Below are 112,694 nucleotides of genomic sequence, written 5' to 3'. Positions count from 1 at the left end.
GGGCTCTGCCCTCCACGTCCGCGGTGGCGTCTTCGTCTCTTAGGATCCTGTCTTAAGGCTCGAATGGTCAAGGGTGGCCTGGCGTGATATTCATAGTAATAATCATTTTGGCTTATAGGGCTGTCTGTAGCACATACACACAGACGAGATGGTCCCTATTACTAACGTCGTCCGACCAAGCTTTGGCCCACTAGCTGGACCACAACCGGCAGTCATTCTAGCAAGGGACGAATACATCGGCCTTGTGCGGGGAAGAAAGGCCAGGCCAGAGCTGTGCCTCTCTTTGCCCCCCTCTTCCTTGTGCCTGACAGGCGGTCCCGTACCTGCGTCTTCCCCAATCTGCTCGTCTCACCTGTGGGACTGCTGGGCCGCCATGGATCAATTTACTCATGACACCTCGATCAGTGATTTCCAGAATAACCAATGTCACCATTCGAGAAGTCACTTTCCGGGGACCTTGTATCTCACGGACCACGGACGATGGATTCCGCCAACGTTTTTATCATACCCTGGCACCCGTCACCTTGTCAGGTTGAATCCCCGACGCTTAGACGCTAGTGTTTCTTCTACAGACCTTCGATGACATGTTCCACACAGGGATGCCCACCTCTACATCAAAGTTGCTATTCCGGCGAGTCCGCACTCTCGCTTTTTCTTGTCTCCAATAGCCATCCCACCTCAAGGTCCAGTCGGTAGGTGAGCGCGGTATGTACTCTACACGCACATAAGTGGGTGCCTTGGGGGCTGCTTACTTGACAACTTTTGCATAACAAAGTCATCCCGTTTGGGAAATTATTTCGCCTTTCAACCGTCCGTCCGCGGCCCATAACTCGGCTCTTATGGAGATCACTTCACCAATGACGATGTGATCCTCCCGTCAGAAGACCAGACACGAAAGAGGCCGCCTGCTGTCTCTGCCCTTTTTGTTCTCAGAACATACACGTATCTGATGTCGTGGGATTACGTGGACGAACCATACAGGCGTGGGGTCTTCTCTTCTGCCACACCTATACGAGCAGGGCGTACACCTCATCTGAAATAGGAAGGCAATAACAGCCTCGATCGGCAAGTAAGCGAGTTCAAGGAAGGGTATATAGGGCAAAGCAAGGCACCCCATAGATATCGGACCAAGCCGTCGGTGCCGAGGGCCTGTGTAGATGGAGCGAGAGATGATCCAAGGTTCTCTACTGCCGGACATGGTCCGCTCCGTTCTTCATCACATGGTTCGACCAGTTGCCAGGTCAAGTCGTCCTATGTCTGATGTGGACGGTTTTCCGTCCCGTTCAGTTGGTCAGGGCCGTCAGTTCCGTTCGGTTCTCATTCAGACGAGCACCAGCCCAACGAGGACTCTAGGGATGAGACAACACAAACGTAAGAATTGGATATGAGGGGTATATGTTATATTTCCTATCACAACACAGCGGATACAGTCTACCCTCCGCCCAAAATCCTGATCTGTCCTGAACTTACCAACTCAAATGAGCTTGGAAGGAAAACCGGGACGACAATCCGGTGTGTCATCTCATCCTCATTCTCGCCTCATTAAGAGGATCTGTCTAGAGGAATAACCGACAGTCCTCTCTCCAACACAGCCTCAACTCACAGACATCAACCAAATTTTCCTAGCATGTAGGATTTGTTTGCGATTTTCATCACCAGTTCAAAAATGCAACTCAAAATCATCCCATCCTTCATTCACGACCAGATATTCCCCCCCTACGCATACTTGTACAATTTGTCTGCCCAACATGGCAAAGGTATATTCAAATGGATTCAACACAACCCTTGATCATCGTAAGGTAAGAGACCCAAATCCACGGGCGCCCTCACCTCGTCCCAACCCCAGACGCATACGTATTCCACCCAGCATCTTCCAATGCCTCGTCGTACACGAACAACCGCGCCGCAAAAGCTTGTACCAAATGGACTCACACTCTCTACCGTTTACCTTACAAGCTGGCATCACCTCCCCGCCCTACACCTTGTCTATACATACACACACCTCCTTCCACAACCGATCCACGTTTCCCCCTGTCCAACTTGGCATAGATCATCCTACATGTCAAAAAAACTAGGTCCCCCCAGATCAAAAGTATAATTTGTTTCCATTTCATTCCTATTCATATCGACCACGTGTTGTCCACCTAGGTACCGAAGTAAGCTCACCGAATCGCGGGAACATGGTAAGGATAAGGCCGGAAAATGTGGGAATATGAGACAGGCGGGAGGATCCTCTTGCGTTACCTCCCAGTGAGGACAGACATTAGAAGCTGAGAGGTATTCCTTCAAAACCCACATAGCTGTAGTGTCGCACCGAATTTGACCGGACCGGAGTTAACGATGTAGAAAATGGTCGGTAATAGACAGGTGAGCTTGTCTTTTAGTGGTGGTAACGTCAACAAAAGAGAAGAAAGGGCCAGGAGGTTTTCTCGAAAGACCGCCACACTGCCAAAAGAACTTATTGAGAGGTTTACTTAAGTTATACAGATCACTGATTGTAAAATCGTGCAAGGTAAATAGATAGGTAAACTTAAAAAAAATAAAACCAATTCTCATGCTCCACCACCAAACCACAAAAAGCCGAGCTACACAAGCCGTGGCTGTCATTGCAATCACCATAAGAAGACGCGTCACATATTACAGAACAAAACTTTAACCAGCAGAGCATCATCTCATTGGACCCCATAACACCTCCTTCTCTAAACTCATCAACCCGTTGCCCCCTTCCTTATTTACTCTAACCCATCCCCCCCAGCACACCCCACCCTAGCTCTCAGCTCCACCATATCACTTCTCCCCATTAATCCTCCTCCAAACCTCCCTCTCCGCCTCACTCAGCTTCTCTCCCGCAGCTTTAGCATACCCCATCACACTCCCCAACACACCATGCTCCTCATTTTCCTCCCCTCCCCCAGGCCGATACCCCGAATCCGTCCTCTGTTGATACCCCTGCCCACCACCAGTCTCGTAAGGGCTCGGGCCGGGCAACACCGCTGCTCCTGTCGTTGTAGCAGATGTAAAAGCTGTCGAGGTTCCTCGCTGATTGTATGGCAGTTCTGGAGAGGGGATTGAGGACTGGGGAGGGGGTGGGTATGTTGGTGCTGCGGTAGTGGCTGGGGCGGCTGCTGGTTGAGGGGGAGCAGGACCAGTGGAGGAGGCTGGGAAGGAGGTTGGTTGAGGAAGATGGGGAACGGCGCCTGGTTGGGGTGGTGGTGGGCCGTTATTGGGAGCAGCTGAAGAGGGGAGAGAGGTTGTTTTCGTTGGTGTTGGCTGATCATTGTTTGGGGGGGTGGTTTGGGGGGTTATGCCTGAGGCTTTGGCGGGGTTGATGGGGGAGTTGGTGTGGAGGGGAATGGGGGGCATGGTTGCTGTTGTTTGAAAGTGAGAGTGGATGATGATGAGATTGGGTGAATTGGAGAGTGAAGTGTTGGAATCAAAAGGTCTTTGAAGTTGTACTCGAGGTTGCAGGTAACTGTTGAAAAAGGTTGAGGTGTTCATCTCTTGAGGCCGTGTCTGGCAATGCATGTAAGTGGCGACGTCATAGGGCTGGCGGACAGGTGAAGGCAGCTGGCAAACGTTGTTGGTTGTTGGCTGGGTTGACTCATGGAACGTTCTGTACTTGGGATGAATCTGGGTGAAACTGATGACAGCTTCGGATTAAAAAAATATAGTTATTTTATGAATGTTATTCACTGTGTCACTTCAGCTTGCTGTGAGGATCTGGTGGTCGTCGTCCAATGTAAGTCGTCGACAAAATCATTAATGTCCCCATCAGGAAGGCGGTGAGCATGCTCAAGCCGCCATCCCCAGATTCGGCTAGCGTAGAGGTACAACCATCAGCATCCCCAACGGCGCGCTGTGAAGCTCGCAAACCAATGGCGGCCAAATTCCAGCAGCAGCCAGCTTGAGGCGGCACAAAATAGAAAAGAGCAACTCCAACGTCTTGCCCACAAACAGGAGCGCACATGGATGAAAATTTGGACCTGAATAGCCTCGACCAGCCGCCACAATATCTCCCCGCGCATATCGGCTTCTACTTGCTCCGTCAACCGTCTCCAGGTACCTCCCGAGACGAGAAGCGCGTTCGGAATTAATACCCTGCTTCCATCGTGTCCAAGCAACGCCTCCGACCGAACAAGTGATCTTAAAGTTTTGATTCCAACGCTCGACCTGCCAACAACAGCTTCGATAGATCCAACAGCAAATATCAGCAGAAGATAAATCAACAGCAACACCAGATACCCCAGCCAAGATGGTCGGCAAAGTCAGCGAGCGTGTCCTCGCCAGGGAAGGTAAGCACCGGTCGATACATGAAAGACGGGCAGAACCGCCAATTGCTCACCACCTTCACCAGGACTCGAGCGCACCGACAATGGCATGAAGCAAACGAGCTGGCCCGACGTGCCACCAATTAATCAGAAGAATTACTACACGTAAGGAATAGCCAGTGTACTGGACAACCGGGCGCATCAAGTTGCTGACATGGGCTGGGCAGGGATTACATGAAGCGCGATGACCAGATCTTGTCGCTGAGGCTTCAAGCAGAGGCGAACCGAGACCGACTGGTACAAAACGCCAAAGACCGCGATCGCGCACTCAACAACACCAATGGCGACGTTACGCTTCCCGTCGACGACCTCCAGGGCGAGGATGGTGGTCCTTCGTCGTCTTATATGGACCCGTCAAAGATCATCGTGATACACCCGGGAAGTCAAAACTTGCGACTCGGCTTTGCGAGCGATGCCCTCCCCAAGACCATTCCCATGGTACTTGCGACCAAGTACCCGCAAACCGAGTCTGAGATGTACGAGGCGCTACCGCGACGCAAGTTTGAGGAGCGGGGCATGGATCAACAGCACGGCGAGGAATGGTCAAAGAAGTACCAGAAGGCGTGCAACGACCTGAAGGTGGACATGCGCCAAAACAAGCGGAAGGTGCTGCCTAATTCCAAGGACCTTGTTGTCAACTTCAACAGAAGAACAGAACCAGAGATCATCTCGCAGCACAATGACCCACTCCAAGTCGAATGGACCGATGTCAGCACGCTGGAGGATGGTGGTTCAGAATCTGCAGTATTCATTGGCCACCAAGCCCAGCGCGTGCCAGACGATTCAAATCCCAAGTTCAAGCTGTGGAGGCCGATTCAGAATGGCTGGTTGAACGAGAACGAGTACCCTACTCAGGCACATCTTTTCAACGACCTTGAGACATTACTAGACCGAGCCTTTCGGTGGGAACTGGGATTGAAGAAGAGCACAGAGTGGAAGCAGTATAGCTGTGTCATCATTATCCCAGATCTTTACGACAAGAAGTATGTCGAACAACTTCTACATCTTTGCATCGAATGGTTCGAGTTTAGCAGGGTTGCGTTCATTCAGGAGAGCATGGCCGCGACCTTCGGTGCCGGTTACACTCAGGCTTGTGTGGTGGACTGCGGTGCGCAAAAGACCTCCATCGCTTGCGTGGAAGACGGTCTCTGTATCGAAGACTCGCGCATCAACCTCAAGTTTGGCGGCTGGGATGTCACAGAGACTTTCATTAAGATGATGCTCTATGATAATTTCCCATATCAAGAGATCAACCTCCGTAGGAGATATGATTTCCTGCTGGCCGAGGAACTCAAGATCAAGTATTGCACTTTGTCGCAAGCCAACATCTCGGTCCAAAACTACGACTTCCACCTCCGCGCTCCGAACCAGCCGACGCGGAAGTACATGTTCAAGTGCTACGATGAGGTTATTCTCGCCCCTATGGGTTTCTACGATCCATCGATATTCGACAACAGCCACAAACTGGACAAGAGACGACATCTGATCGACCGGTCCTACAACGCTTATGATGTCGACATGCCTGACGATCCTACCTCTGCCGCCCAGCTTGCCATCCTGGCACATATCCAACCCTCCGTCACCCAAACCACCATCCCGGCATCTTCCTTCACCGGCGCCCCTGGCGAGATGGGTATGGCAACCCCAAGTAAGGAAAGGTCCAACCCGTTCAACTTCCTCGGCCACAACAACAATGCCAGCGCGACCCCAGGCACATCCAAAGCCCCCTCCCCAGCCCCGGACGCTGGTGTCTCAACCCCCGTCCCCGCCCCTTACATGTTCGGTGCATCCTCCCGTGATCTCAACGGCTCCCCCGCCCCCTCCGCCCGCAACGGCGGCACCCCCGCACCAAACGGCTCCTTCCTCTTACCAACAACCTCCTTCGACAACAACCCAACCTCAAACCAACCCCTCCAGCGAACAGCCAAAGATCTCGCCACAGAGCGGGACTCTGTCCTCCCCGTCGCCCCCCTCGACATCGCAATCATGACATCAATCCAAAACGCGGCCAAGGGGGACGAGAAAAAGGTGAGAGAGTTGCTAGGGAGCATCATGGTTGTCGGCGGGGGTGCCAAGATTCCGCATTTTGCCCCGTTCTTGGAGGAGAGGTTGAGGGCGAGGAGGCCGGATCTGCAGGACAAGATTTTGGTGAGCAGGAGCGCGAGGGAGATGGACGAGCAGGTTGTTGTTTGGAAGGGGGCGAGCGTGTTTGCCAAGCTGGCGACGAATGATAGTTGGATTACGGGGGGAGAGTATAAGGTGCTGGGGAGTAGGTGTGTTTATCATAAGGTGCTTTGGCAGTATTAGGGGATATCGGACAAGGAGTTTTTAGGGTTAAAAATTGGGGAGGTATTAACATGGGATTTTTATTATAGTTTGATGAGAGGAGCGGTAGGGAAGTGCTATTTGATGATGATGATGATGATTTGAATGGTAGTTGATGGCGATATTCTGTTTGCTGCGTTTTGTCGTGAGGCTGGTTGCTTGCTACCGTGATGAGCCAGAAATATTCACACCCAGGCTATAGCTAAGACTTTCAACATCTCGGCGTATTGTGTACCAGACCTAACCGATCAATATACTCCAAACTTACACAACCTCCTCACACAACCTCCTCACACAACCTCCTCACAAAGACCCTCATGATCACGAGATGCCAGACGCACAAAAGCTCACCGATTCCTACGAACTCCCCTGACAATGAACCACAAATTCCTCCTCTCCTCTCCTCTCCTCTCCTCTCCTCTCCTCTCCTCTCCTCTCCTCTCCTCTCCTCTCCTCTCCTCTCCTCTCCTCTCCTCTCCTCTCCTCTCCTCTCCTCTCCTCTCCATCCACACCTTCCAAACAACACCAAGGGATGACGTTCTCGTTCCACCAGACCCGCTGCTGATAATGACCTTGACTCGAGGGAAGAAGAAGTCGCTCACCGCTTGCCAGCTCCTCCGTCCCGTTCCTCTGCCACTTACCTGTGTGCTTTCTGCTCGCGCAACGAGGAAGTAAACCCACCCTGACGACGCCATCCGCCAGACGACAATCGGAAAGCAGTCCCTACACATTCCCGCGGGTAATCCAGCCCGCCGTCGGGCATGAGCGGAAGAATTTTTCGCTGGGGAAGTTGCTGGCGCGTGTGGTAGTCGTGAGGAGGCGAGGTCTTGCTTTTTGCTGGGGAGCGAGGGTGAGGTAGTCACGCGATGCACGGCTCCGAGGTGGAAGGTCCCACAAAGGTAGTCGGTGTCGGAGTGGATGTTGCTCCCGTTGCTCGCGTCATCGCCGGCTGGACTGGAACGGGAGGGGACCAGAGTTGCCGTGGGTAGATTGGTTGGTCCCTTCCATGCCTGTCTATGTTCAGACAAGTGCGCACGATGAGATATGGAAGGCGAGGAGCTGCTACCTACATTATGGATGGAGGGCCCGCCCTGGAGAAAGTATGGTTGGGTGCCTTTTGTGTGGCTAGTCATTCTGTCCCCGGCGTGGATGTTCATGAGGATATGACGCTTCAGTGAAGAACGAACCATCACCTGACCGGAGGAACGAGACCGGAGCTTGGTTCTCAAGCAAGGCAAGTGCACAGCCGGAGGTCCAGGTCCAACTCGTCCATGTCCTTCTTGCTCTCGGGCGAGCTGATACCCAGGAAAGGTGCTGGGCAGGCGCCGCCGGAGGCGCCACACGGCGTGGGCTGCTCATCTTGTCTTCCCTATATTTTGCGTTTCCCTCCTCCTCTTCGTACAACCAACTTTCATCAACCAGCTTCATCAACCAGCTTCATCAACCAACTTTCATCAACCAACATCCATCAACCAACATCCATCACCAGCCCACATCGTTCTGTCCAACAATCATGCCATCTCTTTTTGACAACCGGGATGAGGAAAGCTCTGGGCCCATGCCTTATGGTTACAAGGTAACTTGCCGGGCTCTCCGCCGGGACAAGATCCGAGCCGCCAGATTCTTTCAAGACCAGCTGCGAAAAAGCATCAAGTTCCGGGACTGGTCTTTCACCCGAGAGCGGTTTGCTTGCTAGATACACACAGACCTCGGTGTTCTGCACCAATATGTGGATCGAATCAGAGCTTGCCCAAACATGGTGAGCAAAGAATCCGAGTTCAGCCAGGTGGTGCAATATCTTGAATTTTACGCTCTTGCGGTGAGGAAGTGTATGTTTTTTGTCCCTCACAATAGGCCAATAACTGATTGAGAGACAGACCTAGAAGCCACACATGGCGATCCTGCGCTCCCCCCGACTCCGGAGTCCCCTAGCGATCTACTGAGAACACACATCATTCCGCCAAGCTACTTCGTCAATGACCAACCACCAAAATTCCAGGCCGGGCTCCTTAACCTCCTCCAAATGGCTGCTTTCCCCGCTCAGTTTGCGGGCAGGTATAGCCTTTTGAGAGAATACGCTCAACTCAATTTCAACACCAGTACGATGAATTGGGAGTTCTTCCACCTGCACGAAGACTGGAACCTGTTTGATCTGCCCCGAGACATGCAGACGCTGTGGAAAACCCATCGTTTCGCGCTGGAGTGTCTTGGTGAGACTGCCCGCTGTCCACGGAATCCCGCCATCGTTTTCGTCAAGCTTCGGCTTCACTGGTTACCGGAGGGCAGCTCTATGCCCAGTGACGCCGTCATTAACCTGGCTGACGAAGACATTCTGGAAATGATGAATCTGGAGCACTACGAGGAAGACACGTCTAGGGCTAAGGATGGGTTCGAGGTGATGTCGAAGCCTATATATCCTGATCATGAGGATGGTTTTGAGGACGATGGGTTTGAGGGTTTGCGGCCTCTATACAAGACGGGGGATGTCTATTGCCTGCCTGTACCGAGAGAACAAGTCCTAAGGGTCCAGCAGGCTTTTGACCTTCAATGGCATCTCAGAGAGGCTGGGTTCATGGCTGGAATCAAGTGTGCATGATGGGAGGTTTGATATCATATTAACGAGCGATTGGGAAAAGAAGACACTAGCGAAAAGGTACTTGTATGCTTCTGGCAAGAAGTGCAGGATTAGCTTGCACTTGTTATGACTTGAACATGATTTCGTTCTTCTGCTTGCTACGATGACGTGGAATGGTGGAGTTCACACCACTGGAGCTGAGCCTCCCGTTACACCACAAGACCACCATCAAGAACCCCAGCGAAAAAACGACATCTTGATAGCCAAGTTACATAGCATGACTATTTCCAAAAGAAAGGCACATTCACATCATCACCACCCTGCTACCCTACCTACCTAGTACAGCCTCCTCTCCACCTTGACCAAAACCACGCCCTCCGTCTCGACCCCCCTCCCATCCATCAGATGCACAAACCTATACCCCTCCCTCAACCTATCCAACCTCACGCACGCCCACGCGGCCAAGCTGTCCTTTCCAATCTCGTCATCCCTCACCAAGAACCTGACAAAGCTCAGCTCTGGCACCACGCCGGGGATGCCCTTGAAGACCAGTTCTTGCCCTTTCCAGTCAGGGTCGACGGTGCCCTTGAGGGATTTGGTCTTTGCCTTGTACTCGCCCTCCTTTTCCTTGCCGTCGTCGGGGATTGAGGAAGAAGCGGCGGCGGTTGTGCCGTGCCGCTCGCCGGGCTCCTCGACGTGGATCTCGACCTTGAGGTAAGGGCGGAAGCCCGAGGGTTTGGTGTCGCCCAGGGGGAGGGGTATGTCCTGCGCCGCGAGGACGGCGATGGCGAGGTCCATTGTGTAGTGCGTCACCGCGTTTGCTTGGGGGGCGGTACCGGCGGAGGGAGTGGTTGGGGGGAGAGATTTGTGGGGGCGGTAGCCTTCTGGCTTAAGAACATAGCCATTTGTGCCTGCAAACATCCCCTCGTTTAGCATCATGCCTTCGTCCCAGTTTTGCCAGTTTAGTGCGACGACTTGGATCCCTTTGCGCCAAAAGACTGCTGGGTCGAGGTTTGACGATCGGATCCTTAGCCCTGATGGGTAAGCCCGCATGAGGTAGCGGCGGTTGTGCTCAAACAGGTCCTGGGCTGATTTGGCGTGGACTTCGGAGACGCCGGACTCGGAGAGGGAGAAGATGTGGGTCGGCATTGAGGCTTCCGGTTGGGTCAGGGATTTGAAGGAGACGCCGCGGGTGTAGATGCCCAGTTTTGAGAGGGCGTGGATGATCTTGGAGGGTTTTTTTGGTTTGGTGGTGGAGGGGTCGATGTTTTCGGGGGGGGTGTCGCTGCCGGGGGGGGAGGTGGAGGAGGCGGATGGGGGAGGGGTGTATTTGACCTTGACGAGGATTCTACCCTTCAAGTCGCCGGGGGAGGGGAGGCATGTGGCGTCTTCTTTTGGTTCGGGGAGGAGGAGGTCGCCCCAGGTTTCGGTCATGATGGCTACCATGGTGAGTTGCTGTTCGGGGCTGCAGTGGACCTCGAGGGAGACGATGAGGGGGGAGTCGGTTGTTTCGAAGGCTGTTTCGCGGATTGCGAGGCAGACTTCGCGGAAGGAGACTTCTTTGGTGAGGGTGTAGCCGTGGTAAACACGAGGTTCCTTGAGGGAGGGGGCGCGGTGGATGGTTGGGCCTGTTGGGCCGGAGGAGGTCGAGGTTGACCTGTTCAGGGGCGCGCCTGAGTCTGTGTTGGAACCTATTTTTGATGATGAGTTTGCGGTCTTCTTTTCCTTGTTTTTGTCCTTCGCAGAGGGAGGTGATGTGGGAGTGGGCGATTTGGTGGCAGTTTTGGTGATGGTGCTGGATCGGGGGGTGGTGATGGTGGAAGCAGTACTGATATGTTTGTCCAATTTCTTACCCAAAGACGTCTTTTCCAACTTGCTCGTCAGGGAGCTAGGAAGCTTGTCCTTAACCGAGCTCAGTCTCTTCTTGGACTTGGACGTGACCCCTTCCTCGTCACTGCTACTGATACTGGTATCGCTGTCGGAATCCGGCTCATCTCCATCCCAGACATCCACCTCGATGCATCTGCAACCTCTCTTCAAAACATTCCTGTAGGCATCGGCGCTGGAGTCACTCGACAGCTGGTTTCCGGTCAAGTAGGTGTTGTGGCTGGAGCTGATGAAGTAGGCAGATAGGGGCCAAGAAAGGTCGACTTCCTCAGGGGGTGCAACGGCACTGGTCACTTCTGAAGTCATGTACTTGAGAAAAGTGACCAACTCCCAGTCCTTATCGTCAGCTAGTTCCAGGGCAAGTTCCGAGGGTGTATCGTGTTGAACCGTCTTTAGGAAAACAGCCGTCTGTTCGGGCGTCCAGCTGTCCTTGCCGTAGGCACTGTAGACCTTTCTGAGATGATCAAGGACATGAGGCTTGAGATCTCTCACTCGGTGCACGCGGCCAGAGACACCACCACCGGCTTGGTGTGCACCATCGGGAAGATGTTCGTATGCTGCCGCCATATTGTGTTACTCTGTAAAGAGCTCAAGCAAACAGCCGATAGAAAGCAAGTGTGTAAGTAAGTAAAGGGGGGTGAAAAGCAAGCAGGTTAGGTTCGTTCCCAAGAGACAAGTTTTGCAAATGTTTTTTCAGTGAGGTACCCAAGAAGCAGAGCAGCTGAAGTGAGTGAGAAGCCGCCAAGAGGCAAAGCAAAAGGCCAAGAATCGGGTCTCGATAAGGCCTCCAACAACAGCTGTGTTGACCTCTTAAAATATCTCACAAAATAATAGCGAGCTGCCTCCTTGGAGCAACAGTGAGGCAGCTCCCAAGCACAACCCCGCCATTGGCAAGCTCCCCCGTGGGGTGTGCCAATGTGGTCATTACGTTTCACTAAGACCCCGCTCCACTTGCAGCTTTCAGCTGTGAACTGGGCTTTTTCAGATAGAGAGAAAGGATCATGCTGCAACCTGCAGGATGGCTTCTCCCGAGATACAAATCACAGGTGAAAAAGACAAAGTACAAAGTATTGCTTTCGGCCCACTGCTGACTGCGTCATCTCTGCTCATTCCCGCCGTCTTGTGGCCATCGGGGAAGCTGACTGCATGACATGGTCGTCAAAAGTGTGGCCACATGCAGTTTAGGGGGTTAGGGGGGTGGTGACCTTCAAGGTGCTCGGCTCAACACATCCCACGTGGACTTGGGACTTGGACTTTCAGCCTCAACTTCATTCTTTCTTGATCTACTATCTACTATCTACTCCATCCCACCCCCGGGCAACTCCTCCAACCACCCATCCAAATCCTCCTTCACCTTCCTCTGAATCGAGCACTTGTTCGCATTGACAATACTCTGGCTCTTCAGTGTCGGACAGTTCAGCCTGTCCTGAATCAAATCACTATTGCAGTTCGCATCCATCGCCCGCTGCAGCGCATCCCCCTTCCACCCAAAGATGTAATCCCCGTGGTTGCCATACCCAGTCTTGTCACCAAACGACCATACAAACGGCTGCGACCCATCCGCTGGCCAGAGCGCCTTGTTGTTGAACGGCCGGGTGTCCCAGTATGTCTCATAAAACACCTCGGGGATCTTGATGGGGTGGGTAGAGGGGCAGTTCCGGTTGACGGGGTAGGCAACGTGGCTTTGGTGGTCGGGGGAGTCGGTGTTTTTGCCGTCCCAGCAGGTAGGGAAGCGGACGGTGACCATGATTCCTCCTGCGCAGGTGTCGGTGGGGAAGTCATATCGATATCCTGAGCGCGTCATGGGGGAGGCGAGGCAGGTGAACTGCAGGGCTGGGTTGGTGCGGGCTTGCGCTTGGGTGCGGAAGGCGGGGTTGCCCACTACCATGCGGAAGCCGGGCTTGAAGGCTGTGACCGGGCCATTGGAGATGTAGTAGACTGTTTGGCCTCCGTTGGATGCCGAGTAGCCCAGGCCGTTGCCGATGGTGTTGACACGCTTATAGGTGCCGTTTCGGGCTTTGAAGAAGAGCACGGCGGTCCAGTAGTTGGAGAAGTCTTCGGTGAACTGGCAGGAGGTGCAGGTTGAGGATTCGGAGATGTCGTTGACATTGGGGTCCATAGTGACGTTGAATGAGTTTCCACCGACGATTTGATGAAGATGGGGAGACGGGACTTGGCCGGGGTTGACGAGAGGGTCGAGACGGTCGACGACGAGCTGGGAGCAGGAGAATCGGAGCATGGCTGCCCGTACGCCTGTCAAGGGCACGATGGCCGCTGTGAGAACATTGGTCCAGTGCATGGTGAGTAAAGTATGGTCGCTGGCGTTCCTCTCTCGTTGGGTTCACTCGATGCTCCCGAGTATGGATCAGACCAGGCAAGAGACTATATGACTAGGACACAGAAACCTCTGCCATTTAAATACACAATGAGCTCAACTTTGACAGTGTCGATCGAGACCTCGCCCTCGCAAAAATCAAGTACCGACCTTTTGTCAGCCAGCCATGTACCCCGTTCCAAGGTTTGCTCATCAAGTCAACCATTCCATTAATAACAAGCACTTAGAATAGTGATATGGTATTGGATATGTGCCCTGTGCATGCTTTGTGGAGTACATCGGCAGTCACAGTCTTCGCTTGTAATGCAGCACCAAATATATTAGGCTGTTGTTACTTCCCGCTCCCGTTACCTTCAAGGCCGTATAGGTCCAAGGCGGGCTGTCAAGATTCCAATCGGGTGTTTTCTGATTGACGGGAAAATCATATCGAGCACGTGGAACGAGTTCAATCTATTCAATAAAGGTCAACGACAGAGTTGTTGGGAGTACGAGGTCAACTTACCAGTAGTTCTGATGAAGAGTCATGACACGGCGTGCTTTTCTGTCTACACACCATCCGTAAATTATAACCTCCACTGTTTAAATAACGCCTTGTTGAATGTTTGAACCTGGCAGTCCATGATTTGGATTCGCTTTGATTTACCGCATTTTGGTTCGCCAATTCTACTCTGGTGACTTTGATGGAGAGAGATGAGGTCGCCACGAAGGAGCCAACCACCGAGAACAAAGTGTGGACGAAAATGAATCTCGGATATCTTTAGCTGAATATATGGTAAGTCTTACGTCTGATTACCTATGTATCAATATGCTCTCGGCTCGATTTCAATGATATGGGCACCCAAAACTTGGCTTCACCATGTTATCATTCCTACACAGGCGAAGAATATAGGAAGACAACGAATAATTCTCTGAGTTTAGCTTATGAAAGATGATGTCAGGCCCCCCATTGCCTGCCGGGATAGCTTATCGTCAGCCGATAAGCAGTTGTGGCTGGTGAAGCTCCACTTTAATTGATGGTTGACATCTCTCGCGCGTCCTTAGTTTGCGACAATGCGACAACACCACCTAACTTCCACTTCCAGTCCCTTTTCACGGCACCACAGGACACAATGAGCAAACCAGTTATCTCCTTCGGCCTCAAAAAATCTTGCCCCCCCTCCAAAAAACCCACCCTCCCCGCGCGCAAAAAGCCAGCCCCCTTCGGCGGCTTAGGCGACGACGACGACGACGACAACGAAGCTCCCCAAACCTCAGTATCAATCACCGAAATCGACGGCTTCGACACCCCCTCATCAATAAATAACGACAACGACTCCGACTCACGAAAAAGACACAAAAAATCCTCCAAACCCCCTTCCGCCCCCCCAAGCAAAACCCCATCATCCAAAACCCTCCAACCAACAGGGGAATTCACCGACCTCTCCAGCGCCCTAGCCTCCCGAAAATACGCCAAAGAAGCTGAGTCGGCCGACCCTTCCATCTACGACTATGATGCCGTCTACGACTCCTTCAAAGCTGCCAAAAAGCCCAAGTCAGAAGACGAAGCAGCCGCGGAGAAGAAACCAAAGTATTTCTCTGCTCTCCAACAAGCTGCCTCGCAAAGAGAAAGGGATAGGCAAATAGCGGAGGAAAAGCGCCTAAAACGAGAACGGGAGGCAGAGGGGGAGGAGTTTGCTGATAAAGAAAAGTTCGTCACCGAGGCGTATAAGCGGCAGCAGGAGGAGAATAGGCGGTTGGAAGAGGAGGAGAAGAGGAGGGAGGAGGAAGAGGCCAAAAAGAATAAGGGGAAGGGGATGACGGATTTTTATAAAAAGATGCTGGAGCAGAAGGAACAGGAGCATGCGGCTATTGTTTTGGCGGCGCAAAATGCGGCGAAGAAGCCAGATGGCAAAGCTGAAGCTGGGCCAAAAGAGGAGGAGGAAAAGAGCGCGACTGAGAGGGCTAGGGAGATTAATGCGCAGGGTGGGAATGTGTTGATTAATGATGATGGGGAGGTGGTGGATAAGAGGCAGTTGCTGAAGGGGGGATTGAATGTGGCGCCGAAGAAGAAGGCGGAGGTACAGCAGGAGAAGGCGAGGCAACAGGAGAAGGCGAAGAGCAATGGCCCAAGCCAGGGAAGTAGGGGTGTTTATGCACCTGGTGGGAAACAAGCTATGCGGGAGAGGCAGACGAGGATGCTGGAAGCGCAGCTTGAGGAGACGCTCAAGCGGTCGAGGCAGGAAGAGGCGGAGGAGACGGCCAAGATTGAGCTTGCGACAAAGAGCAGGAAGACGGAGGCGGATGTGTCGAGCGCGAAGGAAAGGTATCTTGCGAGAAAGAGAGCTGCGGAGGAAGCCAAGAAAAAAGAGCCATGAAATACTTGCATGGCTTTTGGGGTGGAGGACGACGGACCGCAATAATAAGATTCATCTGTTGCACCTCAGCCATTTGGGTATCTGTATTCATATACAACTCTGCCCATCCCTGCCCGTTGCTCTATGCCAATATCGTACAACCTAGTATCATTACATGTCCCAAGCCAATGAATTAGTGGTTGCCCTCAGCCCCTTGCCGTAACCTCCGGATGTAGGTGCCGTTGACCTCGTTCCAGGACGCAATGTACTTCTCGACGCAGTAGGACATGCAGGTCTTTTCGCTCGAGGAGAGGGAGGTGCCGGGCTTGGGAACGCACTTCTCAAAACAGCTGCCGGTGATACCCTGGAAAAACAAAACATGTTAGGGACTGGGATCAATTGTGAGAGAGGCGCGAGGTACCTCGATAAGAGCACGGGCGTTGGCTGTGTTGGTCTCTTGGAGAGTGGCCTGCACGATGGCTTTCTTGACACCCTCGGAATCCATTGTGAGAGGGTTTTTTCTTGCGGATTGAGGTTTCTGTGTTTTGAGGCGTTCGAATTCAGTTGGTAACAAATAAATGGGCCGGATTTGGGGGGCGTTGATCGAGGTTAGGACTGGAGATGCATGCGACTTCCAAGGCCTCGAAAAAGTCCAAGCATGCAGGTGAGGTGTGGCGTATGCTGGAGCTCTGTTGTGGCTGACCCTGCCTGGAATCTTTGGTGGGTGCAGCGATTTGATATGGTCTGTGCTTTCCTCTGGGCAAGCCATCCTGGGCTTCCTTTCAGCAATCAAACACCTTGTTGACCATCACTCGTCGACGACTTCATCAAGACATTGTTTTTGCACTGCCTTTCATCCGGCCAGACTTGAAGTGAACCCATTTCAGCAAGACACAATCGCTATCATGCTGAGCACCATCAGAAGCCGACTCCTTGGCAAAGGCACAGCCAATGCTGACATATGGAGTATCATCGCAACCTGAACCAATGGCCTGCCACGCCCACATCGCTCCTCTATCTCACGATTTCTCCTTGACAGAACATTAGTCCAGCTCCAGCAAGAGCTACTCAATATGGGTGAAGCCATTAATTATGACGATTACACAGTGGCATGGATGTGCTTCAATGAGCTCGTTGAGACAGCACTTCTGCTTATGCTCGACGAGGAGCATGGCACAATTCGAAGCTCGCGCTCAAAGCTTAAAGATGTTATCCAGCAGTTCATATTCGGCAGAGCATCCGAGCTCGGCGTTGTTGTTTACTTTCAGCACCCCAATCTAAGCAAGGACCAGTTCTCTATGTTCGACTTGAAATCGCGGTTCCCGAAACTTGAACTGGTTGTTATTATCACCATCGAGGACGACTTACCTGACCGAGTCAATGAGGCAGTTATTCGTAAGGGAGATGTTGTGGTTAGCAACCTCTCTGATGACGGCAGTTTGGAATACTTGCGTGGAGGCCCATTGGATGAATCCCTTAGGAGAATCGACACTCAAGCTGAGCCGTTTGGTATCTATCAAAACTCATGTTGCGAGCCGGGCAACCCTGGGCCGCAAGTCATTATCACCCCTAACACTAAAGGCTTCGGGATGTCACCGTTTGGGGATGGCACTCTTCAGGGGTTGGTGTGGGGGATTCGACACCTTCCCTCACTTCTAATTCAAGGCGTCACGGACAACTGCAAGGCCGACGACTCACTGGGTTATCCTGCGGCTACAGTTGCAGCTTGTGCGAGGCAGATAACCACTGAGCTATTTGCCTCAAAACAACTGCTGCCAACGTTAGTTCCCATCGTCACCTGTGTTCTGTGAGTTCATGCTGATGCTTTGCAAGCTTCCCTAGTCGTTGTTGCAACAGGAGAATCGAAGACACTCTATACTTCGGGGCATCTGGATGGCTTACACCAAGTGATTTCACTACACGCCATCCCGCCTATATCAAACAACGATTTCCCGGGATCTGGTTATCGGTGCTATCCTCTGAAGAGTATCGTTCATGGTTACTCAGTCCGAATCGCAACATCTTAGTTTGCACAGGCAAAGAAGGGATTGGCAAAACAATTATGGCATCGACGATCATCCAAACCCTACAAGACAGATTCCGCGAAGATACCACGACAGGAGTCGCGTACGTCTACTTGGGTGACCTTCCCACCGAGCAAGGTCTACCACCTATCATCTTGTGTTTATTCCAGCAACTAGCGCAGAGCCTGTCAGATGTATACACAACATTGATTGCCACGCATGCCCATTTACCAGCCGCTGATGATCTCGCCGCCATCCTCCAAGGCCTGGATTGGGTTGTTGCAAGATTTTCACAATTGTGGATCATCTTGGACGGCATCAACCATTGCCCGCCAGATATCCAAAGCGAATTATTCAAGGTGATGCTTAAACTCCAGGAAAACCACGACCTCAAGCTGTTACTCACCACATCAGAGCCTATTCCCGAGGCTTTCAAACGACGGAAAGGCGTCTTGCATCTGAAGATACGACCCAGACATAAAGATCTTGCCCGATATGTGACAGCAAATCTTTTTCGTTTGTCGTTTATCCGCCAGAGAGACAGAGAACTCACGAATCGAGTCATCAATGAGTTCCTTCTGTGGTCAGATCAGAGGTGAGTAACGAGGATAGTGGTGAGGTGCCATGCCGTGGTAGTCATCATCCACACAATCATCGATCATAACTAACTGTTGTCATCTGATAGTTTCCAATTAGTCAAAACACATCTGGATGTACTGACAGGCACAGTGCCCCCAAGCACGTTCCTTTGTCAACCGGCTTCCTCTCTCTCTACATTAGAGACTCGTGGCCTGGTTGTGGCGGCCTCTACAAACAACCAAACCATTGTCACAGCCTTCTTGAACCATGGCGTGGATGTCAACACCACCGACAGCCTCGGCAACGCACCTCTTGCTTGGGCTGCTGAAGCAGGGTATGAGGCCCTTGTTGACATGTTGCTGAGCAATAATCAAATAGCTGTTAACCGTCGAAATCACGCCGGCCACACCGCCCTTTCACTCGCCGCAAGCCGAGGGCATGTCACAACTGTTGAGAAACTTCAATTGCACGGTGCATACCGCAACTTGAATGGTGCCCTTGAGCATGCCGCAAAAGGTGGACATACCGCAGTGGTGAAGCTGTTGTTAACCAGTAAACTCCATGGTCTGAACTTGAGGGTCGGGCACTCGGGATCTTTATGGCATGAGAGCCTTTCGACTTATGACCCGTACGCCAATCTTCTATCGGTCGCTGTTGAAGGGGGACATGTGCAGCTTGTCAGTTTTCTGCTCGCACAGGACGGTATAGACAAGGCTGTCAAGTTTCCACAATATGGCCAAGACATGGACATGTTGACCTACGCGATTCAAAGGCGCCATGACGAAGTCGCCGAACTGCTATTCAGGCAGGCCGAGATGGGTTTATTAGACCCGATAGCCTCCCAAAACGCTGTGCAGGACCTTCTGCTTCGGGCTGCCAAGGCTGGATGCGCGAGAGTTCTTCGATTGCTCCTGTCAAAATATCGTGCCGAACCAAATCATGAGCCTATTAGCTTTTCCGAACTTTTGGCTAGTGGTGATGCATCAGCCACATGCCTGTTGATGGAGATCGAAGGCGTAGACCTGAGCTACACGGACGAAGAGGGCCGGACAGCACTAATTGTTGCAGCAATGGTTGAAAACGAGAAGGCTGTGGATATTCTCCTAGAAGACCCGACACTGGATCCCAATCATCGAGACCAAACAGGGCGGACAGCACTGGCCTGGGCGGCACTGAGAAGCCATCGATCGATACTGGCAAGGCTGCTCGCGATGGAGAGCATTGATGCTGACATCGTGGATGTCAATGGGAAAACGCCTCTCCTAGAATTATGCAGCGGCCTTGACAATTGGAATAGTGGAGCAGAAAGAGAAGCAGTTATTCGTCAGCTCCTTGCTTCTGGTCGAGTCAACATTAACGCAAGGGACAGCAAAGGGAGAACGGCTGTAATGATGGTGGCAAAAACTGCCACTGAAGCCCTTTTCCGGCTGTTTCTTTCTCAGCCAGGTATTGAACTTGAAGCGGAAGACGAGAACAGGGCAAATGTGTTGCTACACGCCGGCATTGGGGAAAACTGGAGGGTGGTGGAAATATTGCTGGAGCTGGGCCGGCTTGACTTGAACTGCAAAATATCGGATGAAGCGCCTCACGAATTACGTCTCCGTGGGCAAACAATCTTTAGCATGGCGATGGCACACGGGCCGGAACGTGTCAGGGAGAGGCTCTTCATGGAAAATGACATCGATGTCAACACCCCAGACAGAGATGGTAACACGTTGCTGAAGTTGGCAACGGAATATGGGCATGCGAGCATTGTTGACAGGATTCTCAGCATTGAGGGGGTGAATCCCAATATCTTTGCTCATGATGGAGAGACAGCCCTCATGGCCGCCATCAATGGTCTGTCCGAAGAAATGGCAGACACCTTGTTGAAACACAAGTCGATTGACCCAGAGAAACGCAATCCTGACGGACGGACGCCGCTTTCTTTGGCAGCGGAGCGAGGTTTGCTACAAACCGTTAGGCGGCTTCTCAGCTTTGACCAAGTCGACCCTGATTCCAGAGATAACGACGGTCGAAGCCCGCTGTCCTGGGCTATCTCGCCATCTTGGAACCTAAGGCCTCAAGACACGGCGACTAGTCGAAAAAAGGTGGCGCAAGAACTGCTCGAAACTGGCCGGGTCGATCTCAATGCCGAGGATACCGAAGGATGTACTCTGGTGGAACGAGCAATTGGTGATTCTCGTGGGGATAATATTCTGGAATTGCTTCTGGCCAGAGAAGACGTCAACCTCAATCGCGTGGACAAGCAGGGTCGGAACTTTCTCAAGATGGTTCTAGATCGAAGAGAGCCTGTTCTGTCACGGAATATCTGTGGAATACTTGGTGTTTGCTATGAGGATCTTGAAATTCTCGACAATCCTCCTGTCACACACGCGTCAGAAGACACCTCGAGCGAAGGCGAGGACCGAGTGGTAATGGCAATGAAGTGGGGCAGGGGTCTGACTGGCTGTCAACTGGAGCTGGGAGTACAGCGCGAAGCGGACTATGATGGCGACCGCGTGGAGGAATGGAGTCTTTGCAAGAGATGCGATACCATCAACCTTGATGAGGCCTTTTCTCGACGATCGAGCTCATACTGGGGCAATCTGATCGCGAAGTTTGACGAGCCGCCATCAGAGAAAAGTCAGCAGTCATGTGGACTCTGCAGACTGATAGCCAGCGTGCACCCGGCCCCCTCTGCGGATTCCAATACGGCAGAAGAGCAGGACCAGTTCGAACTACGAGCGTTTTCTGGCCTCCTCATTTGGCTGTGCGAAGGCTCGGAAGACTTTTACTCGAATTTGCCAGAAGACTTGATCGACACCCTGTTCCTTGCAGTTGTCACCAGCAGCGGCATGAAATCTGATGGTTACCCTGATATGCGAAACATGAGCGACATCAACGGCTCAGAAACCTTTGAGCCCGTGATGCGTTCGGGTTTTATAGCCCGCGTTGGCTCAAACTGTTCTTATAGAGGGCGGGCTCTCTCAGTCAAACACGTGCCATTTAATGAGGTGGATTTTGGGCAGATCAAGAGCTGGATCGCAGATTGCACTGGGAACCATTCAGACGCTGTCTGCAACCCAACCAAGGTTCATGAAATCCCACACTTTCGGCTTATTCACTGCGCGACGAGGGATATCGTCCATATAGATGCAGCGCCGCCGCCACACACCGCCTTGAGTTACGTCTGGGGTGCCGTCCAAGATGGTCCACAGAACCAGCATAGTCTTGCCGGCCTCAAAATGGAAACAGTCGTCGAGGATGCGATCAAGGTTACTCTCGCTTTAGGCTACGAGTATCTCTGGGTAGATCGATATTGCGTCGACCAGACGCCCGGGTCGGTCAAAGACGAGCAGCTACGGCACATGAACTTTGTATACTATGGCGCAGAGGTCACCATCATCGATGCAGCAGGAGAAGAGTCATCCTTTGGCCTACCGGGTGTGAGCCAACGATTTCGAAAACGGCCGCCGGCGATAAAAGTGCAGGGACATATCCTGACTACCATCCCTCCTGAGCCGAGCCGTGAAATACAGTCGTCTAAGTGGGCCACTCGGGGGTGGACCTACCAGGAGGGATTGCTTTCTCGGCGCCGTCTATTCTTTACGCAGCACGAGGTGTCATTTGAGTGCGATGGCATACTTGCCAGAGAGGCCATCACCGTGCCCCCTATACTAAGCAAGTTCTCAACTCGGCTACGCAACACTGGAAACAATAGGGATCGCCCCCAGCCCAGCCCATGGCTCTTCCCCTTGGGTGGTGTCATCAACATGGAGGAAGACGACTTGGGGGTGCATCAACGACTATCGGAGTACGCACCACGGCAACTGACGTATGAGCTCGATGCTTTGAATGCGATGCTGGGGGTTCTTCAGTTGTATTTGTCGTTGCCGCAACCGGCTTATCACCTCTGTGGAATTCTTATTGTTCCGCAGACGCATAGATATGACTGGTCACCGGGTGGCCCGTCTGTGTACGTGGATGTTGACCCTAATACTGTGGCGGCGAATCTGGCGGGGTTTGTTTATGGTTTGCTGTGGACTTGTCGTCAGCCGGGGACACGACGGGGGGGATTTCCTAGCTGGTCGTGGACTGGGTGGACGGGCACGGCAAAGTTTGAAGGGCCACGGCGTCAGTGGAATAGTTTGGTTGATGTGTCGATTGTGGAAGAGGGGAAGAAAGGGCTGCTTTCATGGGGGGGTTATTTTGGTCTTGGTGATTGGGAGAAGAGGTATCGGTTTGGGCATCATCATGTTTTGGAAGTGGAAGGTTATGTGGGGTATGTCACTTTGCGGGAGGATACGCGATATAAATGGTTGGATGGGTTTATTGCTACTATGGAGGTTGGTGATGAGTGGACGGATGGGGGTTTTGTGTTGACCAAGAGATGTGATGATGAGGGGGGTGAAGGGGAGTTTCGTAAGAGGTTGCTGAGGGAGACGTGGATGGCGGTGGTGATGATGAGCAATCATGTTTTGGTTGTTGAGCAACAGGCGAGTGGGCTCTGGGAGAGGATGGGGGTTGCGGAGATGTGGGTAGGTCGTTGGATTGGGCCTCAACCGGATGGTGGGGAGGGTTTAGAGAGGAGGAGGTTGTTGCTTGGGTAGGGGGAAGATAGGGGGTAGGATGGGGTCGAGAGATGATGGGACTGTTCAGGGATATATATATGCTACGGTCTGGTACGGCATCAATCGGAACTTGAGCTGTATCACCAATCCAGGTTTTGAGGGAACAGTGGACAAGGCCATGTTGTTATTTCCCCGTGACATTTGGACTAATTTCTCAGTCTCTCGACTAGCCTTTATGGCGTCTCGCTTTTGTAGAAGGTACATATATCAATATCAAGCCCACTCAATCATCAAGCCCCTATCGTAGGTAGCATCTGGAGGCGACAAATCTGTACAAAATATTGCCATATCTTCTGCGTAATCAACGTGATTTATTGGCCAGCTGACCCAAGCGTGCATTTCGAGGCTGAAGCGGCTCCACTCGTCGCCCAACAGGGGTAGCTCCCCAGCCCCCAAAGACCCGAACCCAGGCAGCCCGCAGCGTCCAAAAGGCCAGCTCACTACGAAGTCCAAACACCAGGTGCCATTTTCCAACGGGAGTCGAAGACATCCAATCCGACGACAGCCGGGGGCAAAGAAGTAACACTCGGCTGAAGTTGCGCTGTACCGGACGAACGAACGACCACGACAATCATTATCTGCCTCTTTCTTTTTTCTCACCACTGCATCTTTCTGTACACCTGGCCTCGGTCAAGCTACCCTTATTTTTTTCGACAACTACTCTACTACGCCACACACGACCACCACACTGCGAATCTTGACATCACCCACCGCGATTTTCCTTCTCGGCCTGCACCTCGATTCTTGACACACGACGCGCACACTGCTGCCGACCGGCACACCAACTCTACGAACACAGACCTGCCCATTGGCGACAACCACAATGCTGTTTAAGTCGACCCTGTCAGCCCTGTGGCTGGCTGCGTCTGCTTGGGCCGCCGGCCAGAATGACGAGGGGGATGTCAAGAGCATAGGGGTATGCTGAGCCACTTGCTGGGAGATGCTGGTTTCGTCGAGGGATCAGTTAGAGCTAACAGGAGTTACAGTTGAGGACACACACACTCGTGCAGGTGCGCATGCTCGAAATTCAAGCCCGATCGCATGGTCGATGGGAAAATATATGACTGACGACGAACAATGATAGCCCTATCTTGACAGTGACATGCAAAGTCGGTGGTATGACTTTGGAGGGGACACGATTATCCGTACCGACCAGTAAATCCCCCCTCGAGTCTTGAAGGCTATCCAAGAAGAAATGCTGATCGTTGATGCGCAGGTACATCCGCCTGACCTCGGACCATCCCTCGCAGATGGGATGGCTCTTTAGCAGGGTGCCATTGACCGCCACAAACTGGGAAATCGAGGTGGAATTCAAGATCCACGGCAAGGGCCAGCTCTACGGCGACGGGTTCGCCATGTGGCTCACACGAGAGCGCGGCAAGATGGGCCCCGTCTTTGGCGCCGCCGACAAGTTTGAGGGTCTCGGTATCTTTTTCGACACGTACAAGAACAACCGCCCCGGCGTCGTGTTCCCCTACGTCATGGCCATGGTTGGCGACGGCCACACCTCGTACGACAAGGACACGGACGGAAAGAGCACCGAGTTTGCCGGCTGCTCGGCCAGGGGCATCAGACACGCCACCGTTCCCACCAAGCTTCGCCTGACGTACTTCCAGGATAAGTACCTCAAGCTGGAGCTGCAGTACAAGAGCGAGGGCGAGTGGACCATGTGCTTTGAGACGAACACTCCCCCCACGATTCCCCAGGTGGCGTACCTGGGCTTCAGCGCCGAGACGGGCGAGCTGAGCGATAATCACGACATCATTTCGATCAATGCGAAGAATCTGTATACGTCTCAGCCGAACGCGGGCAAGTCTACTCCTGGGAGCAACAAGGGGGGCAAGAAGTCTTATGGCGGACAGGAGGGGGGTAGCAGCTGGACTTGGTTCTTTATGAAGATTTTCTTCTTTTTTGCGGTGCTGGGTGGTGCGTATGTTGGGTTTACTGCGTACAGGGCCAAGAACCAGAGGAGCCACCGGTTTTAGTGGATGGGTAGAGCAGAGCAATTGACATCAGCAGCCACGGAACGGCATGGGGAAGATGGTGATGCAGGGAAGCTCGACCTTGAAACGGGTATCAGAAGAAGACGAACTCATCGGAAGGGACGGAGTGCGCTGGTGGCTCCTTTCTCATATTTATCGCCGAATTGGGTGAAGTAGGGATAAGCCAAGATGGTCGTGTCTACACGCGGGATCTAAACGTGTTGCTTGGGGGTGGGCGGGAAAGGGCAAAAGCGAATGCGGGATGGTTGCCATGTGTATGGGTCATGTCTTTGTTTTTTTTTAATAGGGTTTCAATGGATGTCCAGCGAACACAGCAGTTTTTCGGTGCTGAAACCACAAGACAGTTATGGAGGTTCTAGTCCAAGACGGGATGCCCCTTTTCAAGACCCTCGGACTAGGTGCTCGTATACTTAGTGCGCCGGTGAGGTCGAGCGAGTCGCTGTAGGACTTGAATTGGGTGGGAAGGCGCATAGGTTTCCATGTGTATTTCTTGACATGTGCACTCCCTTGAGAGGAAGCAGAACTTTAAACAGGGGGTGAACTCTGTATTCATTTCAACTCCATCGGACCATTTAACCCGTGTTTTCATATGGCTCGTTGAAGCCCCACCGCGGATCTTTAACAAGTTTAGACACCAGCGACGACACGCCCACGAATTCAGGCCCGAAGCTAGGATAAGAGCGGGGATGTGGTGTTAATTGCGCGATGACGATGCTTTGACAGGGAGCAGCTGAAGACGCCAACCAGGCCAATCCCTGTGCTTGCTGTGCCCCGCCATCACAAGGCGAGACACGTCAAGCTGCAAAAGGAGATGCTTCACTTCAGCTTCACGTTGAATACCAAATGCAGAATGCGGGTACAAGGTACTGTATCAAGTGCCAAGATATAAAAGCTACTGTGAGAGAAACTGACATGGGGCTTTGGTTCAGGCGCGGGGTTAGGTATAACCTCCCATCAGAGAGAAAAAGGGGGGGAAGGGTGGAGGGGTGGTAAGTTGTCTTTCTCCTATGGCATGGCCGTGTTGGGAACTGGGACAAAGAAAAAGAGGGCTCGGCTACCACTTGGCTGCCCCGTACCTTACACTGGACACCACACGCTACCGTGACGTTCTCAGCAAGCGACGGCGCAGTCTTTTTGCAAGAACCACTCAGCAGCCTTTCAAACCCCAGGTGCCAGCTCCTTACTGGGCTGCCCAGAGGGACAAGGAGGAACGAGCGATGTGGTGCGTGGGTCCACTCATCCCTCCAACAGACAGACAGACAGACAGACAGCCAGGAGCAGACAGAATGGACAATCACTCAATGATGGAATTCTCCTCCCGTCACCACACACCTAGAATCCTAGAATCCTGGACTCTCCTCTTCTCTTCCAGTCCGACACCTATCGACCATTAGTTCTACACTCTTTGGAGATATCAACTTCCTATATCCGCGCACAGACACGGATTCAGATACTACACACGTAGCCGTTATTGTTGGCTTCTTCTTTAAGCAGCTCCCCCTCCTTCGCCTCTCTCCCCCCTCTCCTCCCTTCCAACATCAGCCGCCCCCTCCTCTACCCCCCCATTGAAGGCGTCGCTCGGCCTGTTGCTCGAGTCCATAGCTCTGTGTGGCATCTGTTTCCGGAATTGAACGGCTGCAATTGTTGAGTCGCTCACTCTACACCGTGCGCTGTTAGGCCATTGCAACTAGACGAGAAGCAGAGCTGCCGCCGCTCGAGTGACAGCTTCAAATAAACCGTTGACGGGCCCCGCCATCGTCTGGTTAGCAAAAAGCCTCGAAGGAAAAAAAGCAATCCCATAAGGGATCTAGTCAAGGGTAAGGTGAGTTTCTCCTCCTCCTCCTCCTCCTCCACATCTCAACCACACAAGGCCCGGTTCCAGTGACGTTTTTCTTTGTGCTGGGCTGCGATGCTTGGCTGCGAGCACATAGTTGGTGGTGCAGCAATATCATCACATTGCACGGGGTGTCCGTCCGGATCCATCTCCTGTCCCCACCAAAGCCAGCTTTCGTCACAACAATTTCTTAGGCCTACAATTTCGGCCGTTTGTTGATTTTGGGCCTTCTCCTATTTTGAACTAACAATTGAAGCTTTTTGGTGCAGGCTGCTCCCCTTTTTAACGGCGCGCGATTCCGATTCTGCAGTTTGCCCGGACCGCATCGGAGCAAGCTTCCCACTCTTCGGTTTCCCTGCTTGAAACTCGGTGTCACGTCGCCGACCGACCGCCGAACAAACCCCCTCCGAACGAACACCGATTGCTTATTGGCTCGCCATTTGATTGCGTCGCAGCTACAGCCTCTTGGTGTTTTGCTCTCTCCCAGCACCCCGTCGTTGCTCTGCCCCAATCAGACAGTCCAAAGGCCCCTGCTGGCCTGGCCTCGTTGCAGAACGTTCTTGATGCCTCTAGGTGAGGCCATCGGTAACCTCCTCAAGAAGAAGCGGACCAAAGAGGGCAACCAGGACTCTTCAACGCACAGCAACCCCGCGAGCCCTGTGACACCCACCACAGCCAAGAGCCTCGAGCACCCTACCCTGCCGCTTGCGCCTTCGCAACCGGTGGCTGCGTCATCACAACCTGCTTCCACTGCCACCGCACACCCAGGGCCGGCCGAAGCGTCGGCCGAACCGCCAGTTACCATGAACACCAACAACCTACACACACAGGGCTTCTCTGCTCCCCAGCATACACCTTCACCAGGGACCGAGAACCATCAAAACATCCCACGCATCTCGAATCTCATAAACTACCCACAACAGCATGATGGACCGGCTGGTGGGTACCAACAGCATATGGGAGCTCCCGCTCCTCAGTACACCACACATCCACCCAGCACAGGAATGCCCGGGCAGCAGCAGTTGCCATTGCCACAGCAACCTCAACAACAACAACAACAACAACAACATCCGCAGCAACAGCAGCAGCATGGTATGCTTCACCAACAACAGCCACACCAGCCACTGCCCCAGCAGCAACCACAACAGCAAGTACAACAAGTGCAACAAAACACGGCAGAACAACCACGCGTCACCAAGGGAAAGTATTCTTTGAACGACTTTGATTTTAGGCGGACCCTGGGAACTGGCAGTTTCGGCCGAGTCCACCTGGTGCAGTCACGCCATAACCAACGGTTTTATGCCGTCAAGGTGCTGAAGAAGCAGCAAGTGGTCAAGATGAAGCAAATCGAGCACACCAATGACGAAAGAAAAATGCTGGCCGAGGTCAAGCACCCGTTCTTGATCACGCTTTGGGGTACTTTTCAAGATTCAAAGAATCTGTACATGGTGATGGACTTTGTGGAAGGAGGAGAGTTATTTTCTCTGCTGAGAAAATCAGGGGTAAGTTTTTGAGCTGAAAAGGGGTTGAGGCTGGTTTGGATGTTGACTGTTGGCAGCGTTTCCCAAACCCCGTGGCCAAGTTTTATGCGGCCGAAGTGACGCTGGCACTCGAGTACCTGCACGCTCGCAACATTATCTACCGGGATTTGAAGCCCGAAAACCTTTTGCTGGACCGCCATGGGCACATCAAGATTACAGACTTTGGATTTGCCAAGCGCGTGCCGGACAAGACGTGGACGTTGTGCGGGACGCCCGACTACCTTGCTCCGGAGGTTGTCAGCAACAAGGGGTACAACAAGTCTGTTGACTGGTGGTCGCTGGGGATCTTGATTTACGAGATGCTCTGCGGGTATACTCCATTTTGGGACAGCGGCTCTCCCATGAAGATATACGAAAACATCCTCAAGGGCAGGATCAAGTACCCGGCCTACCTGAACCCGGACGCGCAGGACCTCTTGGAACGGCTGATCACGCCGGACCTTAGCAAGCGGCTGGGCAACTTGTACCAGGGGTCGCAGGACGTGAAGAACCACATTTGGTTTCAAGAGGTGACGTGGGACAGGCTGGCCAGGAAGGACATTGACGCGCCGTACTCGCCTCCGGTGAAGCCGGGGGCGGGGGATGCGAGCCAGTTTGATCGGTATGCGGAGGAGCAGGAGAAGTATGGGCAGACGGGGCCTGATCCGTAAGTTTTTCGTCCTGAATGAGAGAGATGAGTGCTAATGATGATGATGATGATGTAGACATGGGTCTTTGTTCCCGGATTTCTAGATGTGTTCTAGATTTTTTTGGGGAGTGGTTTAAATGGTGGAAGTGGGATTTTTGTATACTTGGTACACAATAGCGCGCGCACACACACACACACACACACACACACACACACACACACAGGGGACACAAAAGAGGTGCAGGCGGCTGCATGAGATGGACACACATACGCAGAGAGTAGGGCGAAACGGAAAGATCTACTGGTTTCTTTTTTTTTTTCTCCTTTTGTCGACCGGAGCGATTTGGGCTTTGTGGATTTGGGTTGCATTTGAGATGGATTAGGGTGAGAGGGGGGGTGGTTTTGTTGTTTTTGATACAAGGAAAATGTGGAAGGGGATGGAAGGGGGTTGGTTTTACTATGGGAAGAGGCGGGGGTGCGCGGCTGTGTGTGAAAAAGGTAATAATTGAGAATGGGATGGATGGTTTGTAAGAATGAGGGTAGGGTTATAAGTGTATTGCAGTTTGGGGGGTAGGGAGTGAAGGATGGTTATGCAAAAAAAAAAAAAGGGGGTTTCCTGGATAGTGTTAGGGATGATGTAGTGGGGGGAGGGAGATCACGGCCTGTTTTGAAAGGCTGAGGGTTGAATGGAGGGTTGAATCAAATTATTTGAAGTGTGTTATGTGAAGTCGGAAGTGAGAGTGAGAGTGAGATTGGAGTGCGAGGGTGAGAGGGCGATGCCAGCCTCCGACAATTGTAAATCGAGAGGGTTTGATGGTTGAAGGAAGGAATATGACCCCTGTTAAGTCATGAAAGCGGGAGCTAAATGGTTTGGGGTTGATTATGGGGGCTGGAGGACAGGGGTGCGGGGGTTGGGGAAGCTTCTTTCTACTTCAAAAGTGAAGATGTTCACACCTTGAGAGGAAACAGAAACACAGCGAAAGAGAAGGAGGTGTGCCCCCCACACCCCTCCCAACGATCGCCTACATCATCATGGAACGCAGCGGCGTCGAGAAGATGATGCATAACAGATGCCGGTGTATGTACGGTTTGATAAGATTGAATTGAAAAAGGTATAGTGTTGCCTTTTCCGACCAATCCACCACAGCCACCTCCGATTTTTTGGTGGTTTGCGGCCCCGCATCGGACACAACATGGAGCCTCTCTTAAAGTTGCTTGTCTGTGAAACCGTAGATAGGTAGGGCAGGGGATGGGGATGGGGATGGGATGGGGATGGGAGGAGCAAGGGGGGGTTGTTGGACAGCTCATCACTCATCACTGAATCGCGAGGAGTACAAAATATTGAGGTGAAAAGGTGAGAGGGGGTGATTGGGCAGTTTACCGATTGGCTGCCCAGATAGAGTGTTCGGTCTGTCTTGGATGCAGCTTGAGCTTGGTTATGTGAGGTGCTTCGAGGTGCATATTGGCGGCCTGGCTTGCCTGCCACCGTCGGTATTACATGGGGTCGAGTGGCTGCTGGGGGGTGGAGAAGTGCTTATCCCGACCTTTTTGTTTATTTTATTTTTTAATCAAAATGATTATCTGAACTCTTACTTGTAATAAATTTTTGAACGACTGACACGACTTTCTTTTGGAGTTTGACGTTGTTTTTTTGGTTGAGGGGGAAAAAAAAAGAAGTGGATAAGACGAAGAGCGGTCAACATTACTACACACAGCGATAGAGGACAAACGGGGACGGAGGACGGCAAGTGAGGAAGAGGAAAAGGAAGAAAAACAAGACGAGATATGGATGATTACATGTTCAAGAGCTATGTCGCCGACTGCAAGGTTGCGCAGGAGGCGACGAGTTATCTGGAGATTTTCAACTACTCGGTATGTTTTCCTCTCAATCTCTCATGAAGGGCCGTTGAAAGCTGATATGTGAAAACCAGGACCCAACCCTCAGCACGGTAGAAGAACACCGCTTCCGACTAGACGAGCTACCAGATGAATTTGGGAACTTCTGCCATCGCCGGGTAATTTTTCTCTTCGCCCCCATCACCACCGCCGTGATCTTAACTAACCCCCATAAAACCCAGGGCGCATTCGCACCCCCCAAACTAAAACCCGGCGTCTCCCTCCTCTCCGGTATCCGCCTCATCCTCCAGCAAAACGCCAAACACCCCGAGACCTTCACCCCCTCCTACATCTCCCTCTCGCACTCAAACTACACCCTCATGGTCCGGGCCCTCAAGCTCCCCTTTCGAGGAATCGAATCAACCTCGGTCGTGGGACCCTTCTTCTGGTGCGCCCTCGACCCCGACGTCGACCCTTCTTCTTCCTCCACCCCGCCAAACCTGCAGCTCATCTTCCGCAAAAGCGACGTCCGAAAAAAGGGCCTGACCCGCGGCTGGGAGCTGATGCTGTCGCACGACTTTTCCACGGGCATCACGACCGGTTTTGCCAAAGGAACGCCGAGCAGCGACATGGTCACTGCCATCAAGCATCTGAAGGAGTGCGCCGGGCAGGTTCTGCATCCTTTCCTGCTCCCGATCATTGTTCTGTCTCATGACTTGAGCGCAAAGAATGATCAGAAGCAGAGGGATGCGAGGGAGTGGTTGAGGAAGCTGGAGCACGCGGTTAGCATGAGGAATGAGGTCTTGGAGGAGGAGGCGCAGTATATAAAGGATAACATGGTTGATCTGGACCAGATCAACCGGGATCTGGTCGAGTGTCACTCGCAGGTGCTGTGGAAGAGGCCGCAGGCGTATTTGGAGATTGTGAGGGTTATGAAACAGGGGATGGGCGAGTTTTGGGCGATTGTGGATGGGATGATGGACAGTGATGGAGGGGGGGGTAGGTATAGGGTGGGAGGGGAGACGGGAAAGGTGCACAGGAGTATGCTGGCGAGGTTGGAGTTTTATCGGGCAAAGCTGAATGGGATCGAGAACTACGCTCATACTACGCTGGAGAGGTTGGGGATTCAGAGGGCGGCGGTTCGTTACCACCCTGTTTTATCGCGATGTTGTTTCGGGGGGGGGTTGCTGACTGAGATGTTGCAAACAGCTCTACAACATCATCGCCCAGAAAGAGTCAAAGCTCTCCCTCAAGATGGCCGGGGAACAGCGCCGCCTCGCCCACAACGCCAAACGCGATTCCTCCTCGATGAAGACCCTCTCCCTGCTTGGCGCGATATTCCTCCCGGCAACCTACCTCGCTTCGGTGTTCAGCATGACATTCTTTGACTTCAACGACAACAACAATCACTCCCGCAACAACGGGCCCGTCTCCAGCGGTGGCGGTGGCGAAGAAAGAGAGAACCAGGTCGTGTCCCCGGATTTATGGATTTATTTCGTCATTACTGTTCCATTGACACTGCTGATTGTCCTGATCTGGAGGATATGGGACAAGCGCCGAGACAAAAAGTACGAAGCCGAAGACGCAGACATCGAGAAGGGGATCGAGGCAATGGAGCAGCAGATCATGACGGCCATGAGGAAGAGGACGCTGAGCAAGGTTAGGACGTGGGAGGTCGGGAAGTTTTAGGAGGAGGAAGTGGTTGCTCATGATGGACGAAAAATCACGACTTGGTATGATTTACGATCACGACCGTATACGAGATTGATGAAGAAAAAGAAAAAAAGTTGGATACCGTTCGGGTTTTGCTGGCTGGACAGCACCGTTGGTTCAAAAGAGGACCGAAAGATATGCTCAAAATAAAAGCGCCATCTAATGCAGCAGGTATCTCTATAATACACTTCAAAGTACATTCCGACGTCCCCATCATGCAAACACCCTTCTAAATCAGGGCCTGTCCCATATACATGCTCTCCTTCACCTCCGCCACTACATCTCTCCTGTCATTCTTCCCCACCAGCACGATACCCCTTCCTCTCCTCCCCATTCGGCCCGCTCTGCCCAAGCGATGGATGAAATCGATCGTGGTGTGCGGCACATCATACAGCACCACATGCCTCACCGCCAGGGTGTCGATACCTCTCGACGCCAGATCCGTGGCGACAATCACCTTGGTGTTGGGCAAATGTCTCCTGCTCTTGACAAGCTGAGCCCTCTTCTCTGATTCCTCCTTGGTAATCCTGAGGGGCTCGTTGCTGGTGAATGTGGCGAGGGCCTCCGCCTGGCGCTGGTCAGACGTGTCTCTGTGCAGCGCTACCGCATCGATACCCTTGCTGATGAGGTAGTCCGTGACCTCTTGTGTGCTGTCACGCTCGTTGACAAAGACCATGATGCGCTTGACGTCGATTTCACCTGGACCACCAGGGCCGTCGTGAGAAGCGGCGTCCTTGCCGATGGACCAGATGGCATCGGCGCAGGCGAGAAGCTTGTTGTTTCTATATGGGTCTTTGGACACATCAATCACACCGAGTTGGACTCGACGGGGGATAGCATGGAGGTTAGGAGTGACAATGCGTTGGATGTTGGGGAAATGGGCATCCAAGTAGTTGTCGAGGCGACGAGGGATGGTGGCCGAGCAGAGAACCATTTGCTTGAGCGAAGGCAGCGAGCGATCCACAATCTTTCCGGTCTCGGGGGAGAAAGACCGATCAAACAGAGAGTCAGCCTCGTCAATGACGAGGTGGTGAACCCGAGAAAGGATGTTGGGGTCCCTTTCCGCGATCTTGGCGAGAATGTGAGGAGTAGAGATGATCATATCGATCCCGCCATGGCTGTACAAGTTGCGTTGGATCTTGGCGGGATTGTAGTTGGCCGAAAGAGGGCGGACCTTGAACTTGGCCACGTGGGAGATGGACTTCGCAACCTTGTAGACTTGCTCAACCAGCTCGGCTGTCGGCACCAGTACGATGGCGCGGGGGCGAGCAGTATTAGGATGCGGTTCAAACTTCTCGATCCACTCGGATACCGGCGCACCGTTGCGATGTTCTCTTTCTACTTGGAGACGTTCGTTGTACCTGGTGACGTTCTCATCCTCGGCCTCCTGTTTCCGAAGGTGGTGAATTGTTGGTAAAAGATACGCCAGCGTTTTGCCAGAACCGGTCTCGGCGGCCAACAAGAACTCCTCCCTCTGTAAAGCATCCTTGGACCTCCTCCTTATTCTGAGCTCTTTCAGTGGGTTCCCCAACATGGCTGAGATGGCCAGCTTTTGCACTGGTGTTGGCTTGATATCCGTCATGCCCTTCAAAACCTCGTTTGTGACGGCATCCTTCACATCTTGCCTGAGGTCAAACTGGTCAAACGATTCGATCTCGGTAAGTCGTGCTTTGACGGCCTGTCGTAGAGAATAGGGTACGGTAGATAGGGCGCGCTGCATCTTCAACGCCTTGAAATCTCGCTCCTTGCCGCCCCTCCTGTCATCCTTGCCGTTCCCATCGTCGCGGCCACGAGTTGAGGCAAACTTCGCAGGGGATCGAGTGCGGTCGATGTTGGCTACTGTTCGGTTCATGCCGGCCCAAGGGCCGTCTGGTTTGTTTCGAGGTTTTTTGGGGGCATCACCACCTTTCCCAGGCGGTGATGAGGGGCCACGGGCGACTCTGTCGGAGAGCACCATGCGGGACGGCCGCTCCGCTCGCCTTGTCGCAAAGGTTCTCTGGCCCAGCCATGGCTGGGCTGGCTCCAAAAGAGCTCTGGTAGGTGTTGACGCCGACCGGCAGATCAGGCAGACGGATTCCCGTGCTCTCTTCCACATTGTCGAAAAAACTGCGGTCACAAAATGCTGGTTTGCTGCAGGGTCCTACTCTCACATTGCCCAAAAATTTGGGACGAATGCTGGATCGCACTGATTCTGCCATTTTCTACCGCTCTCACCCCTGTCCCTGGCTGCCGCTAGCGCGCGTCTGGCGTCTGTGTTTAACGCCAGACGCCGGACTTTGAGAATTACCCCCATCTTCTCAATATTTACACTGTCCCAGTTCAGGCAATCGCGGAAGAGATGGTTTCTCTTTGATTCCTCTTCATGTATTTCTGGTGGTTCAGTATGCTATGCTTCACCTGGCTTCAAAATGTTCACCTCGCCACTTGGCACTCGCCGAGGCCTGTGTCCCTCGTGAAGGTGCGGGGTAAAATCGTGCAAGACTTGGTTGAGATCTGGTTACAAACTGCAACCGATCTCCAACCATCACCTGGCGGTTTCCCAACGTTGGAGGCTTGCATGCTATCTTAATAAACGGACGGCTGAGGGAGCTGATAACGTGTGACTGGCCGGAGCCGGTGAACATGGCTAAGGTTGCATGCATATTGTGGGGGGGCATGTTGGGCCAGGTGAACAGACTAGCGTTGTCCAGCAGCGGGATGAATGGCAGCATAGCCAGCTGTGTTTGCAACGGTAATAACGAGTACAAAGAGGTGAAAATCAAAAGATTGTAGAGTTGCAGTTGTCCCCAGAGCCCGGGCCAGGCAGGGCAGTTATTCTCAGGAGGAGACATCTCGAAGGCGGTGGAATATCTCCTGTATTATGTATGTCGTCCTTGTTCGGCAGGAGCATGTGCCGCAGCCGCTATCACTCGGGGTCATTGGCCAATGACAGCACAAGCAAAGTGGTAACCGTCCTCTTGGCCGACCTCGCTCGATAAGATGATAAGCTGGGCCTTGTCAAACTTCGCGTCATAGCTTGGTGCTTCAGAGACACCAGCACAAGAGAGAGGAGGGTGGGCGGGGAAGAGGTTGGAAAGAGATTGACCGCCATGGGATCCCAGGTTGGAGTCTCGCTGAGAGCTGGGTGATCTGCCGCCTTGAAGGACCGGATGCTCCACAGTGGGAACAGCACTAACACAGCACTTGCAGAACTGGGAGCTGCCTTTTGTCATGCAAGCAAGCTTGTCGATGATGTCGTCTCCAGCCCATGTGCCATAGCCGCCCTAGAACACTCTCGAATTCCTCCCAGCAGCACGTCGCACAACCGTTTATTCTCTCCTCCCAGTCTTGCCAAAGCCGTTTGTGATCGTTGAACCTCCAACGTTGCCCGATCGTCCACGGTCTCGTCGCTATGCCCTAGCATCCATCACCATACCCCACCATCTCCACCGAGCCCACCTGTAAACTGAATCGTCCCCGGGCCAGACCCTGCTTTGCGGGCGCGTTGGTGACATCCCCCGCGACGGCTTGCGAAAACACACACACACCACCAGCCCACAAGTTTTTCGCTTGCTTGACTTGTCTGTTTCTCTCTGTGTGTCTCTGAAATCTCTTTTTCCTTTCCTTTGTTGTGACGTCCCAACTGAAGGCTGTCCAAAGACCAAGGCATACCTGAGTCTGGAGCCTCGAGCGCCTCCCGCAAGACCAGATGGCCTCGAGAAATAACCCCACCACCTGGGACCAGTATGAGCGCGGTGGAATGTCACGAACCGGCAGTGTTTCTTCGATAGGGAACAGGAGTGTACAGTTTGAAAACGAGTCTCTCCTAGGAAGGAGTGTGGACTCCAACCAGGACGATGGCGAGTGGCCACACCTGAGACGGAGGAGGTGCGTTGCACGATCACGCGAGCTACCTACGGCTGAAATATTGACTTGGCAATCACAGATCTTCCATCACCAACCGCCTGACTGCCCTGACAGACATCGGCGGTGTCAACAGTATCCGTTCCTTCACCCGCAGTTGGCAGCGTGCGGCTGGTTTCAGTGAAGTTATCCCCCAACGACCCTCGTTCGTCTTTGCGCCAGACCAAGCCCACCAGCCGATTCAGTATGGCCGAAGTCCCATCGACACGGCCGAACAAGGCTCCGCCGAGAGGACCTCCCTGCTCCACGAGCACTTCCAGGCCGCGGCCAACCAACAAAGTCTCGCCGACCAGCCCATCAGGGAGGAAAGGGAAAGCCCTGAGCCAGGCGCGAGCTTCTCTCCAGGTCGCCAGGTCGCTGCCGCTGACTACCGTGAACGGGAGGCGAAGGCCCTCGAGCAGGAACTAGGAGGACCATTGTTCCGGACTGGCAGTCATCAGTCGATGTCGGGCACTTCGATCTTTGCCATTCCTCCTCATCTAGCGACGCCCTCGATTGTGGGAAGCTACGGATCTAACATCGACTATGGCACAATACGGTCCAGTGTCAGCAGGGCGTCCATGGCCGAGGCGGCTGCGCTCTGGCAGCAGCAGCAGGAGAGCGGTGCCAATGTTCCAGATGACGAAATTGCCCCTATTTTGGTCAAGGAGGTGGAGCAGGATGGCAAGATTGTTCTGGCTGTCGAGGGTCAGTCTACGCTGCCCCAGACTGTGTTCAATTCGACCAAGTAAGTGCCACTGCCTGCTTTCCGTGTTCAGTCTGGTGAGTGTACTGACGTTCCGAAGCGTCTTGATCGGCGTTGGTCTGCTGAGCTTGCCCATGGGTATCAAGTATGCCGGTTGGATCATAGGCATGGTGGCCTTGTTCCTATGCGCTGCAGTAACGGCTTATACGGCCAAACTCCTCGCAAAGTGTATGGATCTGGACCCCAGCCTGATCACCTTTTCCGACCTAGCCTTCATCTCTTTCGGACGCAATGCGCGAATAGCGACCAGTGTGCTTTTTACGCTCGAGCTTCTCGCTGCATGTGTTGCGCTGATTGTGTTGTTTGCTGACTCTCTTGATCTGCTGTTCCCTGGCTTCTTGTCTGTAAATGGGTGGAAAGTGTTTTGCGCCGCGATACTGATACCTCTGAACTTTATGCCACTGCGGCTGCTGAGTTTTACGAGTATTCTTGGTATCTTTTCCTGCCTCAGCAGTAAGTCTTGTGAAATGTTGGTTCGCGTGGGCATTAGATGCTGACATGGTCGTTTAGTTGTGCTCATCTTGCTGCTCGACGGGTTCTTGAAGCCAACTACACCTGGTTCCCTCATTGAGCCGGCAAAGACCTACCTTCTCCCTGAGAACTGGTTGACTTTACCGCTGTCTTTCGGGCTGCTCATGTCTCCTTGGTGAGCCAACATCGACTCCCGCTCAGAACCACACATTGCTAACTGATCATAGGGGCGGGCACAGTGTGTTTCCAAATGTAAGCGATCGACATATCGACAGGTTTTTCGTGGGAAGAAAAAACTGACAAGACGAGATCTATCGTGACATGAGACATCCCTACAAGTACGCCAAGGCGCTCAAGTATTCCTTCTCATTCACCGTAAGTGTCGTGTGAATGCCCTTCCATAACCAGTGGTTGCTAACATTAGCTTAGTACATTCTTGACGCCGTCACTGCCGTTGCCGGTCTCCTGATGTTTGGCGACGACGTCCGCGACGAGATCACTTCCAATCTCTTGATGGAAGCCAGCTACCCGCGAGTACTCACCGTGTTCATGACCTTCTTCGTGGCCATCATCCCTCTCACCAAGATCCCCCTGAATGCTCGCCCTATCGTGTCGACGATCGAGGTCCTGTTCGGCCTGAACACTCAGACCGTTGCCGACAATGCTGGTTTCATTGGGAGGTCGATGTACTTCCGTGGGGTGATGAAGGTGGTCGTCCGTGTCGTGGTCATCATTGTGTTCTTGGTCATTGCGATTCTCTTCCCGGCCTTTGATAGCATCATGGCCTTCATGGGGAGCGCTTTGTGCTTCACCATTTGCGTGACGTAAGTTTCACTATCACCTACGGCTTTCTGGTATCACACTGACCATTCTCCAGCTTGCCATTGGCCTTTTACCTGAAGCTCTTCGCGAGTGAGATTCAGAGCAAGGAGAGAATCGCAGTCATGAGCATGATGATTCTGTCGACAATTCTAAGTGTCATCGGAACTATCTGGGCCTTTTTGCCCAAGAGCTGGATTGGTGCCGAGAAGGTTGCTGCTGACCCCACCTACTTTCAGTGATGGGTCATGATGTATATTGGTGTTTGATGGTTGAAGGTTGTGGTGCATGGATTTATACCCAGGTTGAGGAATGGATGGAGAGGTTGCAAAACAGATGGACAATGAAGTTGATGATGCTGGCTGAGGCACGATTTAATGAATCGCTGGGACATGCAACACACGCGCGCCACGACATATGTGGTGCATGATGGGATGAGCTGCGGTCGTCTTTTTCTTGTCTTGTTGTTTACTGACGCCTGTTTTGTATCATCATTGTGTACTGTTGGTTTTTGATTCGTCACATAGCGTTTTTGATATTTTTTTCTTGCGGTTTGCTATGAGCATATACATGTATGCATACACGGAGGAACATGGCGATGAGCATATATTGGCAGTAATTAAATCCTCAAAGCTGTTGATCGTAGATGTAATGTGCTATATTCTCTCGGGGAGGCTACAATGCTTTGACAAGCCGTGGACTATATTTCCGTTTTGGAGTCATTGAAGGCATCATTTGGACACTATAACTTTGTGTCTCCACTGATATCTTCAATATGGCGGTGGTGTTACAATCATGTCAAGCGTATCACTGACTATTTATCCGAAGATTCGCTCACCACGGCCAGTCATGCCATGTGACTTTTTGCAAGAACGGGATAACGGTGGTATGCGTTACCTGGTACAACAGTCATTGTGTTGAACACACGAGTTGTCTCGCATGCTTTTTCCCACTCACGGGCGGGTGTGGGACCTGACTGCCTTGCCTGTGATACCTCTCTCACCGGTTTGAATACTTTCCTCGGGGACAAATCTCTCTCATGACTGAAATGTCCCCTCAGCTCTCGCCGTCTAAAATCAGCTTAAACTTTGTTCCGCCCCAAGAGAGAGAGAGAGAGAGAGAGAGAGATTGGCGCAGAGAGCAGCCATCAAACTACAAAGCGTCCAAGAAGCCACCTATTAACCCAAGAGTTTAAAAGGCAAGGGTTATAATACTAACATGAAGCGTCTACGGACTTGCCCAAAAAAAAAAAAGGATAAAAAAAAAGGATAAAAAAAAAGGATAAAAAAAAAGGATAAAAAGAAAGGTATAGGTAGGCAGGTATGGATAACCCTCATCCAACGCCTCACTCGATCTTCGTTCCACGACATCTGCCTGTCTTAGTCTTGTATCCATCCCATCCGCTCCCTGTCTTATACCCCGTCATCACACACACACACACACACACACACACACACACACACACACACACACACACACACACACACACACACACAAAGCCCTGTCCCACCCACCACTCCTCTACTAACCGTCCCGTCAACAGCAAAGTGACAGGTCTTACAAAGAACGGAGATAATCAGCCCAGACGGCCTTGACAGGCCCGTGGGCTGAGAGACCAAGTTTCAGACCACAAAATTAACACATCAGGCCCCCCGTTTACCTATCGTGTCATACACACAAGACTCGCGAGAAATGAATCAACTCAATCAAGTAATCAGTCATCAAGGCACCAAGTCAAGTCACAATGCAAAAGAGTCAAAGAGTGTTCGAGTGGGTAACTTCTGGTATTTCTAGACTAATAATCAATCCCTCAAGACCAAATATATCTTTCATACTCAGAAAGCGAGTTGAATGCCAACGATTTTATCCATCCAAAAAAGTGTACCCTTCCTGGATAGCCATGCCTCTCCAATTTTTCGCATTTTCCCCTCCCAACTCTCGATGAATGAAAAAAAAAGACTTTTTTCGAAAGAAAATGATTTGCTGACTCCTCCTTTGCTTTTGAAAAAAAACAAACTTGCTTGCTGGTGTTGCTGTTCGCCGTCCCCTCCCATGATGAATGTCAAAAAAGAGTAGAGTAATAAAGTGATCCAACCCAATGTCCAGTTTCTGTGTGATTGCCACACCCTTTGAAAAAAGAAAAACCTCCTAACAGACGCCCTCCAGTTTGCCATTTGTCTCATTTCGAATTCTAAAAGAGAAAAAAAACCCATGCTATGCTTGTCGCCCGAAAAAAAAAAGCCCCTATGTAGATGTGGTTCAACCTGTGATTGTAGGTTGTTTGATGATGATGTTGAAACCCAAAAACTCCTTCAGCCATGACAGGCGAAAACACCAGAAACCGGAAAAATTAATAAAAGAAAACAAAAAGAAGGAGAAAACAAACACCAGCAAGAGTCAGCAAAAAAGTCTTTCCATACACCGAAAGAAGAAAATAGTAAACATCGATGTCCGATCGATGGAAGGGTATTGGAGAGTGAGGGTAGGATGGTAAAATGGCCCAACCACGATTGGTGACCGGCACCCAGATCAACCCAGCTCTTTATGAGCGAGCCGCTGTTGGCCAGCCACCAACCCACTCGAGATCGCCAAAGGCGTTGCGCTTATCTTTGCGCCAATCAAAATTCCAGTCTCGATCGCGTCCCTTGCTCCATGGGCACTCCTTGATGCGCTCCTTCCCATGGTTGCTACCCCTGCGGTGTGGGGTGTAATGATGATGATTGTTGTTGTTCTTGTTGTGAGTAGAGAGGTTGAATGTGGAAACGGGAGTGTGGTGATCAACGCCGCTGAAGAAATCATGAACGCCATGCGCCTTCGATGGTGTGTTGCTAGGGAAGCCAGCCCCCATATGATGCCCTGTCCGGATGGTGACCTCTGGGGCCTTGGAAGGTGTAGTGCCGTTGCAAGCCCGTCGGCGCTCTCCTAAAACCGACCACTTGTCCACACCGCTGCGTTTGGGAGAAGCGCGACTGGGGCGCTGAGGTTCCTCCTTGACAGGCGGAGCTTCGTAGAGGAAGAGACCATCCGAATCAAAGTCGTCATCGTCGATGGCGGAGCCCAGGGCGGCGTCAATGGACGGGATCTCGTTCTCCTTGTCGTTGAGGTTGACAACGCTGGCCGTCTTGGTGATGGGTGACAGGCCAAGACGAGGGGTGTCGTCGTTGTCAGCAACGGGAGTCTCGGTCTGACTCTCGTGGCTCCAAGTCCTCGAGTTCATCTCCTTCAGAGCCTGCAGTTGCCTAGCCTGCTCCTGTTGCTGCTCCTCCTCCTCGTCGTCCCAAAGATCACTCCAGCTCTTAGAGACCTGGTTGTTTTCGCGGCTGAAGGCCCATGACATGGCAGATTGGTTGCGGTTCTTGGACATGTTGATGGGAAGAGACCCAGCCATGGGTGACACCTTGGCCAAAGCCTTTGCTGGAAGTCTGGGCTGGAAGTTGTAGAGATTGGAGGACTGGATGGAAGCTCCCAAGCTCGAGTCCACAAAGGATGACATGGGTGTTTGCGTTGGCTTGGAGAACCAGTCGGTGCCGCCGGACCTCGAGAACAAGTCCTCATCGTAACCCTCGTCGTAGTCGTGGATGATGCTGAGTTGGCGAATGGGCTTGGGAGGGGTGGCCTGGAGGGCCTTGGCCCAAGGGAAGGCACCAGTGTCCACCATGGGGCTCTGCACGGACGGTGTGCGAAGGGGCTCACGGTTGGCGCTGGCGACAACACGGCGGTCGGCGGAGCAGAAGGCATCCACGAGATCCTCCTCATCCTGGGTGGTGAAGCTCTTGACACGGAGGAGCGCTTGACGGGTGGCGGCAAGAGAGCGCTTGGCGGGGTCCAAGTTCATGCAGTGGTCGATAACCTCGAAGGTGTCTGCTGACATCATGGGGAACACGTCAAACAACGACTGCTTGTCTCTGGTGAAGTCCAAGAACAGGGGATCGGCGGGGGTCGGCGTGGCGAAGGGGTTCCGAGAGAACAGGATGTTCAGCAGGCAGATACCAATGGCCCAGATGTCGGCTTGGGCAGGCGAGTATCCGTCACCATCATTCTCATACTGTTCTGGGGACATGTAGCGGTCGCTTCCGACCATGACCTCGGTGGTCCACTCATCCCTGGTAGCAAGTCCAAAGTCACCAAGCTTCATGGAGCCGTCTTGGGTCAAGAAGATGTTCTCGGGCTTGATGTCACGGTGGAAGACACCCTTGGCATGGCAGTATTCCACGGCGTCGACGAGCTGCAACATGAAGCGTCTCACGTGTTCCGTCTCGAGGGGGCCATGATCGATGCGGATGGCCTCGTACAGGTCACCGCGCTCGCAGAACTCGAGGACCAGGTACTTGTGATGCTCGGTTTCAAAGTCATCAAGATGGTTGACAATGTTCGGATGAGATCCCAAGTGCTTGTGCACAGCGATTTCCTCCGACTTCTCGTCGATGGCGAACTCGATGCCGGCGTCATTGGCAGCAGACTGCTTTGTGATGCACTTGATGGCCACAGTCTCACTTGTTCGAAGATCCTTGGCGAGCAAAACCTGGCCGAACGAGCCGTGGTTGAGTGGGGAGATGGTCTGATACCGGCCGCCGAGGATGACGCCGCGCTGAAAGTCGTCGCGAAGGCATTCCATTTTTGATTAGAGAAATAGCTGTAAAAGGTATGAAGCGTTGTTGGTGGTACAAGTTCTGACGGAGCTTTTTCCCTCACCCCTTGGTCTAATGCTGATCGCACCCTGTTCCGATGGAAACAACTTTTCGATTTGTACTGCGGAGAAAACAAGCACAACCAGCCGATTGTCGAGAGAGGTTCGCGAGGGGGAAGAGAGGCGGGAAAGGAGAGATGTACAGGGGCGGGGAGCGAAAAGAAAACAAAGGTTATTGAGTCGTTCACTGGCTTAAGCTCATATGTGCGGGTATTTGTTGATGATTGAAGTGTCGAAATAAAGGAAACAAGCGGTCCAAAGGATGTCGGAGAAAATGACGGACTAACGGTCCAGAATGCAGTACAAAGAAAAGGTCGTTATAACATCGATACAAAAATGAAAGGCGAGGTGTGTGGTTGTTGTTGTTTGGTTCGAGGTTGGTGGTGATGGAAGTCAAGGGTTGGAAGTGCGGTCCAGGCAACCAATGACTATAGGCCGGTGGCGAGGTAGGAGGACGGCGCTATGGTGGGAGAGGGAGAGCTGATGAAGCTGGGCAGCGGGTGACTAGCACACAGCTATTGTCGGCGAAGGGGGTAGCCCGGGTAGGTTGTTGGCGATGGGCTAGTGAGACCAGGTGGCAGACAGCAAACCGGAGAGGAAGTTGCAGCTATGGAAACACCTGGCGGGACGTCGTTGATAACATGCGGGAGCTGAGGTGCCTATGGGGAACAGGTGGACGAAGAGATGACTCTTCGGCCCCCTTGTTCAACGAACTGAGGTGTGTGAATTCACAACCGGTGGAGTCCGATCGGAGGACTAGGCAGGTGCTCTCGGCAGCGGGCGGATTCGGGGGGTGACCAGGTCCGGGGCAAAAGTCAGGTCAGGAGCAGAGCAGAGCAGAGCAGAGCAGAGAGAGCGAGTGCTTCCGTAATTGAAGTGCGTGCTCGGTGGTCGCTGGCTTGCAAACAAAATTGCCGTGTTATCAACAGCACAGGAGTTGGTCGTCTTCGAGAGACAGTGAGCGGTCGCGGGTGAGCGGTGATGGTATCGCGAGACGGAGTAGCTCAAGCGGGCTCAAAGCCAATCGATGATTCTGCAGCGCAGAGGCAGTCGCAATTAGTTGGAGTCGACGGGGAGCGCTCTATTCAAAGAGACTGATTGACTGCGCGGCGAGTGGGAGTGCGAGTGCGAGTGCGGGAGCGGGCGACAGCGTCGGCGTGCAGAATTATACGACAACTCGTTGGAGGGTGAGTGATGATGATGATGGTAGGAGGTGGAAAGAGGCGGTGGAGAGGGAGCGTTTGGAAAGCAAACAAAAGCGGGAGGCAGCGAGTTGTATGGGGGGACGGGGGGGCACTGGGACGCTGGGGGGACTGGGGACTGGGGGATAGAAGATGCAAGCAGTGACTGGAAGGCAACGGAACGCTGGAACGGGACTGGCCAGACTTGTCATCAAAAGTGGGCTGAGCAACAAGTGCCTGCCACGGCGAGAAGTGACAAAGGGGAGACAAGGGTGTGCCGTGATCGCCAAGTCCGGAATGGGTGGACGAGCACTGGGTGGTTGGCCGGCAACATGGGCAACCTCCAACGTGCCAGCGACCGCTCTCGGCACTGTCTTGGACCAGCGCTGGGAGATGACGACGAATGGCAAGAGAACAGCGCAACACATCCCGGACTAACCGCTTGGGGCAGCATAGGCCTCTGCGACCTCGCTCTTTTATCGCGGGGCGCGCTGTCGGCCGGTCGGACAGTTTGATTTGGGCACGGCTTTCCAATCAAAGGAGGGCTCGTCATCGTTTTGTCAGTACACAGCTATCGCTGCCTTGCCATGTATCCTCACGGCGAGCTCGTGACTGGGAGCGACTTGCGGGTCGGGTACCATTGCATCTGGCATCTCGCTTCGTCGAATTGCAGCCACGACGCCAAGTATGACTGCGAGAACAAAGCCCTGGCTGCTGGAGAAGCCACGTTACCTGCTGCTCTGCCCTGTTCGAGCCAAGTGTGCAATAATTCAATTGCGTAGTCTCCCCCTCGAGTTTCTTCAAACAGCAGCTCCACGGGTGTACGCAATTTCCAATGTCCAGCTGATGGGAATCTTGCTCGTTGTGGACACGATTCAATTGATGCAATGGATGAGCAAAACGGCTGCATCATGCTCGTGATAGGGAGCACCTTGACGGACAGAACGGAGCCCCACCGTTTGCTGCCTCAGGCATTCAATTCTCAGAAGGATGTGTCACACAAAGGAGAAGACCAAGACCACCTGCTGACTGAACGGCAAAGCGCGGTTCCAGTAGCTTCTGTTTCACCTTGGACACCACGTCCCAACCCTCGATTGGTCACCCTCTCGATATGCACTCCTTTTTTGATGCATCTGGTCCCCTTCCTCCGTAATCCTCTCCCTGCATAATCCATCGCAACGCGGCCACGCGGTTTCTCTCTTGCAATTGCCCAATCGTACAGGCTGCCCGCTAAAATAAGCAACCGTGACCCCGGATTTCCTCTACAAGTGTGTCAGTGTCTGCTCTGTGTAAGCGTTGGAGACCGCCAGGATACTAAGAACTCTTACTTCGATCGAGCGAACGGAGGAAAGGAAGATGATGACAGCAAACGCCGTCAAAAAGGTTAGACGAACAAACGTTCAAGCCTCCGCGGGGCGGGATATCATGGCCGCCAAGACCCGGCAACGGGCGCCCCTTCTGCTCCATATCGCCGCGCCGTGGCCGTTTTGGCAACAAGGTTGAAGCCTCCATGAACATCCGGCACGCAATCCACCAACACTCGACAAGTTGACGCAGCTTTGACGCTTCCGGCACCCCCGTTCGCCCCCCGTCGCTGCTCCGGCTTATGCGCCGGTCGACCTTGTCACAACTGCCGAAGCGCAAAGAGCGTCTGGGGAAAAGGTGTACAAGAGATAACCCCGCCGAGAGAATCGGGCGACTGGTGATGCCACTTTCTTTCTCGTTTCTGACGTCGTGTGACCGCCAGGCGCAGTTATCGGCCGTCTAGAAAACGGGTGTCTCCTTGTTCCCCCCGCCAGTCGTGTTCCCCCAACCATTGGGGTCCTTGGTGCATGCTGCCTGTTTCGGCTGGGCCAGTTGAAACCGCCCGCAGTTGGTGAGCTTGCTTGTCAAAGGTGGTGTGGGAGGTGGCCGCCATTGTCGCCCACACGTTTAATCTAGGGCGCGTCAAGACGAATACCGCGTCTGATTTCATTGGCCTTGTAAAATGGGCGAGCTAGATTTATCTGGCAGCCATTGGACACGACCTTATGATGCAGCAGGGTTGCATTCTTGCTGCACACTTGTTTCCCAAGTGCTCGCCCGCGCCCGTGTCCTGTTCCTAGTTGCGGATACAGATATGATATCAGAGTTGTTTCCACGGCGCTGACCGAGCAAGATAGCCCATAGTGTTTACAAGTCTCAGTTTTCATTCCAGAACGTCAATCTTCAGGGTCCTTTGGAGATCCCTAGGAATACGGCATTGAGCGCATTGAGACACTCTACACAGATCTGCGGTGAGGGTGTTGTCTCTAGTTGATTGGGACTTGTTCATTTTTCATCGACATCTTCAATTCCAGCTGATGATATACCCGGGCAACCAGCCAGCGCTGGCATTTTGTTGACATGCTTTGTTTTCATCTCATGTTGCCGCATGAACTGAAATGCAATAAATAGTTTTGCCGCTGCACCTGCTATCCCCTTTCCTGCCATCTTGCAGCAGCACAGATGCAACCACACAGGCGCTTTGATCCTGCCGCTCGGGAAGCCGAAAAAAAGGGATTCAGTCGCCTGATGCTATCCACGGAGACGGGCCTCGGGAGCGCGAGAAATGGGAGTCCATCAGTGCTCGCCTGCTCCGTTGTCGTCGATGTCATTGTCGCGAAAACCAAGGCCAAGGCCGATATCCGTTCCCTAGCACCCACGTTTCCCCTCCTTCTGCCCCCCCGTTTACCCCAGCCCACCCAGCTGACGAAGGGCATCATGAGGTCCAGGCGCTAGTGTTATCGATTATCGTTTATCGATTATCACCCACTCAGTTCCCACCTCCCCACAAAGGCACATCGCCAGACATGCAGGACTCATGCGCATCGACTACTGCAGGTGTGTGTGTGTGGTGTTGCGGTGCAGGGCTTGCAGCACGAGATTGGGCTCTGTTGTTCCTGAGCTGCTGACCGCCCTTTCTACAATAACCCGAACCCAAACCCCGAAGCGACGGTGTGCTATTCGGACGGCTCGTTATGCAGTAAAGTAATACCAGATGTGATAATACACATGGCGATGATGTTAGCCATAGAGTTTTTCGTCGAATAGCAGGTCGACAACGGTAAAAATTTATCCCTCACCGTCAATCTGTTGTCTGTTGTAGAGCATAAAAATTTTCTTGGGCTTTAATGGCCATCTTTATCACGATCCACTCACATCACGACGTTGCTCCCATCTCTCTGCACTGCATCACCTCACTGGCCTCACAGCTTCTCACGAACTGCTCACCGCCTGACAGTTCGCAGTCCACGGCATCTCCAACCGGACCATTTTCATTCTCGGCCCCCATCCTCCGCTCCGAAAAGATCCCTCCTCCCACGCCAGCCCTTCCATCATCCCCGAACCCGCGCCGAGTGCGCTAACACAACTCGCGGGGTCCAGCTTTGCGCAATGGCGTCGTCCGGCCAGCCCAAGGTTGTGCTCCTTGACATTGGTACCAGCCACCCCTCACACATCACTCGCATTCCACCTCTGCATTAGCCAGCTTCTTCAGCCCCTCGTGGTCGGATGGAGGGGCAGGCAGATGATCACTGAATGACTTGGAACGGGCGAATTGGCTAATACCAACTTGGCTGCCACAGAGGGCACAGTATGTCCCATCTCATTCGTCAAGGATGTGCTTGTGAGTGCCTCCCCTCTCACCACTCCCAACACTTTTTTCCATGGCAAGCTCCGTGACTGTGTCTGCTGTGGTTCGACCCTCCGGCCATCACAATGCGGTCGAGCCACTCATGACCGGACCAGCCCCTCCCTTCTCCTGCTGTCCCCAACTGGTCGTTGGTCAATCCCCCGTGGCGGGTGTCTCTGTGTGGTGTGTCACTGCAGGGCCTTAACCTCACACTCTCCAAGCACGGGAAGGGAGATGGGATGCGATGTGCTGTCAGAAAGTTCTGAAAGGACCCTGCTCTCCCTCTCTCCAGCCACACACATATCAGAAACGCAGGAAGACCAGGGCTGTTATCCGGTTGGCCGGCAGGATCTACATCTTAGAACTTATGCTAATAATCATATTCCTGCTTTACTATGGATAGTTTCCCTACGCTCTCTCAGCGCTCCCAGCAACCCTTGAAGCCCAATGGGACGAGCCAGAGTTCTCACAGTATAGGGACGCCTTTCCGGCAGAGCATGCCAGCTCACAAGAAGCCTTGACAGCTCATGTCAAGGACCTCATGAGCCGTGATGTCAAGATCGCCTACCTCAAGAGCCTCCAGGGTTATCTCTGGGAGTCCGGCTACAAGTCCGGCGAGCTCAAGGCCCCGCTCTTCGACGATGTCGCTCCCAAGTTTGTCCAGTGGAAGAAGGCCGGAAAGGAGATCATGATCTACTCTTCCGGATCGGTGGCGGCGCAAAAGCTGCTGTTCAAGCACACCAACAGTCAGCCGGCCGATCTGATTCCCGAGATTTCCGACTTTTTTGACACAGTCAATGCCGGGCCAAAGCAAGAGGCGTCGTCCTACCAGACCATCCTGGCAGCTCATCCGGAATTCCCAGAGGCGAACAGCTGGCTCTTCCTGAGCGACAATGCCAAGGAGGTGGAGGCTGCCAAGCAAGCTGGCATGCAGAGCTTTGTTGTCGAGCGGCCGGGCAATGCCGAGTTGTCGGCTGAGGACAGAGAGAAGCACCGGGTCATCAAGACATTTGCTGAGATTTAGCTCTGCCGCTAGCCGGGAGTTGAGATGTCGGATTGAGCTTGAACGCGGAGAAGAAGGGTGGTTACTTCGGTTGTTGGCTCAAAATTGAACCGGCTGATCGGATTTCTGATCTCTCGATTAGGTGAATCGCACTCTTCGATTCAGATTATTTCAAGGCATCACCCAACAGTCACGACTCAGTCTCTCATGTCGTGGTCTCAAACTATGTTATCTACCACCCCGCTGGGCCTGACGGTAGTCAAAAGCCGGCACCCGCTTATCGTCATCATCACGGGGGTGACGTTTTGTCTTTGTCCACGCATGCCACTGTCACAAGCCGTCGAGGTTGGGTTACAATCTAAACAGAAACCACCCCTACTAGCCCCTTATTTTACACTCGACGCTATCTACCCCAAGAATAGCACCATCCGATGAATTTGCTTCTCCTGTTGCCCAAAACCAAGAGGAACGTGATAACGGTTTTAGCCGACCCGACCAGACAGTAAACACCTAACCCATATTGCAATCTTTTGGCTCCCCTCCCTCCTGACCTCATCGGTTGCAACCTCGCTACCAGACGGACATGTGTGCGTTGTTTAGCCCCTGAATTTACCTTTTTACTATCGCTACTAATAAAAAACAACCCCAAGCCAGGACAAGAAGGTAGGTAGGTTATGTACCTAGGTACGTTGTATGTAGCTATCAGTTTATCTCAAAATCGCTATCTTATATTTCATCAGGTTGTCGTCAACTTTCTCTCGGCCGGCAACGGAGAGCAAAATCCTTATCGCTTTTTAGCCCCCCCTTTTTTTCTGTATCAACACCACACTGTTATCGATCTCTCAAAGGAAACTCCTGCTGATCTCTCCCCACAACAACCCCTCTTCCTGATACAGATACAGTTTCCCCCTTCCCCTCCTCCCTTATCAAATCGAGACATGTTTTTGCCCGCGTGGGACCAATTCAGTCTCATAAATGTTCATTCTAATCCTGTTCGGGCACAACCAAACTACCTCAAGCAGGCCACGCCGGCTTTCCCCGTTCAGTCTAGCTTGCGAGGGGGAGAAACTCCACCAAAAATCCGGGGAAGTTGCATGCGCTTGGGCTTGACTTGGGCAAGATTGATGCTAACAAATGCGCCACCTCAAGGGTAGGTAGGTGGTCAGCTCTCGGCGGTCAAACCGCCAGCTCTCTCCTTGCTCACAAAAGAGGAGGTTATGGTACGCAGGAGGCAATGAATGCTGCAACAGCCCGTCGTCCATACTGCGGGTTTCCCCACCGTTGCCGCTTTACTGGGAGTGAGCTAGGTAGCTTTCTTTGCCCTCTCTCAAGATCCAATGAATAATATCTGCCCAGCTTCATTGCTGTTCGGAACCGCCCAGCCCCGCCATCTCCCCCCAAGCCAAAGAAAGGCAAACCCATTGAGCTGCTCTGAGAATATAATCGTCATCATATGATCATCAGCCAGCGCGCCCCTCTACGATTATCCCCGGCTATTTTACTCAATAACCCAATCGCTTCCAATCACCCCCTTTATCGTACCCCCGTCCATCCCAACCTGGTACCATCACGGGATCTACCGAAACTCTGAAAGAGAAAAGTTGTTGAGAGCGAAAGCGCCTCCCGCGGCTACACAATCCTAGCACACACACTTCCTAACGGTGGCTCAAGTGACACCGACGATCATTTCTCGCCTCCTCCTCGGAGAATTCACGATCACCACCACCACCACCACCACCGAACTTTCTTTGTTCCCACAAGAAATCTAGAACAATTGAGGGGGTGAGGGAACCTCAACTTTCCATCATACCTGGTACCATAGCGATTGCACCAAAAAGGCCAAGATTGATAAGTGGCAATTCCCAAGTGATAACATCCCATACATACAACTGTAAAAACCGGTTATCCGTCTCTGTCTACTGCCAACCTTCAGAACAACCGTAGATCGCGACCCTGGCCAAGAAACTTCCGATATCGCGATGGCCAGGATCCGTACTTCTTTGTTTTAAACCCGTCACTGACGACGGCGACGAGGGGAAAGGGAGTCGTGATAGTCTGTCCGGTATCGCCCATAGCTTACTCGTGAGAAAAGGCTTCAATTTGAGACATTGAATACAGCACAGACACATTTGCTACCCAACTCTCCTGTCAAACATTAGCCAAACGCAAGACCCTGGCACCCAAAAAGCTGTTCGTTATCCATACAAAGAGTGTGTAGTGCCTCCTGCACTGCATCTTAGTCAATCGTCCACCACCACCACCATCACCCATCGCGGACCGGAGTGAACACCGCACACACAAAACTTGCAAAGTGAACTGTCAACCCAATCAATTGGCTGTCTCATTCATCTCCCCTAATATGTGAACCATCATAACCCAGTGATAAACACAAAATGTCTCCATCACAACCATCCGATCGACCCTCCCCTTCCCTGTCTCCAAACTCATCCTGTCCAGGTGACCTCTTTTAACCCCTCACGAAACAACAACCCAATCACGCCCAACAATACTGTCGGAAATCCTCTCCGAACCAAACCATCCCACTGCATGTTGATCGCATGCGCGCTCTGCCACATCAATTGTCTCCCTCTTGCCATCCATTGCTTGACACAGCAGCAGCGCAGATGCAGCATCCCGGCGTCGCCTCCGTCCCCCCTCACAACAGCCTTCCTTCCCGCACCTCCCAGCGTTGTGGGGTAATCGGACCTTGCAAGTAGACGCCGGCAACCCGCATGATCAGCTCACTGCTGCGCAGTGAAAAATCGTTGAATGGCACGTTGGCTGCGTCTTGGCTGTCACACCGCTTGCTAGCTTGCGAATGAATGCTGAACTGAAGAAAATTGAACACCGTTTTGGATACGTTTGGTAAAGATTTGAAGACGGCGACAACATCGCGCCGGCATCCGTCGTCCAGCTCGAGGTGGTCTTATGCGGAACCATCTCGGGGTAGCGGCATGTGTAGAGCAGACAGCGGATAGCTGTTACTTGTCAAAGCGATGTCGTGGCAGGACACGATTGCTAGATGTCAAGGATCTTTGCATGATGTTAGCAGGGCCCAAAAGTAGCAAACAAACATGTGTTGAGGAAAGTAAGGGCAATCAGAAGTTAGAACCAGATCTACATTGTGTTATTTGAGATAGGAATAACTCTTTGAAATGTCTCGGTTATCACGTAAAGGGGGGTGCAAGTAAATAAAGCTAAAAGCTTACCCTTGCTTGCGTTGTCGCACACGTCTCGACATGAGATCCATAATATAGCTGCAAATGCCTAGTAAACGGTGACTTGTAAGTCTATGCCAGATCAAAGATATGGAAGTCAACAAGGGAGGTAAAGAGGGTAAGAAATCAGAAGTTAGAACCGGATCAACACTGTTATTCAGATAGGGATAACTGTTTATGAATGCCTAGGTCATCATATTACATGAGGGTATTGGGAGGAGATGAAGGAATCACAATGCGACGAAGAAGTAAAACGTACCGAAATTTGAGTCTGATATCGATTGCCGGCTGTGTCACTGAGGTGCCACTAGTAGAGAACTGTTTTCAAGATGTGAGCTCAGGCTTCCAGCAGGAACGGCCAAACATCGAGGTGAAAAGTAAGGAAAATCAGAAGTTAGAACCAAGTCAACACCATATTTTCAGATAGGGATAACTGTTTAGAATGTCTAGGTCATCATGGTAAGGGGAGAGAGTAAAAAGAGATGCGCACATACCATAAGACTGCCCATCTCGTCTCAGAAACTGCCGGCAAGGTATTCTTTGTTGGGACAACGACACAAGAGCAAAATCGAACATATTGTGCTGATGGCAAAGGCCCCAACTGCCAACCGGCGGTGGAGAGAGCGAGAACCATCTCATGAAGCAGCCTAGAAGCGCATTTGTCAGCCTGGCAACCCTTCAACAGGACTTGGGAGAAATGCTTCTAGTAAACTGAAGTGGCTCAGTGCATGGTGAAATAGTTTGTCTCATGGCCCGGAGGCTCTGAAGTAGCAAATACTTTAGGTTGCAAAGCATCATCGCCAGTCATGTGAAATATAAAGTCATAACGTACCTTGATGCACAAGTTGCCCAGATGCCAAGTGCCTTGGGCTCCTGCCACGGTGAGGATGATGGGGACATCACAACCTCCCATTCCAAAGAGGAAGATCAACCCCGCCCAGCGAACTGGCCAAAACCAACACCAGGAGAGTATTCACCCCAGAACAACAGCAAAGTTGTTCCGTGTCGGGCCAGCCCGTATCTCTTCCTTTCGGAAACGTCGAGCGATGCCTTTGCCTTCTCTCCTCCAAAGATAGTAGACCAGCCGCTGAGTCGTCTTGGACTCAACCTTCGCGTACCCAAGCGACGCCATAATCCCAACCAACCTCTCTTCATCCAGATACCGCGAATTCGTGACACATGGCGCAGGGAGCACCAGGAAGAGACTCGGAAAGTTGGTCGTCAGTGAAGGAGCCTCGAGATATCTGCCGGCTGCGCGCAAAAACTCCGTCGTACGCTTGAGCATGTCCCCTCTTCCTTTCGGATCCGGCACAAAGTTCAGAACGAGCGACAGGCTGATGATATCGAATCGCTCCGTGTCATCCTTGGGCAAAGGCCGTTCCATGAAATCCTGCTGCAGAATCCCTTCGCCTTGACTGTTCAAATCGATACGAGTAATGTCAAAGTAGCCGCTCTGAGAGCAAGCATTCTGTGTGCTGAGCGCGCCAACCTCGAGCATCTTGAGCATCCGATCCGATCCCTCTTTATGAGCCGTGAAGCATGGCTGCACCCATTCCATCAGAACCCTCGAGCTGTCACCGCCGCGGTCCTCCCTCTGGCCTTGAAGACTGGCCTTCTGATATGCCTCGAGGCCACCTAGAGCTTGAATCTCTGCATCGATCGCGGCGACACCTGCATCATCACCCTTGGCAAGCGCCTGTTTCTTTCTCTTCTCGAGGAGATGGTGCTTGTTGATGAGAGCTTTTGTCGACTTTCTGGTGATGGATTTTGGTTGGCGTTGAAGAATGGGCGGCCGACCAGCGGCTAAGCTCTTTTGCGGACGTTTGTTCTTGAGCGCCATGGCATGCAAGCGGACTGCATGATTGTTGCACCGTTCCTCGAGGGAACTAAAGTTGGGAAGACGAGGTGGATTCGTGGGTAATTTTTCGAAAGCTCCCAAAGCTCATCAAACTGCTTATCTTATCGGGAGCTCCAGGTCCGGGGCTTGGCCAATCACACATTCTTCCTCTCCCAAAAGAGCGGGGCAGGAGCCACAACCAACCAGCCACAGGTCTCCGCACACACATTCTGTTAAATCGTTTTAGCAAAATTCCGCCAACTTTTTTTCCCTTCCCCATCCACGACCGACTAGACGACAACTTCGCCCAGTGCCGACAAACAGCAAAAATGGCTCCCAAGGACGTTAAGAAAGGTACTTGAGAATCCTCCAGGAAATGGATTGATACAAACACAACAATTTCGGCCGTCGCTCAGTGCGGAGCTTCGCCGCCGACCATGTCGCAAAATGATGGCGGCGAGGTGAAGCATCAAAGCAGCAGCAGATTTTGCGAGTTTGAACAAGACGGTCCTCCCCTTGTTCAGGCGAATGCTTTATACTGACTCGACTCTCCCACGATACAGGCGGTGCCTCCAAGGCTGGCAAGGGTGCTCAGGCGAAGAAGGCTGCTCAGGCTGCCCTCAAGGGTGTATGTTACTTCTCTCCAACTTTGGCCTCACGATCAGAAGTCTAACCCCCTCTCCAGGTCCACGCCCACAAGAAGACCAAGGTCCGCTACAGCACCACCTTCCACCGCCCCAAGACCCTCCAGTTGTCTCGCGCTCCCAAGTACCCCCGCAAGTCGATCCCCCACGCCCCCCGCCTCGACGAGCACAAGGTCATCATCCACCCCCTCAATACCGAGGGTGCCCTTAAGAAGATCGAGGAGCAGAACACCCTCGTCTTCATCGTCGATGTCAAGGCCAACAAGGCTCAGATTAAGCTGGCTCTTAAGAAGCTTTACGACATTGACACCGTCAAGATCAACACCTTGATCCGCCCCGACGGCTCCAAGAAGGCTTTCGCCCGCCTCACCGCTGATGTCGATGCCCTCGACATTGCCGCTACCAAGCTCGGCCTCGTCTAAACGTTCGGTCGTGTGATGATGGATCGGGACTGGGAATGAAAAAAAAAACCAACAAAAATGGTGTTGTCAACGAAGAAGGGAATTGGGATTGCATTTTTCAATTGGCGTCAGATACCCGGCAATGAAAACAATTGACCATTCCTCGTTGATGATGGGCATATATTTTGGTCCTTTGGTTGTGTCCTGTTGTGATGTCGAATTTGTGTCAGTTGCCATGTGATACGTAGAGTTCCAAGTAGTGTACAATCCACGGTGTGGTGCCGTCTTTTCCAATCAGGTCTGCCATGATATGTAACCACCCATTCCCATATGGGGACAATATCTCCTATCGTACAGCCCGCTCCCCTGCTTCCTCTCGCCCAGATGTGATATACAACGCTGCCCGTAGTCAACGTCTCAAACTCTATACCCCTTGGTCTGCCCATGTGCCATAACATGTCCTCCATCTCCGCATTGTCGAATCCTCATTCATGATCGTGGTGGGGTTGGGTGATTTCAAATCATTCCAAAAGAAGAAGTCTTGCTGTTTCTAGTGACGTCCCCCCATGCCAGCCAGCTGCCTAACAGTAGCCATGTTGACGTCCATGAACCTCTCAACGCAGTTGGCGAGGCAGGCCTTTTCCGTGCCGTCGAGGGCGCCCGACTTGAAGGTGGAGGAGGAGGCCATGCACTTTTTCCAGCAGAGGGAGGTGAGGGCGTGGGATTCTATACAGTTAGCAACACTATCTTCATTTTTCGGGGGAGGTAATGCATACGGCTCTGGATCTTGCTCTTTTGCTCCTCGTTGGCGAAGAACTGGCGGAGCTCGGCCTTGTCCTTGTCGTTGAGCTTCTCGATGTCGGCTTGGTCGAGGGCGAGGGAGGAGGACATTTTGGTGATTGTTTGAGTTGCTGATCTTCTTTCAGAAATTAAAAAAAAAAGATCGAGGAAGTCAGAGAGGTGGTGGTGGTGATGGTGGTGGTATGGCTGGGTACCTGTCTGGGTGGACTTGGTGGTCAAGCTTCCAAGGTTCTTCCAAAAATATTCGGCGGCCTGTGAGTGACCAATCAGCGGCTCATATGAAAGGTGAAGAGGAGGCCCACACCGAGCCACGTCGTTCATCATTCAGTGAAATAACCTCATGACTTGGAATGGGTGTCTATTTTATACAGACAAGAAATTATTCGCCGTAGAGCTTTATCCGACATTCTCGTGTAAATGGGGCGTGACCGAACTTCATGTCAAACACACATCAAAACACACACACGTCACACATGACGGAAAGAACCAAAGAAGGTACAATATCAACAGTTTATTGATCTCTGATCAAGAGTTACACTAACTACACTTCTGTTGTTGTGCCATAAGGCTATGCAATACATGCTATGCATCAAAATGCCTCCCTATCGTAGCCTAGGCCTTTGCTCTGGCCATACAATTCCCTGTTCCATGAATAACCATTCCGAAAACGCCGTCATTATCATCGCCATAATTTTGTTCCATCCACATCAATGTCATCAATACTCTCCTTCTCAAAGTCCCCGGTCTTCTTGGCATCTCAACGACACCTCTAGTCATTGTAGAGATCTTCATCCATCGAATCGGGGGCAATCTCATCCAGAGCATCATCCGAGTCAATCATCATCTCCTCGTCAGAAGCCTCGCTCTCTTGGTGGTTGGGGAGAACAGTAACCTTGTTATCCACCAGGTCGACACGAGCGACTTCGCCGTCACGAATGCTGCCGCGCAGGATTAGGATAGCCATGCGGTTGAGCACCTCCTTCTCAAGCAAGCGTTGCAGCGGTCTGGCACCATAGGCTGGCGAGTAGCCCTGGGCACCCAGCTTGTCTTTGGCTGCCTCCGACACCTTGATGATGACGTTGCGATCGTTGTCGCTGAGACGCTTCTGGATTTCGCTAATCCGCAGGTCGACAATGCGGCGAATCTCCTTGCGGGTGAGACGGTTAAAGATGACAATCGAGTTGATACGGTTGAGGAACTCGGGAAGGAAGTAGTTGCGGAGAGCATTCATGACGAGCTCCCGAGTGGTGGGATCAATCTTGCCGTCCTTGCCGTTGGGCCGAGCGAGGTACTCGGCACCCAAGTTAGAAGTCATGACAACGATGCAGTTCTTGGCATCAACGACACGGCCTTGGCCATCGGTGATGCGACCATCGTCCATGAGCTGAAGGAGAACCGTCAAAACTTCCTTGGCAGCCTTCTCAACCTCGTCGAAGAGGAGGATGGAGAAGGGCTTGCGACGAAGGGCCTCGGTCAGCTGGCCACCAGAGTCGTGACCAACGTAGCCGGGAGGAGCACCAATCATGCGGCTCAGGGAGTGACGCTCCTGGTACTCAGACATATCGAAGCGGATCATTGACTTCGGATCGTCGAACAGGAACTCGGCAAGCGCCTTGGTGAGAAGCGTCTTACCGGTACCGGAGGGACCGCAGAACAGGAAGCTAGGAGGCTGGTTGGGGTTGGCCAGACCTGAGCGCTGCAGACGGATGGCGTTGGACACGGACTGGACAGCTTCTTTCTGACCGACGACAATCTTGCCAAGAGCCTTCTCCATGTGCAGAAGCTTCTCCCGCTCGGTGGTCTTGAGGCGGGTGACGGGAATACCGGTCCAGCGGGCGACGATTTCGTTGATTTGGTCTGGTCCGACGACATCGGTGATCATGGAACCACCAGAGTCACCGCCGTTGGCATTCAGGGCAGCGTCAGCGGCAGCTTTCTCCTTCTCAAGGCGCCGGATGACAGCCTCTTGCTCGGGGATGGCGTAGTACTGAAGATCGGCAGCACGGCTGTGGTCTCCCACTCTGCTGGCATCCTCGGCCTTGACACGAAGAGCCTCCAACTTCAACTTGGCCTCCTGAATGTCTTTACCGCGCTGGCGCTCTCTCTCGTACTTCTCACGAAGTGGTCTCAACTCCTCCTCAACGTTCTCGGCATCCTGGCGGGCCTGAGCGAGTCGGGTCTTGGAAGCCTCGTCCTTCTCACGAGACAAAGCGTGAATTTCAATCTTGAGTTGGCGTAGCCGGCGCTCAAGGGAATCGATAATTTCCGGCTGAGACTCGCGGGCTACGCGAACTGCAGCGGCAGCCTCGTCGATCAGATCAACGGCCGAATCGGGGAGTCTGCGAGATGTGAGGTACCGAGCAGCTAGGTTGGCGGAGGCCACGATGGCGGCATCGGCAATGTTGACACCGTGGTGGACTTCGTACTTCTCCTTGAGACCACGGAGAATGGAAATGGTCTCGGGAATGGTCGGCTCCTTGACCAGGACTTGCTGGAAACGACGCTCGAAAGCGGCATCCTTCTCAATGTACTTGCGGTACTCGGCTAAGGTGGTGGCGCCGATACAGTGAAGCTGGCCTCTGGCAAGCATGGGCTTGAGCAAGTTGGCGGCATCCATGCCACCCTCGCCAGATGAACCAGCACCCATGAGAAGGTGGATCTCGTCGACAAACAGGACAATCATCTCCTTAGACTCCTGAATTTCCTTCAAAACACCCTTCATACGCTCCTCGAACTCGCCTCTGTACTTGCTGCCTGCGACCAGCGCACCGACATCCAGAGAGAGCAGCTTGCAGGCCGCAAGGTTGTCGGGGACATCATTGTTGACAATCCGCTGGGCAAGACCTTCGACGACGGTCGTCTTACCCACACCGGGCTCACCGATGAGCACCGGGTTGTTCTTTGTGCGCCGAGAAAGAATGCGGACGACGCGGCGGATCTCTTCCTCACGGCCAATGACGGGATCAATCTTGCCCTCTCTGGCCATGGCGGTCATGTCGATGGTGAATTTGGCGAGATTCTCGTTCTCCTGCTCTGTGTCGGCATTGCGAGAGTCGACACGCTTGGTGCCGCGGATTTGCTGCACAGCCTCCTGCACTAGTTTTGGCTTGGGGATGTTGGCCTCCTTGAGGGCACCCTGGATCGACACATCTTCTGAGAGGGCTTGGATGAGATGGTCTACCGCTATGTAGGTATCCTTCTGCACCTTTTGCAGCTCCATGGCCTTGCGAAGGACATTGTTGAACGAGGGCGCCATCGAGACCGACTCTGGTGGGGGGTCTTGGCTCGGCAGGCGGACGAGCATCTTCTTGAGAGCACGGTCGAAGAGCTGGGGATCGCCATGGGCGCGCTCAACGACTTGTCGTAGGAGGGTTTGTGTCGTCCCTGGTGGTGCGTTCTGGAGATCTTTGCTCTGGTCGGGGAGGGGATCGAGTAGGGCGACTGCCAAGTGTACTGGCAGCAGCTGTGAGTGTGCGTACTGTTCGGCGAGGACCATGGCGTCCTCCAACGCCTTCTTGGCACGGTCGGTAAACTCCATTTTCGAGTTCATTGTGAATTAGACTTTCGAGACTGAGCGTCTCGGGAACTGAGTGGTGGTTGTTCGAAGTGGTGATATTATATGAGGTAGACGATGTGGTGAAGCTTGGAGTGTGACGTCAGGCTTCAAATCGTTGTGCTGCTGAAAATAGTAGCAGATGATTTTGTTGGTTGTTATGGGTATCGTTGTCAACAGTTTGTTGTTTGTTTTGGTTCAGTCAATGGAGGGAACAAAGAAGAGAGGTAACACCACAGGCGAAGAATTTATCTTGGGCAGCGGGTGGAGAGACTGGGAGAAGTGTAAGTAAGCACTTGGTGCCCGAGGGCGAAGCAGCGAGATGTGGTATGATGGCACAGGAAGCTGCGAGAGCCTGCCAGAGCTCTCGAGAATCCTGGCCCCAGAAGCCCCTCGAATGTTCAGGCATCCTGCGCGGGGTAGCACCTGGCAGTGGGGCAGCGATCGACCAATGAGACCTCCACTTCGATGACTAGTACAAATAAAGACTAGTCCATCCCCAACTTGGCTCCCATCTTGGCTTTGCCTTGGCACTCTTTGAGCTTGGGTCAACGCTTTCTTCAACGACAACGACAGATGAGTGACGACATGTGGGGGTCCGATCCAGCGCACAAGCAGACCTCTCAGACTCCGTTGACGTTCACGATGCTCTGGCTTCCGTTGAGATGGCTGCAAGATGGTCCCTGCCCTCACAGCAACCAAACCCTTCCAAACACACCATTTTCCTCTTCAACAGGATGATCACTCGGCTCTATCCGTGCAATTATCGTATACTGGTCATCTAACTTGAGTCCCAGGGCCCAGCCTGAACCGACCTCTCCGAGACACTTTTTCTAGGTAGAGATACTGTGACGTTGTGTTCCCTCTATCTGGAAATCCAAGTGGATGAACCGTTTTTCTTCCATCTCGAGAACTATCACCACCAAACTCAGTGTCGAAACGCCATATTCTCATTCCCAGACATCACATTTCCAAGTATCACCCCAACAGCAAAAGGCCCACCATGACAATGCCCATCCCAACCCCCAATGAGCGCATCCGCCGCTTCAAAGAAGCCCTCTCCATAGTCTACGGCCCCTTTGACAACATCCTCTCCTCCCCGGACCCAGAAGCTTCCGCCTTGTCGTGGACGCCCCCCTCCTCCCCGGGCGCAGCCGGTCACCTAGGCCGTTACCTCTGGACCGATGCCTTTGGCGTAGTCAACTTCATCACCTTATCCAAAGAGCTCTCTTGTCCTCCTTACCTAACCCTCGCCAAAAGACTCGTCACCACCGTCCACGAAACCCTAGGCCGCACCCGGGACCTATCCTCCCGTCTCCCCGGTGCTACAGATGCAGAGCCCCTAAAGGGCGGTCTCCGGATAGGAAAACCCCACTCTGAGGAAGAAGACCCACGTGATGGCGACGGGCAGTATCACCACTACCTGACATTATGGATGTTTGCGCTCAACAGGCTGGCCTTGGCGACGGGGGAGAAACAGTGGAGTTTACTGGCTGTTCAGCTTGCCAAGGCGGTGCACAACAAGTTTATCGTCAGGAACAGGAGCAATCATCATGCAGAGAGGATGGTGTGGAAGATGTCTACTGATTTGTCGCGGGTGTCGGTTCCCACGGAGGGACATCTTGATGCCGCGACGGGGTTTGTCGTTTATAGGCTTTTGCAGAGAACGGCCGAGTACATGCATGGCCCACCGGGGGATTTGGTGTCAGAGATTGCAGATTACCGGCTTTTGATGGGGAGGGAGGGGAAGATGAGGGTGAGTAATGACTGTTTGGACTTGGGGATGGGGCTGTGGATATGCCATTTCTTCCGTGATGAGGATTGGGCCAGGACTTTGGGTAGTCAGAGTTTGGAGGTGGGGAAGATACTCCTGGATGGAAAGCGGGGGTTCGCGAGCAGGGACGCGAATAGGAGGTTGGCTTTCCGGGAGTTTGGAGCCTGTTTGGGGTTGAGGTGTTATGGTTGCGGAGCTGATGCGGAGCTGAAGGAGAGTGTGAAGGGGGTGCTGGAGTTTTGGCAGCGATACTTGGAGGGTTCGACAGATGAGGATTTGAAGCCAATTTCGTTGGTCATGTACGCTGCGGCTGGGCTCCCAGGTGGTGAGTCTTTTGTTCTCTGTGACGATGATGAAAATGTGACTGACAAGGCACAGCATTTGAGGATGGGTATCTGGGTCGCGGATAGACTGGAAGATGTTACTCAATCCAATACAGCAATGATTCTTGTTGTGCCAATTTCTATCACGTTCTGGCTCCTCATTATCGTCATCGCGAAGGAATGGTGTCGTGACGAGAAGTTACGTGGCGCAAGCTCTTCGACCTTTGGGTATGAAACTATCAAGGATCCTTCCAATGTTTCTATCTTCTGCAAGACACCATGTTATATATACTCATGCCACAATACCTCTACACGAAAAAAGGTTTCAATCAACCTTACCTCACATAACACCCATGCCCTCGCGATAAACTACTCGTCTGTACATGTTCAAGAGTGTCCTGCCCACGGCGCTGAGCATATCAGCCCCGCCTGTTCATGATACCTTTTAGGTGGCTTGGGCGCTTACATTCGATCCTAATAGAGTTCTTCTCTTTCTGCCTCTTGCTTACCAACCTCACTGCCTTTGAGGACTTCCCCCAAACCGGACCCTATTCACAGACCTCGATGGCAAACCCAAGACGGTTTGGTGGCAAACTCAGCGAGCTAGTTTCATCGGCGAATCACCCAGTGGGGATGAGGACGACCACAAGGACTACACTGAGGCATGTCTCCGGACCTGTCCTTCAAGCCACCTACAGCCATACTCTGCCCCGGTAGCACCCAAGAAAGCGCGACAACGCTCCACCTTTCAAGTCACCGACGCTGGATTGTCCATTGCAAAACGGCCAGCCTCCCCCATCGCCCCCAAAGCGCTACATGCGGGTGTAGATGTGAAGCAAGTCCGAACTTTTTGAAGAGTTCAGACAAATGGACCAGAGGGTGATGAAGACTTGTCGTCGTCCAGTGAGGGAAAGCAACAAACAGTACAAGTTTTGGTTCTATATCGTGTAAATACCTAGGAGATTGGGAAAATTATCTGAGTTGATGTCAGACCTGCAGAACAAGATAAAGCATAGTCAAATCTGTGGCGCTGGGGTTGGGCAGGTGGTTCCATGTGTAAGTATCTCGTGGGTAGAGCGATTATTTTCCTGTAGCATATACGGTTGTTTGAGAACTGAAAAATAAAAGGATGGCGAACTTGGCAATCTTCAGATAGAAGGATAAGTCTTCTGTTGAAGTGTTTGCTAATCGTGATGTTTTTCTTGATGGTTGACACCGCTGCCAGTAATATATTATGAATGTCAATGTGTTGTGAATAACCCTTTGTTATTCTCACAATGATGGCCTCCTCCTGAGAGTCTGATGTAAAGTTCAAATTGAAGGAAAGAAACTATTTATTGGGATTCAGTAATATAGTCACTGTGCCTTTGATGTTAAACATCATTAGGTACCTGGTCAAGAAACGCTACATGTCTGTGTCTTCATGCTCCTAACCCTCAGTTACCTCCATGGATCAATTGTAACTGCAACAGAAATTGGAACCTGGCGGTGAAAAGAAAAATAATTGCCATAGACAATTCTAAGTCCAAAAAAATGCAAACGCTAGAAGCCAAATACGCTATTGTGGTGAGTGGTCAGGATTCGAACCTAAGTTCTTCGCTCGGCGAGCAGAATGTAATACCGCTATACTACGCACGCCACGGATGTTTGCACCCGAATTTCAAGTCAAATAGTCTCTGTCTGCGTTGGGTCCTGACGTATTGGCGGTGGCTCGGGTTGGCAGCTGGCTGGGTTTGTAGGGCCGTAAAGAGGCGTTGTCTTGACCGGAGTTCCGTGGAGCTTAAATTGTGACCTGAGAGGTGATGGGGATTGAATCTTGTGATTGAGGACGAGATTTCTTGTCCTTGGTAGTTTGGGGAATTTGGTGGTTTCGGTTAGTGAGGTGAGGTGAAGTTTATGATAATGTCGAAATAGAAGAAGGTCTTGATGACGGAATGTCTTGGTTTGCTACCCGCTTACTTCATGTGCCTGAACTTTTGCCAACAGTGTGTCACTGCCACAAGGGAGGACTGTAAAGTACTTGCTTCCTGATTCCCGCTGCCAACTTCATGTCCTGAAAGCCTCGAAACCTAAGAAGGCAGTCAGTTTCCAGTGTCTTAATACCATTTATTTTCCCCATGCCAGGCTACCAGCTACGTGTAACTCAGTAGAAATATCATCAACCATTGCCATGGACATCCCTTTGTTCAACTCCTCCACACATCCCAGTCCCAAGTCTCCCAATGGGCTTCTCCGTCGTAGACTTCACAGAGTAAATGCTGCCATCAACCGACAGATCTGGCGGTTCAGGAGAAATACTACAAGGACATCTCCTAGCAACTCCCTGCCAAGAGTTGTACAGCCTATCGAGGATTCATATGATCCCAAGCCCACGACATCGAGTGCATCATCGAGCTCATCACGGAGCATACCATCGAGTACATCACAGACCACATCATCGAGCACACGATCGCGCGCATCATCGCGCGCATCATCGCGCGCATCATGGAGCACATCAACATCGAGCACATCATACAGCGCATCATCATTGATCCCATCACCAAGTCCACCACTGGGCCCACGATTGACCCCACCACCAGCTTACAGCACCCTCTCACCACCAGCTTACAGTACCCTCTCACCACCAGCCAACACCAGCCAACACCACCCAAGCCCCGCCAGACCCAAGCCCACCCACACAGCCTTGTCAGCCCAAGATTCCTCCCCAGAGAGAGACTCAAACTCCCAGGTTACTCACGCCAGTCGCCCGTGTAAGCAAAGCTAGGCGCAGACAAAACAAACCCGTCTGGTAGCTCATATCGAAGCAGCCAAAAAGTACAAACCAAGTCTGATCAAGAGACAGACCAGAAAAGCTCTTCAAGATGTAGATCAAGACCGCTTTGAATGGGCTGAGAGGAGGATGAAGTAACTATAGAGACTTGCAGAGAAAAAGCTAGAGTTTCTGTGAACCAAAGCCAAGGATCTTTGCATCTCATTCTTGGCGCGCAGCGGGCATAGATGGATAATACACATAACTTTGTTTTTACTGCATCGATACCTTGCTACACACTCTCACCCATTGCCATTCTATCTTTACATCCATCACATTGAGCAAAGTGATGTTTGTTGACATATTCCTTTTCCTTCACCCAGCAACCAGGGCTACCCCCTATCTTTTGCTTGGCGTTACTGCCCCACATTTACACCTTCCTCCCATCCATCCCCTCCACCGTCTCGGCGAACTCATACACATTTGGCACACCCCCTAACAATCTCAGCAACTGTCTCTCAAACGGTCCCAGCTGCTCCTCTACCATCACCTTTTGGGGTGGTGCATCCTTCACATTGCCACAATACTCCCAAACCCACCTGTAACCCTTGTTATCCATTGCCTGCAACGGGCGCTGCTGCTCAACTGCCGTCTCTACTAACGTTGCGGCATTTGAAGCAGCCAGCGACTCGTCGTCATCTTGTTTGTGTGCAGTCTGATTGTTGGACAGGTCCAGCTTCTTCTTCCAGGATGTTGTTGCAGCTGATGCGGTACTTTTCTCCCATGATGTCACAGTTTTGGGGATGGGATCCAAAAATTCTCGAGTGGTCTTTCGCAAGGCCCATTTCCCTTTCAGTGCCGGAGCTTCCCAGACACCTTTGTCGTTGAGCCCAAGCCCCTCTAACGCGAGACGGACACGCACAGAGCTATGCATCCGTTCGTTGGTATCCTCGAGGAAGTCTTTGGTTTTTTTTCCCGTGATAGGATCTCTCTTCTTATAGGCGCATGGTGAGCGAACTTTGGATCCGGCAGCCTTGGAACCGCGAATTGCGCCGAGCGCCCAGGGTCGAAGGGGGATATTTCTTGCGCAGATGGGCTTGATAGCCCAGTGCTTCTCGCCGATGATCTTCTTCCCAGTATCGGTTGCCGTTGAAAGACTTCGCGGTCGGAATCGCACCCATTCTGGGAGATTGTTCGACTCTATTGGAGGTGGTTCGACTTCTATCAACGGCCTGCTTGGTCTCGGGTGCTTCTGTGCATGCGTACACTTGGGGTCTTTCTCAGCCATGTCGCGGTATGAGTGTTCAAGCTGGTCAAAAAGGCGCATGATGACTGCCTCATCAAACTCGACGCCAATGGACGCAAGTTGATCCATCATCCCTGGAGGATGTTAGTCGGGATTTATAGTTGTAAGAAATCGCACTCACAAGCCAAGGTAATGTCGGAGATTCCGGCATCTTTCCAGGCCCCGCCTACATTTCCATGATTGCCTGGAAACCAAACCTGGCGTAAGTCGGTGGCACCCAGGTTATCAACGGTGCGCTCCCACACTGTAGGTATAAATGAGGACCTGTGTTCATCGAGGGCAAGTGCATGAAAGGCATATTCGATACGATCTGACAAGTCAGTGTCAAATAAGCGAAATTCGGCGGTTGAATGGGGTATTCCCAAGCTTCCAATAGTGTCCTACACGGCTATTTGAGCGTGAGTATCAGATCCACCGCAACAAACTATACCCTTTGATGATTGGGACAAGTATACATACCAACAGCCCTCACTTTGATCAGTGGCCTGTTCTCATGGTTCTGATGGATGCGTGTGAGGCCCTTCTAATTATTGTAACTTAGCACTCATGAACAAAAATAGAGGGAACAAGCCTACCTCGACAAGCATCTCTCGATACTTCCGTGAAGCATCATCTCCTTTGGGCTTATCACTAAACGGTGTATCCGGAAAAGGATCCTTATATTTGGTATCCCGCCAATGCTGCCTGTCCTTGTAGATGGGGTAGAAATACTCCATGCCTTCGCGGGTCAGGAGCCCTAGATCCGAGACCATTGCCGCAGCTGACCTTGCGGTAAAGGCTCCTCGTGAGAAGCCCACAAGGATGATCTCATCACCATCGGTATAGTTGGCACATATGAAGGAGTAGGCTGACCGGATATTCTGAAACTCTGTAAGCATGTGCGGACTGCTTCAGTACTTTGACTGAGGCACACCTCAAAGATGCCCAAGCCAAAAGCACCGCCGGATAAAACATCTGCGAAACTGCCACTTAAGCCAATTCCGGAGTGATAATCAATGACCTGAAGAGTTCCATCTGTACATGACCGACGTAAAGACCGGGAGAGACGGGTGACATTGGACGGAACAGCCGTTTTTCCAATAGGGTTCCGGTAGGATGATTTCCTGTAACCCGTGTCACTGTTCATCCACGTGCCATCACAGCAGATGACCAGGCGTTTTTTGGTGATTTGAATTGGTTGGGAAGCGGGTGACATGGCCTATTATCATAAAGAGTTAGGTAGAACGGTCGGTTTTAGGTGTATAGGGATGTTGAAGTACTAGTAAGCATAGAAGGAGGTGAGGCCATTATCACAAAAACAGAACTGATGGGGTGGTGGAAAAGAGGGGATTCCTCGGTAGCCGCGTGACCCTGTGGCCCGTCAAGGCAGGAGCACCCAGGTCGCTCCTTCCCATTTCACATGCCTCCCCTAAATCGGCAAGAGCAACCCATCACTCTCGTCAGTAGCATATAGGCTCCCTTTCTGCCCCTCCAAGTATAGCAACATTCAATAGGATGTGAGTTGGCGCAGTGGTTTTAACCACAATATGATGTGGCTCGTGCTGTACCTTCCCTGCTCTGAGGACTGAGGTTGCGGGTTCATTTTTTGGAGTTTTCGACTCTTTTGCTTTTTAACTCGGCAAAGTCTTCACTCCCCTCACCAAACAAAATCTCATCCAACAGCCCAATCTCCTCATCATCCCTCCCCTCCTCAACAACCCGGTCAAGTGCCCCGTTGTCGAATGCTATCCCATGCCAAAATAGCACGCCCATCAAACCGGCCAATTTCACCCTCTCGTAGAATTCATCATCTGTCTTCAGTTGGGGTATCAGACTTGCCAACTCAGACCAGAATATCTCTCTTAATCGAGACCTCCCTCCTACTTCTTCTTCATTAGACGTGTTCAGCCGATCAAGATGTCCCAGTATACTCTCCAACCCATACAACCCCGTCCCAAACGGCAAAAACTCAGCCTCGGCCCAGTCAATCACACCCTTCAACCTCAACTCCCGCTTCGACTTCTCACCACCCCTCGACCTCCCTTTACCCCTTTCCTTCCGCTTCTCAGCGCTCTCCAACCTCACCATAACATTATCCGCGCTAAAATCCCCATGTGTAAGCACCCAAGGAAGCTCAACAATCCCAGAAAGCTCTCCAAGAACAGGAGACACAAACGGTCGGAAACGAGCAGGGAGTCCCTCGCTCAACATCACCAACCGCCCCTCCAAACTCCCCCCAACCTTCCCTCTCCGTTCACCACCACACCCACCATAACGATACGCCTGCGCATAAAACTCCGCCAACTCCCTCACCAACCCACCCACCTCAACCCCTCCCTCCCCTGTCCTAAAACCCGCCAAAATCCTCCCAGGAATCAACCCATGACAATAAAACCCCATCCTCCCGCCCTCCTTCCCCCCCCCAGTAAACCCAAGAAATTCCGTCTCCGGCGCCCAAGCCCCATGAACCCCCCTCGCCAAAGCTGCAACCTCAAGATCAATGGCATGTTTCTCGGGCCGGAACTGCAAAACGAGCTGCTGGGTGGTGTTGAGAAGCGTGTAAGAGCAGTACCCCTGAACAGCGGGCTCGATGAGCACAGAGGTAGGGAAACGAGCGAGGGCTGTGCTAAAGAGGAGGTGTTCTGTAGTTTCGGGGAGGGAGTTGCGGGTGAAGAAGTTTCTTGGCATGATGCCGAATTGGATTGCGATGTTGAGAGTTCACAGTGGATGGAAAACATTAATGGATTGATATCTACCTACTTGACAGTGAGTGAAGATGGATGCGTGATTTCCCACTTTCCAAAAAATGCAGAGCCACGCAAATGGATGTTTGTAAGTGGTCACCTGTTCTGCCTTGGCTCACTCATTGTGCGGGGGTTGGGGGGGGGGGGAATCACACGTCAATGGGATTGGTTTAGAGTATATATAGCCTTGAGACTTGCTTCTCGAATTGGAGAATACCTAGTTTGATGACACCGACTGCAGTGAATGACAGCTGCTATATATACAACGTTCATTCAATTCAGTCATCGAACGCCCGCATGAATGGAGAAGCACTTGCCCCTGATGAGACGTTGCCGTCGGCTCGGTAAGGCTGCCGATGACGGGGACTTGGGAGCAAGCGCCAAGCCCTTCTTGGCTGCCCTTGGCTTCCCGAGTCCGGCCCGCATTTCGGGAGTTCCACTTTAGGTTTTTGACAAGTGTGGGGCGCGCCAAACTTCGGGATCGACGCGGGGCATGCTTCCATGGAAACTTGGAGTGAGTGTACTCGAGAGGTAGGCTGGTTTCCCGATATTAGGGGCATACCTGGCTGTTGAGAGCCCTTTTTGTTAGCCAGATATACAATGGGAGCATACACGACCGATGGACTGCTGACTGGTTTCTGAGGATGGATTTTCATTATTTTACTTCATTTTTATCCTATGAGCTCTCTAAGCCTTGAGGAGTTTGACGAGCTCAGCAACAACGGCATCACCCATATCAGTTGTGCTAGCCGAGCCACCCAGATCCTTGGTGCGGACACCGTTGTCGATAGCCAGCTTAACAGCAGCCTCAACAGCAGCAGCCTCCTTGGGCAGGTTGAGGGAGTACTTGAGCATCATGGCAACGGAGAGGATGGTGCCAACGGGGTTGACAATGCCCTTGCCAGAGATGTCGGGAGCAGAGCCTAACAAGGCACTCGTCAGCAAGCAGCGACATAAAAAGGAGGACTCAAGAGAACTTACCGTGAATAGGCTCATAAATACCATTGCACTTGCCCTTCCCATCAGGAATACCACCCAACGAAGCACTAGGCAAAAGCCCAATCGACCCCGGAATAACCGACGCCTCATCGCTAATAATATCACCAAACAAGTTGCTGGTGATCACCACACCGTTCAGCGCCCTCGGGTTCTTGACCATCAACATAGCCGCAGAGTCAATCAGCTGGTGGTTCACCGACAGCTGAGGGAACTCCTTCTCAAACACCTCCGTCACAACCTTTCTCCACAGTCTGCTCGTGGCCAAAACGTTGGCCTTGTCCAAACTCCAGACCTTGGCCGGGGGGTTCTGGCCCAGAGCCAAGAAACCAGCCAGACGGGCGATGCGCTCAATCTCCGGGCGGGAGTAGGGCTCGGTGTCCATGGCGAAACCGGAACCGTCGTCCTCCTTGCGGTCACCAAAGTAGATACCGCCGGTCAACTCACGGACGACGATGAAGTCAGTGCCGCGGCAGACCTCGGCTTTGAGAGGGGAGGAATCGACGAGGGACTCGGAGGCGAAGTTGCATGGGCGGAGGTTGCCGTAGGTGCCGAGCTCCTTGCGGAGCTTGAGGATACCCTCTTCGGGACGGACGGGGGAGGAAGGGCCCCATTCGGGACCACCGATGGCGCCGAGGAGGATGGCATCGGCGGCCTTGGCGGCGGCGAGGGCTTCGTCGGTCAGGGCGCTGTTGTGGGCAGTGATGGAGGCCTGGAGGGAAGTGGATTAGCTGGCTGGGGCTATGACTCTCGCAATGGTGATAGCTTGAAAGCTCCCAGGATTGCGCTCCTGGGTCATCCTCCTGGCACAGCGTTTGAACGCATAACAACTCCCCACCCTATCTTTCCGCCAGCTTCAACCTCAAGCCTCGAGCTCTTGACAACTTCACCTGAACTCACCGCGGAGCTCTCCCTTACACCGCACTACTCCCCTTTCCAACCCCCCTTTAGCCTCAAGAAGCAAGAAAAAAATAACTTACACCACCCAACAAGTGCTCCTGCAAGTTAAACTTGCCCGCGCTCGGCACATTTGTCTCAATCGCCTTGAGGACCTTGACAGCCTCGGCAACAACCTATTTCCCCTCGTCAGCAAGTCATCCACTCCCTTCTCCCTTCCAAAATCAAAACCATACCTCCGGACCGCAGTGATCACCCCCAAAAACAACAATATTGTGAGTCGCCATTTTTATTCTTCCTTAAACTTTCAAAGCTGGGAAAAAGAAGCGGGGTCGGATAACGTCGGGGTTTTGGGCGCAGCAAAAAAAAGGTGTATAGAGAGCCCAAGAACAGCTATGACGTAGATTGGGTTGAATCAACTGTCAACAGACCCAAACAACAAAAAAAGATAAAATAAAACTTTCAGAGGAAAAATCATCCCAAAGCTGGTTGATGTTCGAGCAGCCCCCTTTTGACTTGGAACTCCCCAAAGCTTGATCGCCAATTCCAATCCCCTGACCCCGCCTTCCGAAGTCGGCGGGTGGAATTGTACCGCTGTTCGGCGGCCAACACAACCTTCGGGGCAACGCGGGCCATTTCCTCTCGGAGGGGGGTCAAGATGTGAATCAAACAGGGTCCGCTTCCGGCCATGAGACTCCAAAAGGCAAGCACCTCGGATATAATGAGTGAGACACACACACACATGTCTTGAAAATATTCTAGCTGCCTTGTATCCCATCCCAAAAACCTCCAGAGGAATATCACCCATCCCCTGGCTGCGGGCCGCAAAGCTCGTACCCCCGTGGGGCAAGGTCGGGTACTTACCAGGTCATAGGGACCGGCTCCCCCGGCCACAACATCCAAAATCTTTGCTTCATAGCCATTCATTCTCTCAGAACCATCCAGATTGAGTAACAAACCCTCATGTAATCTAATGCCGTGTTCGCGCGCTGTGTTCATGACCCAATTACACAAGATAACTTCAGTCTCACAAATCACATCACAGTTCCTCCTCCCCTTCGGAAAACACCAAAAAATAACGGAAAAAATATGATGGCTGCTGACATTTCACGAAACTATGTCTGCTAATAACTGGTTCTCTTGTCCATGCGTTATCCTCCCACCATATATTTCCCTCCAAAAAAGTTTTTTCTTTCTTTTGTTTTCTCTTCTCCCCCACCCACTCTCCCCCAAGAGTTTCCGCTTGATCAGCGGGGACGTTGCATTTGCCCATGAAAAGCGCGAGGTAATCGTGTGATAGAATAACCATATTCGAGAGAGATCGGTTAGTCGTTCGTTTTTTGTGTGTGTCCGTACCCCTTGTCATCCTGCCCCCCCCCCGTCATCTTGCGGATCTTCTTCACTCCCCATCTCTGCACACCTCCCTGGCCATTCCCCTTCTTCTGGCTCTTCTTGCTTGTTCACTCACCCACTTCTTCATAATCTCCACCACCTACTCTTGTGCAGACCCCTATAACCCCTCCCCATAAAGCTACACCATATCCCACATCTGGCCATCGTCCATCGTTCAACTATCCTCACCCATAAGGCCCGCCAAGTCTTCTCACCCTCGGCAGAGAGCAAAAGCGCCATCCAAAATCATCATCATCATCACCACCGCAACTCCTCCATCCTACACCCACCACCTATCCACTCAACCATCCATATCATCTTCCCCATCGAGTTCCTCTTCCATTCCTCCCAGTCATCGTTCATTCCCACTCTCAACCCTAATTTGAAAGACACCCCGCCGCTTGGCGCCTTAAACACCCCCCTCCCCTACACACTCCTGGAAGAAAACAACAACAGCAATTCCCACCCTCGCCGCCAACCACCACCTGTATTAGTAGTAAACAGGACAGAGAAACCTAATCTCCCCCCCAAAAAAACTCCCTTTAACCACAAAAGCAAAAAAAAAAAAAAAAAAAAAAAAAAAAAAAAAAAGAGTCAGCAAAAATAAGTACAAAGTTTCCCACCCAGTATTTGACCAAAAAGAGAAGAAAAAAAAGCCAGTGAAAAATTTCCCGGGTTGGTTGAGTGTAGTAATGGGGTATCATTTTGATGAAAAAACAACAACCCAAGTGCTTCACCTCAAAAAAAAAAACTGATTAGGTCAGGTGGTAAGGCGGGTCCCGTCCGCACCCCTTTTCGTGAACTCCCATGTTTCGAATGAAACAACGATGAACAGAAGAGGAGGAAAGAGAGATATAAAAAAGATTGAATGATGGTTCGCTTTGCTGGCTTTGCTGGCTGGATGCAACGTGGTATCGTCGTGGGTTGGTGATGTATGTCGATGAACAGTAAAAGAAGCGAATGATGATGATGATGATGACATTGTCGTCGTTGATCGTGATAGATTCGAGAAGCGCGGGGCAGGAACTTGGAAGAGGCGCAAACAAAGCCTCGTTTGTTCCCATTCGGGAAACCATCCGTTTTCCAAATCCCAACCCCTCGTCTTGAATCGAAAGATGCCCGCCATGCTCGCCTGCCAATGTGGTTTGAGAAAAACCCGGAGAAACCCATCGCTAAAAAGAGAAAGTCCCAATGCCATCCTCGCCGCCCTCGGTGTATCATAGTAGAAGTTAGCCGTAGATAGGAAAGAAATCTATAACGTCTTTCTTCTTCAACTGATAAGCCACCCGTTTGTTGTTCGCCTCAAAAACTCGGCATCAAAAGGGGTGAGGAAAAGGAAGGTCAAAGTGACTCCTTCTGATCAAAGATAATGATGCCAAAAATCCAGACGATTGCTCCTGAAAATGAATGAAAAATCAACTCCCAAGGGACCGACCATATCCGAATCATGATAGTAAAAAGAACCCCAGAACCCTGTGACGAGCCGCCGTACCCCCTTCGCCCAGGAGACCAAGTCCGCCACCGTATCGCACTGAAAGCCCTGAAATAAATCGTGATCGCCATGCCGTGCCTGGTGTCGTAGAAAAACAAATACCCTAAACGCCCAGAATGGAGAGAGGTAACAAAACCAATAACATGGAAAAGGTAAATGAAACAGATGAGATGCCCTGCCTTAATGCAGGATCTTGCCAAGAAATGGCGTTCCGTTGCAGATTTGCACCAGAACTTAGGAGCTCTGATAATTTGTTGGAAGGCGCGCTCCTCCTAGATTCAGTCCGTCAATCTTCAACACACGACGAAGATGATCTTCTGCGTCCACAAGGTCTGCCGGTCGGCTGTACTCAGGTCTAGCATACCCGGCAACGGGGTACTGCCTCGGGATGTCGGGTGCCGGGCCCGAGCGGGTGTACTCCAAAGTGATTGGCTTGGGAGGAGCCTGATTTTTGGGTTGGGATGATGCTTTGGTGAAATCCAACTTGATCGGTGGTTGAGAACCAATGGCAAGATACTGTTTGAGCCTCTCTGTGGCATCTGCCGGCGATGACTGTTGTGGAGGGGCGAACTGTTGCTGCTGATGAAAGGTCCTCTGGGGAGAGTTGGCCTGCTTTTCATTGATGCGTCCTGCTGCCCGAAGCCTGTCGTTATAAGGTGTCGAGAAGGCTGGCCCAATGAGGGCTCTTGGGTTGCCGTCCAACTCCGAAGTTGAAATTCCGCTTGATCCATTCCGCTGATATACTGGTCGCTGGTGACGACGGGCATCAATGCCGTTCGGGACTGTCCTAGGGGCCAAAGGAGATTGCGGCTGGGCTGGTGGTGAATACATGCTAGATGGAGGAATCGAGATATTTGCCGTGCTCGCCCTGCGGGCCTCGCTCTCCTTTTCAGCTCTGTGAGCCTTAAAAAAGAAATCAAGCGGCGATTCTTCTCGTGTGATTTCAGCGCTCATGATCCTCTGTCGAGGGGTAGAAGCCTCGGTATCGGTGGCAGGAGGCGAAGGCTCTGAACTGACGCGGCCGGTGTCCTTAATACCGGGCGAATCCAAGGCCTTGGCAGCGAGAAAACTGGGAATCGGGAGGGAAGCAGGAGCCGGCGACGCATGAAATGTTGCACCAGCATACGCAGCAGGGAGGCCCGCGGCCTTTGCGGGAGCCGACTCGGGAGGAGAGTTGCGACCATGCCTGGCTGGAACAGGCGACGTCGAAGGGCCTGACTTTGGGCGCGGCTTGTTGTTCGCAGTGCGACCTTTGGGCTTGCCGGATTGATTGGGTTGCGCTTGCGACGACGAGACGGGTGCAGGGCTGTTTGACACAGATTTCTGTGGCGTCAGCGGAATGCCGAGGTCAACCGGTGCGCACGCATCGCTAGGCACATCGTTTTCCGAAGCATAGTTTTTGAGGGCGGGAGAGTTCCCCGGGCGCTTTGGTCGCCGTCTCCCTGGAGTGTGCTTAGCACGCAGTTGTTCGTGCGGTTGTTGTTGTTGCTGCTGCAGCATAGTGGCAAGAGAAAGTGCCGCGGGTAGAGATGGGAAAGAGGGATTTATAGTCGATCAGAAAGCGATAACCTCAAGGTTAGATAGACCGTTTGCGGGTGGCGCGCAGAGGGTCTGTGACTTGTGTGCTCCAAGTGACGATTTATGGGATGGGCGGGCGGGGAACGACTCTGCTCGACAACGTCGACGTGACGGTTGATCGGAGGGTAAATGGAGCGCTGGTCCTTGTTGATGACTCGGTAAGACTACTGGAATGGGCAATGATGAATTTTTCGGCGGTCGCTTCTCTGCGCATGTTGTTTTTGGGGTGTTTTTTGAGGGGTTTGTTTATTGTGGTAGGAAAGAGAATCGCGATGGAGGCGGGAGGAGTCAAGTAGCTGGGGCTTCCCTAGGATACCGCATATTTAATGCTGTCGCCGATCGGGCAGGCTGACCTGGCAGCCAGGCCTGAATTCCATCGTGCACTTGGCCCGCGCGCCCTTTCCTGTAACCGCGAACCGCATTCACTCCTGCAAGAGGTCCAATGAGGGAGCAGCATTGCTCCTGGCCAACTTACTCGCCATCAAACCCTTCATTTTGTGCGTTTAATTGTCTACTAGACTCCCTTGAGGCTCTCGCCAAAAAAAAAAAAAAAAAATGTTGAAACTCAACCTGCCCGGGCTCACATGGCTTGGATTAACTCTCAAGACCTTGAAACCCTTATCATTCATTGCGACGGTTAACAGGATGACCACCCAAGAGGGACCATTTCTTGGCTGATGGAATGCTGAACGCAGAGAGAGTGGCTGTGACTGCCCCCAACTGCCCACTTTTGCTCCCATCTTTGTCCCAGCTGCCAAGCTCGCTCTGCCCGGCATTGCTTGGTAGGCCTCACTTCAGGTGTTTGTTCAGGCAGCCCAACAGCCCAAACCAACATGACAAGTCGTTATGATTCTCCTCTGCTTCAAGCCTAATGTAGATAGATGATCTGGATCATGACGTCTCTGCCAGTGAAGCGATCAGTGTATTTATTAGGGTGGTATCCGCCAGGGTCCATCGTTGCGAGACGGCAAGAGAAAGTCCCGGTTTCTAGCGCACTACATGATTTGCATCATACGGGGCCTCTATGCAATGATCCTGGTTGGTATGCATCTATCCAGCCTGACACATCAGTCGGCGCGGGGTTGTGGCGGGGCTGTCAACTCAGCCCGACGGCGGCTGCGACTCGCAGTTGCCTGGTGGATTTGGATTTACCAGGCGCTCTTGGAAGAGCGAGTCTTTCACTAGATCGTGGGGAAAGAGGTTGTTAGTTTTTGATAAGATATTCTCAAGGAGATTACTTGCCTCTGGTTCGTGGTTGATGTCATAATAGGCCCAACACCTTTCTGCCGCCTCTTCTGCACCAATAACAAGCCAAAGCGGAGACTGACCAACGCTGCCTGGTAGCTGCGATTTCAGCACAACCAGCGAAGGCAGACCAAACTTTCCCCCCGCATCGCAGATTTCAGAAACAAAACACCAACTTGTCCACCACTTCGACCCCGTTTCGCAAAACGACGACAAACAACCATGGCCGACGTTGATATGACCGACGCGACCGACGCGCCCGCCTCCGCGGCCCCCGTCACCAAGAAGAAGGGCACCGCCGCTGACGGAGAGGGAAAGGATGGGAAGAAGCGCTTCGAAGTCAAGAAAGTAGGAAGAATATGCTCTTGATGCAGCTCGACGTTACGATAGCTGACGCGACTCTAGTGGAATGCGGTAGCCTTGTGGGCCTGGGACATAGTGGTCGACAATTGTGCCATCTGCCGAAACCACATCATGGACTTGTGTAAGCTGTTGTCTGATATCATATCACGATTTGCGGTCCGGATGCTAACACGTTTCTCCTTGCAGGTATAGAATGTCAGGCGAACCAAGCTTCAGCTACGAGCGAGGAGTGCACTGTAGCCTGGGGCATTTGCAACCACGCCTTCCACTTCCACTGCATCTCCAGATGGCTCAAGGCGCGCCAAGTATGCCCACTCGACAATAGGGACTGGGAGTTCCAGAAGTACGGCCGATAGAGTATTTAAATTGAAAGGCGGAGCTTGGAAGGGAAGTTGCCCGAACAACACAGCTGTCACAATGTTGGAATATGGCACAAGCGAAGGGACACAGACGACTGGTGATAATTTGGGAGTTTGGGACTGGGTTTACAACACGAGCACATGTACTTGAGTCTTGCCTCGTAAGAGGAGTTCACGATATGGGAATTCCCCTGCTTAGAGGAATTCAACGACGTTCACGATCACACTTGGTGTGTGCCAGTATCAAGACACCGATTTGGTGGTCATCCAGAACTTTTGTGCTAGTTAGCAGAAAGACAGGCACCAACATCTGTGTTTAAAGTCCGGCCATGAAGTGTTCCCACTTCTATGCTGCCAAAGCCACCAACGGACGCTGATGTCCCTCCCCATGTAAATCAAGCCCTGGAGAATGCAAAAGACAATGTCCCGAATGCTAACCGCATTTCACTAAAACCATAAATTGAACTACTCTCAGAAATACACATAGCCTCGTCCGATTCCCTCACCGCAGCATCTTTTCATCGATAACTATATTTGTTGGTGGTGCGGCTCCCGCTACCGGCAACCACTTGACGGGATTCTTGTTGTAGATTGGCCAGGGAGGGACGGTAAGAAGAAAAGTGGCGGCGGTGCCGGCGACACCGATGTAGACGGCGAGCTTGATGTCTTGGAGGAAGTAGCCAACAAGGAAGGCGATTGCCTGGAGTGAAGTTAGCGCTGTCTGCTGGAAAAGGGGATTGTGGTAGAATCGTACCCCTACTATCGAGAGCGAGATGTTGACGAGATTCTCTACTAGCTTTTGGCCTTCGAAGTCCTGGGATGTATAAGTTAGCTTGGGGGGGACAGGTGATTGTTGTGGAAGATGGAGGGAAGTACAATCTGGCCTTCAAAGATGTCGCGGGCTTGCTCGAGGAGTTGTTCCGCCATCTTGAGTTTTCAAGGATGAGTCTGGACTTTGGACAGGGAACTGGCGATTGAGGTTGTCGTTGCTATCGCGATTGATATGAATTGTCTGTGATGCGCCGTGGTCTGGTCCACAGTGATTGATGTCAAAAGAGTGGATCTGCAATTGGTTTCAACGTGTCTTCTGGGGGACGTGCCGCTTGCACTTGCCCTCCGGCAGCGCACAGGACAGGGCACCGTATGCCTGGATGCGACTGGCCAATCAGAATGTACATATAAGCCCCACTTCCCGGAAGATTTGGTGCATTTGGGGAGGTCGCTACTGCGTCGAAGCCCAACAGCCCCTGTTGAGGCTGAACACAACTCCCCTATCATGCACCTGTGCAGTGCATGTGCTGCTGTATTTATTGACGGGATGGGGTTGACATCTCTCCTCATTGGCAGTGGAAGGGAGGAATTGGGAATGTGAGCCTACCTCTCGGATGGAGCGTCATCAAGCTTTCTAGCTGCTCTCCTGACGATGGAGGCGTTCTGCCCTGTTTACGTACGCAATTCTGTGACAAGAGTCTCTTGGCCCTTTGATACCCGAATTGCGGGCTTTTGGTTAGTGATGACTAACGCCGGCGGCGCTAAGTGGCCAAACTTTTTCCATCCCGTGCAAAGTCAATGTCAAGGAAAGCCCTCCTGACCAACAACTTGGAATTTCTTTGAGCAGAGGCCAAAAAGTGAAAATCCATCGCCGGGCCCAGAGCACTAGCCCTCCATCCCTCCCCCTTCCATCCCATCCTACAACATCTTCCTCGACAAACCTGGTGACCGTTGAGAAGTCACCTCTCCCTGTCACAGCGGAGTGAATTCGCATTCCTACAGGGGTTTATTAAGAAATTCACCTGTGGCGCAGCCCCTTATCCTTGAGTGAATCAGGAACGTCATATGCTCGGCATATCTGACTGTCAGCTTCAAAACGTGGTCAACCTGCTTTGCTCTATTTTCTCCTTGCACCACCTAATTATCACTCATCACCAACATCCGCAACCTAGCTACCTAGGAACAGGCCATGCCTGCCGACTGTTCTCCTTAGCAACTATCGCCATTAGCCAGCTTGCATCAATATTGTTTCATAGAAGTCAGCGCCGATAATTTCGACCCCAGAAGCTGGTTTGATCAGACCATCACGATAGCGCGCCGAATTTGCGACATATATACGGGTCCCGAGTCGCACAGGCTGTCTCGACTGTTTCGTCATCACAAACTGGCGGGCACCGTCGATTCAACGTTTTCTACTCCTCGTTCACTCCTGGGGCCTGAGCTGGTCTACAGTGGAGTGAACAAGAAGCCGCCTTAACTGGCCTTCAGTAGCCTACGAGTTTAATTTGACATCACAGAAACGAAGATCACCCGCCGCCTTCATCAGCGTCGCTTTACCAGGGTCCCGGTACCGCGGCCCTCTGCTCAATTCAGGTGTTTTACAAGAGCGTCGTTGCGGACGGCTCCCGGCCGTTCGCTGCCCCCCGCTGGTGCTTTCTTGCGACGACACCCACGGCAATATGCGCTGCGACTGAGTCCTCACTAGGGGCTCTTGGGCTGGGTTAGGACCCATTGCATCGGGAAAAAGTAAGGAAGCTAAGGAAAGAGACTGAGAAAGGGGACGGAACTATCAATACCACTGGATCACCGCAAGACGACAAGCAGGTACACCACGAAAATGTCCGACCAGGAGGAGATGGGCGGAAACTCGGGGTACTCGACCCCTGTTCCAGAGTTGGACGACCACCGAAACCAGACGGCGTCGGTGCATCGCCCTGATCGCGCTCGACGAGGAACATTTGACTCCCTTTACGGGGCACGCCAAGTTGCAGGTGTTGCAGCCGGACAACCTGTTGTTCGCGATTTTGAAGAGGCCATCATCGACGATGAGGGGCCTGAGAACTCGCCCACCATGAGACGCGCCCGTCGGCCAACCATCGAGTCGATTTCGGATCGCTCTTCGTCGCCTCCTAATTCGGTCAAGGCCTTTGCCGAGGCCCGCCGACGGGAGCGCGACATGTCGTTCTCGGAACCGAAGCCGGAGCAGAATGAGCAGGAGGAGCCACCGCTTCAGAGGACTGCATCCATTGTCAGTCGGCATAGTTACCGCAGCAAGCAGGTCACTGTGGCGGCGAGTGATGATGCCGCCAGTCTTGCGACCAACAAGTCAGCCGAGGAGGATGTCTGCTTTCCGCTTCAGGACGAGCGGAGTGGTGCCACCCTGCACATTGACTTTGACTATCTGGAGAATTTCATGAAAGCCGAAAGTGAGGCCCGTGAAGCAGCTCGTCGTCCTTCTGTGCTTCGCACATTCCCTGATGTCCGGCCCTCTACCAACCCATCTAATGTTCCAACGCCCATGATCACTTTGGATGGTGACTTTCTGTCGCCAGCCTTTGACGCAGAGAGCCACCAAGAAAAGTCCGAAAAAGGTCAAGACGAGGAACAGGTCAAGCAGGTCCAACTCCTGGTGCCTCAGCCAGATCCCAACCGGGTCAGTTTCTTCTCTTCGGCCTGGGAATCGACAATCAATGCCCCCGATCTCGAAGGATTGCTCGTGGAGGGTGAGGATATCCGTGGTCTCTTCAGCTTCCCCAAGGGCGAGACGGATGGTGTGTGGTGGCTGGATATGAAGAACCCTTCTGAAGAGGAGGTGCGCGCCGTTTGCAGGGCTTTTGGTATCCATCCCCTGACAATTGAAGATATCACGACGCAGGAATCTCGCGAGAAGATTGAACTCTTCCCGTCGTACTACTTTGCCTGCTTCCGGTCATTCTTTATCGAGAATGACGAGGATGGGGAGAAGGAGTTCAAGCCTTTCAACATCTATGCGGTTGTCTTCCGCGAGGGCACGCTGAGTTTCAGCTATGCCAAGAATTCTCATGCCTCTCACGTGCGGAAGAGAATCGCAATGCTCAAGGATTATGTCTCGCTCAGTAGCGACTGGATTTGCTACGCCTTGATGTAAGTGTATTTGGTATCTTTTAATCAGTTTCAAAGCTGACCAGCTCGCAGCGACGATATCGTTGATTCATTCGCTCCTGATATCCGCTCGCTTGAGGACGAAACGGACCAGATTGAGGATGAGGTCTTCATTGCCCGTACAGATGACATGGCACAGTTCCTCCGCAAGATCGGCACAGCACGCAAGAACACGATGGCTCTGATGAGACTACTTGGCGGCAAGGCCGACGTCCTCCGAGGCTTCACCAAGAGGTGCAACGAGAACTACAAGGTCACGCCACGTATGGACATAGGCATGTACCTTGGCGATATCCAGGATCACGTTGTCACCATGATGAACAACCTCGGCCACTGCGAAAAGATGCTGTCTCGCGCGCACAGCAATTATCTCGCTCAGATCTCGATTGATGGTATTGCCCAAGGGACAAACACCAACCGTATGTTGGGCAAGGTGACTCTGCTCGCGTCCATCATTGTCCCGCTCAATGTGGTGACGGGCCTGTTTGGAATGAACGTCAGGGTGCCGTTTGCGGATGGGGACGGGGCCACTCTCGCGCCTTTCTTTGGGATTCTGGGCAGTCTCTTGACTTTTTGCATTCTGGGCTTTTGGCTGGCGAGGCATTATCGCATGTTTTAGAGCTGTGGTATTGCCTCTCGCTACCAACCTATATTGGGGGGGGGGGTTATCTCTTTGCTTCGATTCTTGCGCTTCTCCCATTGCTTGAACGAGAGGGAGACGAACATCTTTTTCTATACACGAATAATGGGGTCTGGGCGGTGGGTAATCTTGGAGAATTTGAGCTCTATAGAGAAAAGCAAGGAGGGAGGCAAATCGGGGTTGTTTTTTTTCGAAACCTGGAAAGCAAGGGGGAATAGACTAGAACAAGAGGTTTCTGCGTGGGGTGGCAATTGTGCTTTCTTCGTTACTTTGCTTGGCGACTGGGAGGGCGGGAGTCAGCCTGGGGCAAGCTATAGTTGTGGTTTTCTTGCGTATATAGGGGTTCTATAATTACGTTTGTTCTGTACTGGATTGTGTTGATGTAGTGATGTGGTGATGTGGTGACGTGATGATGTGGGTGTTATGATGTCAAGTCACAGAGTTCGTGTTGTAGACACGTTTTGATTTGTGAAGTTCACGATGGGGGGGATTGACAATGGAAGGATCTCCCTTAAGGTGCTGTCTTCATCTTCGTCTGGAAACGTTTCATCTTTACACTTACATCTTTGGTTTAATTACTTACCCACTTCGTCTCTACATTATCGGATCGACTTGTTTAAAGTTTCTATGAAAGTCAGACCTTGTCTGGGTGCTTGTGGACAAAAGCCCAATTGCACTCGTTGCTGCTGAACATGGCACAGTAATTACATAGATATACAGATGCTTAGGCGGAACTGTAGAAGATTGGATGGTAGTGACATGTTGGTGTTGGGATCAGATGCTGGAAAAAGATCATGGGGAGACTGTAGACGCTGTGGCTAAAAGGTGTGATTTCCCAGTCTCTTACATTTCTCTCTATATCCATAGGCTGTCACTCCTGCTTCGGTCATGGCTATTCCTTTCTGTTGTTGTAATTAAAGATGCTTACTTTGAAATTGCTGCTGCCACTCTGCTTCTCCCACAGCACACGGCTTATCTCTCCATTATTACCAGCTCCAGCTTGTTATAGCCATTCTTCAGGTGCTGTTGGTGCTGAGACACCCTATCCCTACTAATTACCGCGAGTCCGTTTTCTACCCCATGAGAATAGCCTTCACTCCTGCTGATGAGCTCTCCTACCATTGCTACATACTGAGAGATTTTACTACAACCCTCCGATGGTGCTTTTGCTCCTGCCACCCATGCAGTTTGCTGTGGCTGCTAATATAATCTGTGGAGCCTGTTATCCAATACAGGTATTCTACTGTTGGTGCTTACATCTTTTGCTGGTCTTACTGATATATTCTGCTGTCATGCTGCGATACCCTGCTCGGCTCAAGTACTAATATATCTGCTGCTGTTGCTGATATCTTTGCTGCTGCCAATATAGCTGCTCTGCTGGTTTTGCGATTTGCTCTGATGTTACCAACGTATCTTTCAGGTTGCCCTGCTTGCCTAAGGCACTGCTCTAGTTCTTGCCGTGACAGTTATCCGGTGAGACTGCTGTTGATGACTTAGACTGCTGTTGATGGCCTAGAATGTTGTCGACGACCTAGAAAACTGTTGCTGTTGCTTCCACTAAGATATTTTCCACCACTACCCTGTTGCTGCCACTACTTTGCTCCCTAGTACGTGACTCCTCTTCTAATACCACTCACTCTCTTCTACTCTTGCCGATATGCTCCTGCCACTAGTCTATTGCTGCCACTGCCTATTGCTGCGAGGACAAAGAAAACACCATGAATCCCCTGACCTCTTCAATATCTTATCGATAGGAGAGGCCCCACAGGAGCTATAACCAAGCCCGTTGATTCACGCAGGGTCACCCCTCCAAAAATAAACCCTCCCCCACGAACGGTCCCCTTGGCACCTCCCTCCATCATCCCCACCTGTCAAACCGCACTGGGTTAGCCTCAACCGCCAACCATGGCTCCCATGACAACCGCGGACCCTTCGATCGACCACTCTTTGAATCCGTCTTGAAGAGACGCTTCTTTTTCACCGAGTCATTTGTAATCTATCGACTCTCCGCCAACTTCAAGGGCGATAATCGCGGGCTGTTCGACTATGGCCCCCCAGGATGCGCCCTCCAGGCCAACATCGTCAATGCTTGGCGGAAACATTTCGTCATGGAGGAGAATATGCTCGAGTTGGACTGCACGGTGATTACGCCGGAGTTGGTCCTCAAGACGAGCGGACATGTGGACAAGTTTGCGGATTGGATGTGCAAGGAGGGGTTTGTCATTGCCCGACCTATCTTGTGAGAATTTGAGCTAATTTTTCCGCCGTTTGATAGGGGATTACCTGCGTGCGGATCACTTGGTTGAGAATGTGCTGAAGGCGCGGATTGAGCGTGGCACCAAGGGACTGACCAAAAACTCCGCCAAATTGGACGGGGGGACTGCCGCGGAGTATGAGAATATTCTTGCCCAGGTGAGCTTCTTTCTGTGGAAATCTCGATTTCTCCGTGTGTCGGTTGCGCTGATCGGTAGTGCCTACGATTTGACTGTCCACTCGGCCTACACTGGGTCCCCTTTGATCGTCAAGGAGGCTCTCTCAGAGCCAGTTAAGGTGGAGGAGTGGCAGGCTACCCTTGACAAGAAGCTCATCGGCCCGCGGTTCAAGAAGGATGCCAAGGTCATCCAGAGTGCAGTGGATGCTCTGGATTAGCCTACTCTGGAGCGTCTGGCTTCAGAGATTGCGGAGAAGGGTATTGTGTCTATCGACACTCCGGCGCTTGGTGATGGACGGACATCTGTGGAGTTGTCGAAGGAACTCTTGACCATCGCCAAGGTTACCCGCGTCCAGAACACACGGGTGTACACCCCCAACGTTATTGAGTCGTCGTTTGGCATTGGGAGAATCCTCTATTGTGTCTTGAAACAGACGTATTGGCATAGGCCTGGTGATGAGACCCGCGCAGTAAGTGGAAGGTATCATCATCCATCGGCATTTCTTTACTGATGTTTTGATTAGGTCTTGTCTCTTCCCTTTGGTGTAGCCCCCAACAAGGTTCTCATCGTCCCCCTCTTCGCCCAGCCTTAGTTCACGCCCCTCGTGCACAAGTTATCCGCCCGCCTTCGTTCTCTGGGGATTTCCAACATTGCGGACTCGCCGAGTGCCTCAATTGGCAAGAGATATGCCCGGAATGACGAATTGGGCACGCCCCTCGGTATCACGATCGACTTTGACACCATGAAGGATGGGTCGGTAACATTGAGGGACAGGGACTCGACGTGTCAAGTCAGGGCTTCGGAGGACGGGGTCGTTCAGGCTATCAAGAATATGGTGAACGGCATGGAGACTTGGGAGGAGGTTTCGAAGAGGCTGTCGGCATTTGTTGGTCAGGCGGAGTAGACAACTCTTGTGGAATGTCTTGAGGGGCGGGTCAAAGTGGTAGACTGGGTGGCGTAAGCCTCTAGATAGCATTGAGTTTGAGATCTACAATACAATGACTCTTCAAATGTGCATACATATCTCTTTGTGATAGGCATGTATTAACAGATCTTCCAAAACAAATCATCTCTCAAAATCCAACTACTTACCTACCTACTTACCTACCGGTCTAAGCAGGATTCGACCCAAATCATAGAATAAATAGTCATGTAAGTGCAGGTTGAACACTACACCTCTGCCATATGTCCATATCTTTGCCTATCCTCCATGCAAAATGCTGTACCGCAGCCAGATTGATTGGCTGGGATGAATATTAGAGCGCTCGCGAGCGCTGCTGAGCCAGTGTCTTTTGCGCTTGCGCCCGCGGCCAGACTCACGCCTGCTTAGGTCGAGGCCATCTCACGGGTCTGCGAGTTTGGAAAGTTGTCGAGGAGTCCCATGATGTCTTGGATCTGGGGACGAATATCGCGAACGCAGCCAATCTGATGTGCTGTACATCACCGGGGCGGAAGTTGGGCGAGGGCTGAAATGATGCTCGGAACAGCCCAGTCGCCGGTCTTTGGAGCTGCTGGGAAGACTTTTTGGGGATGTGTTGCATGGGTGTTACCTGATGCCATACCTGTTTTGGGCAATTAAGCAGTTGCTGGGATGGTTCAAGGAAAGCGAGCGAGTCTTGGGCGACTGGTGGTGTACTTGTGCGGGCGTATGGAGCTGGCGTGAGGACGTCATTTATCTGGATACGCTGATACAAACGTAGGCGTCTTATGTCTTGCGAATACGTCTCGAACTTTGATTCGTACTTATACGATGTACGCAATCTGTTATTAACTGTGTATCTATTAAGCTAGGGAGACGGTGTGTTGCGGGTTGGGATGGTCTTTTCGAAGCTGCTAAGATGTCTTTGGAGAGCTGATGTTCCGTCCTAAAGATATGATGAATGATATAGGTAGCCAAAAGATATTCAATTACTTTTGAGCACATAGTAAGTATGTTTATAGCCTCTTTGCAATCCCAGCTTGTTGGCCATGCTCCGGGGCCAATGCATTGGTTGAAGATGTCTAGAAACTATCGGGATACGGGTATCTGAGATCTAATTGCTGGGCCATTCATTATACGAGACTTCGTGATCTCGGAGCAGTAAGAGCAGTCATCGTCTCCTCATCGGCCTCCAACAAAAGATACGCAACCTCTTTTAGACATCGTAATGAACACTCGACCCGCACGCAGTAAGCCACAACTTACCTATAAAGCAGCATGACACCAGTTTACCTTTTTTTCCTCATTACCCCTGACTTGTGCATCACTACCCCTATTCACCAAAAACCAGGGTTGTGTATGCAGCACACCCACAACCCTTACCCACGTCATCCCGTAACAATACGCTATCAAAACGGTAACAGTTCCGATTGCGCAATTGCGGGACATTTTTGATGGCGTCACGCACATCCTCCGATCTTGTCACGCAAAAAGGTGTGTGGTTCATCTGGTCTGTTTGACATGCCACTTCTGGCGTAATCCGCCCGATATCTTATAGAAATTTGCCGTGCGTGCTGCGTGAGGTGTGCCTTTTGAAGGCGCAAGTGTTCGTTGTGTTTCTGGAAAAAGGCAGTGCCCGCCCCTCATCACCAAAATAATTTATAACCCCACCATCCCCTGCCCTTTCCATCATCAATTCCACCCATTTCTCACCTCACCTCTCACCTCTCACCTCTCAGCTCTCACATTCACAACTCCAAATCTCACACCCCAAACCTCAATCTCACACCCTTATACTCAAAAGGAGCCCAAAATGAAAGCCTACATCTACGACGACCTCCCCGGCGACCAACGCCTCCCCCACAACTCAGGCACCCCCATCTCCCCCTCGGAGCTCCTCTCCCTTGGCGTCCTCTACCACCACATCCCCTCCCTCTCCGACGTCGACACCCTCGCCGCCGAGCGCGGGTATAAGAACCGCGACGAGATCACCGTCTCCCCCGAGGCCATGGGCGACATCTACGAGACCAAAGTCAGGTCTTTCTTCGACGAGCACCTCCACGAAGACGAAGAGATCCGGTACGTCAAGGACGGCAAGGGGTACTTTGACGTCAGGGACAAGGACGAGAGGTGGGTGAGGATCTTCCTCGAGAAGAACGATCTGATCATCCTGCCGGCGGGGATTTACCACAGGTTTACTACTGATGATGATAATGTAAGTTTCACTGTCTACTGGAAATGGCGGTTGGTGGTGGTGAGGGAGTGATGGCTAACGGGGAATATAATAGTACATCAAGGCTTTGAGGTTGTTCAAGGACGAGCCCAAGTGGACGCCTCTGAACAGGACTGAGGGGTTGGATGAGAACGCTTATCGCAAGGAGTATGTTCAGCAGTTCTTGGCTGCTTGAGCATGATGATGTTATGGGACTGGTGGAAGCAAATCAAGCAAGCAAGTTAGCAAGCTAGTGAGAATTGATCATTCTTGGCCTGGTCTATACACTTTCGGTGCTCCTCACAAAACTCTCGTCGCTCGGCTTTCGTACCCGATCCATACGGATCAGATTGGTAGAACTGGTGAAAGACGCATTTGATAGCAACGCTCGAATAATATTTCATTATACCAGCGCTACTTGCTTCCAGACTGTGGATTCGTCAGGTTCCAACCTGTTGTCCCGATGCCGTAACCTTCAACGCCATAAAATGTCCATGCTAAGCATCTGTGGCCAGTTTCAAATATGCTGGTAAAGAACTAGACGCAAAGAAACCGACCACCGCTATGTACTGTCATGCAAATACAACCCTTCCCCCAAATCCTTCATGTCAATCTCATCGCATATCTGGCGCCGGCACCTCCGGACCAGCCCCAGCAACAGCAAACTCGTTATCCACGCCATTAGCAGTCTCGTCGTTGGTCTCTTCTTCTCTTGGGCGGCCCTCTGTGGCCAATGTCAGCACTGTTCATCTCTCAGCCCCCAAATCAAGAAAACCTACCAATCAACCTCCTCCACCACATCGGCGGATCCAACGGCTTGCTCCCATTATGAAGCGGTGGGTACACGTCATTAAAAAAGTACCAAATATGCCCAATCACCACCCCCAAAATCTCATCCTTCGGGATCAAGCCGTGCAACACATAGCTCACGGCAATCAACACCCAAGGCAGATACGGCGCCCTAAACACCAGCACCCCCAGAAAGCTCATCAGCGTGTCCGGGTTCCTTCTCGACCAGATGTACACCAGCGTCGACGAGAGTGGGTGTCCGAGAAAGGGCATCCCTATAAAAGGTGATAGTAACAGCAAACTGCTCATCGCGTAAAACAGCAGCCAGCTAAAGTGCGCCGGTGATCGGCCGGAGGACTCTTCGAGGAGGCGGGAGTAGCGCTGTTGGAAATAGACGTGGAAGAGGAGGTCCATGGAGAAGGGGCCAAAGTAGAGGAAGGTTGTGAGGAGGCGCCAGTACTTTTGAGGGGTGAAAAGGTTAGCGATACATCAAGTGGGAAAGGGGAGGGAGAGAGTACTGACTTGAGCTTTTACGAATACCGCTCTGTAGCTGTAGAAGAGCTGGAAGGGTGTTAAGAGGTGACATTGCACCAGGCCGGCGCATAACACTGTTGCTGTTGTCCACCATCTTGTGCATACAGGCATTTCCCAGAACCACGTCTCGAGTGGGAAGCGCCCGTTGTTGTCCATGAGTCCGTCCATTGTGCGCAGCCTGTATGCCTACTGCGATCGAAATGGAAAATAGGTGCGGTTAGGGTTGACGACGCCAGTGATGCGCAAGTCCAGAATCCGGGGAAAGTGGGGCGGGCGCTCGCTCGTAGGGGTTGATGCAATTGCCACTTTTGTAGTAGTAGTTCCCGTGCTTCTAGCTGGTGGATATAGCTCGGCGGATTTATGATTTGGTCTCGTTCAGTGTAAGTCTTCAAAGGTTGTCTTGTTGGCTTTGAAATCAAGCGTAAATGGGATTGCGTTCAAAAAGCCATTGCTGTAGAACAATTTGTGCCTCTGAGGAAGATGGCGCAATCTGTCGCAGTAAATGTGTGTTGGCAGGTGAGCGAAAAGGATTGATTAATTCTCAAGATGTTGAGGTGGCCTTTTAGGAAACGAAGCTTCTTGGTTGCTCATCAAGCATCAGGACACAAGACCGCGGGACAATCAGCAACAGCGGCGTGTCGTTTATCTCGGACCCTTGTCGGGAAGCTGAGCCGCTGCTGCGGCGGGGTCCACAATGACGCTGCTGCCAGCTTGCCGTTTCACTATTTGCATATTTCTTTGTCTACGAAGGCTTGGGCCACAAGTTTTTAGACTCCCGCGTTAGCAGCAGTTTTGCCAAGAAGGGCCAAGACAGTGCGATAAGCAGTTCACACTTCAAAAGCATCAATTACACCTAAGTATAAATGCATCAGAGAGTCACTCTATAACAATTCCAAGGACTAATATATACAAAAAGTGCTTTTGAACGCATTAAATCTATTTTTTATAATGTCTTTTTAGGTGGTTAAAGAGAAGCGAGAATGAGGAAAATACGAGGGTAAGGGTTGTAAGCCGTAAGTGTGGAAGATGAGCACTGTGATGTTTAAACCCCTGCTAACGTGGGAGTCCAAAGGCTTATGGCCCATCCTTCGTATCGAGCTCAACCCTAACCCGCAGCTGTCAAATGCCTTGTGGCTGGTTGACAGCAACGCACAAGCCACACATTGTTCTCCCCTTCTTCGAGAGAGCTCCCCACATCTCCCCAGCCACCCCATTTAACCCCCTGTCAACCGTAGCGCGTTCCGTCGCGACAGCTCCATTTTCTGCTCGCGTCGAGGGGAGGGCAATCTTTCTTCTTTTCCCCCATTAAACACCCAGCCAACCTCCCGGATTTGTACATACTCTCTCTCCTTGCATTCCTGTGACACCCTCCTTTCTCCTCTATCCGTCAACAACCACCATTGCCCACCCACCCCCTTCCTGCAGGTTACGCATAATACATCTACAACACCCAATCGCCGGTTCCTTCCTCCGCCCTTTTTTTGCATCGCGCAACCTCAATTCTCGGAGCCAATCCCCTCGTCGCGCAAAACCATCTCCAGCTTGAATCGTAAAGAGCCATTCGCTAGCTTTTGCGCAAAACCAACCGACTCGCGGCCTTCCCGTCGGGTTTAATCGTTAATACCCTCCCGCCGAAAAAGAAAAAAATGCCACCTAAACAAGCTGGCCGTCGCTCCGGTCGCCCTTCAGGAGCAGGAAGACAATCCAATGTTCAGCGTATGTTTTCCTCCTCCTCCTCCTCCCCCATTGCCCTATACTAACCCCCCTAAAGCAGGCGATCCAGTCCCCCAAGGCCGCAAGCGCCGCTACCGCCCAGGCACCCTCGCCCTGAAGGAAATTCGCAGATATCAATCAAACACCGATCTCCTCCTGCTCAAGCTTCCATTTGCGCGATTGGTACGTATATATATATCTCTATATATCCGAGGAACAGTCAAGGGAGAAGAAGAAGAAGAGTATCGTTTTTGACACAAAAAAAAGGTCCGCGAAATAGCCATCACCTGCCGCCCCATGAACGACGAACTCCGCTGGCAATCCCAAGCCATCCAAGCCCTCCAAGAAGCCTCCGAGGCTTTCCTTGTCCACCTCTTTGAAGACACCAACCTCCTCGCCATCCACGCAAAGCGGGTAACCATTATGCAAAAGGACCTGCAGCTCGCGAGGAGGATACGAGGTGTTTGGGGCGGGGCGGGGTGGGTGTAAATCATCAGTCTTCTGTTACGATATTCTATTTTGGCGATTCCAAACTTTCGATTATCGGCCGGTGCTGGAGTGAGCTGGGTTGAGTTTGAGAAAAGGGGGAGTTAGCCCACCGCCATCCTTTGGGGGACCCAGACTTCTCTCAGACTATCCTGGATTGCGGATTTCACCCAAGCTCCCGGACGACTTTGCGGTTCTTTTTTGGGCTGCATACCATCGCTTTTTTTCCCTTTGGATGACCGCATACCCGATACTTACTTGCTCTGTCATTTTTTGAGCATTTCCCGTCAACTCGAAGCCACCCAGTTTTCGGGTAGGGGTAACCCTTTAGCAGCACACAGGGAGAAAGGACCATGAGCATAAGGGTTTGCAGCTGGACGAAAGAGCAAAATGATGGTCACATCTTGTTCACGGAAACTGTTTTCGTGTCTCGGGGAGGAGAGCTGTACAAGAAGGAAGGTGGAATTAGGGGGTTATTATATCTGGAGACGGATATGCTGCTTGCAACAAAACATCCGAGCCAAGGGTTTAACGGCGTTCTTTGGAGTTTTTGTTTGCTTGTCAGAGTTGCATTTTCATAATGTTTTTCCACGACTATATAGGGAAACCAGGGAGAGAGAGAAGAGAAAGCGTGTGCGATACCACTAGGTGTATTTTATCATGTGGCGGCGTCTTGGGACCTGGTCTCTGGTCGGTTGGGCTGGCTGGCTGGCTGGCTGGCTGGTTGTCGGGTAGAATTAGCAAGAAGACAGGTTACGGCCTCTTCTGTTTTGTTGTCTTTGTAAGAGAAGGAGAGGGGTATAATATCAGTCACGCACAAATTCAACCACAAAAATACCCAGTCTCAAAGTTGGTCGTCAAATCGTCAAGATATATTATGCAAATAAGGAGGGAGGCCCATCCCTCCAAATGTGTACACATCACATCTATGTGCGACCTTCCTACTCCGTCCACCACTACCACACCACGACGGGTGCACAAAAGACGGCAGGTAGGCAGGTAGAATGTCCCCCCCCGCCCTTCTTCCTCTTTTAACTTTTAAAACTTGTCGTGTATATCGTAAATCATTACTTTTTTTCTTTCATGTACCACCACATCTGCCCCAGACCATCATTAACCAGCAGCACCCTTCCCCTTCCCACCTCCCGTCCCCGAACCGGGCCCAGACGTCCCGTCCTTCTCATACGCCTCCCTCATCTTGGCCATCCCCAACAGCAGCTCCTCCCTCTCCCTCTCCAGCTTCTCCCTCTCCTTCTCCAACGACCGTATATACCTCGTCGACATGTCCAACACCTGCGCTTTACTCAACCTCCTCTCCCCCAAGTCCAACCCGGCCCCCCCCTGACCACCACCAGCCTGTCCGACATCCGAATCCGCCCCCGAAGCAGTCGTGGTCGGCGAGCGCATCGATTCAGGGAGCGTGTTCATCAATATCTCAAACTGCATGTTCAGCCTGTTCCGATACTGCTTCTCAACCAGATTGTGCGAGTTCCTAGACTTGCGCTCCTGAGGGGTTTCCTCGGTACGAGTTTGCATATTCTTCGACGTTCTCGAGGCGCTGCGTAGCTTCGTCTTTGCAGCGGTGGTGGTGCTGTTACCGGCACCAGACTTAGGTGCTGCAGTAACCGGTGATGCGCCGCTCTGCTCGGCGTACTGTTTCGCCCGCTTTCCACCACCGCCTGGGCTGCTGGTTCCCATCTCCATGCTGTCGGTTCTAGACGGCGGTTGCGGTGGCAACTGCCAGTTTTCCACCGACGCACCTCCATACATCCCCATGCTCGACTCATCAATTCCAGATCCCGTCGGGCTGGCAACCATCTCGTAGCTCTGCATCACAGGTGACATGAGCGAGCTCGGCGATGCTGTACCGAGGCTCATGGTGCCATCGTCAACGGCGGCTGGCCACGGCTGAAAGTCAAAGCCTGGCTGCTGCGGAGGAGGAAGAGGAGCGGTGGGCGATACATAATCGCCCATGTACGGATCGGTCACATTCGGCTGTGATGCATACCCAATCACCCCAGCGGTGGTGGAAAGCGAGTGTGCCGCAATCGAGACCGGAACATTAGGAGAGACGGCATCAGTCGTATAAGGTGATAGTCGCCAGTCAACCAGAGTCGCAGCAGGTGGAAAAGCCGGCTGGCTGGTATTCAGGGGGAAGACGTTGGGGTGCTCTCGTGACCGGACACGTGCCGTAGAAAGGGTGGTGCTACCGGCCGTTGCGAAGGAATAGTCCGGTTGGCCAAACGCTGAGGAGCTAGCGGCCGATGGCGTGTTTGTGGGGTGATACTCCGGGCCAAGCCGGGCTAGGCCCCCGGCCCCGAACGTTGACTGATAGCCGCCGGCAACTAGGTGCTACAAAAAGTCAGCGCATTCTTGCATTCGGATCCAAAAAAATGAGGCCATCGTCAGGCACATTCAGCACGCCACGCCGCATGCTATCATTTCCCGCCCCGCCCTACCTCAGGAGGGTCTAGACCCCAATGGCATAAGAAGCTCCTGATGGTGCATTGTCCTCCCTTCGCTCCCTTTTTCTCTGAACCCTTCCAACCGGTTCGCTGTTGGTCACGCATATGCTTGTGCCAAGTATTGTCACTCAAGCTGTCTGTCTTTCTTCGGAGCATTTTTCTGACTTGTCATCTTCTCCATTTCCCCCTTTTGTTCTCCAAAGGCGGGTTTTCAGTTACTGGCGGACCACCCCATCACCATATATCCTCATGCTCCCCATTTCGTCAATTCACTACCCCTTGTCTGCACACTAAGAATGGGCGGAGCAATGGCATCTGGCTCCTGCCAGGGACGGCCAACTCCACTGAACGGGCAAGGAAATTTCAGTCGTACCTCGGGGTTACCAGGGGTGTAATCGATGAAGAAGGCTTCGCTATTATGTTGTGTCATGCCCTGGTTTGTCGGTGCATGTAGATGATTCTGTCGGGGCTTGTTTTGAGTGAATCTGGGATCTCGATGGGAACTCATTTCAGCAAACCCCAGTCCAGTGCCTGCTGTGTTATATATGTTTCTTTGGCCGCGTCTCAAGCTGGATTGCTCCCCAGAGCCGTCTACAAAGCTGTCGCCGAAGTATCGGATGCACCGAGTAGCTGTCTTTCGCAGGCTTTGTCCCGTGTGCTGGGCAATTCTCCTATTCCTGCCCTAGTAGGCGAGAGTGTCAACTGCTTTCAGACTTGTGGCATGAATGCTGCAGGCTCCGATGCTACTGAGACCAGTAGCTTGGGAAACAAGGTCTCCCAAGAGCCAACCGGTGAACAGCCTCCGCCACTCCGGGTGGTATCATGCGGGAAGCGGCCGAGGGACCGAGTATTGGATCCCGCTGTCGTATGGAGGAAATCAGCGGCTGACCAGGCGCTGTGGGTGTCCCGCGCTGTCGCCCAAAGTTCAGGACAAGGGAGGCTTCGATGAATCCCGCACCAAGCCGCTAGGTGTTTGGATGGCACAGAGAGTGTGCTGCCTGCCCGTGTGAAATGGCCGGGGTGCTTAGTCGAGAGGTGGTGCTCACCAACGGAAAGCCGATGCATGGGAGGGCTGATCGGGTGTCTCCTTTTGATGCTGTTGGGTCCAGCGGTAGTATTATATACCGCGCAGTCCAGCGACCGAGATGGTTCCGCACAGCCAGCCCCAGGCACAGCGCCTCTTTCCTATTGTGTTCCTGGTACATGGACATTGCCTCCTCGTCCTTGACAGGGGGTGTCGGCATGAGCTACTGCACCAAGATGCTTAGATTCCGCTTGAGGGGGCCACACCCGTAGGCGAGCACAGCTGGATTAGGTTGTGAGGAGAGCCGTCGACTTGCAGGGCATTCCGTACCTCCCTGGCTCTGTGATCCAAGGCTGCAACTGGTCGGCGACATCTGCAAGATGAGGTAGCGAAACCCCAGAGATGTCCCTGAGCCCTTGGCATATCTCGAGGCAAATCACATCTGGCATACCTGTCACCTGCTGTGCCGCTCCTGCTGAGTAGCCGCCCCATTCAACATGTCGATCTTTGCATGTGCTGCATGACGGTCAAGCTCGCTAGTGCCTTTCGATATGTTCTCGGGGCGGTGTTTCTCTTTTTGTCCCCCAACCCCCAACCTCGAGCCGGAACGGCAGTGGCCCCCTACTCGGCGGCGGTTTCGGCGGCAGAGCCCGCAGACGGGAGGTGACAATGGCTAGCCAGACTGGCCTTAGTTCGAGTATGACAGACTGCAATGTAGTCTTGGATCCTACATCACCATTGGCCTAAGCCGCTCCTGGGGAAGTTTATGAGCTCCCTGCCTGGGAAGGCTGCAATCTTCGTTGCTTTTGCATGGCATAGAACCAGTCGGGACGGCCATAATGGCTGCCGGACCTTGATAAACGTGGACTCGCAGCATAGCCAAGCGTCCTGTGCAACGCTGATATGCTCGTTCCTTGGTGGTGGGAAACTTGGAGGAGCCGATCGTGTAGGACTATGGCGATCTCCCGGCCGGTGAAGCTGGTTGGGAGTGGGAAAGTCCTGCTCGTCATTCTCGAACGAGGATGGATCTCTCGGGGATCTTGCGAACACCATCTCTCAACTGTCGGCTTAGTGCTGCCCACATCCCACATCCGGTGCGCGAATACGGGAAACGACCCCTGCACAAATCCACTCTGGATAAGACGCAGTAGACCGATCCTTCAAACAGGAGTGGAGATTTCACTTTGTGGAGTGGGCAAGCACACAAGTTGCGCTGCGGTACTAATCGACGCCATTGTGATCTCGACATCATTGAGGATAAGGTGCAGGTGCATTGACTTGAGACATTCATGAGATTGACAGCTGCGAACATGCTGTTCCGATTGCCAAAGAGCGAAATTCCAGAACTGCATAGACCGCATCAGCCTTGCCACAACCGGATCAAAGACTTGGCGAATAGAGGCTCAATGTATGGGGGAACCCAATTGTGAGGTGAATCATCAAAAAGAAGGGTCTAGAGGGTTCAATGTTATAGATACTGTCACTATTGAATAAAAAACCGGTGATGGAGGTCAACTGAGGACCCCTGAAAGGTAAAGGGGTGAGTGTCAGGAGACTGGCTGACGTCTCCCTCGGCCAGGCGGCTCGGCTGTCACCACCAGCTCATACTGGGATTGGAGGCCACAAAATACAAAATACATCTGAATACGGAGCAGGTAGCCGATAGTTCATCAAGATGGAAAGAAGCGGCTTAGAGCCCTCGGCCAAAGGGCAGATGATGATGAATGACAATTAGATGATTGCTGGTGTCGAACGATTCCGTGATCTTCGATGTGTTGTTTAACTAAGAAGGAGAACATTCCGATTCTCCGTTTGAGCCAAAGATAGGAAAGACACGGTGAAGCTCCTTCCAGCCATCTCCAGTCGTGTCTGCCTCCTGCCAGTTAGCCTTCTAGGTTGGAGCAAGCAGACCAGTCAAGGGAAGGGGCGAAGCGCTACGGATCACGGGCGGGCTCAGCCGACGGCGAACAGACAGTTCGAGTGATACAACCCCTGAGCCCTTGAACCCTTGAACCGAGCCAAAGCATCTTCGCCTTGAGCAACACATTTTTGTCATGGAGGCATTCCTGTGCCAGCTAAATCGATTCGAGAAGGCCATCTTTCGCCAGATATCCCTTTCAGAGGACGACCGACCTGATCTCGATTACCCCCGACCGGATATGTTTATAGCTCCCTCACGAACACCGACCGCCGCTCTCGACATTCCAAATTCCCGACAACCGACCACCCATCGACCCCGCTGGTTCCACTCGAACGAGAAGCCTTTGGGGGATCATGACCGACCATCCGTTCTTCGTGTCCGTCACGTTGCCCACGCGTATACTCCCTTGCATATGTCTTCAATATCGTTACCTTGTTGATATCTCGTATGCCTTGTGTGTCCAAGGGATCGCCGAAAGAACATAGTCACTCGACCGAAACATGGAGGGAACCAGAGCTTTGTGTTTTGTGTTCCAGAGGCCAACTGAAGACACAAGAAAGGAACTGTGTTCACTTGTGGTGGTACCAGTAGAAATGATACCAGGACCTAGAACCAGGCGTTCGCTCAATCAAAACTGTCTTAAAGTTGTGTCTTTGGAGGTCTTCGCGTCTGCTAACTTGTCCCAGACTTATTGCGGCCGAGACCTTTTCTTTTTCGAAGATGTTCCTGCATACTACCACTTCCATGTTCAACCTACATCCTATTTGTTGTGACACAATAGTCTGTGACCGAGGCTCTAAAGTTCTTATACACCGCGGCTACACAGAGACATCATGGAGCATACCGTCAGCAAGACAAAGTAACCACACACGTCCAAACTGTTTAAATACTCTGCCTCGAGCCCCATGCCGTGACATGGCCGTCATAGGAGATATCACCGGTTCACTCGTTATATACCCACAGCCATGGAAATTCTCCCGTTAATTTTTGTCTTCGCTGCCTTTGGCCATACAGCTGCCCTTGAAAGTGAAAATCAACCTCGTCTTGAATCCCGTGCTGTTATTGCTACCAATACATCGACAGCAGCATGCCAGTATACTTTGAGCAGGACTGTCACACCCTCAGAGACGTAAGCACCTCCCCAAATACCTGGTTCATATCTTCAATAGCTAACAAGCCCATAGTGAGATTGTCACGGTGACTGCCACCGCGACAATTATCAGTTCGATCCCAACGCCCGAGAAGCCATCGCCTCCTGAACCCCGAGCCCGCTACCCGTTCCAACCATACCCCCCACTTCTCCCTCGAGTCCTAATCAACTCCTCCGCCTCCATCACCACGTCGATCGCATCTACAAAGTCCACTACCATACTCTCCAGTACCACTTCTGCCACAACCAACCCACCGTCGTCCAAGACCGCTAGCCCACCCTCATCCATCACCACAACCAGTACCTTATCGACCCTCTCCTCCATCTCCCGAACGCTAACCACCCTTCCATCAACCTCTAAAACCTGTCCCGTGACAACAATCATCGTCACTGCCCCTCCCGTAACCACCACCTCTACATCCACATTCACTATTACCAGCACAATCCCCTTCGATAACTCCACCACCCCTTGCTCCGGCCAAATATGTGGCGCCTACACTCCGTTCCCCTGTGGCGGAAGTCCCCTAGGCTCCTGCCTCTGCGGAATCGACTCCAATGGAAAATCGTTTTGTTTCCTGAACGATTACTGCAGCGCAGAAAAGGACTGCACTAAAAACGGTGAGTGCGACTCTGGGCACAAGTGTGTGATTGGAAGTTGTTGCACAGGTGGGAAGTGTGTCAAGGAGATGAGGGATAAGTGTATCAACCCGCAGGCACCAGAGATTATCTTTGGGTTGAGGGCTGAGATGAGGAAGGCGAAGTGTAGTAATGCTACTCCGGGGGGGTGTAAGTGAGAGTATGAAGAGACAGAAGGAGAGGTTATCAGACCTCTTTGCTGTATTGTTAGAAACAGACGAAATCACAAGCATCGAACACTGATGTGATTTTCATGATGTGATTCCTTTATAGGAGCCTATTAAACCTAGAGGAATGTTGGTTCTGGAGTATTGGAGTGTCTCTCCTTCCACCCAGCTCTCAGGCTTTAATGCCTAGAAATCATAGTGTACTGGCAAGTTAAAAAAATTACCTGCCCTGAGAACACTCTCACCATCCAGTCCCCAATGACCCCAGGACTTTGTCGCACCCCCAAAAAACAAAGAACCACTGTTAACCTGTTTTAGTAACAACAACAAGAAAACAATCCTCACATGAAACACCCTCTTGTCCTTTTGGCCTTCTGCATTGCTGGCCATGAAGTGCCCCAACCATCAACGCCCAAAAACGACCAACCAGCCCCCATGATATCGTCCAAATCACCATCTCCAATGCCTAATGCCCAATGCCCGCAAAAACGCCATTTTGTCGTCCTCCACCCAAGTCTACCTTTCAGAGATGTCCATAAAGCGAGGTTAAAAATCCGAGAAAAAGAGGCCATCACCCCTCATGCCTTCACTGAAAATTGATTTCTGTTCCTCGCTGTGCATCCTTGATAGATTGCTGGTGGTTTGTGTGGTGTGTTTTTATTGTACAGAACGCTAGGTATATATACCTATACCGCAAATTTGAAACCCCTGATAAAATAAATAGCTCCTGAATTTGTAACAGGAGCCTCCCTAGGCATGAAAAAAAAGAAAGAATGGGTATCACCGAGAAAGGAAAATGCGTGTCGGCGGTGGAAGAGACGGAGGCTAGTACCGCTCCCCCCTCATCTCCATCCGAAAAGCCCGTAACCTTCCCAAAAGATTGTTCCTGCTCCTGTGATTCTCCCTCGAATGGTGGACACCGTGTCTCTCACGGGGCTGGGTTCTGCGGCGGGGAGGAGGTGTGCGTGTCCTCTCGTCAGACGAGTCAGGAGATATGTTTCTGTGGCGAGTCCTAGGGGAATGTTCACGAGATCGGCCTCTGTATCGACGCAAAGATGCGCCGCCTTCGCGAGACTGCTCCCTGCGCTGACGAGTAGGCGACCTCTCCCTACGCCTCCGAGCCCGCTCCAAAGATCCCTCACGAGTCCGTTCACAAGAGCGATCTCTATACCGACGTTCAGGAGACCGCTCCCCAGATCTTTCTCTGTTCCCCTTCGGCGCAGGTGTCATCTCCCGCCTTCTTCTCCCCCTCTCCCTCCCACCGCCGCTCTCCCTTCTCGGCTCAGCAAACGTCACTCTCTGCACCTCCGGACTAGGAAACTGAATATCCTCACTTGGCGGGCCCCTCCTCCTCCTCCCCATCCTTCTCTCCCTCCTCCCCTGAAACCTACCCCCATCCTCCTCATCATCAGCATCGCTCTCATCCCCCCTCTTCGGGTCCCCAGATCTCTTCAAGCTCCTCTGTCTCCTCCTCTCAGGACTATACTCCTCCAAGTGAGGATCCCTGCCAAAATCAGACACCTCAGAGGGCGGTATCCCATCGTGGACCCTCATGCTAGTCCCGACAGAGGTTGGACTAAGCTCAGAGGGGTGGATCCCCTCGCTGTCAGAGTCGAGATTGTGACTTGAAGATTGGTTGCGGTATCCAATCCGGGGATACGGACGGGGGGGGTGCTGCAGTGGAGAGGGAGAGCGATCGATTAGTCGGATTGACGGTTGGTGTCGAAGACGGTTGATATCAGGTTCTTCCATGGGTGGGAGGCGCAAGGAGGAGAGCTCAGGTTGGAGGGTGGAAATGGCTGACTCCGAGATTGATCTTGCGTGACCGGTGGTGGGGCGTTTGTGGTGGAAGAAGGGGAACCAAGATCTGCGGCGGTTCTCAGCTGGTCGGCTGGGTGCACTTGGTTGTGATGGGCCGGTTGGGTTGTTATCGGTGGCCTGAGGTCCATTTCCCTGATTTGGTGGTGGAACAGGCCTGTTCGGAGGTACGCCCATGCCTTTGGGGAACGGGGGTAATGGGCCTGGACCGTATTGATATGGAAAGGGGTAGGGTTGGAAGGGAACTGGCTGTCCTACAGCAGATGAGAAACGAATCTCGTTCGCACGACCACTGTTCAAAAAGCTGAGCGGGTAAGCAGGAGGGTGAATAAATACTGGCGTTGGACCGGCGGTCCATAGCATAGGCGCAGGGCCTGGAGGAGGTGGTATGACCGGAGGCTGGTGGTTCCCGCCTACAGTCTTCACCATCTCAATATGCACTGACGATGGGCAATGGGGACTGGCACTGCTTTCTGACTCCCCAGGCTGGCGATCCCTCTCCTCCCTGATGCTTTCCAGAGAAATTGGGCGAGACTGCGACCGACGGTGAATAGAATCCGAGAATCTGTGGCTTTGGCGATAAATAGACCCAGACATTCTGCGACTTTCAGGACGTCCAGATGGGGTGCCAGGGCGGGAGAGGCGAGGCAAAGACGCCAGGCCGGTGGTCATACTCCATCGCCGCGAGGAGGCAGTCTCAGGCTGGCCAAGTTTGCGCCACATATACCACCCCAGACCAAAAGAGAATATGATCACCAGAACTACCCCAACCTGGCCACCTTCACTGAGGCAATCCCACCCATAGCAGTGGGGGTCGACATCTCGGCGAGTGGTTGAGTACCTGGGGACCTGGCCGGTCAGATATATTATAGGAGCCATCTTGTTGACTGATTTCCTTGATTGTTGATGCTGGGGATACCCCAGAAAATGGTGATTAAGGAGAAAACTGCTGATAAGATAGATAAGTAGCAGCTCGGTGGGTGAAGTTTCAAAGGCTTTGGTACACACCAGACAGACCAAGGTCGCTTAGAACAAAGTAATGAGTGAATGAGCTGGTTGTTGTCGTTTGCCCTGTCTTGGCAAGTGATTGAGTCCTTGACAGGTGATTGATTGTGAACGACTGAGGGAACAAGAAAATGAACGGGTGTTCCAATCAACGTAAATTGGGGTGCAGCAGGCGGCTGGCGCTGATTAACAGGAGAGGTCCATCGTGATGTCGCTTTTGTCAGAGTTGTGTTTCTGGCTGTGTGTACAGGATGGAGAGTCAGAGGCTGCACGGTGAGAAGAGGGATGGAGTCTGAAATAGGTCGGCGAAAGCAGGGAAAAGAGGCAGCCTTGCACCTTCGATTCACTCTGGTTCTTTCTGCACCTGGCGGAGCTGCCATTCACTGGTGACCTGCCCTCCACGTGGGTCGGGGACTCGGTGGAGAGGGAGGGGAGTGAGAACATGTCTGGCATTTTATCGACCGAAGAAAATATTTGACTTGCTCCGTCTCTCTTTGGCCCGGGAGATAGCAGCGGTACATATTGGACGGGAGGGGTTCCATCGATTCCTCACTTCAAAACAATTTTGAGAGCGCTCATTGGCAGGATTGAGGAGCAAGGCAGTGCTGCTGCAGATTGAAGACTGAAGATATTTCACCAGAGTAAGCGAGGCAGCCAGAAGGTAGATAGACTTGATAAGAGTAAGATTAAATTCATCTATGATACGGATGGCACCAAAAAGTGCGGTCAATATCTGATGAGAGTTAGAACAAGGTCAACAAAGCTAGCACGTGTGGGTGCAAAACAAAGACTTCTTCATCAGACACAGCGCCGCAGAGATGTCAAAGATAGTGAATGAGTATAGAAGTCGAGAAAAGAAATAAAAAACACAAATTTAGACCTTTTTCTTGTCCTCGACTTAGAACAGGTGAGGGGATCGACGATGGTACTTTTGGTGGCAGCCTTGTTGTTCAGGGGTGGTTTTCCCCAAAGGACCCACAGATAGCAGCCAATAGGAATGCCTCGAAAGTGCTGGGATCTGCAGCATCTCAAAATCTTTGCATGGGTCAGCCGCCCCAAGCCTTTCAGCCTCATTAACTGCTGCTCGTCTCGTCGTGACGCGACAATCGGCGCTGCCACCGCGAGCTTCCAATTCCACCATCACCCACCTTCAACCAAACCTTGTCGCAACCGACCCTGCGCCGCTCGGATCTTTCCACCATGAGATTTTTCATATTCCAACTTTGATTCGACCCATCGTAAGCCAGTTGACGATATTTTCTACAACCAATCGATGCAAAACCCAACACCCAACTAGCCCGTCGATTTTATTAACCAAACGCGCCGCCGATTCGAGGCCATCAACAATCGACCCGCAGCACCTCGGCTTCTGTCGTTCGAAGTCCACCAGTGAACACTCGAGTTCTGCGGCGCCATCACGACAGCCAGAATGGCTTCAACCTACGCCAATGGCTCCCTCAATGGGGCCGCCAACGGACTGGCTACCCATGCCCCTACAAGCAGGCGCTTTGCCGACATCCCTCAAACGATCGATATTCCCGTACAAGACTCGGCCCAAGACCAAGATGAGGACCCCCAGGCTGTCGAAGTAAACCTCGAAGAGCTCGCCGATGACCCGACCGAACTGTGCACCCTTCTCGAGATGGAGCATGCTGCCCGCACCTACTGGATGACGGTGGCTCTTGCCTATGCCAAGCAGAAAAAGGTCGACTTTGCCATTGAGATACTCAGCCGCGGTGTAGTTGCCATGCAGAGCAATCAGCGCGAAAAACTGACGGTTATCACCTGTCTGTGCTGGATGTACCTGTGGAAGAGCAGAGAGGCCCCAAGAGTCGCCCCCGAGGGCACCGACGCTAGGACGAAGGAGTATTACTTGCAGCAGGCCACACAGAGCTTGAACGACGCCTCGAGGCTCAACCCCGCTTTCCCACCGCTGTTCTTGGCCCGCGGTGTTCTTCTTCTGCTCAAGGCCTCCCTTCAAAGTCCCAGTCAGGACCCCAACGGTGTCGACGTCCAGAAGAGCGAACATGTGCGCAATGCGCTCAAGTCATTCGAGGAGGCCATCAGGGTGTCGCACGGGAAGAACATGCTGGCCTCGATGGGCAAGGCGCGGGCGCTTTTCTCGCTGGCCAAGTATCAGGAATCACTGGCCGCCTACCAAGATGTCTTGGCCAAGATGCCAGACCTCGTTGACCCAGACCCGCGCATTGGTGTTGGGTGCTGTCTTTGGCAGCTAGGCTACAAGGATGATGCGAAGGGAGCTTGGGAGAGATCACTGGAGATCAGCCCAGATTCCAAGATTGCCAAGATCTTGCTTGGCCTCTACTACCTCGATGCGAGTAGCCAAGTACCAACCAACAGCCCGGAGTTCCTCCGATATTACAAGAAAGCCATGACCGAGTACACCCAAGACTCATTCAAGCGCGACAAGAACCTCCCCTTGACGTGCGCCACTTTCGCCGGTTACTTCCTCGCCCGGAAGCAGTTCCCCAATGTCGACTCCCTTGCTCACAAGGCTATTCAGTACACCGATGTCAACGCTATTGCTAGTGACGGTTGGTACCTTCTTGCTCGAAAGGAGCATTATGAGGGGAATCTGGATAAGGCGAGTGACTATTACAGACGTGCTGATGATGCCAGAGGTGGTGTCGAGCGTGGCTACCTGCCAGCCAAGTTTGGCCTCGCCCAGCTTTCCGTGCTCAGAAATGATCTCGGAGAGGCGAAGTTGCGTCTGGAAAAGATGATTCAACAGTCCAAGAACCTGGAGGCTATGATTCTTCTCGGCACTCTGTATGCCGAGGAGGTATTTGCTAACCAAACAGCGGCCATCAAGGAAGACAAGACTGCCGAGACCAAGAAGGCGCTCACCTACCTCGAGGCGGTCCGGACCGCATGGAAAGACCCCAAGAAGGGCATGCTCCCGGATGCCGCTGTGTTGCTCAATTTGGCGAGGTTGTACGAGACTGAGTTCCCAGATCGTGCCCTACAGTGCCTCCAGCAGGTTGAGCAGTTGGAGATTGATCAGGTGCCAAAGTCCGAGTATCCCGCCGACGCAGAAGACCAGGCCGTGATCCGGTCAGCAATCCGCAAGCACCTTCCTCCTCAGCTGCTCAATAACATTGGCTGCTTTTATTCTCAGGATGGCAAGCACCAGCTCGCCACCGAGTACTTCCAAGCGGCCCTCGACTCCTGCGCCCGCATCAGTAGCCTGAACGACACTGAGGTGGACACCGATGCTCTTCTTACCACCATCTCTTTCAACCTTGGCAGGAGCTACGAGTATGAAGGGGATGTCGATAAGGCTATCGAAACTTACGAGCGCCTTCTGAGCAGGCACAGCAACTACACGGATGCCCGCGCCAGGCTTGCGTACATCAAGCTTCGCAAGAACCCCAACAAGGAGGGTCCCGATGCCGTTGCGAAGCTCTACCAGGACAACCCGTCGGATCTTGAAGTCCGCGCCCTCTATGGTTGGTTCCTCGGCAAGCTCAGTGCCAAAAAGAGACCCGCCAACATCAACGAGGACCCCGAGCACCGCCACTACAAGCACACGCTACAAAACTACGACAAGCACGACCGCTATGCTCTTGTTGGAATGGGCAACTTGCTGTTGGGATCCGCCAGAGAAATGCGCCGCGAGAGCGAACAGGACAGGCAGAAGCGTAGCAGTATGTACAGCCGCGCGGTTGAATTCTTCGACAAGGCCCTGCAGCTCGAGCCTAAGAATGCGTACGCAGCTCAGGGTGTTGCCATCGCGTTGGTTGAGGACAAGAAGGATGCCAAGACTGCGTTGCAGGCGTTCCTCAAGGTGAAAGAGACAGTTCAGGATGCCCACGTCTTCGTCAATCTCGGGCACATATACACCGAACTTGGGCAGTTTAGCAAAGCGATTGAGAGCTACGAGATTGCGCTTAGCAAGGAGGGCAAGGCGAACGATGCGGGCATCTTGTCCTGCTTGGGAAGGACTTGGTTGAACAAGGCGAGGACGGATAAGAAGTTTATTGAGCATTACAACATGGCGTTGGAGTACGCTCAGAAGGTATGTTTGCTTACCCTTTTTGTTGTCTGTTGACTGGATGCTGACCGCAAAACCAGGCCCTCAAGGTCGCCCCTGAGCAAGCCCACTTCAAGTTCAACGTTGCTTATGTTCAGATCATGCTCGCCGACACCCTCCGGCAATTCGCCTCCCAAGACCGCAACTCCTTCCAGCTCGAGCAAGCAGCTGAGGGTCTGGAGCAAGCGATCAAGACGCTCGATGAGATCGCTGCCGGACCTAACCCCCCCTATCCCAAGCACGATATTGAGCAGAGAGCCAACATGGCGCGCAACACTGTGCGCAACCAGCTCAACCGTGCCCTCCAAGCGCAGAAGGAGTACGAAGCTAAGAACAAGGAAAAGCGCGACGCCGCCATCCAGCAGCGCCAGGCCGAGCTCCGTCGCAAGGAGGAGGAGAGGAGGAAGGCCGAGGAAGCGGAGAGGCTTAGGCAGGAGAAGATCAGGAAGGAGCGTGAGGAGATTGCGGCGAGGGATAGGATTTTGGCGGAGCAGAGGGCGGAGGAGGAAAAGGCCAGGATGGAGGCCGAGTTGACTACTGATAGTGAGACTGGAGAGAAAGTCAAGAGGAAAAAGAGGTCTGGCGGTGGAGGCGGGGAGAGGGCGAGGAGGGAGAGGTCTGGGGAGCCGTCGACGCAGAGGCCTAGGAAGGGGAGGGCGGAGAAGAAGAAAAAGGGGTCGAGGAGGAGGGATGAGACGGGGGATGAGGAGAGCGATGCTGGTGAGGGTGGGGTGAGGGCGCCACCGAAGAAGAGGGTCAGGCTGGCCAGTAGGAAGGAGGCGGAGAAGGGTGGGAAGTATAAGAGTGCGGAGATTGTGGTGGACTCGTCTGATGAGGGAGGGGGGGGTTATAACGGGGAGGAGGATCCGCTTGAGAGGACGGAGAGGAAGATGGACCGGAATTCGAAGCGCTCATCGAGGTCTGAGGACCGGTCTTCGGGTACTGAGGATGAGGAGGATACTTATAGGAGGGGGGCGAATACTAGGCGGCAGAGGAGTGAGGGGAGTGATGATGAGGGAGATAGGATGGCGGTTGATCGGGAGAGTAGTCCCCAGATTAGGGATGATGATGAGGAGGAAGAGACGGTTACGAGACGGCAGGCGAAGAGGAGCAGGCGGGCTGGACGGGTGGTGGATAGTGATGAGGAGGAAGAGGATGAGGGCGGTGCTGGTGAGGGAGGGGGTGAGAAGGAGGAGGAGCAGCGTGAGGATAAGGCGGATGTCAGCATGGCTGATGCCGGTGATGATGATGAGGAGTGAGCATATTTTGCGCCATGAGTTATTTGCTTGTGTTGGGATAGTAAAATCAAGAGAAAGGGAAAACAGGTGGTGGGGGGGAGAAGGGCATGTTAGATAAGATAGCGAGACTGTATATTTTGGTGGTAATACATTTCTGTCTTTTAATCTGGCTGAGCAGGAGGTGCAGATGCTAGTTTGGGGAGTTGGTGATGTGTGGCATGGTGTTTGTTTACTTTCGCCCGTGTCACAATAACCCCTTTTTGTGCCCACTTGACAAACCCTATTTTACTTTCCGCTGCTTGATCAATGTAATTGTTTACGAGCAATTCCACCTCAAAAAGTCAATTCCCTGACGGATGCTTCATCCTATGCAGCAGAAACACCCAACCCAAAGCCCAACGCCTCCATGATATCTCACATCTTAACCACGACCTTTTTTCCCAACTTCTTGGCATGTGTCAAAGCCAACCCAAAAAAGCCAGGGTACGTTATATGTAGGCTGTATGCGCGGTCTAGTCAATAGCAAGCACCGTGCCGAACGTTGCTGCACAATGCTTGCCACAGAAGAGCAATCAAACCTGCAACCTGCAAGCCTCATCCTGCCACTCCTGAAGGACTATTGATTCCACGCTTTTGAGTACAACTATACGACGAATATGTATCCGGCCCGTGGTCGCCCACTTACCGTAGGCCGTAACGATGATCTCAGTGGTAGATTCCAGTCGCCAGCTCATTGTGAAGCGTGCGCGAAGAGACCACAACGTCACGGACAGTGCAAGGAATGATAAGAGTGTACAGAAACAAGGTCCTGAAGAAAAAGCAACACGCCATGAGCTGGCATTTGCAGCTTGAAAGCATGCTGACGGGACCATGACAAGATGCGAGTCCGAACTGCAGCTGTTATTCGGCGACAAAGAGGAAAGACGGCGATGTCTTGCTGATGTCAATGTCGACAAAATACCAACGAGCCCTTGGCACACACAACACACATACAAGACATACATAACCCCATCGTTCTAACCAGATTCCATCAAGAAGAAGAAAACTGCATCTTGGTAAAAAAGCAAAATCTAAACAGAAACAGGAAAGTGCACGCGATATAGGTCCGCCCTTGCACCGACCGGTGAGATGAAAGGTGAGGTGAACACTACTACTACCCCGAGCCGGACCCCGAGAGACCGAGACAGGAGATGATACCGACGAACCGGCCGAGGCACAACAACCACAGTACAATACCCATATTTCATTGTTGTGACAGTAAAGAACCAACCCATACCACGATCCCTTCCAGATGACTCGGTCAATCTGTTTGCTTGATCATCGTAGCTTTCTTGCTCACGGCTCGCCACCACCACCATCACCACCACCACCATCACCACCACCGTTGCTTCCTTCCCCTTTCACTTCTCCTCGCAGGAAACGACAGGGAACATGGCAGCAACTACCCATCGACTAAGGCAGGCAGGATGATCCTGCAAGCACACTCTTTGGACGCCTTTCCCCGGACCCCTAGCGACCTGTCCACGTCTTCTGACACATTGACATTGACATGCTAGTGGCCACTTGACAGGAAGGAGAGATCGTGCTAGCAAGGAACAGGGCAGGAGCCAGACATCGTAGTGAGAGAAAGAGGCGTGAATGATGGGGATGTGAATTTGAACATGCCCTCCTCCGGGGGGCGGGACGGACAGAAACCCGGTCCAACCAGACCTCTTCCATCACTTCAATCCACCAATCGATCCCCTTCCCCGGCAGGTTTTCGGGGTGGGTTGCGCTAGCCACCCCGGCCTGAACAAGCTCTGAAAGTAGGTAGGGGAGGAATGTGGCTTTGAACTTGTGCTTAAAGCCTTGTCACTGACAGGAGGAGGCATACGAATACACTCGTCCAAAGTCCACCATTCACAAAACCAAGGAAGACGAGGGAAATAAGGACCTCAATTTCACCGCTCCCATACCTACCAAAGTAGGCAGGCAGGTCCTGAACAAAAGCGAGCCAGACCCAAACGACCCGAACCGGTGGCTGATACAACCCCTTCATATATCGATACCGTCGTAGACAAGATAAATTCTCCGCGAGTGACGACGGTATTGCCGAGAGCCAAGCTGGTTAAGGTACTATCACTTCAACTGCCATTCACAAATCAGTGTACGCGTTTTCTTGCCAAGGGCCAACTCTACCTTGGACAAACAATAACAACTCGACAACCACCTCCCAAGAACGCAACCCTGGCGGCTCCGAAGAGCCGGACGTAACGGTCCTTCTTGCTGTTTTATCCTCGCGAACCCGGTTTTCGAGGTCTTGGGCGGTGGGCACACGTCGCTTGGTGCTGGTGCTCGGCTGTCAACTCCGCAATATATGAGAGACAAAGCCGCCGGCGCGCCAGCTAGTCCAACCGGCTCAATATCAAACCGCCATGTTGGCACATGCTGTCGGTGTCAGCTGTGTATAAGCGGCGGTAGCAACCGATGCATCTTGAACAAAGTGAGAGGTTTCTTTCTCCCATGCCATGCCACCAACCCATCCGGACACATATTGCCTTACCATGCTTTGCAAAATCTTGGCTTTGCCGTCAGTGATATACTGTAACGATATAAAGAGAGGGGAGACCCGGACTATATCCCGACTCGTGTTATACCCCCCAAAAGAGATCGGTCTTTTTGCCGTCTTTTGTTGTTCTACACACACACACACACCTCGCATTTACCGGTACCGGTATTTCGTTTCCCAACAGCCATCAACAACCGGCGGCACTCCCTACTCGCTAAACCATTTACCACACAGGGCAATGATGCCGCCGCCGCCAAGAGACTCAACATTGAGCGGGATGGATTTAATATACCGTTTCCTGGTTCGGTTCGACACATTTTCCTTCTCTCTTTCCTTCTTTCTTGTCGCTGCCAATTCGCTATCCCCTGGATTGGATTGTTTTCGATCCAAGAGTTCCCTCCACCGGCCTCCCCATCACATCGATATGCAATAACCCCCTGCGTGATGCACTTTTGCCCAGCCCCTAAAAGCCCACCTGGCGCAGCCTCGACCGTTCTCTCGCACGCCTCATCTTTTCCCTTCCAACCTATCAAACAACCCCGGAGCAAAACCCCGATCGGTTGGTGCATACACCACGCCTTCTATCGGGGGAGATGGTCGCGCGCCATCCCGCTGCCAATGTAAACCAACAGGCATATCGTGGCGTCATGCAACTCTCTCCCCCACCGGTATTCACAAACTTTCCCCCATTCCCAGTGGGAAACAGTGAACATTTCTGGCAGTGGTCCAGTTAAAGTTACAACCTGCACACTAGCGCATTCCTTCCTAGTCTTGGCATTCCCGATTCCCACCCCCCTACTACACGAGGAAGGGGAGTTCGCACTGTTCCATGATCGAGAATTGCTTCTTTCCCATCCTCCAACCCTGAAACAGTCAATCCTGCCAATCCTGCCACCCCTCATCCAAGATTGGCCGAAACCAAGGCGAACAGAAGAAAAAAGCAATGAAAACCAACGGGAAGAATGTTTCTTGTCTCTCTGTCTCTCGATCGCAGGATCCAATCACTCTCAAGGTGATCTTGTCACATTTTACTTGTCTCCCTCATGCCTTGTTGGTGTGCATCAATAAAAATGAGGAAAACAAACCAAAAACCACACTGCCGACGATGGCAGTGACAGTGTGCAATGCCACGATAATGCTCTAGCCCCCAGAATGCATAGAACAAATATTTTTGATCAGGGGTCCTTCCATGAATTTGACACTTCCAACCCATCAACTCCCCCGCGTACCGTACCTATATCACTCGGTGTGATAAGCCTCCCCGAACCAAGGCCACACCTCGCCTCCCCTTCCTCCCGAACCCCCACTCAGAACCTTTCTCGACTCCTTCTCCTCCATCAAGCATCAACATCTTTCTCGAACCGAACCCCCCCAACTGCAACCCAACCCACCAACCGGCATTCATACAACAAACCCGCGAACCGGACGAACGACAACAACGGAGAGAGAGAGAGCGGACCAAAAACCCCAAATCAAGCAGGCAATCTGGAGCCAAGGACCGCTCAAACCACAGACCACCCCCCCCCCCCCACCCCCCCACCCCCTACATAGATCTTGGTTCATCAATTTTGTGCATGTGTTTTTGACAGGTCGGTTCCTCCGCACACACACGCATGGACCAAGCAACACTAAAACATCAACACCCCCGAACCGAACATGTCAAAGCCGCCGCCGCCGCCGCCGCTGAAAAACCCGTTGCACCATACCGTCCCATAAACCCCCTCACCCCCCCGGTAAAACCCACAGACACCTCCGTCATGTCATCCCTTCCGTCCCCTTCGCTTGGAACAATGCACACATGCCATGCCATCATCATCATCACCCGTCCAGTCGTCGTTTGGCAGCTTGACGATTGCACGTTTCATACCAGGGATGTTGTGGGGATCGCATGTCGAAACACACCCCCAAAAAATGACACGGCGAGCTTATTACCCAAACCAGACCTTCCCTCCGTGTATGTATGCCACCCCAAAACCACCGCCGCCGCCGCCGCCACAAAAGACCGTTGTGACCCCCTTCTGTGCATTATACGTCCCATAATCATAACCATAATCATAACCATAACCACCACAACAAACCCGTCATGCCATCTCATCATCATCACCACCAAGCGTAGCATTTCCCAACGTATTGTGTAACAAAACAGTTCTCCCACTACAGTCCCTTCCCCCCCACCCCTCTAAAGAAAATAACCCCGACGCTGCTACCATCCCTATCAAAATATCACTATATTCGTGCACCACAGAGATTATATGTCATGCGTATCCGTAGCAGCAACACTTCTACTACTCTACTACCCCCATATCCCCCCTGCGCGCGCAAAAAATCGGAATGGCAACCTACTCCCAATCCGTACTATACTGTACCGTATATACATACGAATAAGACGATACCCTCCAAAAAAAAAAAAAAAAAAAAAAAAAAAAGGGCAGGGAAACCCACTCCCCGGAACCCTCGGCGTTGAAAAAGGGATTCAACTCACCAGTCAAAACCCCGTACTCCGAGCGAGAGAGAAATCGATCAACTCATGATTCGAGCACTTTACGCCAAAAATCGGTTGGGGCGGAGGACAGAGCAGAAAGAGGCAAGTGCGAAAGAGTCATGGTGATCCCGACGAAAGCAACAAAATTCCACCGCCAACAAAACCCGGACGCCATCCATCCTCGAATCTGGAGCCAGTAATAATAAATTTGTTGAAAAGCCGAGCTCACATCTCACCCTTCCACACGCGAACGATCGAACGAACATGCCGAGCATGTGCCAAACTACCCGCTTCGGTGGAGTCCTTCTCTCTCTCTCTCACATTTTGCCGTTCACACGTGAAAGCCCCCCTCCCCCATCAACCGAAGTGTGTGGAGAAAAACAAAAGAAAAAATTACCAAGAAAGCCGAAAGTTGCCCTGTCTGTTTCCCCTCTTTTTTTTTTCTTTTGCTGCTCCAACGGTCAAAAACCACCCCCCAACTCTAAAAACATGCCGGCGGCGGCGTCAGGGGCAGGGACCAACCGCTTGGCAACTGTCAAACTTGACAGCTTTCTTTGCTGCTGTCAAAAGTGTCATGCTCAACTTTTTGCGGAGTCAACCCCCCCCCTCCCCCCAATTCCTACCTTCTCCACAAACAAGCTTGTGATATGAGGAGAAACAATTCCCTTGGCCCAGCATTTAAACTTGTTCTAGCATAGGACACTAGAAAAGGTCCCGCATGTCCCCGTGAGGCCCGCCTGACAAATCGATGCTTTCTTGTCCCGACTTGGAAGGAGGAATGATGAATGGTGGATGACCTACTATCTACCTCGTGGTGAGCCAGCCACGACTCGAGCCACCACCTACCACCGTCGGGTTTTCTCTTTTCTTTCCCACTCGGAAGGACCTCGGTCAACGGCCGCCCGGCGGTCCTTCTCTCGGTTCCGCGGTTGATGAGCAGCAAGGGATAGCGGAAGGAGAGACCAAGCAAGAAGAGGAGGTCATATCGTCACCACCAGCGTCGTAGCCGAGATCTTGCTGATCCTCCCCCAACCGTCAAGCATGTGTTACTGTGTGTACAGTAAGATAAAAAAGGAAAAAAAGAAAACCCACCTCGCTCGCTAAACTGCCTATGTATTCGGACTGGCGTGTTCTCACAACAACCTTTCTTTTCGTTGCAGTCTCCCGCGCCTATCTCGTGGTCGTATAATGGGCATGGGGCGGCCAGCCGGAGTGTACCGCCGTCGTTCCGGATCCGTCGTCGTTGTGTGCATCTTCCGGCTTGGGCTCTTACTTCCCTTTCCCAAAGCCCCCTGAAAGTTTAATACAAAAAGACGGGGCCATCAATATGGAAAGCTGCAGTCCGGAGCGAACGCAGAAGAAAAAAAGAGCGGCGCCTTGTTGCTGACGCAAGCCAGGTATGCCATTTCTCGCCGCCCAGGAAATCCTCCAAGGATGCTGCATCTTCGGGATGCCATCGAACCATGACCTCCACTTGTCCTTCCGAACAAGGCATCGTACACATAGAACCCTGTCCCTTCGGGGACCGGGGTTGAGCTAATGTAGTCAGGGCTTTTTGCGGAGAACATCAGACGACAGTGACGGAGGAGCTGCACTGTTTTGAGCAGGTCTTCCCAAATGCCGCACCCAAATTTCATTATCAAGGGGGCCCCTATCTTGTGTTATCACTGAATTTTATTTTGCCTTCCAACTCTTCCCGAATCCCGTTCCCGCATGTATCAGGAGCAAGGAAGCTGTTGACAGGGACCTGTTAGACAAGAAGAAAAATTGTGGTGCTGCCCTCACCAGTCCACGTGTCCGTCCGAGGGACGATCCTTTTGTGGAAGACACACAGAACGATGACTCTCGGCAAACTCCGTCCTATACTGGCTTGTTGATATTTA

At 52.3% G+C, this 112,694-nt stretch overlaps 34 protein-coding genes and 1 non-coding gene across 35 annotated transcripts; 17 read left to right on the top strand and 18 right to left on the bottom strand.

The window, feature by feature from the left end:
* Nucleotides 1–2,787: 2,787 nt before the first annotated feature.
* On the bottom strand, nucleotides 2,788–3,525 carry QC763_708990 (uncharacterized protein; the record flags this gene model as incomplete). The annotated part of the gene is made up of 1 exon (XM_062915888.1): nucleotides 2,788–3,525. The coding sequence occupies one exon, from the start codon at nucleotides 3,523–3,525 to the stop codon at nucleotides 2,788–2,790; it is 738 nt and encodes a 245-aa protein (XP_062761892.1).
* Nucleotides 3,526–3,655: 130 nt separating this feature from the next.
* On the top strand, nucleotides 3,656–6,635 carry ARP8 (Actin-like protein arp8; the record flags this gene model as incomplete). The annotated part of the gene is made up of 3 exons (XM_062915887.1): nucleotides 3,656–4,292; nucleotides 4,355–4,433; nucleotides 4,496–6,635. The coding sequence occupies exons 1-3, from the start codon at nucleotides 4,253–4,255 to the stop codon at nucleotides 6,633–6,635; spliced, it is 2,259 nt and encodes a 752-aa protein (XP_062761891.1). The 5' UTR covers nucleotides 3,656–4,252.
* Nucleotides 6,636–8,094: 1,459 nt separating this feature from the next.
* On the top strand, nucleotides 8,095–9,290 carry QC763_708970 (uncharacterized protein). The gene is made up of 2 exons (XM_062915886.1): nucleotides 8,095–8,482; nucleotides 8,531–9,290. Exons 1-2 carry the CDS (start codon nucleotides 8,410–8,412, stop codon nucleotides 9,247–9,249), a joined length of 792 nt encoding a protein of 263 aa, XP_062761890.1. The 5' UTR covers nucleotides 8,095–8,409; the 3' UTR covers nucleotides 9,250–9,290.
* Nucleotides 9,291–9,293: 3 nt separating this feature from the next.
* On the bottom strand, nucleotides 9,294–12,142 carry QC763_708960 (uncharacterized protein). The gene is made up of 2 exons (XM_062915885.1): nucleotides 11,082–12,142; nucleotides 9,294–10,919 (listed from the first exon to the last, which is right to left on the bottom strand). The coding sequence occupies exons 1-2, from the start codon at nucleotides 11,680–11,682 to the stop codon at nucleotides 9,565–9,567; spliced, it is 1,956 nt and encodes a 651-aa protein (XP_062761889.1). The 5' UTR covers nucleotides 11,683–12,142; the 3' UTR covers nucleotides 9,294–9,564.
* A 270-nt stretch (nucleotides 12,143–12,412) lies between these two features.
* QC763_708950 (uncharacterized protein) lies at nucleotides 12,413–13,414 on the bottom strand (the record flags this gene model as incomplete). The annotated part of the gene is made up of 1 exon (XM_062915884.1): nucleotides 12,413–13,414. The coding sequence occupies one exon, from the start codon at nucleotides 13,412–13,414 to the stop codon at nucleotides 12,413–12,415; it is 1,002 nt and encodes a 333-aa protein (XP_062761888.1).
* A 1,049-nt stretch (nucleotides 13,415–14,463) lies between these two features.
* QC763_708940 (uncharacterized protein) lies at nucleotides 14,464–15,804 on the top strand (the record flags this gene model as incomplete). Its single annotated transcript, XM_062915883.1, has 1 exon — nucleotides 14,464–15,804. One exon carries the CDS (start codon nucleotides 14,464–14,466, stop codon nucleotides 15,802–15,804), a length of 1,341 nt encoding a protein of 446 aa, XP_062761887.1.
* A 70-nt stretch (nucleotides 15,805–15,874) lies between these two features.
* On the bottom strand, nucleotides 15,875–16,455 carry TIM13 (protein translocase subunit). The gene is made up of 2 exons (XM_062915882.1): nucleotides 16,205–16,455; nucleotides 15,875–16,147 (listed from the first exon to the last, which is right to left on the bottom strand). The coding sequence occupies exons 1-2, from the start codon at nucleotides 16,286–16,288 to the stop codon at nucleotides 15,977–15,979; spliced, it is 255 nt and encodes an 84-aa protein (XP_062761886.1). The 5' UTR covers nucleotides 16,289–16,455; the 3' UTR covers nucleotides 15,875–15,976.
* A 2,932-nt stretch (nucleotides 16,456–19,387) lies between these two features.
* QC763_0107970 (uncharacterized protein) lies at nucleotides 19,388–22,978 on the top strand (the record flags this gene model as incomplete). Its single annotated transcript, XM_062906468.1, has 1 exon — nucleotides 19,388–22,978. The coding sequence occupies one exon, from the start codon at nucleotides 19,388–19,390 to the stop codon at nucleotides 22,976–22,978; it is 3,591 nt and encodes a 1,196-aa protein (XP_062761885.1).
* A 407-nt stretch (nucleotides 22,979–23,385) lies between these two features.
* QC763_708900 (uncharacterized protein) lies at nucleotides 23,386–25,564 on the top strand. The gene is made up of 4 exons (XM_062915881.1): nucleotides 23,386–23,915; nucleotides 23,986–24,009; nucleotides 24,084–24,154; nucleotides 24,216–25,564. The coding sequence occupies exons 1-4, from the start codon at nucleotides 23,823–23,825 to the stop codon at nucleotides 24,982–24,984; spliced, it is 957 nt and encodes a 318-aa protein (XP_062761884.1). The 5' UTR covers nucleotides 23,386–23,822; the 3' UTR covers nucleotides 24,985–25,564.
* Nucleotides 25,565–30,290: 4,726 nt separating this feature from the next.
* Nucleotides 30,291–32,790, top strand: QC763_708880 (uncharacterized protein). The gene is made up of 4 exons (XM_062915880.1): nucleotides 30,291–30,877; nucleotides 30,937–31,020; nucleotides 31,084–31,980; nucleotides 32,051–32,790. The coding sequence occupies exons 1-4, from the start codon at nucleotides 30,791–30,793 to the stop codon at nucleotides 32,528–32,530; spliced, it is 1,548 nt and encodes a 515-aa protein (XP_062761883.1). The 5' UTR covers nucleotides 30,291–30,790; the 3' UTR covers nucleotides 32,531–32,790.
* On the bottom strand, nucleotides 32,784–34,649 carry MRH4 (RNA helicase; the record flags this gene model as incomplete). Its single annotated transcript, XM_062915879.1, has 1 exon — nucleotides 32,784–34,649. The coding sequence occupies one exon, from the start codon at nucleotides 34,647–34,649 to the stop codon at nucleotides 32,784–32,786; it is 1,866 nt and encodes a 621-aa protein (XP_062761882.1).
* A 586-nt stretch (nucleotides 34,650–35,235) lies between these two features.
* QC763_708860 (uncharacterized protein) lies at nucleotides 35,236–39,222 on the top strand. Its single transcript, XM_062915878.1, is given in 9 exon segments — nucleotides 35,236–36,421; nucleotides 36,480–37,184; nucleotides 37,243–37,655; nucleotides 37,713–37,848; nucleotides 37,901–37,925; nucleotides 37,983–38,048; nucleotides 38,322–38,497; nucleotides 38,551–39,064; nucleotides 39,077–39,222. 8 exon segments carry the CDS (start codon nucleotides 36,243–36,245, stop codon nucleotides 38,732–38,734), a joined length of 1,884 nt encoding a protein of 627 aa, XP_062761881.1. The 5' UTR covers nucleotides 35,236–36,242; the 3' UTR covers nucleotides 38,735–39,064; nucleotides 39,077–39,222.
* A 1,812-nt stretch (nucleotides 39,223–41,034) lies between these two features.
* On the bottom strand, nucleotides 41,035–43,107 carry TPK2 (cAMP-dependent protein kinase catalytic subunit; the record flags this gene model as incomplete). The annotated part of the gene is made up of 1 exon (XM_062915877.1): nucleotides 41,035–43,107. The coding sequence occupies one exon, from the start codon at nucleotides 43,105–43,107 to the stop codon at nucleotides 41,035–41,037; it is 2,073 nt and encodes a 690-aa protein (XP_062761880.1).
* A 3,437-nt stretch (nucleotides 43,108–46,544) lies between these two features.
* On the top strand, nucleotides 46,545–51,283 carry UTR4 (enolase-phosphatase E1). Its single transcript, XM_062915876.1, has 5 exons — nucleotides 46,545–47,817; nucleotides 47,966–48,006; nucleotides 48,416–50,322; nucleotides 50,372–50,754; nucleotides 51,263–51,283. Exons 1-3 carry the CDS (start codon nucleotides 47,775–47,777, stop codon nucleotides 49,034–49,036), a joined length of 705 nt encoding a protein of 234 aa, XP_062761879.1. The 5' UTR covers nucleotides 46,545–47,774; the 3' UTR covers nucleotides 49,037–50,322; nucleotides 50,372–50,754; nucleotides 51,263–51,283.
* A 1,923-nt stretch (nucleotides 51,284–53,206) lies between these two features.
* BMT2 (25S rRNA (adenine2142-N1)-methyltransferase) lies at nucleotides 53,207–54,073 on the bottom strand (the record flags this gene model as incomplete). The annotated part of the gene is made up of 1 exon (XM_062915875.1): nucleotides 53,207–54,073. One exon carries the CDS (start codon nucleotides 54,071–54,073, stop codon nucleotides 53,207–53,209), a length of 867 nt encoding a protein of 288 aa, XP_062761878.1.
* A 209-nt stretch (nucleotides 54,074–54,282) lies between these two features.
* RPL25 (60S ribosomal protein L25) lies at nucleotides 54,283–55,246 on the top strand. Its single transcript, XM_062915874.1, has 3 exons — nucleotides 54,283–54,424; nucleotides 54,634–54,698; nucleotides 54,756–55,246. The coding sequence occupies exons 1-3, from the start codon at nucleotides 54,400–54,402 to the stop codon at nucleotides 55,134–55,136; spliced, it is 471 nt and encodes a 156-aa protein (XP_062761877.1). The 5' UTR covers nucleotides 54,283–54,399; the 3' UTR covers nucleotides 55,137–55,246.
* Nucleotides 55,247–55,545: 299 nt separating this feature from the next.
* On the bottom strand, nucleotides 55,546–56,240 carry TIM8 (Mitochondrial import inner membrane translocase subunit tim8; the record flags this gene model as incomplete). The annotated part of the gene is made up of 2 exons (XM_062915873.1): nucleotides 55,546–55,841; nucleotides 55,892–56,240. 2 exons carry the CDS (start codon nucleotides 56,238–56,240, stop codon nucleotides 55,666–55,668), a joined length of 525 nt encoding a protein of 174 aa, XP_062761876.1. The 3' UTR covers nucleotides 55,546–55,665.
* A 445-nt stretch (nucleotides 56,241–56,685) lies between these two features.
* Nucleotides 56,686–59,466, bottom strand: HSP98 (Heat shock protein hsp98; the record flags this gene model as incomplete). Its single annotated transcript, XM_062915872.1, has 1 exon — nucleotides 56,686–59,466. The coding sequence occupies one exon, from the start codon at nucleotides 59,464–59,466 to the stop codon at nucleotides 56,686–56,688; it is 2,781 nt and encodes a 926-aa protein (XP_062761875.1).
* Nucleotides 59,467–59,995: 529 nt separating this feature from the next.
* Nucleotides 59,996–61,918, top strand: QC763_708790 (uncharacterized protein). Its single transcript, XM_062915871.1, has 2 exons — nucleotides 59,996–61,568; nucleotides 61,622–61,918. Exons 1-2 carry the CDS (start codon nucleotides 60,473–60,475, stop codon nucleotides 61,651–61,653), a joined length of 1,128 nt encoding a protein of 375 aa, XP_062761874.1. The 5' UTR covers nucleotides 59,996–60,472; the 3' UTR covers nucleotides 61,654–61,918.
* A 1,215-nt stretch (nucleotides 61,919–63,133) lies between these two features.
* On the bottom strand, nucleotides 63,134–63,204 carry QC763_0107850. The gene has a single exon. It is a non-coding gene; the product is annotated as a tRNA-Gly (tRNA).
* A 1,375-nt stretch (nucleotides 63,205–64,579) lies between these two features.
* QC763_708780 (uncharacterized protein) lies at nucleotides 64,580–66,816 on the bottom strand (the record flags this gene model as incomplete). The annotated part of the gene is made up of 5 exons (XM_062915870.1): nucleotides 64,580–65,695; nucleotides 65,743–66,001; nucleotides 66,085–66,141; nucleotides 66,197–66,481; nucleotides 66,535–66,816. The coding sequence occupies 5 exons, from the start codon at nucleotides 66,814–66,816 to the stop codon at nucleotides 64,746–64,748; spliced, it is 1,833 nt and encodes a 610-aa protein (XP_062761873.1). The 3' UTR covers nucleotides 64,580–64,745.
* Nucleotides 66,817–67,199: 383 nt separating this feature from the next.
* On the bottom strand, nucleotides 67,200–68,288 carry QC763_708775 (uncharacterized protein; the record flags this gene model as incomplete). Its single annotated transcript, XM_062915869.1, has 1 exon — nucleotides 67,200–68,288. The coding sequence occupies one exon, from the start codon at nucleotides 68,286–68,288 to the stop codon at nucleotides 67,200–67,202; it is 1,089 nt and encodes a 362-aa protein (XP_062761872.1).
* A 743-nt stretch (nucleotides 68,289–69,031) lies between these two features.
* LEU2 (3-isopropylmalate dehydrogenase) lies at nucleotides 69,032–70,816 on the bottom strand (the record flags this gene model as incomplete). Its single annotated transcript, XM_062915868.1, has 4 exons — nucleotides 70,474–70,816; nucleotides 70,321–70,413; nucleotides 69,326–70,052; nucleotides 69,032–69,267 (listed from the first exon to the last, which is right to left on the bottom strand). The coding sequence occupies exons 1-4, from the start codon at nucleotides 70,522–70,524 to the stop codon at nucleotides 69,032–69,034; spliced, it is 1,107 nt and encodes a 368-aa protein (XP_062761871.1). The 5' UTR covers nucleotides 70,525–70,816.
* Nucleotides 70,817–73,355: 2,539 nt separating this feature from the next.
* Nucleotides 73,356–74,621, bottom strand: QC763_708760 (uncharacterized protein; the record flags this gene model as incomplete). Its single annotated transcript, XM_062915867.1, has 1 exon — nucleotides 73,356–74,621. One exon carries the CDS (start codon nucleotides 74,619–74,621, stop codon nucleotides 73,356–73,358), a length of 1,266 nt encoding a protein of 421 aa, XP_062761870.1.
* A 958-nt stretch (nucleotides 74,622–75,579) lies between these two features.
* HRT1 (RING-box protein hrt1) lies at nucleotides 75,580–76,901 on the top strand. The gene is made up of 3 exons (XM_062915866.1): nucleotides 75,580–76,292; nucleotides 76,350–76,428; nucleotides 76,494–76,901. The coding sequence occupies exons 1-3, from the start codon at nucleotides 76,167–76,169 to the stop codon at nucleotides 76,661–76,663; spliced, it is 375 nt and encodes a 124-aa protein (XP_062761869.1). The 5' UTR covers nucleotides 75,580–76,166; the 3' UTR covers nucleotides 76,664–76,901.
* On the bottom strand, nucleotides 76,861–78,013 carry QC763_708740 (uncharacterized protein). Its single transcript, XM_062915865.1, has 3 exons — nucleotides 77,543–78,013; nucleotides 77,421–77,480; nucleotides 76,861–77,366 (listed from the first exon to the last, which is right to left on the bottom strand). The coding sequence occupies exons 1-3, from the start codon at nucleotides 77,591–77,593 to the stop codon at nucleotides 77,169–77,171; spliced, it is 309 nt and encodes a 102-aa protein (XP_062761868.1). The 5' UTR covers nucleotides 77,594–78,013; the 3' UTR covers nucleotides 76,861–77,168.
* A 31-nt stretch (nucleotides 78,014–78,044) lies between these two features.
* Nucleotides 78,045–81,588, top strand: QC763_708730 (uncharacterized protein). Its single transcript, XM_062915864.1, has 2 exons — nucleotides 78,045–80,560; nucleotides 80,612–81,588. Exons 1-2 carry the CDS (start codon nucleotides 79,275–79,277, stop codon nucleotides 81,195–81,197), a joined length of 1,872 nt encoding a protein of 623 aa, XP_062761867.1. The 5' UTR covers nucleotides 78,045–79,274; the 3' UTR covers nucleotides 81,198–81,588.
* Nucleotides 81,589–83,326: 1,738 nt separating this feature from the next.
* QC763_0107770 (uncharacterized protein) lies at nucleotides 83,327–84,554 on the top strand (the record flags this gene model as incomplete). The annotated part of the gene is made up of 5 exons (XM_062906467.1): nucleotides 83,327–83,437; nucleotides 83,526–83,834; nucleotides 83,868–84,119; nucleotides 84,174–84,209; nucleotides 84,264–84,554. 5 exons carry the CDS (start codon nucleotides 83,327–83,329, stop codon nucleotides 84,552–84,554), a joined length of 999 nt encoding a protein of 332 aa, XP_062761866.1.
* A 1,355-nt stretch (nucleotides 84,555–85,909) lies between these two features.
* ADI1_3 (1,2-dihydroxy-3-keto-5-methylthiopentene dioxygenase) lies at nucleotides 85,910–87,038 on the top strand. Its single transcript, XM_062915863.1, has 2 exons — nucleotides 85,910–86,784; nucleotides 86,858–87,038. Exons 1-2 carry the CDS (start codon nucleotides 86,383–86,385, stop codon nucleotides 86,975–86,977), a joined length of 522 nt encoding a protein of 173 aa, XP_062761865.1. The 5' UTR covers nucleotides 85,910–86,382; the 3' UTR covers nucleotides 86,978–87,038.
* Nucleotides 87,039–87,149: 111 nt separating this feature from the next.
* On the bottom strand, nucleotides 87,150–89,030 carry QC763_708700 (uncharacterized protein). Its single transcript, XM_062915862.1, has 3 exons — nucleotides 88,093–89,030; nucleotides 87,561–88,029; nucleotides 87,150–87,505 (listed from the first exon to the last, which is right to left on the bottom strand). The coding sequence occupies exons 1-3, from the start codon at nucleotides 88,270–88,272 to the stop codon at nucleotides 87,396–87,398; spliced, it is 759 nt and encodes a 252-aa protein (XP_062761864.1). The 5' UTR covers nucleotides 88,273–89,030; the 3' UTR covers nucleotides 87,150–87,395.
* Nucleotides 89,031–89,300: 270 nt separating this feature from the next.
* Nucleotides 89,301–91,199, top strand: CSE4 (centromeric DNA-binding histone H3-like protein cse4). Its single transcript, XM_062915861.1, has 3 exons — nucleotides 89,301–89,820; nucleotides 89,876–90,000; nucleotides 90,085–91,199. Exons 1-3 carry the CDS (start codon nucleotides 89,751–89,753, stop codon nucleotides 90,304–90,306), a joined length of 417 nt encoding a protein of 138 aa, XP_062761863.1. The 5' UTR covers nucleotides 89,301–89,750; the 3' UTR covers nucleotides 90,307–91,199.
* QC763_708680 (uncharacterized protein) lies at nucleotides 90,914–94,745 on the bottom strand. The gene is given in 4 exon segments (XM_062915860.1): nucleotides 90,914–91,023; nucleotides 91,122–92,655; nucleotides 93,142–94,381; nucleotides 94,389–94,745. Coding segments are annotated over 2 exon segments (1,374 nt in total). The 5' UTR covers nucleotides 93,277–94,381; nucleotides 94,389–94,745; the 3' UTR covers nucleotides 90,914–91,023; nucleotides 91,122–91,416.
* An 884-nt stretch (nucleotides 94,746–95,629) lies between these two features.
* On the top strand, nucleotides 95,630–97,731 carry QC763_708670 (uncharacterized protein). Its single transcript, XM_062915859.1, has 2 exons — nucleotides 95,630–96,842; nucleotides 96,902–97,731. Exons 1-2 carry the CDS (start codon nucleotides 96,801–96,803, stop codon nucleotides 97,655–97,657), a joined length of 798 nt encoding a protein of 265 aa, XP_062761861.1. The 5' UTR covers nucleotides 95,630–96,800; the 3' UTR covers nucleotides 97,658–97,731.
* A 760-nt stretch (nucleotides 97,732–98,491) lies between these two features.
* QC763_708660 (uncharacterized protein) lies at nucleotides 98,492–100,363 on the bottom strand (the record flags this gene model as incomplete). Its single annotated transcript, XM_062915858.1, has 1 exon — nucleotides 98,492–100,363. The coding sequence occupies one exon, from the start codon at nucleotides 100,361–100,363 to the stop codon at nucleotides 98,492–98,494; it is 1,872 nt and encodes a 623-aa protein (XP_062761860.1).
* Nucleotides 100,364–101,534: 1,171 nt separating this feature from the next.
* CTR9 (protein required for normal CLN1 and CLN2 G1 cyclin expression) lies at nucleotides 101,535–105,871 on the top strand. Its single transcript, XM_062915857.1, has 2 exons — nucleotides 101,535–104,528; nucleotides 104,585–105,871. Exons 1-2 carry the CDS (start codon nucleotides 101,919–101,921, stop codon nucleotides 105,800–105,802), a joined length of 3,828 nt encoding a protein of 1,275 aa, XP_062761859.1. The 5' UTR covers nucleotides 101,535–101,918; the 3' UTR covers nucleotides 105,803–105,871.
* Nucleotides 105,872–112,694: the final 6,823 nt, after the last annotated feature.

This window comes from Podospora pseudopauciseta (assembly GCF_035222475.1).
Source record: "Podospora pseudopauciseta strain CBS 411.78 chromosome 7 map unlocalized CBS411.78m_7, whole genome shotgun sequence".
NCBI classification, from domain to species: domain Eukaryota; kingdom Fungi; phylum Ascomycota; class Sordariomycetes; order Sordariales; family Podosporaceae; genus Podospora; species Podospora pseudopauciseta.
The sequence above is the reverse complement of the archived record's forward strand: the minus strand, read 5'-3'. Positions and strand labels throughout refer to the sequence as shown.

Coding starts and splice junctions, on each gene's coding strand:
- QC763_708970 (XM_062915886.1), top strand. CDS start 8,410: ATGGTGAGCAAAGAATCCGAGTTCAGCCAGGTGGTGCAATATCTTGAA. Junction 8,483..8,530: donor CGCTCTTGCGGTGAGGAAGT/GTATGTTTTTTG, acceptor ATTGAGAGACAG/ACCTAGAAGCCACACATGGC.
- RPL25 (XM_062915874.1), top strand. CDS start 54,400: ATGGCTCCCAAGGACGTTAAGAAAG. Junction 54,425..54,633: donor TCCCAAGGACGTTAAGAAAG/GTACTTGAGAAT, acceptor CCCACGATACAG/GCGGTGCCTCCAAGGCTGGC. Junction 54,699..54,755: donor CTCAGGCTGCCCTCAAGGGT/GTATGTTACTTC, acceptor CCCCCTCTCCAG/GTCCACGCCCACAAGAAGAC.
- QC763_708880 (XM_062915880.1), top strand. CDS start 30,791: ATGGATGATTACATGTTCAAGAGCTATGTCGCCGACTGCAAGGTTGCG. Junction 31,021..31,083: donor GGAACTTCTGCCATCGCCGG/GTAATTTTTCTC, acceptor CATAAAACCCAG/GGCGCATTCGCACCCCCCAA. Junction 31,981..32,050: donor TGGGGATTCAGAGGGCGGCG/GTTCGTTACCAC, acceptor TGTTGCAAACAG/CTCTACAACATCATCGCCCA.
- CTR9 (XM_062915857.1), top strand. CDS start 101,919: ATGGCTTCAACCTACGCCAATGGCTCCCTCAATGGGGCCGCCAACGGA. Junction 104,529..104,584: donor CGTTGGAGTACGCTCAGAAG/GTATGTTTGCTT, acceptor CCGCAAAACCAG/GCCCTCAAGGTCGCCCCTGA.
- ADI1_3 (XM_062915863.1), top strand. CDS start 86,383: ATGAAAGCCTACATCTACGACGACCTCCCCGGCGACCAACGCCTCCCC. Junction 86,785..86,857: donor TTACTACTGATGATGATAAT/GTAAGTTTCACT, acceptor GGAATATAATAG/TACATCAAGGCTTTGAGGTT.
- QC763_708960 (XM_062915885.1), bottom strand. CDS start 11,682: ATGGCGGCAGCATACGAACATCTTCCCGATGGTGCACACCAAGCCGGT. Junction 10,920..11,081: donor GTTGGAAAAGACGTCTTTGG/GTAAGAAATTGG, acceptor CATCAAAAATAG/GTTCCAACACAGACTCAGGC.
- TIM13 (XM_062915882.1), bottom strand. CDS start 16,288: ATGGATTCCGAGGGTGTCAAGAAAGCCATCGTGCAGGCCACTCTCCAA. Junction 16,148..16,204: donor ACGCCCGTGCTCTTATCGAG/GTACCTCGCGCC, acceptor TTGTTTTTCCAG/GGTATCACCGGCAGCTGTTT.
- QC763_708740 (XM_062915865.1), bottom strand. CDS start 77,593: ATGGCGGAACAACTCCTCGAGCAAGCCCGCGACATCTTTGAAGGCCAG. Junction 77,481..77,542: donor ACATCTTTGAAGGCCAGATT/GTACTTCCCTCC, acceptor TATACATCCCAG/GACTTCGAAGGCCAAAAGCT. Junction 77,367..77,420: donor TCTCGCTCTCGATAGTAGGG/GTACGATTCTAC, acceptor ACTTCACTCCAG/GCAATCGCCTTCCTTGTTGG.
- QC763_708860 (XM_062915878.1), top strand. CDS start 36,243: ATGGCCTCGAGAAATAACCCCACCACCTGGGACCAGTATGAGCGCGGT. Junction 37,656..37,712: donor TATCTTTTCCTGCCTCAGCA/GTAAGTCTTGTG, acceptor ATGGTCGTTTAG/TTGTGCTCATCTTGCTGCTC. Junction 38,498..38,550: donor TGCTTCACCATTTGCGTGAC/GTAAGTTTCACT, acceptor ACCATTCTCCAG/CTTGCCATTGGCCTTTTACC.
- HRT1 (XM_062915866.1), top strand. CDS start 76,167: ATGGCCGACGTTGATATGACCGACGCGACCGACGCGCCCGCCTCCGCG. Junction 76,293..76,349: donor AGCGCTTCGAAGTCAAGAAA/GTAGGAAGAATA, acceptor ACGCGACTCTAG/TGGAATGCGGTAGCCTTGTG. Junction 76,429..76,493: donor AAACCACATCATGGACTTGT/GTAAGCTGTTGT, acceptor TTCTCCTTGCAG/GTATAGAATGTCAGGCGAAC.
- CSE4 (XM_062915861.1), top strand. CDS start 89,751: ATGCCACCTAAACAAGCTGGCCGTCGCTCCGGTCGCCCTTCAGGAGCA. Junction 89,821..89,875: donor AAGACAATCCAATGTTCAGC/GTATGTTTTCCT, acceptor ACCCCCCTAAAG/CAGGCGATCCAGTCCCCCAA. Junction 90,001..90,084: donor AGCTTCCATTTGCGCGATTG/GTACGTATATAT, acceptor CACAAAAAAAAG/GTCCGCGAAATAGCCATCAC.
- QC763_708730 (XM_062915864.1), top strand. CDS start 79,275: ATGTCCGACCAGGAGGAGATGGGCGGAAACTCGGGGTACTCGACCCCT. Junction 80,561..80,611: donor TGGATTTGCTACGCCTTGAT/GTAAGTGTATTT, acceptor ACCAGCTCGCAG/CGACGATATCGTTGATTCAT.
- QC763_708790 (XM_062915871.1), top strand. CDS start 60,473: ATGACAATGCCCATCCCAACCCCCAATGAGCGCATCCGCCGCTTCAAA. Junction 61,569..61,621: donor TGCGGCTGGGCTCCCAGGTG/GTGAGTCTTTTG, acceptor GACAAGGCACAG/CATTTGAGGATGGGTATCTG.
- QC763_708670 (XM_062915859.1), top strand. CDS start 96,801: ATGCCAGTATACTTTGAGCAGGACTGTCACACCCTCAGAGAC. Junction 96,843..96,901: donor ACTGTCACACCCTCAGAGAC/GTAAGCACCTCC, acceptor GCCCATAGTGAG/ATTGTCACGGTGACTGCCAC.
- QC763_708700 (XM_062915862.1), bottom strand. CDS start 88,272: ATGGACGGACTCATGGACAACAACGGGCGCTTCCCACTCGAGACGTGG. Junction 88,030..88,092: donor CGGTATTCGTAAAAGCTCAA/GTCAGTACTCTC, acceptor ACCCCTCAAAAG/TACTGGCGCCTCCTCACAAC. Junction 87,506..87,560: donor GTGGTGGAGGAGGTTGATTG/GTAGGTTTTCTT, acceptor CATTGGCCACAG/AGGGCCGCCCAAGAGAAGAA.
- UTR4 (XM_062915876.1), top strand. CDS start 47,775: ATGGCGTCGTCCGGCCAGCCCAAGGTTGTGCTCCTTGACATTG. Junction 47,818..47,965: donor GGTTGTGCTCCTTGACATTG/GTACCAGCCACC, acceptor TGGCTGCCACAG/AGGGCACAGTATGTCCCATC. Junction 48,007..48,415: donor CATTCGTCAAGGATGTGCTT/GTGAGTGCCTCC, acceptor TACTATGGATAG/TTTCCCTACGCTCTCTCAGC.
- QC763_708900 (XM_062915881.1), top strand. CDS start 23,823: ATGCTGTTTAAGTCGACCCTGTCAGCCCTGTGGCTGGCTGCGTCTGCT. Junction 23,916..23,985: donor GGGATGTCAAGAGCATAGGG/GTATGCTGAGCC, acceptor CAGGAGTTACAG/TTGAGGACACACACACTCGT. Junction 24,155..24,215: donor ACGATTATCCGTACCGACCA/GTAAATCCCCCC, acceptor GTTGATGCGCAG/GTACATCCGCCTGACCTCGG.